The 144,179-nt window shown below is 38.9% G+C and overlaps 1 protein-coding gene across 3 annotated transcripts; it reads right to left on the bottom strand.

The window, feature by feature from the left end:
* Positions 1-25,124: 25,124 nt before the first annotated feature.
* GRAMD2B (GRAM domain containing 2B) lies at positions 25,125-143,779 on the bottom strand. 3 transcript variants are annotated; one of them, XM_079144666.1, is made up of 15 exons: positions 89,754-89,933; positions 51,044-51,163; positions 49,849-49,891; positions 47,547-47,658; positions 44,198-44,264; positions 43,185-43,288; positions 39,512-39,607; positions 37,540-37,611; positions 37,361-37,441; positions 34,122-34,233; positions 33,455-33,577; positions 32,731-32,818; positions 31,775-31,879; positions 28,823-28,916; positions 25,130-25,410 (listed from the first exon to the last, which is right to left on the bottom strand). In XM_079144666.1, exons 1-15 carry the CDS (start codon positions 89,815-89,817, stop codon positions 25,369-25,371), a joined length of 1,323 nt encoding a protein of 440 aa, XP_079000792.1. In that variant the 5' UTR covers positions 89,818-89,933; the 3' UTR covers positions 25,130-25,368. The 3 variants fall into 3 exon arrangements, with proteins under 3 accessions (XP_079000790.1, XP_079000792.1, XP_079000791.1); XM_079144664.1 differs by lacking the exons at positions 49,849-49,891; positions 89,754-89,933 and adding an exon at positions 143,553-143,779 and having other exon boundaries at positions 25,125-25,410; XM_079144665.1 differs by lacking the exon at positions 49,849-49,891 and having other exon boundaries at positions 25,133-25,410; positions 89,754-89,931.
* Between the last annotated feature and the right edge of the window lie 400 nt (positions 143,780-144,179).

Here is a 144,179-nt window from a genome sequence, read left to right as displayed (position 1 = left end):
CACATTATGACTATTCTGGAAGTGTAATATTTCCACAGTGCTCTGGGGTTACCTTGGCTTGGGAACTGATCTACTCATTTTGGTAGTTTGTAAACATATCAACTGTGTTTATTGAAGATCTATCTAAATAATTACAGATTTCCATTTCTTTTTTTAAAATTTATTTATTTTGATTCATTATAAACAAATGGGGTAAAACATTTCTATGGTTGTACATGAAGTAGAGTCATACCATTTGTGTAATCATACATGTATGTAGGGTAATGATGTTTGTCTCAATCTGTTATTTTTTCCTTCCCCTCACCCCTTCCACCCCTTTTTCCTCTATACAATCCATCCTTCCTTCATTCTTGCCTCCCTCCCACCCCCCATTATGTATCATCGTCCACTTATCAGAGAGATCATTCAACCTTTGTTTTTTTTGGGATTGGCTTATCTCACTTAGCATGATATTCTCCAATTTCATCCATTTGCCTGCAAATGCCATAATTTTATCTTTCTTTATGGCTGAGTAATATTCCATTGTATATATATACCACAGTTTCTTTATCCATTCAATTGGAGGGCATCTAGGTTGGTTCTACAATCCAGCTATTGTGAATTGAGCAGCTATGAACATTGATGTGACTGCATCACTGTAGTATGCTGATTTTAAGTCCTTCGGGTATAGGCCAAGGAGTGGGATAGCTGGGTCAAATGGTAGGTCCATTCCAAGTTTTCTAAGGAATCTCCACACTACTTTCCAGAGTGGCTGCACTAATTTGCCTTTCCACAGCAATGTATGAGTGTACCTTTTTCCCCACATCCTCGCCAACACTTATTGTTGCTAGTATTCTTGATAATCGCCATTCTAATTGGGGTGAGATGAAATCTTGGGGTAGTTTTGATTTGCATTTCTCTTATTACTAGAGATGTTGAACAGTTTTTCATTTATCTGTTGATTGCTTGTCGATCTTCTGTGAAGTGTCTGTTCATTTCCTTAGCCCATTTGTTGATTGGGTTCTTTGTATTCTAAGTATAAAGTTTTTTGAGTTCTTTATAGATTCTGGAGATTAGTGCTCTATCTGAAGTGAATGTGGCAAAGATTTTCTCCCACTCTGTAGGCTCTCTCTTCACATTGCTGATAGTATCCTTTGCTGAGAAAAAGCTTTTTAGTTTGAATCTATCCCAGTTATTGATTCCTGCTTTTATTTCTTGTGCTTTGCGAGTCATGTTGAGGAAGTCTGATCCTAAGTCAACATGATGAAGATTTGGACCTACTTTTTCTTCTGTAAGATGCAGGGACTCTGGTCTGATTCCAAGGTCCTTGATCCATTTTAGTTGATTTTTGTGCAGGGTGAGAGAGAGGGGTTTAGTTTCATTCTCTTGCATATGGATTTCCAGTTTCCCCCAGCACCTTTTGTTGAAGAGGCTATCTTTTCTCCATTGTATGTTTTTGACACCTTTGTCTAGTATGAGAAAATTGTATTTATTTGGGTTTGTGTCCGTGTCCTCTATTCTGTACCATTGATCTACCCGTCTGTTTTGGTGCCAATACCATGCCGTTTTTGTTACTATTGCTTTGTAGTATAGTTGGAGTTCTGGTATTGCGATACCCCCTGCTTCGCTCCTCCTGCTAAGATTGCTTTAGCTATTCTGTGTCTCTTATTTTTCCCAATGAATTTCATGATTGCTTGCTCTTTATCTATGACATACATCATTGGGATTTTAATTGGAATTGCATTGAATCTGTATAGCACTTTTGGTAGTATGGCCATTTTGACAATATTAATTCTGCCTATCCAAGAACATGGGAGATCTTTCCATCTTCTAAGGTTTTCCTTAATTTATTTCTTTAGTGTTCTGTAGTTCTCATTGTAGAGGTCTTTTACCTCTTTTGTTAGATTAATTCCCAAGGTTTTTTTTTTTTTTTTTTTAGGCTATTGTGAATGGGGTAGTTTTCCTAAATTCTCTTTCAGAGGATTCATCACTTGTGAATGAAAATACATTAGATTCATGAGCATTGATTTTATATCTTACTACTTTACTGAATTCATTTATGAGTTCTAGAAGTTTTCTGGGGGAATTTTTTGGCTCCTCTAATACAGAATCATGTCATTGGCAAATAAGGATAGTTTGAGTTCTTCTTTTCCTATTTGTATTCCTTTAATTCCTTTTGTCTGTCTAATTGCTCTGGCTAGAGTTTCAAGGACAATGCTGAATAGAAGTGGTGAAAGAGGGCATCCCTGCCTAGTTCCAGTTTTTAGGGGGAAGGCTTTCAGTTTTTCTCCATTTAGAATGATATTGGCTGTAGGCTTAGCATAGATAATAGATAGCCTTTACAATGTTGAGGAATATTCCTACTATCCCTATTTTTTCTAGAGTTTTGAGCATGAAAGGGTGCTGTATTTTATTAAAGGCTTTTTCTGCTTCTATTGAAATAATCATGTGATTCTTAACTTTAAGTCTGTTGATATGGTGAATTACATTTATTGATTTCCGGATGTTGAACCAACCTTGCATCCCTGGGATAGGGATGGTACAAGAAGATCTCAAGAATGACTATCTCCCAAATTAACATGTGAATTACAATTCTAACAGAGAACAAGAGGAATGTAGCCTTTGAGTTACCTCTTTAAGAGCCCCCTGTTGCTACTGATGGGAAGAATCCCAGACTCTGAGACAGGAGTCCACTGAATTTCTCCTTTGTTAGCATAGCAATAAATCTTTTTCCTTTTTCTCAAAACCATGTCCTCGTTATCAGATTGGCACTGGGAACAAGAACCAAGCTTTCGGCAATGTAATTATTGTAAGCAAAAATAACCAAAATGGTTTCAGCACAATAATGAAAGCACAAATAACCAGTATGGAAGCAGACTTCATGGGTCAGCTGTGCCTTTTATTCAACAGTGGAGTCAGGCATGGGGGTGGGGCTCACTTTCTGGGTAGAAAATGGCCCCTAGTTATAGAAGGGGTCTGGGTTTTATATGTTACACTGAAAGATGACTTAATCTCTTCAACAGAATGTGTCAGATTGGGAATTCATAAAAGAGGTTGTAAAAATTTGAGATTTGTTTTATTAGGCAAGGATGGAGGGTACAGAGTTTATCTTTTCTTCCAGGGGTCATTTTACCATCACTGGGAAAAGATTAATGTTTGGCTTCTTCTTCTTTCACTCCTCCCAGGTCACACTGTCTTGAGAATTGTCATTTTCCATATCCTTCAAGTATATTTACAATAAAAAGTTATTCTTTGCCTGAAATTCAAATTTAACTGGATATTCTGTTTGTTTGTTGCTGAATCTGATAACCTCATATTAGGAGAAATGCCTGTGTGAGGGAAAATAGGCGGCATCAGGACCAGGCTGGGGAATCCCTCAGACTGACCCAGTGAGGAGTTAGGGCAGACAGGTTGGGTAGAAATATCATGAAGTCTGAATCAGGCAAGCCACACAAGCCAAGGAGGCAGGCGAAGGAGGCGGCCTGGGATCAGGTTTCCTTTAGTAGTAGTGACACAGTTGACTAGAAACAGCCATGGAGCCTGTGCCATGAGGCAAAAGGAGAAGTCAGAAAGGCAAGGTAGCATTAGTTCCTTCAGGTCAGAGCAATGACTGAGGCTTCTAGGTGCTGCTCCAGTGGTCTGGAACAGACCGTGGTAAAAGCTGACAGCTGACAATCTGTTAATTAGGATGTCCTTGCGAATCTCAAAAGTCTCTTAGTTACTCTTATCTTGGTGTCTTCAGCTCTGAAGGGGGAGGATTACCAACTTTAGACGAACATTCCTTCAATGATTAACATGGCTTAGCACAGAGTTGGACAGGAACCAGACCCAGAGTTTAAGGTGGCAAAGAAGACAGATGCAAAATGAAGGCAGAGATGCCAAGACTTACCTTGCTTGTACCTAACCTGCAGTATCCATTGAGCATCTGCAGGCCCAAGTGAAGAGTCAGCAGCAAAATCAGTCACTAAGTCCCTATTACACAATCAGTACAGAATTCATTTTCCTTGGGTCAGTTTTTCTCCTCTGGGTGAGGGAAAAAAAATTCCTTTTCTCTGCCTTCTTAAGTTCAGGTCTGGAGCCCCGCAAGTTGAATTGACACAACACAGATTAACAAGAGAAAAAGATATATTTAATATGCATATGGAGGCTTTGGAGAACTGAAAGGAAATCTCCCAAAAGGCTGTCACATCTGAAGGTTGATGAACTATTTTATCAAAGAATGACACATTTGTGGTGAAGTGACAAGGCAAAAGAAAAAGGCTTTGAGTTTCTAGAAGCAGTAAACTGTGGGAAGTTAAATATATGGAGAACTAGTGGAAGATAAGGTTCTTTCATTAAGATTTGTTTATGCAGATTCAAGCCAGTGCATCTCCAGAGATAAGAATTGTCTTTTCCTCCTGATAAGGGAGTGAAGAGAGGTGTGCCTTTAAAAAGAGAAATTTATGCTTCACATTTAGGCAGATTGGTGGGGAGGGTAGAGAACTATTTCAGCAGACTCCTGTTTCTCAGTTGTCTTCAGCTCCAAAGAATTCTTTGCAAAAGTGGTGTATTTTAGGATAGACCATATTCGGATTCCCTTTAGTGTGTTTGATTTAAAATGGTTTATAAGTTGCCCAATAAGTTTGAAACTTAGCGTTATTTTCATTTGATGCAATATATGAAGACAAGCACTTTCCCTTCACAGATGATAAGCAAATCCCATGTAGGGAGAGTTGCCTTGAGAAGACCCCTGGGGACAGAAGGTGGGTTTCCAGGCTGGGGAGGCTGGGTAGTTGGAGGGGCTACTGCCTATGATGCAAACTTAGGAAAGGTCACAGTTGGTGAGTGAGGATTTTGGCAAGGGGCAGACTCTGAGAGATGTGGGGGTAAAGGTAGGAAGTGCACCACACAGCCCCAGGCTGGGAAGCGCATGACGAGAATTCTTCCTAGTACCCTTCCAGGCACCAGGAATGACAGACATGGAAGTGGCAACCCAGGTACCATGAGGAAGTAAAAGAGTAGAGACTGTAAATACATTTTGAGCAAAAACTAAATATTGAAAAAAAAATCATGCATGAGGCCACATAGGATGCTTCATATTATTTTAAAATGAATAATATTATTCTATGTTCTCTGACCATAATTGTCAATAAAATCAGAAATCAATGACAGAAGCCATTATAGAAAATAGTATATAGGTTCCTCAAAAAATTAAAAATAGAAGTGATATGTAATCCAACAGTCCCACTTTTGCATGTATATACAAAGGAAATGAAACCAATATATCGATGAGATAGTTGCATTCCATGTTTATTCCATGTTTATTGCAACACTATTCACAATAGGCAAGATGTGGAATCAACTTAAGTGCCCATTAACAAACAGATGAATGGATAGAGAAAATTTGGTGCATATGAAGGAAATCTTGCATTGTGACAACATGGATGAACTTGGAGGACAGTATCTTAATTGAAATGCCAGGCACAGAAAGACAATGCATGATCGCACTCATATGTTGAATCTAAAAAAGTTATTCTAATCTGTTGGTCATACTTTGCATTCAATTTTTAATTTGGTTTATTGTTTCCTTCATTTTGAGGATTTCTGCTTGATACTTTTAAAAAATATCTGCCTCTTTATTGAAGTGATCTTTCACTCCTGTATTTTTTCTCTGATACCATTTTTTGTTTTGAAGATTGGTCTAACTATGTACCTTCTAAACTCCTTCTCTGACTTTTTTTCCTACTGTATTGTCTATGGATTCTATTGTTGAAGTATCTTGGTTTGAGGTGCTCTGTTCCCTTGTTTTTTCATTTTGTTTGTGTGTCTTCCTATCTAGTGATATGGATCTGAGGCAGTACAGTTTCTACCCTGTGGTCTTATAGTGTCCCTAAAGGCTTCCAGTACCTCACCTTTAAGGGGGAGTGCAGGGTGCCATCCATGGCTTGCAAATAAAACCAGGCTTGGTCAAGTTACCAGACATGGAAGTCTGACTCTCAGGAACTGGCAGCCATGAGACACTGTTTCAGATTGCCTGGGTATGTGGTTTCTGTGCAGTGGCTTACCACCAGAATTTGCAGGCCCTGCTGGGATGATCTGCTGGAGCAGAATGGCTCCTTTGGCTCCACCCCATCCTTTTTCCCATGGGGGAGGCTCCTACTGGTCCCTCTTTGATGTGTACTGCTATAAATAAAGAGAGTGTGGACTCCTCCATTGTTAGAGTCAAATCCTTTAGCATGGCTCAATCTGTCATGCCCCCTGATTCAAGAGATAATTGTCTCCTGTGGCTTTTTCTATTAAATAAATTTCTTAGTGATTAATTTACAGCTGGCCCATCCCTCTGACAGGAACCTTTTCCCTCGCCCACGTGGGGTGTGAAGCGAGAGGGGAGACCAACATTAATAGCACCCAATGTAAATAATATACATCCTTAAGCCAAATAGCTCCTATTAAGGCATTGACAGTTTTGTTGCAATAAACAGAAATGATATGTTCAATTATTGTCTACAATATAAACAATAAGTTTGCCAAAAGGGTTTACCATTTCAAATGATGGATAAAGAGGGAATAGAAGTAGTGTAGGATGTGATGTGCCTATCCATAATGGGGGTGGAGGGAAGAATGAAGGGATTTTGGACTGGGCAGAGGGGAGTGAGGGGAGGGAAGGGGGTGTGGGGATGGGAAGCGCAGTGGAATGAAACAGACATTATTACCCTATATACATGTATGATTACACTACTAATGTGACTCTGCACCATGTAGAGCCAGAGGAATGAGAAATTGTGCTCCATATGTGTACAATGTGTCAAAATGCACTCTACTGTCATGTATAATTAAATAGAACAAATTTTTTTAAAAATTTGGTTTCATAGAAGCAGACAGATCAGAGGCTGGAGATTGGGGGTATTGAGGAAAAGGTGAGAGACACATTTCAGTTACACAGGAGGAATTAGTTCAAGGGATCCATTGCCCCCATGGTGACTGTACTGATATATTGTACCTGTGTTGTGGTTTGGAAATGGAATGTCTCCCAAAGACTCATGTGTTAAAGGCTTGGTCTCCAATGCAGCAGTGTTCAAAGGTGGGGCTTTTGGGAAGTAAATGGATCATGAGGGATCTGACTTCATAAATGGATTAATCCATTGATGGATTCATGATTCGATGGCATCATTGGGAGGTGATGGAAACAGTAGGACGTGAGGCCTAAATGGAGGAAGTAGTCCACTGGGAAAATGCCCTAGAAGGGTATATCTTGTCCTCAGTCCCTTTTCCCCTTTCTCTGTCTGTTTCCTAGCCATGGTAATGTGAGCAGCTGAGCTCTATCACACCTCTCTGCCATGATCATGTTCTGTCTCACCGTGAGCCCATAGCAATGGAGCAAGCTGACCATGGACTAAAACCTCTGAAACTTAGCCATGATAACATTTTCCTCCTGGCTGGGTGTGATGGGACATGCTTATAATCCCAGCAACTCAAGAGGTTCAAGCAGGAGGATTGCAAGTTTGAGGCCACCCTAGGCAACTTGGTAAGATTCAGTCTCAACATAAAAAATTGACAAGCTCTGGGGATGTAGCTCAGTGGTAAAGTGCCTGGGTTCAACCCCCAGTACCGAAATAAATAAATAAGTAAATAAATCTTTCCTCCTCTATGTTGATTTTCTCAGTTTTTTTGTCACAGTAGTGAAAAACTGACTAATTCAATCTAAAAATTGCTAAAAAAAAATAAATAAAAGGGAGGGGGCACAGGTTAATTAGCTTGATTGAGCCTTTCCACAATGTATACATATATCAAACACCTTGTTTCACATCATAAATGTATACAATTTTCTTTTATTAGAAGAATGACCAGTAACAGAAAACTACCTTAAACATCTTAATGTGTTAGAAACCAAGTAACATTACTAAAGAGATCTTGAAATCAAAAGGAGTTCATAAAAGAAATTTAGAAGTATATGAAACTGAGTGACGTGAGTGGTGAGATCTGGACCCCGTGGACTGGGGTCAGGTCTATCTAAATCTCTGAAATACGGCTGTTTGGGCACTGGAACATCATGTCACCAGAGAATACCCAGGCCTTGCTTTTAGTATTTACTACCAATGGTGATGGTAAGTCCTACTGAGCATGTGCACATCCACATGCATGGCATTCCCACATTTCTCTTGAAGGATATGTTGTTTTTGAATTATCACTTGCTTGACCATATGTCACAGATTGCCTGGGATGGTTCTGGTTCATGTCTACTGTCCTGTTATTAATAGACATGGTCTCTCACTTTTATAAGTGTGATGGTATGGATAAATTATGCCATCCCCTTAAAAGTCAGTTAAGTTGCTCATGATCTTGAAGTGCTGATATTTTTGTATTGAATAATGTCTTTGTATTATTTTTACAGTTTTCTTTTCTTTCTCTTTTTTTCTGGAACTGAGTATTGAATCCAGGGGCACTTACCATGGAACTATATCCTAGCCCTTTTTATTTTTCATTTTGTGACAGGGCCTTGCTAAGTTGCTGAGGCTGGCCTCAAATTTGAAATCCTCTTGTCTTTCCTGAATCACTGGAGCCTGGCATTATTACAGTTTTCTCTGGTAGGTGTTTTGTTGTATAATTGCTGCATTATTACCATTTTGAAAGAATAGTTTCTCTTCTCTAAACCTTTGCTATTAAGCTCCCTCCCCCTACACCCCACCATAGGAAAGTTGGAATGTATGAGATAGTCAAGCTATGTGTGTGTTGGGGGGAACTTTGTCTCTCTAAATGGAGAGTCAGTTGGTGAGTTACGTCTTTGACATCTACTTCCTATTGTGATACTGACTTCCTATTTCAGTGCATTGTCAGTTCTGATCCAGAAGAGAACACCTCTGTATGCGTAACATTAAAATTCTACAAAGAAATACATGTTCTTTGATGTAAATGCAGTCAATTTAAATTTTATCAGATCTGGAAGAACAGCAAGGAATACCAACCAGAACAAACTGAACTAGTGCATCACTGAGCCCATGAGAGGCGATGCCTTCAGTGTGGGAACATGAACATTTTCTTCTCTCCAGAGAAGCTCTCAGTTCACAGTCTCCCTTAGACGTACACTACTGAGTTTACATCAAAGGATGTTTCTAGCTTGCAATGTGCTCTGGCATCTCTCACTGACATGTTTATTCACACTGTGTTGCAATGATGGTGTAGAGCGTTCTTACCATTAATAAATCTGGAATAACTAGCATATTGTGTGACCATAAAGACTGTCCTAGGTCACATCCTCAGGGCTAAAAAGAAATCTGGATGGCCTAAAGGAATGAAAAACATGAGCATGATATGATGTTAGCTGCTCTTTCTTATTTCCTTTTCTGTTTGGTTCTCACAAAACTCGCAGTGTGTCTATTGTATAGCTCTTTGCTTTTTGAGGTTCCTTAGGGGGAAAGGCCATCTATGATCAGGATGCATGGGATACGTTTAATGTTTCAGGATGGGCATGTAGGTACTCCCTACTTTTCTAGAGGTAGATACAACAGTCTGAGATATTTAGAGACATGACTAGAAACAGGAAGTTACTAGATAAGATTTTGAACTCTGGAAATCAGTGCCAGGAAGCCTAATACTAAAAATCCACCAAATGAAGGGAAGGGGGATGGACACAGGAGAGACAGTAGAATGAATCAGACATAACTTTCCTATGTTCATATATGAACATATAACCAGTGAAACTCTATATCATGTACAACTACAAGAGTGGGAAGTTATACTCCATGTATGTATGATATGTCAAAATACATTCTACTATCATGTATATTTTTAAAAAGAAAACAACAACAACAAACCTACCAAGTCTCTTTCTAGGATAGATTCTCACATCACTGAGCTTGAATTTTGCTCATAATACGTGTTTCCTTACACTTTTAAAGAACTTTGCAAAAAGGTATACGCATGGGCTGGGGAGATAGCTCAGTTGGTAGAGTGTTTTCCCCTCGCAAGCACTAAGGCCCTGAGTTCAATCCCCAGCACCGCAAAAAACAACAACAACAAAACAAACAAACAAACAAACAAAAAAAACAACAAAAAGGTATACGCATATATTGCTGGTGGGATTGCAAACTGGTACAGCCACTCTGGAAAGCAGTATGGAGATTCCTCAGAAAACTGGGAATGAACCCCCCATTTACTCAGCTATCCCACTCCTCCATTTATACCCAAAAGTCTTAAAATCAGCATACTACAAAGATGCTGCCACATCAATGTTCATAGCAGCTCAATTCACAATAGCTAAATTGTGGAACCAACCTAGATGCCCTTCAATTGATGAATGGATAAAGAAACTGTGGTATATACACAATGGAATATTACTCAGCTATAAAGAATAATAAAATTATGTCATTCGTGAGTGAATGGATACAGTTGGAGAATATCATGCTAAGTGAGATAAGCCAATCCCAAAAAACCAAAGTCTGAATGCTTTCTCTGATAAATGAATGCTGATACATAACCGGGGTGGGGAGTAAGGAAGAATGGAGGAACTTTGGATTGTGTAGAGGGAAATAGGGGAGGGCAGGGGGCGGGGGGAAGGAAAGATGGTGGAATGAGACACACATTATTACCCTACATACATGCATGATTACATGAATAATGTGAATCTATATCATGTACAACCAGAGAAATGAAGGTTGCTCTAAAAAAAAAATGCATCTGCAAAAAAAAAAAAAAAAAAAAAAAGAGCTTCCTAATTTATAATCAGAGTCCAGTGAACCAATTTAAATTTAAACATTTTATTTTCTTCTGATGTACACTCCCTAAAGTGAGTGGTGCTAGATTCCCAAACCCACTATCAGAGGTTTGAATCCAGGAAAGCTGATGGGGATCTAAGGATCTGTTTCCAAACACGTCTGTCTCCCTAGGATTCTGTGGTCAGTGTTTCTTGGACCACAGTGGTTTGTCATGAGGGCTGTCTTTTGAAACAGCTGGGGAATCACACAGGCACTGCATGAAAGATCCTAATCAAGAAATTCCTCTTCAGGCTGAACCCACGGTCCTGGATTCATCAGATTCAGAATGAGGAACTGACAGTAGCAAATTTGTTGAGGTGGGCCTGTTGAGGACCACGCCCCGGCAACAGCTTGAAACGTGAGACTTTGGTATCTAGAAAATGAGCAGTTATAGCTTCATATATTTCAACCTTGTGGAAAGTTGTTGTTATGGTTTGGATGTGAGGGGTCCCCAAAAGTGTACTTGTGAGACAGTGCAAGAAGGTTCAGAGGAGAAACGACTGGGTTGTAAGAGTCTTAACCCAATCAGTGATTTAATCCCCTGATAGGGATTGACTGAGAGGTAACTGAGGTGGTAGGGTGTGGCTGGAGGAGGAGGGAATTGGGGCATGGCTTTGAATATGTATTTGTATTGGCAAATCGATGCTCTCTCTGCTTCCTGATCTCATGTGAGCTGCTTCCTTCTGCCACACACTCTGCCATGATGTTCAGCCTCACCTTAAGCCCCAAGGAATGGAGCCGGCTTTCTGTGGACTAAGACCTCTGAAGCTGTGAGCCCTCAAATAAACCTTTCCTCCTCTACAGTCATTATGGTTGGGTCCTTTAGTGATAGCAGTAAAAAAGCTGACTAAAATAGTCATCATCCTAGTTGATTAAATGAGCATCTCATCAGGGAATCAGTGTCTAGTTATTGTTTGGTGCTGTGTTTTTTTCTTTTTTTTTATTGAAATCTTTTTTTTTTTTAATTTTACAGACTGCATTTTGATTCATTGTACACAAATGGGGTACAACTTTTCATTTTTATGGTTGAACATGATGTAGATTCATAACATTCATGTAATCCCCATGTACATAGGGTAATACTGTCTGTTTCATTCTACTATCTTTCTGCCCCCCACCCCTTTCCAACCCATTTTCCTCTACACCATCCAAAGTTCCTTCATTCTTCTCTTCCCCCTGCAACCCCCCTTGTTATATATCGACATCCACTTATCAGAGAAAACATTCAGCCTTTGGTTTTTTGGGATTGGCCTATTTCACTTAGCATGATATTTTCCAACTTCATCCATTTACCAGCAAATGCCATAATTTTATTCTTCTGTATGGCTGAGTAATATTCCATTGTGTATATATACCACAGTTTCTTTATCCATTTGTCAATTGAAGGGCATCTTGATTGGTTCCACAATCTAGCTATTGTGAATTGAGCTGGTATGAACATTGTTGTGGCTGCATCACTGTAGTTTGCTGATTTAAGTCCTTTGGGTATAAACCCAGGAGTGGGATAGCTGGGTCAAATGGTGGGTCCATTCCACGTTTTCTGAGGAATCTCCATACTGCTTTCCAGAGTGGCTGTATCAGTTTGCAACTCCACCAGAAATGTATGAGTGTGCCTTTTTCCCCACATCCACGCCAACACTTATTATTGCTTGTGTTCTTGATAATAGTCATTCTAATTGGAGTTAGATGAAATCTTAGGGTGGTTTTAATTTGCATTTCTCCCAATTGCTAGGGATGATGAGCACTTTTTCACATATTTGTTGATCACTTGTATATCTTCTTCCGTGAAGTGTCTGCCCATTTCCTTAGCCCATTTATTGATTGGGTTCTTTGTATTTTGGATGTAAAGTTTTTAAGTTCTTTAGAAACTTTGGAGATTAGTGTTCTGTCTGAAGTGTGTGTGGAAAAGATTTTCTCCCACTCTGTAGGCTTTCTTTTCACATTATTGATTGTTTCCTGTGCTGAGAAAAAACTCTTTAGTATGAATCCATCCAATTTATTGACTCTTGCTTTTATTTCTTGTGCTCTTGGGAGTCATGTTGAGGAAGTCTGTCCTAAGCCAATGTGATGGAGATTCAGGCCTAATTTTTCTTCTCTTTGGTGAAGGGTTTCAGGTCTAATTCCTAGATCCATTTTGAGTTGAGTTTTGTATAGGGTGAGAGATAGGGGTTTAATTTCATTTTACTGCATATGGATTTCCAGTTTTGCCAGCACCATTTGTTGAAGAGGCTATCTTTTCTCTGTTGTAAGTTTTTGGCATCCTTGTCTAGTATGAGATAACTGTACTTATGTGGGTATATCTCCGTGTCTTCTATCCTGTACCATTGGTCTACCTGTCTATTTTGGTGCCAATACCATGCTGTTTTTGTTACTATTGCTCTATAGTAGAGGATACTGTGTTTCTTGTTAGTGTGAGTACCAAGAAAAAATAACATAAAATAAATAAAAAATATTAAATACTCAATAAAAGAGTGTTTCTGGGATCCTCAATATTTAATGAAAACCAAGATCATGAGAGGAAAACCTAAGCCCGTGCTTTTTCATTTCCTCAAACCAGGCTCTGTATAGAGTAGGTATGGGCAAGAGCGAATGTCTCCATGACGGATTTCTAGATTAAAGGAGCAGAGTGGCTGCTTGGTCTCCAGGAAGGAGTTAACCTCACTGTCTCCGGCCCTGTTTATGAAGTTGGAAGCAGAGGATGGGCGTGGCATGTTTTGTCCTTTCTAAATGTCATGAGCCGCTTCATTAAAATTCACCCAAATGTCAGGAAGTTTTCCATACGTAAAAAGACCGAAGGTACCAAAACAAAAGATTATAAAAACATTGACTTAGAAATAGGAATCCTTATTTTCTTAGCAAGACCATGAACTCGGTTCTGTGCATCCACTTCAGTAGCAGGTGTGGCTGTCAAAATATTTACCTTGAGGAGAACCAAGCAGAAAGTGGGCAGCCCGGCACACAAACCTATCCACTCACATGGTTGCTGTCTTAGGAAAATGCAGCTCCTGCTTTCTTTGTGTCCTTGTCACATCCTAGCTTTATGCCGTTTTGTAGCTTTAAGGGCTTCACAGCTCTCCTTATTTCGCATTTGCCACTTCTCCCACAGACAGAATTTAGCAAACGTTTGATTTAGGTTTTTTGTAAAAATGGAGGATTCTGGTTCTAATGGAACCCATTCATGTTCTTTCACGTTCTTTCCTTTCCTGGTTGAATCAGGGGAGGGATTATTTCCAAAATCCATCCTCTTGAGACCAGGAGTTGAGGCCGTTCAGCTTCTCTCCCAGTCTACTACGTCACCCTTCAGAAGGTCTTACAGGGAGAATCACTCCAGGTCTTGTGGTTGTTCCAAATGAACACCCAATTCATCTCACTCTCGGAAAACCGAGTTCTTATCTTTTTTTTTTTTTTTTTTTTTTTTTGTGGAGGGGGTAATTAATGATTATTGCTGAGATTGAAAGTACAAGGAAGATCAATAGCTTCGAGGGGGCCAAAGCCCCTCAAGGAGTCCATAGATAGCCAGTTTCTTATAAAACTTCATTAGAAAATACATTTGGGCAGTAGGATCAATACAGTCAAAGGCCTGCTAGAGAGCCCGGCCTTGAGCTTAACTTCATGTTGCAGTGCTCAAGAAAATAGTGTTAGAGGAAAGCATCAGGACCCTGGATGGCCCATGGATCAAACGAAAGGGTATAAAATGCAATAGATAGGCTCTCTTCAGAGTTAAAGAACAACCACAGCAAAAGGATGTGCATGTCGACCCAAAGCTTACTCACTTCTTTTTATTAAGATTGGTAATAGGATTCTGGTCATGGGGAACCACTGGAGCCAAATGGAGACTAATTTACCGGGCTTACTGCACTAGGTCAATTTAGACGTGGACAGGCAGGTAGGAATCACCTTGTGTTTCATTGCTGAGTGAGTCCCCTTCTCCTCCCTGTTATTTAATTTTCTTTTCTCCAGGGTGACTTCAGGATTTACACAGCATTTTATTCAGTTCAGCAGCCACTCGGCTCTGATGGTACAATCAGCACACTGCCTTCAATTTTCTTCTGTCAGTAAACTACCTCTCTGGAACAACTGCCTGGCAAACAAATTGGGTCACAATATGCTTGTCTGTAAAGCCGACAGCCTGTCACATCCTCCATGCAACGTTACCCAGATCAGCTGTGTCAGAGCCCCGGCATTGCCATGTGACTGTTGTTCTTATTTCTTAGTTTAGCAAGAAATGGCTTAATTTCCCACGGGTGAGTTTAACCCTTGAATGGAAATTTGCCACAGCCTTAAAAATGAAGGAATGTGCAGATTGCTCATTCAGCGCTATTCTCTCCTGAAGTAGTCAGAATAACCATTTATCACCAAGCAATCCAGGAAATATTTTTATGACTCCCCCCAACCTCTGCCAGACTGCTCTCTGACTCTGGCTGACTTCCTAACTGAGCGTTCACTAAATAAATAGCTTTTCAACAAGTCCAGTGAGGAGGCAGACTGAAAACTGAATATTATGGCTTTTTCAGGAAGTGAAAGTGTGATAGAGTTCCCACTTTCTGTTTAATCTTAAAAACCCGTTCAACTATTCATCTTTGAATATATTATCATGAAGCTTTGATTCAGTCCCCAGCCCTCCCTTCACTAAGGCTGAGCCAGCTGAGCACTTAACAGTAGGTACAGCCACTGGACTCTAGGTATGGTGCCATTTCCTGCAAACCTGCTAGCTGCTTGGTGATCATAATGGACCTCTTCCAGCACAGAGGGAAAAGAGATTATTATCTTTGGAATGCACATGTATTCTCAATATAGATCTGCCTTTTCGCCTATAACGCCTTGTCCATTGTGGTGACTTCATTTCACACTCTGCATGCAACATGTTGCTTCTGATCAAGAGACTCATTCCACGGTTAAAGAAGTGTAGCTGTGGGCTTGTGCCCATGGAATCCACGCAGAGTCTGCTTGTCTACCAGAACACTGGCGTGGCCTCCTGAAAGCCATGTTGACACATCCTGAAAGCATGGGGTTCTCCCTTACAGGGCATGGTAAGTGCTACGGTACAGCCATAAAACATGGCCCAGGAATCAAGGTGGGAAGAAGTGGCTTCTCTCATTATTGCAACTAATAACGCAATTGCAGATTTCTTGCTTTCCGTCCCTGCAATTTTGAGCTTTGCTTGTTAGGAGTTTTTGAGTCCTAAAGGGGGAATGAATCATGAGGAGATGCAAAAATGTTTTCATTGAGTTGAAAGCTAAGACTGCCCAATGTCCATGTTGGTCTACTAATGTCATTGAGTCAACGGGCAACCCAAAACTACAGTGACACCAAGGAAGGAAAAGGAGGGGTGGGGGAAGAGGAAGAAGTGGAGATGAGAAAGGAATGAAGGAAGGAAAAAGGAAAGAGGAAAAAAAGACAGGACTAATGAAAATTGAGACCCTTTAGGAATAAAGATTTGGGTTACCCCCATTAAGTAAAGAATTGTGACCAGCTGAGGTTCTGTTTGAGGGCAAAGAGAAGATGAAATGAGTAGTGGAAGAAAGAAGATAGAGTGAGGTGGTGCATGGCCTGTAATCCCAGCTACTTGAGAGCCTTAGGCAGGAGGGTCATAAGTTAGAGCAACTTAGTGAGATCCGGTGTTCAGAAAAAAAACAAAGCAAAACAAAACAAAAACAAAGAAGAAGGAACGTATAACTTCGTGACTATTCCAAAAATGAGCACTACTATAGCAGTGATGCATATTTTTCTTGGTTTATATGTATATGTGTGCATGAGCACAGTGTACGTATGCATGGTATGTATATTACAGATGTAGCCATATTAACTGTTTTCTTCTTTTCTCTTTTTCTTCCTTTTAATATTTTATACAAGTTTTGTTGGAGACTAACTATCATTTAGTAATTTGGGAACAGAATGTTCATATGGCACTGTACCCAATTTGTTTTGTTTTGTATTTTAACAGGGTCTTATTATGTTGCCCTGGCAGGTCTCAAATTCAGGGGCTCAAATGATTCACCCACCCCAGCCTTCCAAGTAGCTGGGACTACAGGTGTGTTGCTGTACACCACACCTGATAATCTGACAAACCTTCTTTCCTTCCTCTCTTTCCTTCTTTCTTTTTATTCCTTTGTCTCTTTCTTTTCTCACGTAGTGTCTTGCTATGTTGCCCAGGCTGACCTTGAAGTTGCACTTCTCCTGCCTCAGTCTCCTGTGTAGCTGGGGTTAAAGTCATGCACCACTCTGCTGTGTTTTGTATCCATTACAGTATGGGCATGAAGTGTCCCACAAAGCTCCTGTGTTAATGCAGAAGTGTTCAAAGACTGATTAGACCACGAAACCTGCAACCTAATCGGTCTGCTTAGTTTTAATGGACTGCTTAGGCGGTAGATGTAGGCAGGTGGGACATGGCTGGAGGAGGTATTGGGGGCCTGCCCTAGAAGGGTGTATCCGCCCTGTGGCCCCTTCCCTCTCTCCCTTGCCCCCACCCCTCTGCTTCCTGGCAGAGAACAACTTTCCTTTGCCTCACCCTTTGGGCATGATGATCTGCCTCACCTTGGGTCCATAGTTGGAATTGACCAACTATGGACTACATCTCTGAAACTGTGAACTCAAAATACCCCACCCCTGCTTTCAGTTTGTTCTAGTCAGGTATTTTGGTCACAGTAAGAAAAAGCTAACTAATACAGTGTCAAATGTGAGGAAAAATTAATGTTACTTAGACGTGGATAGTATGACTACCTTCTAGAGATGGATATGATGAATGTTGAGACTTGGTCTGTCATCATTTTGAGGAAAGTGTGAGAAAAATCTTGCTTTGTTTGAAGGCGAGTTGTACTTGTTAGACTGAAACATGGAGTTGTGTTTCCTGTGGAAGACATCAAGTATGTGTCAAAGATGTGCATGAATGGAGCAGCAAAAGGGTGGGTCACGGCTATTATCAAGCTCTCACTCTCTGCTCTAAGCCCTTCAGTGCTCCATTTTGTGATGCTAATGCCCAGACTCTTTCCCTTTGCCAGTTGCTCCTTGCTAGACTCTGCCAACCAGGGGCAGGAGACAGAGATCCTGTAAAGGTGAAGGCCAGGGGCTTCCTCTTCCTGTTTGCTTCCTGAGAACGTCTTGACTTATTTCTGTTCCAGCGAGTGTCACCTACTCTCACTTCACCCTGACAATGGTGACTTAATGTCGACATGCTGAATCCACATTGGCAGAATCCACTTTGCCCGCTTTGAGACCTCCTGGTTGTGCCCCTTCTTTGGAGGTCTGAGTTTTGGCTCTATGAAGTCCCTCCTCTGGGCTTCTAAGTTTTAATAGTTTCAACCACTTCCCTCTTGTTTCCCCAAACCTAGGTCTTCCACCTCCACGGTCTCTTAGTACTGTTTCCATTTTCTGTTACCAGATGAATAATTCTTTCCTTTTGCTTCACAGTTCTGGATGTTAAATTTTCTCTGCCAAGGGACTTCCATTTATACCCAACATGAACTAATGGGAGCTGAAATAATTGAAGAATCCAGAAAAAATATATCAGACAATGGTATTCCAGATACTGGGAATTAGCTAATAAGGATGGGGATGCCTGAAAGACAGTTAATAAAGAGGAGCCCTGTGATTGCCCCACCTACTGCTTTATAAGTTTTTAGGCTGCGGTGCAGGGAAGGGAACGCAGGTAGTGTGGGGTCTTCTTGAACAAATGCAGGTAGGAGTAAGTCAGGTGGCCAGAGCTTGCAGAGCAGAGCACAGAATAGAGCTTCTTTGAAAGATATAATCAGAACAAAAAGACAAACTGCAGTCTGGGAGAAAATATTTGCAAATAAAATATCTGATAAGGGACTTTAATCAAGAATATGTAAAGAACTTTCAAACTCAATATTAAGAAAACAGTCCTGTGTAAAAAAAAAAAAATAAGGCCAAAAATCTTGACCTTTCACAAAGAACATAAACACATGAAGAGATGCTCAGCATCAGTAGTCATTAAGGAAATGCAAATTAAACTACAATGAGATTCCATAACACAACTACATAGGAATGTCTGAGATTTAAAAAACTGATCATATGTGTTGGTAAGGATGCGGAGGAACTGATACTTTCATAAAATGCTGGTGGGAATACAAAATGGTGTACTTTGGAATAATACTTTCATAGTTTCTTAAAAAGTTAAACATATACCTACTATGTGAACCAGACTTTCCATTCCTGTTTACCCAAGGGAAATGAAAGTACATATCTACACAAAGACTTGAACCAGAACAACCGTAGTAGCTTTATTTTTAATAAACTGAACTAAAAACAACTCCAAAGTCCATCCACATGTAAATAAATATTTGTAATTTGTGTGTTTGTGTGTGTATACTTATATATGTATATACACATATGTACATATGTATATGTATATATACATAATGAAATACCATTGAGCAATTAAAAGGAATGAGCTACTGAGATGTACAAAAAAGATAAGTATTAACATAATTATGCTGAAAGAAATCAGGCAAAAACCATATGTATTATATGGTTCCACTTATATAACATTCTAGAAAATGCAAACTACTATAATCTACAAAGACAGAAAGCAGATCAGTGGTTACTTGGGATGGGAGTTCAGAGAGGGGCATGAGAGATGTATTGCAAAGGGATGGGAGGTGATGGACATGTTTATTATCTTAATAGTGATGATGGTTTCATGAATACATAATTATGTCAAAATTTATCAAATTGTACACTTTAAACATGTATAGTTTGCTGTATGTACATTGTACATTGGTGTGTGGTTTTTTATCACTGTGACCAAAATAACTGACAAGAATAACCTAGAGGAGAAGTTTACTTTGGGCTCATTGTTTCAGAGTTTCAGTCCATGGTTGGCCAGCTCCATTGCTATTGCCGAGGAGAAGCGGAATATCATGGCTAAAGGGCGTGGAGGAGGAAAGCCGCTTAGCTCTTAGCAGCCAGAAAGAGGAGATGGAGGTGGAGAGGATGGAGGGGGAGAGAGGGAGAGAGAGAGAGGAAGCAGACCAGGTACCCCCACCCAAAGACCCTTACCATAATTAAGCTTCTCCAAAGACCCTTGCCATAAATATGCTTCTTGTCATCAAGATTTTACAGAGTGTCAACGGGATTTCACAGGAGCTCCGCAGAGAGCTCAGGAGTTCTGCAGAGAGATTTTTTGAAGCTTCCTCTTTCTTGTAAATGCCAGGTTTGCACACAAAAGGAGTGATAGAGTCTGTCTCAAAGTGAGCTTGTTGCTGTGCAAAAAATACTCTGTTTTTTGGTAAAAACTTGTAAAACCTCTGCCTAGCCTAAGAATATGGGGCAAAGAGTAACTGTTAAGTTCCCATCCACTGAGTATAAAGTTCAAAGAATGTCCAGACTCGAGGTCCAGCATTAGCCCCTCTGGACCACTGCAGCTTAAATAAACCCGCTTCCTGAAAATTCCTCAGGGGTCCAGCCTCATCTGTCCTACAATCAGAGATAGATATAGAGAAGCCAGGCTGTTTTAGTCAGCTTTTTGGCTGCTGTGACTCAATGACCTGACCAGCACAACTGTACAGGAGGGAAGGTTTATTTGAGGACTCACGATTTCAGAGGTCTTAATCCATAGAAAGCCAGGTCCATTCCTTGGGGCTGGAGGTGAGGCAGAACATCATGGCAGAAGAGCATGGCAGAGGGAAGCAGCTCACATTATCAGGAAGCAGACAGAGAGAAAGATGCCACTCTCCAGATACAAAAATATATACCCCATAGCCACGCTCCAATTCCTACCTCCTCCAGCTACACCCTACCACTTCAATTAATCCCATTAGGGATTAATTCATGGATTAGGTTAAGACTCTTACAACCCCATCATTTCTCCTCTGAACCTTCCTGCATTGTCTCACATGTGAGCTTTTGGGGGACCCCTCACATCCAAACCATAACAGGTAAAACATATAGTCCAACGGCATACCTACACTTCTTTTAGCCATCACTACTTGCCTACAGTTACTGCCCAGTACTGTGTTCAAATTATGAATCCATCAAATGGATTAATCCACTGATGAGTTGGGTGTATATCATTCTTATAATCCCAGCCATTTCAGAGGTGGTGGTATACCTGTGTGATAGAGCAGCACCCCCGGTTTAAATCCCTAGTACCACCACCCCCCCCCCAAAAAAAAAAAAAAAAAAAAATCCACTGATCAGAGTGTCCACAATCTACTCATTGCCTAGAAATCCCACCTCTGAACCTTGCAGTATTGGGGATCATGATTTCAAAACATGAGTTTTTCAGGGGACACTAAAAGTCCAAACCCTAACAATCAGTAAAGTTTAAAAGAATGCTGTTAGGATGGTAGTAGTTAGACAAAACTGCACAACCTTCCTTATAGCACCTGACAAACCCACTTCTCTCCCGACTCTGGCTGTGCACTGCACTCTCACTACAGAGGCTTCATGTTGGGGTGAGCAAGCCCAACTGAGTTTGGAGGACAATATTTTTACTTCCTACTGTGACCCACATATGTGTAGATAGGAACAGGTTTCACCCTCATAATCCTTGAATAAAGGTACCAAGGAGTAATAGGATCAATGCATGACTGGGGCCCAAGAATGATGGAGATGGAAACAAGGAAAAATATATGGCTCAATTATTTAAGCACAGGTAGCCTAGTGATAATCAGAAAATGTGCAAGCAACATTCTCAATGCTTAACTGTAGCTTTCTGGAGAGAAAGAGGCATGCTTCTATCTACAAAACACTTAGGACAAAGGGATGCATGCTTCTTTATATGACTTGATCTCCCACTTCTATGTTCATAAGACTTTTTATACTTAAGGACATTTTCAGAAAAAACAGTCAAAATGAGACTCTCTGGAGGGATTCTTAAAACCCTGAAGATGGATGAATCGCACCCTTCATCAAGACCCATTGAAACAGTGACTTTGTGGGAAGCAAGGTTCATTTTCCTCTCCTCTCCCACATTTTGTTACCATAATCAGTGATTATTGTTGGCATGGGGGATGCTGTGTGTGTGCATACATGTGGAGAGAGAGAGAGAGAGAGAGAGAGAGAGAGAGAGAGAGAGAGAGAGAGAGAAGGGTGATTAGAAACAGAGATAAGATAAAGTGTGAGAGGTAAATAGGCTGTCATTTTTTTTCCCCATATTACAGAGAGCTTAGTATAGGGACACAAAAAGGATGTACTGAAGATTCAGGAGTCAAAGATGCTGCAATGAATGGCTCTTTTTATAATTTTTAATTTTTTAAAGGCAAGAATCTGGTGATATTAGCAGCAGCAGCAGCAGTAGCAGCAGCAGGGATAGGCTTAGAAAAAGCACATAAAAAGAATATTCTATCACATTATGACCCCAGATGATGGCATAATTATTACTGATGCGTATACATTTTTTGGTGTGTACTCGAGATTGAACCTGGGGCACTTTACCACTGAGTTGCAACTCCAATTCCCCCCACTTGTTTTCCCTTTTGAAACAGGGTCTTGGTAAGTTGACCAGATTAGCCTCAAATTTGAGATCCTCCTGCCCCAGACTCCTGAGTTGCTGGGATTGCAGGTGAGCACCACTGTGCCCACCCAGCATTGATGTGTACATTTTTTTATTGGTTCTTTGATGATGTGTATAATTTTTGACTTAAAAAATGCTGAAGAGGGAAAAATCAAATGGACTATGCTAGTGTCCATGTCCTTTAGATCACCATGACCACTGAACAAGAAGAGCATTGTCTGAATTTCACTATCACTAACATACATAAACCAAAACAGCAGACAATTCACATTAAAGTCAGAAAAAATTTCAGTCTGATTCCATGAATTTATAAAGTAGGATCAGTTGTGGAAGGCAAGGAAAATGCATTCTTAAAAATGAATCTGGGATGATTTCAAAGAATTGCATAAATGAATACCTAGAAGATGTTTTAGAGCATTGTAGAGTATATGTAGGAAGGTACCTTAAATATTCACAAAACTTGGGAGGTGAACAATAATAATAGCACTTCTAGCTTATGGAAGATTGGCAATTGATATTAACTAAAATAGTATATGCTTAATTGTAGATTAAGATACCAGAATGCATAGAAATAGCATTACAATTGATAATCTCTTCATAAGTTGTTTTCTTTCTAGAAAGATAGTATACAAATTTTTAAGGGCAAGGTATATTGTGGACTCTTGCTGTTATTTGGTCACTGGCATTTGAAACCCCTTCACCCCAGGTTTTGAGAATCCACTATATTTGCATCCAGGTAGTAGTGGCTGAACAAGACCAGTGCTTGGTTTCCCATGCTGTATAATTAATGTGCTGGTGTATGACCTGCCTTCCACTATTAGATCCACCTGTACTAGATTTTGACTTGTAAGCTAGTAATGAAAACCACCCAGTAGCAATAGCAAGTGGCATTTCTAATGCAAAAATAATATCCAACTTAGAAGTGATGGAGCATCCTTTCACGTTGGACATGTCAACTGCGGTACCTGTTAGAAAGTTAAGTTCTAGGTGCAGAACTAGCAGCCATGCTGTGGTGGTGGCAGTTGTGAGGTCTGGTTCCTTTCTGAGAACCATCCAATCTTTTAAAGCATCTTATGTAATTTAAAAAGGCGATGACTCCTCATTATAGGAAATCTGTAGAATACAGAAAAGGACAATGTATGTTTTCATGTGTATGCATGTGTATACACATATGAAGGGTTTATAAAATTGGGATCATACCATATTTTCTTCTTATAATGTGATTTTAAAATTTTATTTTCCATGCCTTTCTTTGATAGGACAATTCTAAATAACAACATCATTTAACTGTCCTGCTGTTGAATATTTAGATTTAATATTCTGCTGTCAGAGGACTTCAGAGAACATTCTTGTATGTAGAACTATGACTACGTCTCTAATGATTGCTTTAGGGTAAACTCCTAGATGGCAGATCATTAACAGTAAAATATGAACCTTTTAAAGCTCTTCACCCATTTGTAAAATTGTTCTCCAGAGGTGGCTGACCCACTCTTGATTCCCTGGTGGGTTTTGAATATAAAGCACTGGCAATGAACTTTTATAAAATTGGAATGTCAGACATGAAAATATTTTTTAAAATAATGAATGTGATACCTTCTATGAGTACCCTACTTGCTCAACAAAGCTCTGGGCTTTAGAGGCATTACCATGTTGAATCCTCACACTAACACTAGGCATTGGTACTGTTCAGCCTCATCAAAAAAAATAAAATAAAATAAAATAAAGGGAAGTGGGCAAACTTCCTGCCTGAGTTTCACAACTCATAAAAGTTAGAAACAAACCTGGAAAAGCATTGGCTTTCTGATTTCAAAGTTCACTTTTCCCTCTAATACCACTGGAACCCAAGAATCTAAATCATTTTTGAGTTTTGAAATAAATACCTGGAAGGAAAGAAGCATGGAGTTGGAAGTTGTAGAGTGGAGGTGGAGAAAGCGTTAAAATACGCAGCACATCATTGTTACCCTTGTTGACAAGCGGACAAAACACAGGGTAAACAGGATGTTTTAACTAATGAGTGTTTTATTAAAAGCCAGTGGTGCACCAGGCTCAGTTGTTGTCCAGTAGGCTGACAAATACAAATGATGCCACCAATTCACTTAGCTTATCGGATTAAACAAAATACATTTCATAGAAATGATTACAAAATGCATTGCTGATAGAAACAGAATATATTTTATACTTATAGATCTTATACCCTAAATAATTATTAGTTAAAAACCAGCCAATCCATATGGTAAATATAGTTAGCAACCACGAGTTATTTCTTTATTTTAGTCAACAGAGAAAGACATACAACTGTCAGGTTGAAATGGGTTTCCGCATTCATTACAGCCATCCTGTTTCAAAGCTGCTAATGTACTTGGATCTACAATCTGAAAAATTCATTTCTTATTCTGTATTAAATAAATTGTTACAACTTTTGGTTTAAAGATTAGTTTTGGTTTCAGAATAAGTTTAATTTAGTATTTCTGTCTCATGTCTCATAGATTCATGATCTGTGGTGGGTGAGAATCATTCCAATTAAGTATTAGTTACAGGAACAAAGAAAATCATAAATGGGATCGTTTAATCCACTTTGCTTGACATTTGCCAAAACTGAATCAAGAAGTTAAGATACATAGGTGATTTAAACCAGAACACAACAGAAAGGGGCAGGAAGGTGGGGTGGGGGAAGCTGGTGTTATTTGAAGTAAGCCTATTTAGAGACATTTATTGCCTTTTTGGAGACTTGGGTGATTCTTTAAAGGACCATATTGAGTCCATTGATGTATGCTATATCCCTAGGTTTGAAGGTTGGCTAGGAGGGGTGTACAAGCAATAGGAGGGCGGGAAGGACTAAACAGGCATGGGATGGAGTGTTTACTGACACAATCGCGGCAATTGCGGAACCCCAATCATCTCAGAGAGTGTCCGCCAGGCCTTTCCTGAGACCTCCAGAGATGGGTCTGTTTTCTTCAGGCAGCAGCAGCAAAACTTCTTCGGAGACAAGGTCAACTTTTATTGCACAAGAAGCAGAATCAATCTTCTCCCGTTTCCTGAGCTGGAGACCTCCCAGTGCAAACATGTCTGGATTCTCACCGGCTTGCACCTCTGGCCAGCAGGGGGCGCTCAACAAGCATGCCTGGGGAGCACCTTCTTGGCAGGAAACATGAGGTATTGTGTTGGCCCCAGCAATCTGGTGGGTCAGTCACTATTCTCAAGTAGCTTTTGCAAGTTGTTTTGTATCTTGAAATAAAAAAGAAGCTTCCTGTTAGTAAACGGAATGGTGTAACTTAAAGGTGTATTTGCTATGGCCTGCTTGAGATTTAATCAATTCTACCTTGAATAAAAAGGTACACATAGGTTAAATTGAAATAAGGCAAACAAATGCTTCTTCAAGGATTAGAATTCTGTTTGACAACCTAATCTAAAAATGAAAAAAATAGCTAAAGAAAAAAAAAAAAGAGAGATGTACAAAGGTGAAAATGTCAGTAGAGACTGAGAGAAATGAGATAGAAGAAAAAGAACAAAAAACTGACAACACCTAGTGTAGCCCAAATTCATTTAGGGACAAAGGGAAATTGGCTTTTACAGAACCCATTTGATGGTTTGAATTAGACAAATGCCACATCATAACTGTTAATAATCCCATTAGATATAATTTATGTAAAACCTTGCCAAGAAGACTGTAAATTTCACCAGGATAGGGATTGACCAAGGGATTGACCATGTCATATGCCTTGTGCCACCTCAGGACTTTACAGAGTCCCTATCAGCAAGAAGGCTTTCACTAGATGTGGCCCCTTGACCTTAGACCTCCCAACCAGCAGAACCATAAGCTGAATTAACCTTTATTCTTTATAAGCTACCTGGTCTGTGACTTCTATTATAGCAAAAGAAAATGGACTAAGACATCATTTGAAGGAAGTGTGTGATGTCCTACAGACATACTTAAAGTAAGAAAAGAGAAAGGGGCTCTAACTTGTATGTGTAGGAACTGGATGAGTGCTCACCTTAACCATGCCATGCCACACAGAGGCAGGTTTTATACCTGAAATTGAGGGTCAGAGCAGTTAAGTAACATGACCAGTTCCACCAGCATAAGTGGCAGAGTAGGGATAAAAGCAAAGGTCTGACTCCAAAATTTATACTCTTCCTACCAACCCACTTTATCACCATTAATGGCACTTCTAGTACCAAGAAAATAATGTATTTCTTTGCTCATAAAAAACATTTCCTTGTCTCATATTCCTGCTTCTTAACTTCCTTGCCTCCTTCAGGAGCAAGGATAAGTGGAAAAACAGGGAAACAAAAGATGGATATCCAAAATATTTAAAACACACCTGCTAAGTGCAAACAACAAAAAATCCCCAAATAAAAACAAACAAAAAACAAATTCACAAATGTAAACCAAAAGAAGCAAACAAACAATTTGTAGAAGAAAACCCAAATGTCTGATAAATATAAGAGAGGGTCAACCTCAGCAATAATTAGGAAAACAAAGAAAATCCACACTGAGATTCCTAGTATCAGACAGGTAATCTGGGGCCTGGCTGGGCCAGGATAGGGCCAAGGGAGAGACTTTGAGGAGACATTGGAGGGTCAAGTTCATAGGATTTGCCAACACATTAGTCAATCAAGGCAAGTGAAAAGAGGAAGGAGATAGACATTATTCTTAGATTCCTAATGAGGAAGAAGGAAAGAGCTGTGATCCCATGAGCAGAAATAGGGAGGTATTAGCCCCAGAAAGATCATGAGGCTTAGACAGGACCCATCCCTGAAGGTGCAGGAGGGAATCACCGGGACTATGTAAAAAGCCCAGCCACCGCTCACACTTTTCCACGGCACATAGTGGAATTTCACCCCCAGACTGTGCTGTGTAATTGTAATTGCTTCTGAGGAAGGGGGCACACCTATCCAAAAACAGGGGAGTGGCCTGGTATCTCTTTTTTAAACTTAGATTCCTTTGAGCAATGTGTCTAACTTAAAGTTTTTCAAAACGTCAATATGTACATTTTGACCCAAATCCCCTTTCACTGATTCTGCTTTGGGACAGAGTGGTCTCCACTGGTACTACTGGAGGTCTCGCTAGCTGACCAGCTGAGCTGGGTCTGAAGCCCCACCAGAGACGCAGCAAGCTACAGACCTGCTGAGAACAAGTCCTTTTGTATTTTGTCCCCTTATTACCAAATGTGGCATCCTGGCCAGGCCTGGCAGGAGAGAGGGAAGAAAAGCAGGAGATGGCAGCAGGATTCTGTGTGCTTCCCATCCAAAGAGTAACATTTGTATGTCAGAATGAAACAAAACTAAAAACTAATATCACTCTGTTTTCTAGGTCAGCATGAAAGTCAACATTAGTAAGCATTTCTTTACAAACAAAACCAAAACAACAGAACAAAAAAAACCAAAATTATATTCAATTATCAGAACCTAATGTTTCAGAAAGGAAAAAATAAATTTAGTAGCTAATCTATATCCTGTCTAGTTGATTTTGGATTTAAAAGAAAATGTTTCCTAGTTTGCCCATAGATACAATGACTCAATATGAATTATCTGTCATAGTTTGTTTGAAACAGGGGTTTGGAAACTCCTTTGCTCTCAACACTTGGTTCATAAATGCTAGATAATATTCAGTGTAGGACAGCAAAGATAACTTTTCTCATTTATATTTCATATTTCTTCCCATAACTGCACTATTATGTAAAGCCACCAAATTCTGGGAACTCATGATAGCAGTTCTAATCAAACACTTGATTTTTTGCTCTATGTCTTTCCTTAAGGATTAAGATAAAAAAAAAAAAAAAAAAAAAAGAATTAACAGATGGGAAGGGACAGAAATGCTGAAAAATCTGTTTATTAGGTTTAATTCTGGGGATTTTTCTAGCATTGTTTTTCTCCTTTTTCACCTCGTTCACCTTCTAAGAATGTCATAATCTAAGGACAGATTTGCCCTAAAAGATACTTTTAGAGGTAGAGGTACAGTGGCCTTATCTACAAGGCCAAGGGCTAGATTCTGAGAAGAAGGAAAGCCTAGAGCTGCTTGCTTGACCGATCTGTCTGTCAATTAACTGATGTATGCATCATCTATCGATCTATCAATCTGTCAATCTATCTTGCACAAGGGATTGAATCCAGGGCCTCTCACATGCTGAAGACATGCTGTACCACTAAGCCCCAATCCCAGCCCCCAGTAGAGAAAGTTTCTAAGTACAACTTTGCAATCAGGCCAGGTTCAAAATCAGTCAACTTTCTAGTGTTTCACCTCGAGCAAGGTAATGAAGCTTGCTCTTTCCCTAATAGATAGTGATCAAATGCAATATTTTATGTATAGTAAGAATCAGTCTAGGTGGTACTGGGCTAACCATTGGTCTCAGTTGACTCCCTACTGTGCCCAGTGTCAGTGGTGACTTTCCATCTGGCCCTGTGGTATGTGCAATCAAGGAGGAAACACAAAAGACCAAGGGAGACCATATTTATATAAGGGAAAATGAGATTAAAATCTGCTTCTTTATGGAAATAAAAAATATTCTTCCACATTTACTATGTAACCCCCTTGGCCACGTTTGATCATTTAGGTTTTCTGCAAAGTGAGTTGTATGAGTGTGTAAACCCCAGTCCATGGCAATTGATGGAAACTAGCATGAAGGAAATGGGTTACCTTTTCTAATTTCACTATGTTAGCTGAAAGTTCTTGGCAGAGGACCTCCACATTTAATTGTACTTGTGATCCCAGGCTGGATGGTGCTATCTGTCTGTAAAAACAAAGAGAAAAATTATTGGCAGGTAGGGCAAAGAAAGAAGTGGAATGAACACATTTTAAATTCGAGGGGCAAACTAGGCTATAATAGGAGAGAGAGAGCATTTCACTTGTTAACATCAGAAAGGTCCTGCAGTAATCTACAACTCCAGACTAGGTATTTAGGGGACTGATTCTCAAAAGCTAAGCTGGAAATCTTTTAAGCTATTTTTGTTCAAGGGAATGAGTTATGTCTTGGCTTCCTAACAAAAATCAGACCATTATTCGAATTCAAGCATGTGGTTTCTTAGACTCCTCTTTTCAACTCCTAACATCTTTTCCTTCCCCATCACAGCTTACATTTGTAAGGCTTATTGCCCCTCAGAAATACACAGTTTTTTTTTTTGTTTGTTTGTTTTTTAAATGGGAAAAGGGGGTCATGTATAGTAGAACTTTCAGAAAGTTTAGAAATGTCTATCCTGATAATCAAAGTTCCATTGAAGTCTGAGACTCTTTGGTTCCTTCCTTGAGACTCGTCATACCATCATAAGTGCACTTGTCTTACGATCTGCTGGGTGTTCAATATTTACCATTTGACTATTTTGGGCCTGGCCTTACTTTAGGGTCCTGTGCCAGTTAACACCATAGGAAATTTGGAGAAGCACAGTAAATATATTTTCCTAGAGAGGTGATCTAAAGCCATTTATGAGATTTTCATAATAAGGTTAAGAACCATAATCTGTATCCACTCTACATTTCCTGATTGTGACTTAATTGGAGCTGTTCAGTTTTTGAACAGCAGTGACTGGTCCAATTTATTTTATATAGGGTCTATTTTTAAGATAGAGGTACTTGGTAAGTTATTGACAATGATCTAAATCTTAAGAAAGATGTCCATTTTCTAGTATTGGGACAAATTTTTCATTCTTACCCTTGGAAACATAATCCCAATCCTTGACTTTTTAGGTGAGGGATCTGAGGCCTAGAAAAGCGACTTATCAATGTGCAACTCTGAGGAGCAGCTGTTCTTATCACTGGGCTGGGGATTTGGGGACGAGCAGTCCTAGCACCACAGGCTGCTAATATGCTAACAAAGCTGGCGATATGCATGGATTCAAAAGGATGGCTCTTCAGCAATGGAAGAGGCAAATTCACATGTGGATTCAGCTGCCAGTCAGCACAGATGGATCCCTCTTGACAAAGGACCTGGAGCACCTTGGGTCCCAGAATAGGGTTGTGTCAACAGACCTTCCCACCATGCTGTTCCCTGACCCCATGTCACAAGCGATCTTTGTGATTTTTTTTTTTTCCTTTGAAGGATATTTTTCAGATTACTATTTCCTCCTGGATTGATTGTTTCAAAAGAATGAATATTTAATTTGTTAGTGGAATTTCCCACTTATTACAGTCAAGTTAATTAAATGATAATAGGACATGAAATCTAGTGTTCTAAGCAAAGCCAACTCCTTATGTGGTAGTGAACTAATAGCCTGTAATAATCTGGAGTCACCAGCCTCTACTTCTGTTAACAATTGAACAGGTGGGCGAGTAAGGGCAGGGTATGAATCCATTTCAAACTATTTAATAGGCTTCTATAACATATTGGTTCAAATGTATACTTATGATTCAAAAATAACCTGTATGCCAGCATACATGTAAGCCACAGAAGAAGGTCTTTAGGTAACTTGGAAAGTAAAGAAGGTCTTAGAATGGTATACACAGTAATTCTTAAAGCGTAGATTTCAGACCAGCACTGTCAGCATCACTTGGGAAGCCCCATCCCAGACCTACTGCATCAAAAACTCTGGGATAGGGCTGGGGTATGGCTTGGTCGATAGTGTTTGCCTTGCAAGCACAAGGCACTGGGTTTAAATCCCCAGCACTGAAAACAAACAAACAAACAAAAAAAACCCCACAAAAACAAAAACAAAACAACAAAACAAAACAAACAAACAAAAAAAACAACCTCTGGGATAGATCCTAAAATCTGTTTTAACAAACCCTGAAGATGAATCCGAGGCATATTAAGGTTTGAGAGCCACCAATAGACTGGAAAGCCTATCTTTGTAGTTATATAGATCTGCATTTGAATCCTAGTTTTACTATAAACCATAAGACATTAAGCTAATTATTTCAGAGCCTCAGTTTTCTCATCTGTAAAATAGGGATAACAAATCTCATAAGATTATGATGAAAATATCATGAGAAAAATCTGTTTGTATCTGTATATGTATATATCCATTCTGATAGACTCTTGCACACAACAGGTAGTTAAGGCATATCTCTACTTTTAAAACTTTAGCTAAAAGTATGCCTTCTAAACCTGAAATAATGATTTTATTTTACTTGAGGAAAGAGTGCCATGTCTGAATAGATTTATTTAGTCAGGCATGTCGAAAAGGAATGAATGAAAAATCTTTACAGACAGAGTCAATGAATTACTAGTCACATGACTCTATAGTTGTCAGGAGTTTTGTAAACTAATTAGTTAGATTTAGACATGATGAAATGTGCTGACGTACTTGCATTGTTCCTTTTCTATGAATGTCCTGACTCTGCCATTTTATGAAAATAAACTTTTATAGTTTAATAAATAGGCCAATGTCACAATTGCTTTTTGGGATCATAGAGCAAGACAATGTAAAATTAGGTGTGTTTCTTGCCATATTAGTGGCAACACTATAGTAACTTGAGAACAGTGCAGGGTTAACATTTATTCCCAGATCCTCCTACCTCTTTATTTTTATATCCTTAAACATTTCATACAGAATGCATTCTCAGTTAATGTTTGCTAAGGAGGATACCAAGCTTGGGTCAATTATTACGCTAATCTGAACAGCCAGCAGACAATAGCACTAGAGGGAAGCGTCTTACTCAGTACTATGGGTATCCACGAAGGAGGTGAGTGACCCCAGTCGCTCCTCCAGAGTGTTAATTCTGTATCTCATGTAGAAGGTTGAGATGATGAGGGCACAGGCACTGGAGAGGGATAAAGAGCAATTTCCAACAGGTTAATGGCCAGGATCTGATATTCAAAACACAATAAACTCAGGGCCAGTTTGTATGCTGGAGCAAGGAATTTTCTAAAACAACTGGCTATTTAGGTGTTTAAAAGGTCTTTTTTAAAAATAGGTTGATGCTTGTCATGAAACTCTCTGGTCAGAAGGAGACTTAAAAAGACTATAACCCCAGTCTCTCAAATTGCAAGTTATGGCTATTCTAATAGGACTGTTCAAGGTCAGACCCAAGCTGGATCATCAAGCCAGTGTTCCTTTTTCCTCTGCTGGAGGAGCCTGGGCAAAGAGTGCCCAGGCAGCTCCCCAGTGACTCACAAATCCCCTGCTTTATCTGGGAATCAGACTGGGCATGTCCTCCTTATTGTGAGGAACAGCCTAGAATTGGACCATTGCTATTTTCAGAACAACTGGTTACCGACTGGAAGTTGATTAAAAAGTTAATGCCTGAATTTCCAGGAAAGGGAGAAGACATTTTGAAGATATCTTGCTCTTTCTTCAGAGGACAGGGAACAGATGGAAAAACAACAAGAAAAAGATACTTTGTAATTTATAGGACAATGTTCCAAGGAATGGGATCCATTCAGAACTTAGTTCTCTGCTGATTTTGGCACAATCATTATGAAAATGTGACCTACATTTAGAAAACAAAACAATGTCAAAGTAGGGGACACAAATTGTCAGAGAAAATATTTGTGTCACAGTAGAGACAAATACAACAAAGATTTACAATGGTTCTTGGCAATGTGAAGAGATTTTTCCTTTACAGAACTGAATCACTTGCTTAAGTCACTCAGAATAAAGACATTTACTTACACAATTGCATAAAATATAAGAATGTGGTGGAGAGCTGGACATTTCTGGGACTTGACTTTATGCAAAATTCCAACATTTTCTGACAGTCCTGTTAGGTGGAAACCAAAAAAGCAACAATTTAACACCATGACATACTTCTTTCATCTAGTAATATCCCAATGGGGAAAAGATCCTGGAGACAGTTGATCAATCCCAGGGAAAAAAAATTAGAGAAAATGTTAGCTGAAGTCTTTTAGTTGTCACCTTAACCAGTAGTTTCAATTCTTTCCAACTGTTTCATCCAACACAGGCTTATTGAGAGCCTTCTTGTGTCAAGTATTGAGTTGGGGTCAGTGGAGAACAAGATAACACCTTCCTTACTCTTACACCAGCATCACCGGTGACCAGTTATTATAATAATTAGTAAACAGGAACTAATTCAATGATTTGCATTTACCACCAATATTTGGATCATAATCTCAAAGTATTCAAAAGAATGAAGTTATCTTTAAGAAGACTAATTCACCTTTGTATCCCACAGAGTAAAACGCAGAACTGGGTTCTGGTTGCATAATGAACAAGAAAGAATTAAAATGCAGAGACCTACAGTGGGAAGGGAGGGAAATGAAGTCACAAAGTAAAACATTTGGCTATTTTAAAGTTTACAAACAGAAATCTCTTCCCCCTCAAACAAATAAAGAAAATAGACAAACAACCCTTCCTCCCCTCAGACTCTGCTCCTTACCATGTGGAGGGAGACTTTTGACTTTTCCTTCAGGAGCTCTGTTTACATGGGCATCTGCCCGAGTTGGTTTTGCTTCTCCCTTGGAGACGTTCAGAACTGTCTGGGATTCTGTCACATGGAAATCTACCAAGTCAAAATGGAACTGGGTCAGTTTTCTCCACAATACATTTAAAAACATAGGATCAACTACAAAGCAAAGCACTCTTAATCAGTATAATGGTCAAGTACATAAATGGATCATCTCACAGCTGGGTGAGGTGGCTGGGGATGGAAATCCAAGGCTCAAGCAAACAAGTGATAAAATGATATAAGGATGGTCTGTGGTAACCCCACCAATTTGCAAAGGCAATTTGGCTATAGCAATTAATGCTATCACTGAAATAAGAATTAAGAAAATACTACATGCTGATCTTCCTTGACCACCCTAATATTATGTCCATATAAGAGACATTTGTTAAATGCATAAAAGGAAATTGACTTTGACCACTCAGGCCATTCCTTCCTCTTGAACTTTCAAGATGCCCCCTTTCAAATTCTGTTTGCAACTTGCTAACCAGGAAGACAAGGTGTTTTTTTTTGCCTTTGTTTTTATTGGGGGGGGGGGAGCAGGGATGAGGGAGTTTAGTGGGGAATTAAATTTTAATTAAGACACAAAGATCTGCCAGACCTCGAGAGTTCTCAGACTCTGGAGTTTGAGAACCAGAACTGCTGTATCCTTCCATGTCTTGACTTCTCTGTCGAACGACTCCATCCAGATCTGAGAATTCATCATTGAAATCCTGAGGGAGATAATGAAAGGAAGAGAGGCCAATTTTTCCTCATTAAACAGTCAGGCCTTTGTAACTTGTGGCCATCTCCATTAGGCCTGACCCATAAAATACGGAAAAGGAGGAAGGATTACCCCACACAACTGGGATTTTCCTAACAGATCAGAGTATCTGGTTACTGAAACTGAGATTCTTCTGGGTGGTTAGCATTCTGTCCACAACAGTGGCCAACTTGTTTGAGACAACAAATGTCCAGAGGGGGAAAAAAAAAAGCTGGAATGCTAATGATTTGGAAAACTTCCAGTGTAAAACTGAAGAAGTCTCATTAGCACTTTATAAAGAGAAAAACTGACTGCTATAGACATACAGAAAAGAGTAGATAGAAAGCTCTAAATCCAAGTTTGAATACATAGAAAGAGAGGTATTACTAATTATAGTTTTTAAAAAGGTATTAGAAACAGAGGGGAAAATGACTTTAGAAATTAGACCATGAAAAGAAAGTTTCCTTTTTTTTTCTTCCTTCAACTAGATCAAAATAGGGTCAGTAATATAAAATTTAAATTATAGGGAGATGATAAAGGAGTAAGGGAAAAGGCAGAAATGTTTTAGTTTGCATTCCATGGGCTCCTCCAAAGTACTTAGAGCTACAGAGATAAGTGGGGTCATTAAAATATCCCCGCAAAGATATAATTAGGTTGAGCTTTTAACAATGTAGTTAGCTGCCAAATGAAGAAGAGACTCCTCTTGCAAATGAATCCCCAACATTTTGCCTTGAACTTGTCTCTTTTGGTCATCTCAACATTCATTTCTATTTTACGCAAGAATTTACAGGGGAATGGACACTGAAAAAATTAAATCTCTTTAAGTTAATCATGATCTATTGGATGCTTATCATGGATCCAGCTGCATGCAAAGCCCCTCACATGCATGATTACATTTACTGCTCATAACCACTGGGGTCATGGGCAATTTAGTGGATGAGAAGACAGAGCAGTGATGGAGCTGGCCTGATGACATCACAAGCTGGGTGGAGCCCAGATTTGAAGCCAGGCTTGCTGGATTTCGAATCCCCTCTAATTGTGTTTTGCACTGCTTCCCATTACTTTTTGGTAAAAGATAGAGCCTTAAAAAATCGAGATAAAATTCATACAACATAAAATCCAGCATTTTAAAATGTGCAATTCGGTGGTTCTTAGAATATTCACGAGGTTGTGCAATCATCACCACTATCTTATTCCAGAATAGTCCTATCACTCACCAAAGAAACCCCGTTTCTACCAGCAATCATTCCCAGTTTCTCCCTTATCCCATTCCCTGTTAACCACTGATTTAATTTCTGTGCCTGTAGGTCCGCCTGTTTGACACATTTCAGAAGCAGATGGTCCCTGACTCATAATTTTTTGACTTGTGACAGTGTGAAAACAATTCACATTCAGTAGGAACTGTATGTCAAATTTTGAATTTTGATCTTTCTCTGGACTGGCGATGTGCCTTACAATAGTCTCTTGTGAAGCTGGGTAGTTACAGAGAGCAGCAGCTCCAGGTCAGCCACAGGATCATGAGGGAAAACCACTGATATTCGATAGTTCATTCCACTGCTAAGCCCTGAGGTTCAGTGGGCTAGGCATAAGGAATGAATTTTTGACTTATGATATTTTCAATTTATGATGGGTTTCTAGGGATGGAACCCCATCATAAGTTGAGGAATATCTCTAACGGTAATCACACATCACGTGACCTTGTGTGTCTGACCTCTTTGATTTAGCATTGTATTTTCACTTGCCATCCATTTGGAAGCACATATCAGCATTTCATTTCCTTGCTATGGCTGAATAATATTCTACTGTATGTATACACCACATTTTAAAAAATCCACTCATTAGCTGAAACACATTAGGTTCCCCCTACTTTTTGTCTATCATGAATAATACTGCTATGAACACTCTTTTGATAGTTTTTTTTTTTTTTTTTTTTTTTTTTTTTGCGGTGCTGGGGATCAAACCCAGGGCTTTGTGCTTGCAAGGCAAGCATTCTACCGACTGAGCTATCTCCCCAGCCCTGAACATGTTTTTGATTCTACTATTGTTTAAAAAAATTCTCTAAAAGATTTGTAGGAGGTATTCCAACTATGGATTCATACAGCTTCACTAAATGCAAATATACAATAATAAATGATTTGGGAATAATTACTTGAATGATACCACACTCTTTAGGGGAAAACATTATATTCCATTAGAGGTACAAATATTGTACAAAAGGGAGTTACTTCTCATAAGAGATGTACCCTACAGTCAACAAATTCTAAGAGAAACAAATAATGTCTACCTGTTACTTGGGCATTACAGTTTTCTTTTTTTTACAATTGCTTCTGAGTTTGCCTCACTTTCTTTTCTAAGCTGTCAAGCCTATGAAGGCAAGAATTATCCACCCCATCACTCCTTGCCATGTTTGAAGCAGAAAAACAAGGCTACCCAGCCTCCAGCCCTGGCTGAGGAGAAAAGGGACTCCCATTCTCACCTCCCAATGGGAGAGAAGCCCTGAATTAGTTTTGATTTTTCCTGTTTTCTTATTGTATACACTAGTATGGTACCTTGAACATATAAGTCATTTGTGGGTTGACTCATGCTCTGCCTCAAATAGATTTGTGAATCCCTTTAAAACCATTCTAGTGGTATACAACTCAGTGGTAGAGTTATTTGCTTAGCATCACAAGGCCTAGGTTCCATCCCCAGCACTGCAAAAAAAAAAAAAAACAACAAAAAAAAAAAACCTCAAAAAACAACCCCCCCAACCCACAACCTGTCCAACCTATCCCTGCAAATCCCAAACTAACAAAAACAAACAAACAAACAAAGCCAGTCTTTATGAATTTCTGTGGTGAACAGAAGAAACTCACTAAGATAGTTTAACATCATGTTTCTTTTGTTTTGTAGAACTCTTCAATTACTAGAAATAAGTTATGATTTCCAATGAATCCCTCCTTTTCCAGAGAGATAGAGAAATGTGCCTTGCTGCTTCAGCCATGCCTCAAATTCTGAGGTCTTAAGCTCCTCCCACACTCTGGCCATGGTGTTTGCACAGTGTAATTATGGAACATACTCTCTCTTCTGCACAAAGATAGTTAATGTTGGCTACTTACCAGAGGCAGAGATGAAGGGCGGTCTGCTTGGAAAAAATTTTCACCAGAAGACTGAATGGGGCTGCTACCAACACTTACATTCTGAAATTATTGGAACCAAATGAAAAACCAGATCAACTATTAAACCATAGGCAAGGGAGAAGAAAAGCAATTAGAGACACTCAGGATGTCATACTCACTTCCAAGTGCCCACACACAGATTTTAGTAGTTTGTAAGTTGAATCTCTGGAGAGTAAGGAGACAAATATATACTGAAAAACAAAAAAGAATAATTATTAACAGATACTCCATGATGAGAAGTATGAGTTCAGAGTTCAAAAAAGTAGCCGTATGTATTCGTTTTTTTTTTCAAATGACACGGACCGTCCCCTTTACCCAGATGTTCAAATTTTATTTCATTTCTGGAATAAAGCAAGTACTACTGTCCCCTACCCCAGATAGAACAAAACTTCTAGACTCAATTTAAGAGTAATAAAGAAATATAGGGCTCCAAAAGTCTGACATGGGTGTCCCCCGAAAGCTCAGAGAGCAAAGGGCCTAGTCATTAAGAGAAGGACAGTGGCTTCTGCTGGCTCCTCTTTAAAGTTTCTCCTGTTCCAGTTTTGTTTTTGTGTTTAAAGGTATTTAGCAATTCCCACAGGTCCACTTTCTCTGCCCTGACCTAGATTTCCTCTGAAAACTTCCCAGCGACTCTAATAGGCCAGTTCTTTTTCACACCATTTCCAGATTCTTCCCTGTACAAATATGGAGATTTTCTAGTGGTTGCTTATAAGTGAGTTATGGGAAAAGAGTAAAATCAGAGCCAGACAAATGACATAAGGAAAATTTTTACCATAAATGGTACATTCAGAAACTATAAGAACTCACTTTTTCTCCATCTATGTGAGCCACTGAATCTTTTCAGGTCCCCTTTGCATGAGTTTGTGATGATCCCTCTCTTTCATCAAGAAAACTTGGAGAAATTTCCAAGTAAGTTTTTATTATATTTCAAAGTTGTTAACATTGTGGGTTCTGGCATTAGGTCTAGTTGCAAATTTTGGTTCTGATATTTACCAAGTGGGTAATATTGGGAAAATTGCTCAAACATTCTTCCCTCATAGGCTGATAGCATGGAATAAATGAGAAAATACAAAGAGAGCACTTGATATATGAGATATACCTCATGCCAATTTGCTATTGGTATTTTTAAAAATCTCAAAATAGAAATATTAATTTTCTAGCTTATCAAAATTATCTCTTTTTATCTTTCCATAAGTTATCTAGTATGATTAGAAATGGAATGTAGGTATATGTTTTCATAAATATAACAAGTAAGAGATTAAAAAAGAATTTCAAGTAAAAAAACAAGTAACCAAACTTCTCCACACCCTCTCTCCTGTCAAGCTGAAATAAATACCATTTTCTCTCTTTCCCTTTTTTTCTGAGGTACTAGGATTGAACCCAGGGCCTCAGGCATGCTAGGCAAGCACTCTACCACTGAGTTAATCCCTAGCCCATGAATTATTACCACTTTGAATGGAAATATTTCTGGTTGCCCATGTCTGGGGTAGCTGAGCAATCACCAATAGCTCTAGAATTTCTTGATAGAAGAGAGGTTGTTCAAACACCTGGTAGCAAAAGGGGTGGGAACTGATCCCAAAGCTTAATTGCAGAGCAGGTATAGGTTTCATGCATTTGGGATGACTCTGAGGAGGTACCTAACTGGAGTTATGAGGAGGCTGGCCACCCAATTCCAGGGACTCTTCAGTGTTACCAGTCTTCCCCATCAGCAAGGCTGTTGTTCTTACTTTTTATAGTAATATTAAAGGAATTGAACATATCAGTTTTGTCTGACTGAACAATTGTTAAGGAAAGGGAAGTTGGGAAAGAATTTAATTTTTTTGAACTTGGTCAAGCAAGTATAATTAAGTCAGCAGGAAATTCAAAATTGGGAACAATTACATTAGAATAAATCATTTTGCAAGGGGAAATATAACAATGTCTCTAGGCTATAATTTTTAAAATTAGTCTTATAGAAAATTCTCAGTTTCACCATAGGAGATGATGATATTTATGGTTCTAGGACTTTGTCCTTAGAAAGAAGCCGGGAAAGCAACAGATCCCGGAGCAGGAGGTTAAAGCAAAAGTGTTCATACACTGCAGAGTACTCACCTTGTCTGTGACTGTCGCTATAATCAGAGCATTTGGCACCAGAAGAGCAGTTTTGGTTTTCTTTATTAAGGTTACTGAGAAAGCCGGAATAGAGATCTGAAACAGAATCACGAAGTTAACACTGGTTTAGACGTCACAGAACAGTCCTTCAAATCTACACATTAAAGGAAAAAGGGAGAAAAGATAAACACGGAAATCAACACCAGCATCAAGCTTTCTAGACTTCATGAAGAAAAGTGAGTCTTCTCAGCAATTTAGTGAGACCCTCAGCAACTTAGTGAGACCTTGTCTCAAAATAAAAAATAAAAAAGAATGGGGACATAGTTCACTGGTAAAGCACCCCTGGGTCAATCCCCCTGTACCAAAAGGAAAAAAAAAAATGTGAATCTTAAAGAGTGGTATGAATGGTGCCACCTCAGCTCTTCAAACTGGTGTTTACAAAGCCAGAGGATAAATCTGGATCATCGATTCTACTGAAGGTCTTACTGGGAAACTTTCATCTTTAGACGTGGGGAATAGAATATAAAAGCTACAATTATTTTCATTTATTCTACAGAAGTTTCAAGATTGTGGCCAATGATTTGGGTTAACTTCCACATGCCCCACTCCCCTCTGTGCTGTGCGTGTGTGGGTGGGGACAACATTCAAGAGTACTGGTGCAGGAGAGACATCACTGCAGAGTCTGGGACATGCATTCAGTTCTGTTCGTATCTGCATGACCTGCTTAACCTTACAAACTTTCCACTCTGGCCTGTTTTCCTGATCCATACATAGGAGACAGTCTTTGTTTACTTTATAGAATTTTCTGTGGATTAAAAGAGATAATATATGGAAATGTTCAGTGCCAGAAAAAAATTTCCATTCATTTCCTCATTTGTCTCATGAAATCAGGACTTTTTATTAGAACCAGAAATAAACATATATTGGTGAAATATAAGTTTATTTCTGGTTCTAATAATAATAACAAAACTGTAGAAGCTGCCCTTACGAATACCCGTTTACCAGATGGGAATGTCATTTAATTATGATAAGCCTATAAGTTGATATCTTAAGAGAGGTACATGACTTGCTTGAGGTTCTACATAAAAGAGGCTACAAAGGTGGAATCTGAACTGAACTGACCCCAAACATGGGTTCTTTGCAATACTGTAAGAATGCATTAGAAGGTGCAAAGAAAACTAGGCATTCCTGATATCTTGTTATATCCTTCCAACCATGTTTGATTTCAAAGAAAAACAGATCACATCACTTTGATCTCTGAGAACAGAATCACACAGGCATGGTTAAAAGAAAATGTCACTCCCTCCATAGGTCTGTGTCCTCACTTGAACGTCTATTTCATTAAAATGCTCCATTTATTCCATAAGAGATCAACAAGGTTGACAGGGAAGAGAAAGCCTTCTGTAAGCACTGCCAGCTCTAGGAGGGAAAACGAGCTTTTCATTTTGAATCTCTGCATTCACATTTGGGTTTATGAGATGAGCTGACTTACTGCCCTGCCAAGTTCCAGGCAGGAAGACCAAGGAGGAATGAGGAACTAATCCAAATTAGGTATTTTCTCTACCTATTTTCCCAAGAACTCTACCCACAAAAATTTTCAAGAATGGGAGGTAATTCTAAAGTTGTAAGTTGGGATAACTTTGAGAAAAAAGAATTTAAAGACCTGTGAAGATTAATGATGATATCAAAATGAGTCCAATTTGGTTTTTGAGCAGCAGTGCAAACACACAGTGACAAGGGACTATAAATTTAGGTTTTTCTAAGGCACTGAACACCCTTAGGGAGTTTTCAATCATGAGTGCAAAATTACAACTTGATAGCACTTGTGAAATGAAACTGAAATTACTTTTCAGTGAAACTAGATGGAACTTGATACATGCATGCTAATTTTACTAGCATCTGAAATGGAGACTGGTTGACTATAAGGTCCTGATTAAATTAAGGCTGTACTTTATTAACATTTTTCCATAGCAGGGTAGTTAGAAAGTTCCCCTTCCTAGAGAAAATTATTTGGGTGCCTTCAGTTCATATTGGAACATGCTGGAATTCTGTTGACAATAGTATGCTCATCTATACCTAATGCCAAAAAAAAGCAAGTTTCCAGCTGGGTGCAGTGGTGCACACCTGTAAACCCAGTGGCTCAGGAGGATGGTGAGTTTAGAGCCAGCCTCAGCGACTTAGCGAGGTTCTAAGCAACTCAGGGAGACCTTGTCTCTAATAAAATATATAAAAAAAGGGCTGGAGATGTGGCTCGGTGGTTAAGTGCCCCTGGGTTCAATCACTGGCACCAAAAAAAAGAGAAAGTTTCCATTACATTTGTTGAGTGGTCTCTATATAATTGTCAGAAGCTTTGAGGAGAATATTTTTAAAAAAGCAAATCAACTCAAAACATAAAGTTTATAATCAGCCTACTTCAAGAGTATAAACACTGCTTATTCATCATCATGAATCCGAGTGACTGAAAACTCACTCTCATGCAACCTGAGCAGGTGTTTTTCTTGACGTCTTATGCTGGTGGCCTGAGTGAACTGTGATGTAACACCATGCTCGAAGGCAAGGATGTCATCAGGAGGGGGTTATCTTTTCTCTTCCTACACTACAGGTTCAGAAGGTAGTGCGTGGGTAAACTGCCAGTTTCCTCCAGCTATTCTCATTTATGCTCAGGTGTCACGCGCCTCTGCTCCCTGATTCTGTGTTTATTGAGAATGGAAAGGCTCAGTAACAGCGTGTACTTGGGGAAATGGGTAAGGGACTCCCCCAGAGAAGTGCTGCCCTGGCTGCTCACTATGCTGAGGAGGGCAAGTGGCTTATCTGCTGGTCTGTGATTCTAGACCTCTTTGTTGGCATCTGGTGTGAATCTGGTGTAAAGATTAACATTTCTTACACAAAGTGTTTTGATTTTAATGAATGCCTTTCAAACAAATTGTAGCATACTCCCCATATGACTGAGTGTTTCTGGTGACACCTGGGCAAAGGGGATCTGGGGTGCGGTGTGGGAGAGGGATAATGTGCTTGTATAAGGATACAAGTGAGCGTGGTGAAGGAGCACTCAGTCCTTGACCCAGCTAAGTTCATAAAACAGGTCTCTCTCTGACCTGTTTTCTGGGTTATTCTTCCCCTCAGTTATCTTAAATTCCAGGATCACAGGTCTGAGCGATAACATCCTATGACAGATATCGGAACCACCCTTCCTGGTCCCAGGCATGATTTCATTGGTATCTACAAGACTGCATGACCAGCCCCGGACAACAATCAACTAGACCAGGCCCTGAGCAAGATCACAGCCACGGCAACCCCCCAGCCTCGCGCCTCTGATCATTCCCTGTAGAACCACAGCACTACTGTTGCGGCCCTGAAGATAGCACAACCACAGAGAGTAAATCCCCAAATCACTTTTGCTATTGTTGTTTTTTTGGGTGGCTGGGAGTGGGCCTGGTCTGCTGGGATTCCCCTGGGGGCCAGCATTACAGCTGACAATGGTATTTAGGCAAAGAGGGAAGTTAGTGTCATCTGGAGGCATTTAGAATGCATAGTATTTGAAACCATGGCAAAAGAAACTCAGTATAAAGGCATAATCATGATATATTTACAAACAGAGTTCAGCTAAAAATAATTTATATTTGTAACATACGAAAAGGTAGGGTTAGCTTTCTTTTCTAAATATTATACCAACCTTAGTGTCTTTTCCAAAGACCTTGGAATGAAAACAAATCCAGTTTTCTGATACAAAGAGCTTTCCTTGGTATAGTATTTCTTTCTGAAGAGCACAGGTAAAGCCTGGGAGAATACAGACAGGTATAATAGCACCATTTAGCATTCCACTAAAATATTATTTCCATTATTTCAATTTAAAATAAAAATTGTGTATCTATTCAAGGATGGGCAGAGATAACACACTCATACTCCAAAGCTCTGTCACTTCTTTCTCAGACATCTTTAGTGGAATAAAGTTGCAGTGACTAGATTTTATTTTTTAATTCAAGGTCTTACAGACTCTAGAATCCAAATGAGAAGGCAAGTCAACCATCACACATGAGAAACCAAGAATGATGTTTCAGAGGTCTCCTCTGTTTAGGAAGGTGTGTCACCCCTGTGCCAATTGTGGCACGCCTGGCCCTCCCTTCCCAGGCATCCTCACTAATGACCCACTAAAGCAATAGCCAGCCACTCAGGGAAGAGCACATGACTCCCCTGTCTGCCTGGAGATCTTGTCCCGTGTACAAGAGACTAGGACTGAACCTTGAGCCCTGCGTGAGCCACACACGTAACCAGCATGCCAGGAAGGTGCTTAGGTGTGACCACCACACCCTGCATAGCACAGGTATTAGCACCTCTGTCCACTTGGACCCATGTGTCCTTTTAACCTTTTAGTAGCCTCTCTTGCCCCAGGCTTGTTATCCTACATCTCAGGATGATTCAATCAGCTGCATTTCAGCAAAAAAAACAAAAGGCAGGAGAGATCATTCTGGAACCATGTGGATGAGTCCATAACTCATGGGGAAATTCAGCTTCTCATTCTACTCTCTTATCTCGTAAGGTGCTTGGGGAAAGGTGACTGTGGCTGGCATTGCCACTCCACTATGACCCGCTGTCTTCAGAAACCTATTCTCCTCCCTGACCCAGTCCCCCCACTAATCAGTAACTTTTCACATCGTAGCTTAGAAAGTCAAACAGGTCAGAACTTACTTTGCCTCAGTGGTTCCTCAGTTGGGACATCAAGAAACAACTTGTGAAAGTGCATGTTCGCCTTGTACTGCAGGGAGAATAAAATACAGGCCTCGCTGTACACATTTTGACTCCAATTTAGAATAAATAACACATTTTCCCTCCCTTCATGCTATCTTTAGGAATTTACCCTCTCTGATTTTGTAAGTGTTCCACACAGCCCCTCAGTTGGGGCACAAAAATTCGCTCTCTAACAGGATTAATGTCTTGCTGGGTGGACACCACATGCAGCGGGTGGTCAGCTGAGGTATCAGGCAGGACAAGGATGTTCCTGATAAGAAATGAGATGAACTCTAAGGAATCTCACTAGAGAGGGTACTGGATTCCAGGGCACTAAAGATACAAGGTGAGTACTTCAGAAGACCAAAAAGGGTAGAGCTTTGTACTCAAATAAACCTGTCCTAAAGTCCTTGATGTGTGATCATGGTCTAGTCACTTCACTTCCCTGGGCCTCAGTTTTCACTTTTGGGCCGGAGGGCAAAAACACCACCTGCCTCAGAAGGATGCCACCAGGCTTACAAGGGTAACACACTGCCTGGAGTGACATGTGCGTCTGTTACTATGTTGATGTGAAGGTATCTCCTTAGCCAGTGACAGGAGGACAGAGGCAGACAAGTATAATTCTTTGTTTCTTTTCCCTCCTTCTCTCCCTCCTTCCCTCCCTCCCTCCCTCCCTCCCCCCCTTCCCTCCCTCCCTTTCTTTTTCTTTCTTTTCTCTCTCCCTCTTTCTTTGGTACCAGATATTAAAACCAGGGCACTTAACCACTTAACCACTAAGTCACATTCCCACATTCCCAGCCCTTCTAAAATCTTTTATTTAGAGACCGGGTCTCACTGAGTTGCTTAGGACCTTGCTAAGCTGCTGAGGCTGGCTTTGAACTTGAGATCCTCTTGCCTCAGCCTCTTGAGCTGCTGGGATTATAGGCCTGTGCCACCATGCCCAGATGACCAGTGGGATTTCACACAAAAGAATTAACTCTCCAGGGCAGTAGAAGGACCGAGAGTCAGAAAAGCTGCACATTTCTTCATTTTCACCACGTGCAGCTTGCAAACTGGGTTCACAAACCTCATTCTCACAATTACCCTGGGAACATGGTGTCCCCATTCCAGGGCTTAGGACCTGTTCCTCAGGGAGCTTTAAGCCACACCATACCACCACTGTAAAGCAGAGCTGGATCCTCCCTCTGCAGGATCACTCCGATGCATAGGACACTTCTGAAGAAAAAATCTGATCAGGAGAACAGAGGGAGATGGGCAAGCAGGCCCCTGATGATGTGTTCCCCAATTTGCCCCTGATGATGTGTTCCCCAAACCAGGAGAGCTCAATGGCAAGACTGTCTCTTGTTGCTATAAAGAAAAACTGCAGACCAGGTTGTCACTATGACAGGTGGTCTCTGCAAGCCAGCTATTTTATAAATAGACACCTTACTTAAAGTACATTTCCTCAGACCACTTCTTAAGAGGACACTTTGCACCTAGAAAGCCATCCTGATGAGAGCTAGGTATTGGCTGGGCGCTTCACTAGGATTTTGTTTTTAAATAGGTACAGGAAGCATTGTTTGCACACTTGATTTAAAAAATCCTAGTCTATGGAGTCTTCAAAAATGTCTGCAGAGGCAGGAGGATCTCAAGTTCAAAACCAGCCTCAGCAATCTAGTGAGGCCCTAAGCAACTCGGTGAGACCTTATCTCTAAATAAAATACAAAAACAGGTTGGGAATGTGGCTCAGTGGTTAAGTGACCCTGGGTTCAATCCCTGGTCATCCCTCCCACAGGCGCCCCCCCCCCCCCAAAAAAAATGTCAGTGCAATGAAGAGCCAAAAATAAATAAATAAATAAAGGTAGTGGGACTGTAGACAACAAATGCAGTATCTGACTCATGACTGGATCCTGGTAGGGGATAAAAACCCCCAAACACTTTTACTTTGTAAAGGACATCCCTTAGTAAGGCAATTATGGAAATTCAAACTGAATTTTGATACTTTGTTAAATTTCGTGGATGTGGATTTCTTTGTTTTAGTTCTTAGGAAACACATATTTAAGCATTTGGGGTGATGTGTCAAAAACCTCCTCCCAAGCCCCCAAATGACAGGAAGACTGGGCTAGAGGTGGAGCTCAGGGGTGGAGCATTTTCTTAGTATGTGGGAGGTCCTGAGATCAATCCCCCACACCCAAAACAAAACAAAACAACCCCAAACTCTTAGCACCTGTAAATGTGTCACACTCAATGACACAGAACTGGGCTTTGTTACCTATCAGAGTTTATTTGAGAGCAGAACTGCAATTACTTCTGCAGAGTCATGATCCTGCATGCAGGCCTTCCTCCTCTGGTGCCTAGTCTGTAATTTTAACTTGTGGTTGTCACATTTTCCCTTGTCCTACTAATTATTATACAAGCACTACGTTGGTACCTGCTCTCTGGGTCCTTGTCAGAGTTAGGGGACATAGCACAGCACCCACTACCTCTCAGGATGTATTGAAAGGTCAGTCGTGGAATCTAATGTTGATCAGAAATTGACCAGAGGAAGGGCTGGGGAGTTAGCTCAGCTGGTAGAGTGCTTGCCTTGCAAGCACAAGGCCCTGAGTTTGATCCCCAGTACCGCAAAAAAAAAAAAAAAAAAAAAAAAAGAAATTGACCAGAGGAAGAGTCATTTGTCTGTCCTTCCAAACTCTTTGAACTTCTGTGCCTGGGTCAGCCATGCAGGAAGCTGCATGCTCAGGTTATTTTATTTGTTCTTTTTAGAAATACATGAGCGTAGAATGCATTTTGGCATATTGTACATACATGGAGTATAAAATATTCTAATTAGAATCCTATTCTTGTGGTTGTACATGACACAGAGTTACCCTGGTCATGTATTCAAATACAAGGTTAGGATAGTTATGTCTGATTAATTCTACTCTCCTTCTATTCCCCTTTCCCCCTCCCTTCCCTTCATTCTCCTTTATCTAATCCAATAGACTTCTATTCTTCCTCTCCCTACCCTCCCTTGTATGGGCTAGCATCTACATACCAGAAAGAACATTCAGCTTTTGGGTTTTTGGAACTGGCTTATTTCATGATCTTCTCCAGTTCCATCCATTTACTGGCAAATGCCATATTTTCATTCTTCTTTATGGTTGAGTAATATTCCCTTGTGTATATACACCACATTTTCTTTATCCATTCCCCTGTTGAAGGACACCTAGGTTGGTTCTATAGCTTGGCTGTTGTGAATTAAGCTGCTACCCTGCTCAGGTTCTTTCCCTCCTTTGGCACTGATGGGTCTATCACCCTCTGAGAGACAGCACTTACTCTGTTCCCCAATTACCTGGCTGGAAGATGAAGACTTTTTCCTTTCACTCTTAGGGTCATTTTTGCTTTCTGTTTTACAGTCATTCTTATCACCTACTAAAGAGGCACCATCACAACTGGATTTTGACCTGGGGAAATAAAATCCAGGGGGATTATAAGATGAATTGTTTTAGTCATTCATTATTTATTATAATAAATCTTGATTATTATACAATGTCACGAGAAAACCTGATGTTTATTTTTCTCTTCAAGATATCAGTAATCATTCCTGATACTCTCAGGCATTTACATAGTATGCATCTCAGGCGAATGGGAGATTAGAGCAGGATCTCAGCACAAACTGCAAAAATGATAACTTCTGCAGTTATCATTCATAAAGGGAGAAATGACAATTGAGATGTGAAAGTAACCACATCATTTCAAAAGTATTTTAGTATAAAGAGGAGTGCTTGAAGCAAATGACTAAATAAAATTATAGTCATAATTCAATCAAAGAATATTTTTGTCTCAGAACCCATTAACATTTAACAAGTATTAATTGAGGGAGGCACTGTGCTAAATGCCTTGGGCTCACAAGACAGTCTTTATATTTAGGGAGCCTGTGTGGACACGCATCAGACATGTTTTTAAAAAGGCAGTTGTTAGGGCTGGGTTTGTGGTAGAGCGCTTGCATAGCATGTGTGAGGCACTGGGTTCAATTCTCAGCACCGCATATAAATAAATAAATAAATACATGTAAAAATGTTTATAAAAGGTATTTTTAAAAAGGCAATACTTCATTTAGCAATACTATCAGAGGAGTTAGGAGAAAGTACAGAGACAGTGAGTCTAAAAAGAGGCAAGTGACGGGAGGCCAACAGAACATGTGGGTTTAATGAGTGGGGCCTAACAGGATGAGCAGGAATTGGGCATGAGGAAAAGACAAACAAAACATCTCAGAGAAAACAGTAAAAGTGAAACAGTTACAAAAAAACAAAAAAACCCAAAAACAATGTTTAGATTTGAGTCAAGTCCTCTGAGGTCCCGTCTTATTAAGCGCAGAGGTCAGAGCTCCAGAATTTCTTTCTGAGGTGACTCTAGTTCTGGCTCTCCATGTTAGCGAATGTGTGAATTTGCATACATCTTCAATCCTATAGCTAAAAGCAGTCATGTCCAAGTGAAATGCACATATGATTTCTAGAGGTAACATATGAACAAGTCTTACAATTGCATAATTGTCTTCTAATTTATTGGGGGGAAATGGCATAAAAGAAGTTCATGATTTTACATTATTATTCCTTAAAATGAGGCTCTGTTCATAATTGGTTCAAAGTAGATTTAAGAAGAATCTGAAGTAATTTGGGTGCCACAGAGGGGCAGAGATGACTGACATTAGAAATGACACTAGGCTCTGATTTGCTTAGCTGTGAAAACACGGGCCACAGATGTCCTGGGCCCCTTCTAGCCCCAACAGTCCAAGATCCCATGATGTTCACAGCCAGGTAAAGTGCCGCTTAGCAACCTAAGGTAATAGGATTTGATTTCAGCTGCAGGCCTTTGAACCTATTTATACATAAATTTCTGGGGAATTCTAGAGATCACATTTTTGGAAACTGTGAGTAAATGTCTGTACTCAACAATAAAATTATTCTTACCAATGTCAAATTACCAGTTATTTTACTCCTTGCTGATTTCAGCATCATCGCCACTACTGATTCAAGTGAGTACCAACAGCATTGCCAAGGACATGGCCAGGTCTTCTGAAGACCCACAGGCTGCATGTAGGCACATAGACAAGGAGCAGGTGGCTCTACCTTGGGTAATTTCAAAAGGCACAGCCGCAGGGGGCTGTCTGTGTAGTGCTGACTTCTGGGGGTGGGAGTGTCTTTACTCGGGTTTTATCAACTGTCCTGTCTCACACTTCTCAAAGGTGTCTATGAGCAAAGCCCCATGCAAAATGAAAGTGTGCAGCCCTTGCACAAAATGATTAAGGATTTCCCAGCAAGCAGAGCATTGACCCCCGTGCAATAGCACAGGCCACAGAGCCATGCGTCCTCTCTGATGCAAAGTGCTGTTCTCAGCTGAAGCCTGCGGAAGTCGAGTAAAACCAACAGTGTTTGCAAGGTGACTGTTGGAACCAGTCGACGCTCCTGAAAAATACATGAAACAATAACATATTTCTTGTCCTTGTGGAGAGACTCACTTAGGATGCTCTGACAAGAAACTACTGTGGAAGGGAGGATGAAAACTGAAATGCCACAAGACAGGCATGCAGAAGAGATGGAGAAATAATTGGAAACTGGAGTCTGAAAAGACAAATCTAGAGAGTTAAAACTTACACATGGTCCTGAAGGAAGAACAGATTTGGAGAGAAGATATGGGCTGGGAGCCAGGAAAGAAGTGAAAGGCAGGAATTAGTTAATTGTCTGTTAGCAGAGGCTTCAGGGAGAAAGCTGCAGTTTTAATAATGCCGACGGAGCAATTGCTCCTCAGTTGAGATAAAAAACCACTTGGTGGGGGCTGGGGCTGTAGCTCAGTGGTAGAGCACTTGCCATGTGTGAGGCACTGGGTTCGAGCCTCAGCACCACATAAAAATAAATAAATAAAATAAAGGCATGTGTCCATTTACAACTAAAAAATACATTTTTTATAGCTTTATTTTATTTGTGTATATTTTATATGGTGCTGAGGATCGAACCCAGTGCCTCCCACATGCTTGGCAAGTGCTCTACCGCTGAGCCACAACCCCAGCCCCCAACTAAAATATTAAAAAACAAACAAACAAACCCACATTTGGGGCCGGAGATGTAATTCAGTGGTAGTACACTTGCCTAGCATGTGCAAGGGCGTGGGCTCAATTGCTGTATTTCAAAAACCAAACCAAAACAAAACAAAAAATTAAGCAAACCACCACCACCACCACAAAAAAAAACCCAAACAAAAAAATTGCACATTTACTTATCATGGACCACTGGTCTAGCTATTCTCTTTAAAGAGCTAAAAAGCAACTTTAGGTGCCCTCTTTGTAGCTGGTGCCTCGGAGAGGGATGGGGACTACAGCTACACCCCTCAAAGTACTCCTTCCCTCCCAGCCTCCCTGACGGCCTAGTCACAGGCAGAAGTGGCCTGGCAGATCATTGGGGTGGGGTCGCCTCTGCTCTTTTCCATGGTTCCCAGGAAAGTGAGAGGCTAGGCCCAGAGGCTGAGCCGATCTCCAACTGGTCAGCCTTTGCAGGTGCTTCATAAATCTGTACTTGGGAGTGGTTTTCCTGGCTTCATCAGTCTGCAAAATCAGTGCTTTTAGAAAAGGGTACCTGCTCTTCAGAAGGCTGGGGCAGGAGGAGAAAAAGATGCTGCTAGAAAGTAAAGAGAGGAAGCCAAGTGCCAGTGATTGACTGTCAAGGAAGAACACGCTGATCTTTCTCAGAGGCCTTATTTACCTACAGTTGGTCCATGCTCCTAACACCAACCATAGAACCAGAAACCCCAGGGCTTCCCACAACCCTGAGAACAAAGAGTTAAGTGAAGACTCACCGCAGGCAAATGCTTTTCTTCTGATCTGGGGACTCGGCCTCCACAGAGGGGGTAGGGGACTGGGCTGTTGGAGACCTGCAGACTTTCTTTTTGTCCTCCACACCATTCTCAGCCTCTGAGCTGGAGAAGAGAGAGAAACGCTTCACCTTAGACATTCAGAGGGAAGTGGAAGGAAAAAACGATGAAGTAACTTGGAGCTCTGGAGAGCCAATGATCTTCAATCTCCACCGACAGGCCCGTCAAATTGGACAGCTGTGCACTTTTCCAATCTCCATCTGACTCCTCTTGGCTGGAGCCCTGAGGGCAATAGCTGCAGGTCACACCTACTTCACTTGTAAAGGCTGTGCAAGGACGCCTTAGCTCCCAGGTCTGTGCCTGTGGGCCCTGCGCTGCTTAGCTTTGACCAGCCTAGGCGTGTGCTGGGCAGCAGATCACCTGGAGGTTGGGAGGGCCCCTGTGCGCAAGCGCGCTGGCACCCACAAGGGGTGGCTGCCTGCAGGTGCTGGGAACTCCCACCCCCTCTGTTTGTACTTCTCTTATGTCACTTATCACCTTTTGTAGTTATGAAGGTTCCACTTTGGGTTGTTGTTGTTTTAGCCAACCACTTCCCTAAGCAATTTACAGTCTTCAATCTTTACAACCACCCAGGCTGGATAGGAATGATTACCTTATAGATGAGATATCTGAAGCTGTCATCAAATATCTTGCCTAAGTTTACAAAGCTAGCCTCTACCTTGGTTGCAATTCAAACTCAGTTCTGTCCACCTGTAAGGTATTTGTGTGCACATTCTTTTTCTCACTCTCTCTCCCCACCCATCCATCCATCCCCAACCACTTACTCGTCCATTTATCCTCCTTATTAGCTCTTCAATGTGAGAGCCCCATATTGGAAATCTTATTCATCTTTACACTAACCAAAGGGTCAAGGACAGTGACAGTATGTGGTCATGATCAAGTGGTTTTGGAAAAGCTAGATCTGACCCTGGTAAAAGACAGAGTGGAAGGGAATAGATGGAAAGGTGAGAGTCAAGAGAATTTGCACATTGAACCACTAACAAGTGGATAACAACCATCATGGCGCACACAGAATTAAGCTACCTCAGATGGTGACTGAAGACCATTTGGAGACAATTTCCAATGTGGGAAGCAGGAGAAGGAATATTGAGGGGAGAAGAGAAGATGTTATTAATATATTGGAACTTCTTGGATGCCAGCCTGCACAGCAATGAACACGTAAGATACATTTTTGAGGATATAAGAATCCCTTAGTAGTTGAACATAAAGCAAGACACAGTAAAATGGCATTGCTGTGACAGGTGACCTCATTTCAGTCCTAATTTACAACTTTTTAGATATTTCCACCTGCATATGACCAAGCAGGCAGGAAATGTTATTGGTCCATTTAAGCTTTGCTGTTGCTTGCTTAGCCTTTGCCACAGCACAGAAACATTGTAGTCACACTAGGAGTCCTATCCTAGAGTCAAAGTCAAGACCGAGTGTATCTGACAATGATAACCAACCAGATAATAATCCCTAGGAATGGCTGATATTCTCTAGTTAGCATTTCTTTTTTTCCTAAGTAGACATATTGGAGGACAGAGATTCAACCTTCTACTTCTTTGGTTCTTCCAGGACTTAAAGCACTCGAGTATATTAAGAAGGCTTAGTTCTTATCTGCACTGCATTATGTGACAAAGGTTACATGAGAGACCTTGAACTATTATTAGAAAACACTGATTTAGTTTAAAATAAAATAATTGAACTTTATTTTAGTATTAATGTAACTTATGAACTTAGAGTTTTCAAATTGTGAAGTTGCCTTGGCACATACCTTTGCCTTTTCTTTTTTAAAATTTTTAGTTGTCGATGGACACAATACCTTTATTTTATTTATTTATATTTATGTGATGCTGAGGATCGAACCCAGTGTCTCACACAAGCTAGGCAAGCGCTCTACCACTGAGCTACAACCCCAGCCCTGCCTTTTCTCTTTATTCCCTAAGACATACATATTACTCCTATTCTTTAAAAGCATTGGGCAGAAGTGGACTTGAGAAGCCCTCCTTAGGTAGGGAGACTAATTGCCTGTGGAACTTCAACAATCCACTCTCAGCATTCACTTAAATATTTACTAAGTTTTATGTGGGAGCAGAATAAGATTTGAAAGCAGAGCCATTGCTGTTCTGTATAGCATTTTTGTGTAGAAAGAGTCATTCCTGCTAAGAGCCACTCAGAAAAAGGTGCCATGTCTCGAGGCCATGCCCCTGATAATGGATTGGCAGGGAGAAGGCGCTTCTTGCTCTGGTCACAAAGAGTCCAGCACCAGGGTGTAAAGGAAGTCCAGTCCATCTGGCTTTGAGCCCCTTCTTGACCTTGCCCTCCCTGGTCAGGCACTTCAGTGCTGAATGTCACATGGTGGTTTGGATTCAGGGATTCTAGCTTGGCACTGAAAAGATTACAACATCTGTGCATCCTATCCAAACAACGTCTTGCAAAGCAAAACACCCAGGCGTGCTTAAGTTAAAAGAGGCAATTTCCAGATATCCTCCACCTGGCTCTTCCTTAAACTTGTGCTTGTCTCCAGTGCAGGTTCTGTCCTTGAGGGCCCTACCAGGAGACATCCTTCTAAAGCTTCCATGTAACTCACCAGGCCCCTAAACAATTAATGCCTTGAGTTGTTAACTTTTCACCCAAAGGTTCTAGTTATCCAGTGACTACAACAAGTTCCTTAAAGGCAGGGAACTTTGTGTTTTTCCACAGCGCTCAGTTCTGCATTTTGCTCACTGTGGTCATCACATGTTGACTGATGTGGGATTTGTTATGTATTGTCTCAGAGAAAGTGAATTCCATCTATGGGTCAATTCCATGTTAGTTTTTATTTTGTTTCTTTTTTTTCATGCAAGAGATTTTATTAAGCAGATAGGCAGAGCGTCTGCCCACAGGGTGAGAGAGAGAGAAAGAAAATGAGAGAGAAAGAGAGTGAGAGAGAGAGAGAGAGCACGTGCAAGAGCGAGAGCGAGGGAAAGAGAGAGTCTTGTTTTTTTTTTTAAGATGCTTTAGGCTCAAACAAGCTAATTCCTAACAGGTGAATTTTTTCCCCCCATTCCTTACCTTAGAGGCTTTGTCAAACCCAGACTGAAACTATGTAGAATCCAAACAGTAGGTAGGGTTGTGTGTGTCTGAGTGAGCAGAGTGTGGGAGGGGCGTGGAATGCTTCCTCAAGGACTCTCTGTAGCTTTAAAGTTACTGTCCATGAAGCTGAACATTTTTATTTAAATCATGAAAATAAGAAAATCAGGGTTTAGAAAAATATTTTTAGTAGTAGATGGACACAATAACTTCATTTATTTTTTTATGTGGTGCCGAGACTTGAACCCAGTGCCTCACATATGCTGGACAATTGTTCTACCACTGATGCAAAACCCCAAGCCTTTTCAGGGAGATTGACTAAGATACTCAACTAGAAAACAAATAAACAAAAAACCCAATTTTCTTCTTTCAACAAATACTTATTGGAATGGTCCCTGCTGGTAACAGTAGTAAGATGCTTGGAGCTTCATGAGAGATAAGTGAGCTGACAGTTCTAAGTACCCATAGAAGCAGCAGATGACGCTGGAAACACAGGATCGACCTTCACTTGGCCGTGAAAGGTTATTTCTTCTCCCAACTCAATTTAAGCATCAGCTATGGGTCCTGAAAGCTCTTCAGTAGGAAGTTCAGAGCAGTGAGACGGTCATGATTACACCCACCAAGCGGGACTTCACCTACTAGGGGAAAGCATTTTTATTACTAACTACAAGCTGGATTCAATAAAATGATTACATATGGTTACACAATCTATAAATAAAAAACAGGCTGGACTATCCTTATCAATGACCCATTATTGGTCACTGCCCAGACCTCAGTGGTCTGATGATGACATAAATTCAGATGTCACAATTTTTCATAACTAGAATTCTTACATAGAGTTAACTATCATTCCTCTTGGTGATAGTCTCTATGAGTTTAAGGTAAACTCGACCCTCTTTTCTCTGTCACCTCAGTCTCCCGACCCTTTGCCCCTCCTGCTGAGAATGTATTGCATTCAGATATCCTCACATGCAAGGCCTGGTAAATAAGTAGCCACCTGGCAGAAGCTATGATTAAGTTGCAACTCAGGTGAATGAAAACAAGTGTCACACTGTGGTTTAGTCCAGGAGGCTGTGCTCCTTCTTAATTACAGCAGTAATTCCCTTTGTTTGAGTCTACTTCATGTTAAATTAGTCTAAGCAAAGGCATAAAAAAAAAAATCCCACTGAATTCCTTATGCTAATACAAGTGGGGCAGTTTTACACCCACTATCCTTAAAAAACAAAACAATAACCCTCTGATCATCATTTTTCAAATGACAGTTGTGACCAACAAAGATCTCCACAGGATACATTTCTGGAAATGAGATTGCGAGGGTCAAGGCTGGGCCAGGGAAAGCAGAGTGTTGCTGACATGCTGTAAGCTCAGTGGAGACTGACTCACCAAGATCTGGGGACTCAGGACTCCTTCCTTGTTTCTGGTGTGTGCCTGCCTGTAGTCCGTTGGCTGGCCAGCAAAGACTGCAATACTTGGGAATCAAACAGTTAACCTACAGGGACAGAGGAGGTTCCTGGGAGCTGCTGGGCAGACAGACATCTAGGAACCAAAAGAAGGAAGTAGAGGGGGCGTGTAGAAGTGTGTAGAAGTGCGTAGTCGGCAGTGGAGCCGAGGACAGCTGGGTGACTTGTAAACTCCAATTTGGTCAATTCAGAATCTCCCAAGGTAGATTTTTATGTCCAGAATGGCCTTCCATTTGTAACTCTAATATAGTGTATCTTTGTCTAGACACTTTACATTTATTTATCTATTTACATATTTGTTTCTGAATAGGTATTATAAGCACCAGTACAAAATCTGAAAATTACAAACAAGGAAAACAAATTTCCCTTCTACCCCTGTTTGATGGTGGCATAGTTTCTTTCCACGTAAGCACCTACTGTTCCCAGAAACTTGTGTGTTCTTCCTGGGAGATCCGTGCATATGTGTGTGTGTGTGTGTGTGTGTGTGTGTGTGTGTGTGTGTGTGTGCGCGCGCGCACGCGCATGTGTGTGCACATACGTGCCTTTTAAAGATAAATGACAGCATAATAATCCACACCTTGTTTTGTTTTACTTACTGTATTTCAGTGTTCTTCCTTATCATATACAATAGATCTTCCTCATTCTTTTTTTTAATGATTGCATCAGAGTTCCACTATAATGAAAGAACTATATTCAACCAGTTCCTTATTGATGGGCATTTAGGTGAATTTTAGTCTTCTGCAAATGCAAAGGACATTGCAACAAGTGTCTTTATATTTTTATTACGTATGTGAATATACCCATGGGTTAATTTCCTGTATATGCAGCTGTTATGTTAAAAGGCATGTGATTTAAAAAATTTTATAGTTATTGCCAAACTGCCCTTGGTAGGGCTTCTGTGACTCACACCGCAATATGTAGCTGTATTTACACATTCCTGCTAATGAAGTGTTAAACTTAAAATACAGACACATTAAAAAAAAGTATCTGGTACACAGAATAATAATAATCATTTTAATAACAATCAGTGTTAAACTTTTTGATCTTTACATGAGATGTAAAAAAAAAAGTCCATTACAATTTTAAGTTGCATTTCTTATGGGCAAGGTTGAGCATATTTTCATATAGCTAAGAGCTTATTCAAGTTTCCCATTTTGTAAATTTTCTGTTTGTATGAATATTTTGCCAATTTTTCTAATTTTTACCCCCTGGTACTGGAGATTGAACTCAGGGGAAGTCTACCACTGAGCTACATCCCCAGACCTTTAATTTTTTATTTTATTTTATTTTAAATTTTGAGACAGGTTCTCAATAAGTTTGCTGAGGCTGGCCTCAAACTTGTGATCTTCCTGCTTCAGCTTTCGGAGTTTCTGGATTACAGGTGTGTACCACTGTGCCTGGCTTTCTAATTACTTTTTGATCAAAACATTTAGGAAGAATAATTCTTCTTCTTACTGCCTCCTGGATTCTTGGCAATACCCTAGAACTGCCTTTGTTTTTAAGAGTTGGGGGCCTTACTATGTTGCCCAGGCTGGCCTTGAACTCCTGTGCTCAAGAAATCCTCCTGCCTCAGCCTCCCAGTAGTTGGGACTTTGGGCATGCGCCTCCACTTGTGGCTTTTTAAATAAAAAATCTTAAATATTTAGTAGATATTAGGGGTCAGTGTGACATTAAAATAAGCCACTAATGACAAATTTTATTTTTTTCTTGATAGATTTATAGACAGATAAAAGGCAGATAGATAAAAGAAATGCCAAAACTAGTATTTTTTTCCCCTTACCTTCTCCAAACATTCAATCAAATCTGATGGAGAATGGGAAAATGTTTGCCTCCCCTCTTTAAGGCATATCAAATGAGAATTTCTACAAGTTGCAATAATTCTGATACAAGAATGATGGGAAACCATGAGTAGAAGAGGGATTTCCCCAAATTTCTGAAAAATGGGACATAGTAAAGTGCAATCTTCATGCATGCAGCAAAGTAGCCTAGAGCATGAGCATCGGTGTGACCTACTAGAACAGAGACCTGTTTGTTAGCAATTTAGAGAGGTGCTATGGGAGGGGTTGGTGAGAAGCTGCCAAAACATTAGATTTGAAAGTGCCTGTGAGAAACCCTTGACAGCCCTCTCCCAGTTCCCATGCTCAGACCCAAATGGCAAGCAGTCAAGAGTTCAGCCCAAGAGGGAAAAATATCAGAAGGGTCATTTCTAAAGAATCTTAAAACCTGAGGTGCAGGAAACAAGGGTACCTAGCATGAGGGATGGAATCCCAGGGTTCACCCTGACCTTCCATTTTGAATAAGGTGGTCCTCAGTCGAGGCCATCTCCCTGTCCATGGACAACAAAGGTCCAGGACAGATACTCTAGTACTTCTTTCCCCCCACCAGTCCCTTGTTCTTAAATATGAAACAATAGGCAAAGGTTGTTGGATCTTAAAGAAAACTTGTGAAAGTCTGAAAGAAAAGACCAAGATAAACCAATAAGAAAGTAAAATCCCAAGGAAACTCACTGCAGAGAACAGAAGAAAATTGAAACAAACAAGCAAAAAGGAAAATACACAAAACCCCAAACCCACTTACTATCTTCAGAGAGCAGACAGCACCCATAAAAAATAACCTGGGATTCATGAAGCAGGAAGAACCATTTCTTTCCCAGTCCTCCCAGAGTCCAAATCCTCGTCATAGCCTAACACAGACGCCAAGATCTGCCCCGTCCAACCTCCTGATCTCTTTGACCCTCGCTCACTCCACCCAGCCACACCCCGACCTCTGGGGAGAGATCTCTGCTGGCCTGATCGCCTCAGAGAATCACGCAATCTCCTCATCTCCTTCAGGTCGTCACTAGAATGTTACCTTATTCACGATTTCTATATATTAACCAAGGGCTGGAAGACATTCAAAAAGATAAAGAGGCAAGAGGGAAAAATAAGCCGCCTGTAAGGCAGGCACATCTTTATTAAATGAACAGGTGGTCTGAACAGAATAAAGAGAGGAGAGGAGGGGAGGGAGGAAGGGAGGGAGGGAAAAAGCATTACTAAAGAAGAAAATGAGAGTGTGAAGGGCAGAGGCTACTCCTTTCTTATCCTAAAAAATGGGAGGTCAGATTGATTTAAGAAGAGATTAGGCTGATGTATTAAGAGAACAATGCATGAGAATGAGAATAGGAAGGGTGTTGTGCCACTTAAAACTGGGAGTGGGGGGCTGGGGGATTAACTTCAGTGGTAGAATGTGCTCAGCATGAGGAGGCCCTGAGCTGAATTCCCAGCACCAAAAAAGAAGAAAAAAAATTGGAGTTGGAAGAGAAAAAGGTAAGCTGAGTCTTTTCCATCAAAACAGGAAGTTGAGAGATCAGGTTTAAAATTCATAAAGCAAGAAAGAGCAGGACACATATATTTTTACAGACAGTGAAGTAAGTAATACAATTAAAATCCATACCATTAAAAGTGGCAACCACTTTTAGTCATATAGGGGATGGGTGAGCTGGTATTGACTTCATTATAAAATTACATTATTTTGGTAAACACTCTAAAATTTAAAAAAATCTTTATTAATAAATCCATAGACAAAATATAAAATGCAGAGTGAATAATAAAAATAGATCTGCTATCTTCAGAGGAGTTCTTACTCTGTGTAAAACTCAATGTCAGCTTCTGTGTTTTCAAGGTATTCAGCCTTTACTGGGAATTTTAGTTGAGCACATAAAGAACAACACAGATGATAAGGGATAGCATAAAGAAATCAGGAATTCAGAATGTCTTCTAATTGTAAAGAATGAAGGATGCCTGAAGCAATGTGTCTTTTTAAATTTAGCAAACACACACACACACACACAGTAAGTGCCAGGAACATATTTCAGTACAAGAAAGCAGAAATGTCAATAACATCTCTATTTGTCCTATAAACCAGTAAAAACAAAACAGTTCCTTAGATTGGAAAAACTGAAACCTTCCGTTACTACTTGGGTGCCACCTCTGCTCACAGAAAACCGTAATTGTGCAGAACTGATTATAGAAGGATTGACATTTGAGCTGGGTACATATGATTTGGATGTGCAGAAATACCAAAAGGGAGTAAGAAACACAAGGAAAGGCAGAAGTTAAATCATGCCAAGGAGGGGTCACATGCTCACAAGGAAATCTAGCAGCTTGGTGTTTTCTGAAGTATAGGCAGCAGGAAGCAGCAGTAGTTAGGTGGCCATGAAGCTTGATTCCTGACGAGAACGGGCTGTTTTTAGACTGATTGGCAGTCGGGATTAACTGAAGATTTGTAAAAAAGAGGAAGGAAATGATGAGAAATTCATCACCCACCCTGACCCATGCGTCTCATGAGGAGTCTGATGAGACATGCACTTCTGTAGGATTATTCTCATGTTGGTGTACAGGAACTGGGGAGACTGGAGACAGAAAATGGAAAGGCAGATGGGGGATGAATTGGAAGGCAAGAAGCAGCCCGTGCTGAAGAAGTACTGCAGAGATACCACCCAGATGAATGCAGAGAAAGAGCAATACCTGTGGGGTGGTGCAGATGGCTCTGCGACCATGAACAGTTACAGGAACACAAGAGGAGCCGTAGCTTGGTGGGAAGGAATTTGAAAGTCTGTTTTAGATACAATAGAAAGAACAGTGTTAATAACTGCCTAAAAAACTGAAAGAGTCAAAATAAATCAACAATTTTAAAAGGAGTATATGACTTTGCAGAGGAAGATCTCTGCCAGTTTGAGAACTAATTCTGTTGAGTCCTGAGCAGAATAACACCTAAGTCTCACTCAACAGCAGGGCTGGAGGATGGTGTGGCTGAGGCTCCCATCTGGCTCCAACACCTCTTTAATCTGGTCTCATGGAACTCTCTCTGTCCCCATTAAAATGGGCAAGTCCCTGTCCCATTTCCTCCTTTAAATCTACTCCCAAGTCTGTTTTTCTAAATCATTACTTTTTCTCAAAGCTCCAGACAACTCACAGTATTTCACAAAGTGTTCGACAGGATTCTGATTCTGAAGGGATAGAAAACTAGCTTTTGTTAAAAACAAACAAATAAACAAGTAAAAAACAGCCCCCAAGAGCTTTATTGGTGCCTTAAGATGAAATGAACAGCTGCAGCTGCTGAAGTTCCCCTTCCGCCCCTGGAACATGCAGCAACGATCTCCAGGGTGTCCCTCTCCAAGTCTTCTGGGACATCAATGCCTGATTCATACCCCTGAGACATCGCCTCCATTATGTCATGCCACTGCTCCTGAGCCAACAATGGCTTTCTATTGAGCATCAGATGAAGCCTCTGACAGAGCCATGACCCTCCAGAGTTCCCCAGTCCCCCTCTACTTTTCAAAAGAAATTCTCCATTCCAGCCCTGACTGTGGGTCCTCGAACCATGGCCTCGATGATGTCATATTCCATCCTCCCTCTGTGTATGGCTCTTGGTTCCTCTGGCCTGCAATGTCCTTCCTGCTCCCCCAACAACTGCCTGCCATCTTTCTAGCCTTAGGACAGTCCAGTTATACCCTCCCTCTCTCCCTTTTAATTTCCAATGTCTGGATGTAAGAAACTGTGCAATTAATTCTTATTGATTGGACAACTGAACATATTTACAATACAACAATCCACATTTTTAAAAAAGGCTTGGGCTTAAATTTTATCTCAGAATTCACCTGGTAATATCCTTTCCAAACGTGGTAACAAGTCCTATAGGAATAGGACCTTGCTGATAGCTGGGGTCGGAGGAGGAAAAGTCCAGTATTTTTACTTTCCCTCTGCTGAATTAGCATTATGTGCAAACTTATTCTTCAAACTGATTATTAGTTAGGAGAGCAATACTTTGAAACTATATGAAAATAGGAAAATACTGTCTTTATTATTGGAAGAAACAACAATAGTAAGCAAAACCACAATCGAGCTAAATAACTTCTCAGCAGTGGCATTTTGAGGCCAAGCACCGTTGGAAAACAATAAAGGAAAAATGACAAGAAAATGCACGAAGGAGGCAGAATTGACTTCTCCAATTTCCAGTCAAGGTAGACTGATGCTGCTGATAGTTCTCTTTTGTTATTCACAACCTCAGCACGTAAGTAAATATCATTTTGCATTGCTTAGTGCTAACAGAATTTCTGAAAATATATACTGAATACATCTCAGTTATCAAATCAGAATATAACCTTCTCAGGGGCTGAGAATTTAAATATTTTTCATATTTCTATCTCCATTCCCTTTTGAAGCCGTTCTTCTGCTAGTAATTGCTGAATACCAAAATAAGCTACTTTTTGTACACTTAAGAGATTTTAGAGGGCATCTATTGGATTAAGGTTTTTGGCCTGAGGCATCTATTGCAGAGAGAACAGATTTTTAAATAGAATGAAAACCTTACCCAAACAGAAAGACAGAAATGCACAAGAACAGGACACAAAGTCCAGGAAAAACATTGTAGATAAAGTACAATTAACAAATCTTTAGCTAGAAGGGCAAATATTTAAAATATCATACATATCAAATAAAATTAAAAAGTAGTTCAGGTTCTTTGGAAATAACTATGGTTTAGGGAGGCTTGGAAATATTTTTTTGGGAGGTGATATAGAAAAAAATATACCATGTAAGAAATCAAAAGAGCCATTTGGAATTAAAAATAATTCTGAATGACAAAATGAAGCAAAGCTGTTCATATAAACCAGACTTGCCACAGGTCAAATTTATAAGTGGGTCTATCTCTAAAAGTAGGAATATAGAGTTTAAGAATAACTAAGTACTTTCACCTGGCTTTGGGTAAGGCCATCTAAAATTTTCATATGAAAATCTGGTCTACACCAAAAGCAATCCTATATGCTTGATAAACATCCACACACACAGTTTTTGAACCTACCGCATCCTGCATGTAGTAGGGAAGAACAAAGATAGGGGTGGGTCCTGTTCCCAATACATTTAGAGTTGAAACGAAGAGATTAAAAACATGGATAAAAACCAAAACCCAGGGCTGGAGTTGTGATTCAGTGGTAGAATGCTTGTTCTACCACTACACGTTTGAGGCACTGGGTTCGATCCTCAGCACCACATAAAAATAAATAAATAAAATAAAGGTATTGTGTCTACTGACAACTAAAACACATACATACATATATTAATAGATATACACACACATATATAAAACCAAAACCTATTGTGCTACCAATTCCATCAAAACCCAAAATAATGTTAACAATGTTCCTTGGGATTTTCAGAATTAAGTGGGGTCCAACATAGAGGAGATGAATTTGGAACCCTGGGTTTAAAGGAACAAAAGACCAAGGATAGCACAAAATTGGGAGGTTGAGGATTTCAGCTAAAGTCACAAAAAGTTACAGCATCCAAGAAGAAAGAATAGGTAGCTGGGGCCTCAGGAATGCCCCAAGGAGGAAGCATTTGTAGAAGGAGGACTGGGAGGTGACAGAATTCTAAGGCTGAGGTACTGCACTTACTGATGGAGGAGAGGGTACAGTTGAGCAAAGAACTTCTGAAGTCAGGGGAATAACAGGTCTTGCCATGATTTCCTGAGATGAGATTGTTTATGCAAATGATACTGCTGACAAAAAATATTGTGAATCTTCTGATAGATGGGTATTGCAAGAAAATAATGTCGATAGTGCTATGATGTGAATTTCTGTGTCTCCACAAAATTTTTACCTTGCCCTCTAAATGCCCAAGGAGAGGGTACTAAGGTTTGGGGCCTTTGGGAGGTGACTGGGTCACAAGAGTGGAACTCTCTTAAGTGGGACGTAGGTACGAATATGACACTATGAAATTCACTCTTCTGTATACTTAATATGCACTAATTTAAAAAGTGCATACATCACCATGTAAATAAATAAATAGATAATAATAGAAGACTGAGGGTGCTCATGACCCTGGCCACTGTAAGGACACAGTAAAATGACAGGTGTCCATGAACCAGGAAACAGGGCCCTCACCAAATGGAATTTTTTGGCATCTAGAACTATGAGAAGTTCTGTTGTTTATAAGCTACCCAGTTTATGGTGTTTTGTTATAGCAACCTGAACAGATGAAGATATGAGGGTTTTCACTCCCAGGAAAAGAATGAATGAGGATCAGGTGGAAAGTAAAAGAAGGAAAGAGGCACCCCAGAGAGGCATTGCTAATATACTTCACCGGCAGGACATTCCTTCATATAAATCCTCTTAATTTTCAATTCTCTTCTTGTGACCTTAGTGAAATTATAGCCACAATAACAAATTTTATTCAGGGGAAGAGGAAGCAGAATATATCATATCAGAAATACATGTGTTTGGCCAGAAAGGAATATCACACCTATTAATAATGCACTAACATTTAAGGTTAAAACAGACAAACAAAAACCAGGGCCATTAGAAGCAAATTTGGAAAAGACAAATGTTTGCTTTTGTTTTGAGAACTGTCCCTGTCCCCATGGAGCTGAGCTGAGCTACTCTGGCCCTCACCAGTGGGAGCAGGCATTGGACCTGAAGCCCAGGCGGGAAGATCTGCCTCCTGCCACCCTGGCTGGCAGCCATGATGACTAAAGCCTTTCCCTTCCTCTTATACCCTTTATTTCCTGTAACTCTGTCTTTCTGTTCCATGTGGGACAGTAAAAAATAGATCAAAAGTCAGAGTGCATTGAAAGATCAAGATGTGTGGGCACTGCAGCAGAGTTCAAGGCACTGAGAGTCCAAAACAGCACCGAGCGCTCCAGGGACCTGGCACTGCCGTTTCTGCCCCTCTCAAACTCACCATTTCTACTCCCTCTGCTTCCTGTATTCTGATCTCAGGGTTCAGACTGGATGCGTCTGAGGGCAGCGTAGGACATCCATAGGGCTGGAACTCGCAAGTCATCCCAAGCAACCAACACAGCACGGATGGCACAGATGTTATTAGCACCATGTGCAAAAGCTCATTGTTAAAATGCTATGCATTATTAAAACTCAGGACTCTTTTCCAAAAAAATCAGCTGGATACAGTGATGCTTTCCTATAATCCTAGCTACTTGTGGGAGGCTGAGGCTGGGAGATCACCTGAGTCCAGAAGTTTGAGGCTAACCTGGGGAACATAACAATACCCAACATTAAAAATATAATTATAAATGAAACAAAATAAATAAAAAAATAGAATTCAACTTCTAGAAAAGGCACTGTCATTTCCTAAGAATAGGATAATTATATATAAAGAAAACCATTTCTATAAAAAGCTTTGCTTTAACCAACTCCAAAACTAGACACATACTACTCCCTGACAAAAAGTAAGAGTATAGTTTTTATTTTCAGTTGTGAATGAGGTTTTAGCAAATGTTAATGTAACATACCTAAGAAAGCAAGTGTCTATTAATTGTATTTGGATTTTCCCAGAATTTACCCCTGTGTTTTATACATATTAGTGTCAATAATATAGAATTATTCCACATTATTAATAGAGCAAATGTAAAAATATAGTTATTACATGTATCAAGATATGAAATGATCTCTAGCATTTGGAGAAATGCAAATTAAAACTACACAGAGATTTCATCTCACTCTAGTCAGAATGGTAATTATCAAGAATACAAGTAACAATAAATGTTGGCGAGGATGTGGGGAAAAAGGTACACTCATACATTGCTGGTGGGACTATAAATTGATGTAACTACTCTGGAAAGCAGTATGGAGATTCCTCAGAAACTTGGAATGGAACCACCATTTGACCCAGTTATCCCACTCCTAGGTTTATACCCAAAGGACTTAAAATCAGCATAGCATAGAGATGCTCCCATATCACTGTTTATAGCAGCTCAATTCACCATAGCCAAATTATGGAACCAGCCTAAATGTCCTTCAACAGATGAATGGATAAAGAAAATAAGGTATATATACATAATGGAATATTACTCAGCCATAAAGAGAAACAAAATTATGGCATTTGTTGGTAAATGGATGGAACTGGAGAATATCATGCTAAGTGAAATAAGCCAGTCGCCAAAACCCAAAGGCCGAAAGTTCTCTCTCGATATGCAGATGCTAACTCACATAGGGAGGGTGGGTAGGGAAGAATAGAAGTACTTTAGATAAAGGGGAATGAAGGGAAGGGATGGGGAAAGGGGATAAAAAGATAGTTGAATGAATAGGATATTACTTTCCTATGCTCATATATGAATATATGACCAATGTAATTCCACATCACATATAACCAGAAGAACAGGAAGTTATGCTCCATGTATATATAGTATGTCAAAATATGTTCTACTGTCATATAAAACTAAAACCAATTAAAAATTTATAAAAAGTTTTGAAATAATTGCAGAATAGTGATAACTCCTTACTAATATTGAAAAGAGATGTTTATCCCAACATTTTAAATACTAATTTGTACAGGGTAGAAAAATTAGATTCAGTGTGATTTATACATGACAGTACCTCTTTGAAGGAAGTAACTACTGAGACTGAACAGATTTCAGTCTTCCAGCTGATATCCTTATTTCCCATCCTTAATTTCTCTCACCACAAACATGTATTTCCTCTATCTGCACTAAGAACCTGTTGCTTTGGAAGACACACCTTCTTTGTTTCTTCCTTCTTCCTCACCACTCCTTCCTACTGGCTTTTCCAGATGATGACGCTTGCATTGAACCCTGCTGTTCTCAAAGGATATCTGTCCCCATGACATCGTGCTCCACAACTAACCCTCCTGCCCATCTTTTGGGGTAGGCATGTGACACAGGTGCTACCCACACTTCAGAGAGAAAGGAACACAGCTGAGGGCACCCAGGAACCACATGTCTGCAGCCTCAGGGATGGAGCCTCTGTTACTCTCAAACTGGTCTGTCTTTCCCTCAGCAAGCCCAGCCAGATCCAAGATCTGTGGATTTTACCTCCTTCATATTTTTTACTTAAGTCTCCTCCTTTCCTTTCTCTGGTTTGGTTGGCTTCGCTAGTAAGGTCTTTAATGTCTCCTGCCTGGGACACTGTCCCTCCCTTCTTCATTGAGTTGTATATGACACCTTCTCCTTTCATCCATGTGGAAGATCATTTTGTCCTACGATCTTTGAAAAGCTCCAGTATGATCCCATCCTTCCTTCACCCCCTTTAAAAATCCTTATGGTTCTCCGTTACCTACAGGATGATGAAGATGAGTTCAGTAAACAGGTCCTCTACATTCTGATGCCTCCCTTTCTGACACTTAACCTGTTGTCATGCTTCCCCCAAACACACTGCTCTTAGGCTGCTACACCCTCTCTTGAGGTCTCCCCAGAGCACTGTGCATCTTTCAAAACTGGGTGACCTCCTAGATGAAGCCTGCCTCAAGCTCCTTGGGGTCCTGAGGAATGACCTCTCCCCTTTTCCTGTTCCCTCCAGTACCCTATGAGATATGACTGTTATGGCAATTTTATAACTTTAATACTAGGTTTACCTAAAAATTATGAATGGGCTACTGTTTGCTTGTCTTTCCTCTGCTTAGACCATAAGCCTCTGAAAGGTAGAGTCATGGTCTTATTGCATCTCTGTATCTCTACAAAATGTCTCAATTCATCTACCTTAAGTACTTCCTATTCTTGAACTCAGCCCTGAAGACCAGATTTCTAGCCCAGAGTCCTTTTTGATTATGTCAGACAATAATAAATAGAAATAGGAAGTGCTGTATTTCACTTGAAATTCCTGGGCTTGGGAAGACTGGCATGGGAAAGGCCAGAGAACTCTTCTGCTGGGGGCTGAATCCTGTTCAGGAAAATTAGACTAAACACATGAGGGTGATTTGGGTGAGGCAACAGTTGCCCATCTAATTCTTCCACACAAAGATGAGACAGAAGGATCCTGCCAAGGTGGCGGGTTAGGAAGAAACGTTTCCATTGAGGAAGCTTCACCACTCCTTCCCACGGAACTGGGTGAAAGGTAGTAGAGCTGGCCTAGTTGCAGAGGCAGATGACCTCATCGTCCCTGCTGGGAGGGACCTGAATGTCTCAGCCTGCTTTGTTTTGTTAGAATTTAAAGGATGATGTCTAGATATTGTAGACTACAAGAAACTAGGAAAAAATGGGGTTGTTTTTCTTCACTTTACTCCATCTCAGAAATGGAGAAGGCTCTAGAGGAAGAATTTCTATCCCATGATCTGTGGCTTCCTAAGTGTAGCCAAAGGCAGTTTCTGGGAGTAGCAGCTTTGAAAGGGATGTTTATCATATTTTGGTGTCTTAATAAGAGCCTGGATTTTCCTGCCTCCACACCAGGTCCTCCCTCGTATTGCCAGTGTCGCAGAAATGCACAGCACAGAGCTGCTCTCTGTCAGATCTTCCTCAAATGTAGAAAACTCAGACTTTTTCCCTCCTCTATTTAAAAAAAACCTTTGAGGAAAGAAGACTTGGGGAATGTATGCATTTTCTATCTGATCAAAGAAGCTACACATCATTGATAAAAGGAATAGTGGCAATGTTTGAAAATCAGTCATGGTTATTATTGGGTTTCATTAGAAAAACCCAGACTGCTCTACTTTTTGGGGATTAATAAATTTACAGCATTTATATAGAGTAATTAAGGGTAGTCACTTATGGTTGACAGGTATAAACCAGCAAGTTCATCTTGTTTAACCTATATCCAGGCCTACTACTTCCACTTCCTATTTATTTTGAAGCAAATCCCCCAGAACATTATTTCTTTTTATCTGTTAACTACTGCAGTATGTAGTTCTAGAAGACTGTTTCTTTAAAAAACAAAAACCAAACAAACCAATATTGAACCCCAAAAAAGATTAGAAATTGTAATTGATTTTTTAAAATGAATGAAATCTTGTCACTCAGCATGGTAGGTATTAGCTCTATGTGATAGGATTCAGGTCTGGAGTGGACTAAGGCAGCTGTATTTGGGGTACCTGGAAAGGGAGTCAGGAAGGTCACATTCCCTGCCCAAGTCCAGAGGGCTGGGGTCAGCATATCAGTAGGAGGCATCCTCTTTGACATCACCAGGGACCACGCCCTTTTCTCTTGGGGGCTACCTGCTCTGGCTATAAGGGGGAAAGGAAAAAACAGAAATGACATCCCTAATCTCAGCATCTGGGCCAGTTATCTGACTTCCTTGAGGATGAAGTAAGAGAGATTCCTGATTACACAGAACAACATAAAGCAGTTATAATTGTGAACAGAATCCAGCAAAGAGGATGAGCTACCACGACTTGGTTGAAAGATGGAACCACACCTGCATCCTGTCTGTGCCTCATGCTGCAGCTGCTCCTCTCCTGTAACTCTTGCCCCACAGCCAACGGACAGTGTTGAGAGAAACCTAAGTAATGGCAGACATGGGTGACGTGACAGTCCATCAATACCATGTGTCAGCGAGGCCCAGGGTTGTGCTGGTACAAGACTGGGCTTTCCTGCAGGCATGCTCATCTGATCTTTGAGATTTGCAGGATTAGGCCAGGTCTCTGAATGCAGTCCTGCAGCCCTTTGAAAAAACGAGCGGTATGTGGGTTTGAAACAAAATATGGAGTTCTAGATGGAAAGGTCAATTCTCTCAGAGTATTGGATTCTTAGAATTATCAATCATAAATATATGCCTCAAATGATACCTGACCCTTATCCTTGCAAGAAGTTCTTGCCAGTTCTGTGGGGGGCTGAGGGGGGGACCTATAGAATTCTGTTCATGAAAAACAGCTCCTATGCAACAATAATTTCAATCCTCTCCTTGAATGTTTCCAGATACCAAATGGGCAGGTTACTTTAGAAAGGGCACTGAGGAAATCTCTTCTAAGCTGGAAAGACAGCTTGTTTTTAAGGCAGATGTCTGCATAGTATAATTTGCTCAACTGTGAGAGATAATGGGAAGGAACCTTCTCTATGGTGTTCCTGAACCCTCTTACTGTAAGATATGGAAAATGACAACCCCAGAGTAGTGGCCTGGGAAGAGGAAGTGAGGAATAAGGCAACACATTGATAACATTGATCCTTTCCTAGTGACAGGACAATCCCTGAAAAGGAAGCAAATATCATCCACTGACAAGATAATTCCTGGGAAGGAGATATCAAACAAGCCTAAAATGGCAGTCTCTGGGAGGAAGCCAAAGTATTGATCCTTCCCAAATTAATCCTTGCCCAGTGACTGTGCAATGGAACCCTGAAGGGAAAGAGATAAGCACTGAACGCTGACCTCAGACCCTCCATTCTTTGCCAAGTAAAACTACTGTCCATAGAAAACAATTTCAAATTCTCACAAACCTATTTCCTGAATGCCCAAACTGACATGCTCTGTCAATAATTAAGTCACCTCTCAGTTAACCTACATAAGCACAGAACCCCCCACCTTTGGACAGTGGTTCATTTTCCACCAGGAAAGTAGGTCTACCAGATGCATGATTTCATTGCTGAATAAAGGCTGAGCTAATCCGTGAAGTTTGCACCTGGCTGGGTCAATGAACCACTGTCCATCATTATTAGAGATCATTTTTCCATAGCCCTGATTTGTGCTGATAAATTTACCACTCTTTCCCAGACTCCCTTATAAGATTGTTGCTGGGTGAAAGAAAAAAAAGAAATTTTCTTCCCACCTGGCCCAATAATCTCAGCTTGGTTGATATTCAGTTCAGTGATTCTAGGATGTTTATGGGTAAAGACTTCAAAAGGTCTGAAGTAGGGCTAACAAGTGCATTTTTACAAGCTGTTCTCTCCCCAGCCCCTGGTGGTTCTGACACAGAAGGTCCTCAGGCCACGCTTTGAGAACCATTAGTTTGTGGAGTTCATGTACAGTTTACCATAGAGCCTAAGCACACCTGAAATGACCCATAGTAGAGAAGAGGAAAGTTCTGTAGTCTACATTATACTCTTGGTTCTGTTTTTAATAACTGTTCCAGTCTCTCTCTATATATATATTTGAAAAACACACAAATACACTAAGAAAAGTTTTTTTCCTAAAAAAATTTGATTTTGCCAGGCAAAAAGTGTCTGAATTGATGTGAAAATTTTTCAATGCTAGGAAACAAAAACACGAATAGTTATATTCCTGTTACCCTCTGTCATGATTATCACGTGAGTTCTTTCCTGTTTAGCAGTGAAATGCTTGGAATTCAGAAGTATATTTCATTAAGAACTTCCAATAAGCTGGTCTACACACTTGTAAGAAAACTCTCATTGGAGAGCTCTTCTCATTAGAATTAAAACATATTTTCTTTCTACAAAAAATTTTATGTAAGGATTAGCCATTGCAATGATAATTGTGAAATGCTGCTGTATATTAGTATTAGTAGCTGTGGTTCTCTCTTGTAAGGATGATCAAATGACTTAAATATGAGGAGGAAGAACGAAGAAGAGTATAAAGGCTGGGAAATCCCACTGATTTCAGAAATACTTATGTGGAATTTTACATAATTGAATCATGTTATATAGATTTTTTTTTTATTTTTTATGATAAAAAAAAGTTCAGAACCCAATCAATAAATGGGTCAAAGAACTGGACACTTTACAGAAGACATACAGGCAATTAATAAATACATGAAAAAGTGTTCAACATCTCTAGTAATTAGAGAAATGCAAATTAAAACAATTCTAAGATTTCATCTTACTCCAATTAGAATGGCTATTATCAAGAATACAAACAATAATAGATGTTGGTGTGGATGTGGGGAAAAAGGCACACTTTTACATTGCTGGTGGAGTTGTAAATTGATGCAGCCACTCTGGAAAGCAGTGTGGAGAATCCTCAGAAAACTTGGGCTGGATCCACCTTTTGACCCAGTTATCCCACTCCTCGGTTTATACCCAAAGGACTTAAAATCAGCATACTACAGTAACACAGCCACATCAATGTTTATAGCAGCTCAGTTCACAATAGCTAGATTGTGGAACCGACCTAGATGCCCTTCAACAGATGAATGGATAAAGAAACTGTGGTATATATACACAGAGGAATATTATTCAGCCATAAAGAAGAATAACATTATGGCATTTGCAAATAAATGGATGGAACTGGAGAATATCATGCTAATGAGATAAGCCAATCCCAAAAAACCAAAGGCTGAATGTTTTCCCTGATAAGTGGAGAATGATATATAATGGGGGCAAGGGGTGTGGAGAGTGAGAGAAGAATGGAGGAACTTTGGATTATGTAGAAGGAAATGAGGGGAGGGTATGAAAAACGGTGAAATGAGACAAACATCATTACCCTATGTACATGTATGATTACATAAGTGGTATGAATCTACATTGTGTACAACCATGGAAACAAAATGATTACCCCATTTGTGCACAATGAATCAAAATGCAGTCTGTTAAAAAAAAAAAAAAAAGATCAGCGATATTCCTGAGATTATTTTGCTCAAATGAATAGAGATAAATGCCATCTTTCATAAATGCTGTGAAATATCTCATTACATTTCTGTGTATTTCATTAAGTAAATCCAAAATTGATGATCTTTATGGTGCTTTATTTATTATCATACTATTTATTTTGGTTAAATTTATCAATCTTTCCTTTTAATTTCTGAACTTACTTCCATGCACAGCAAGACTTTTCCTACTTCAAGATTATATAATAGGGGCTGGGGAGATAGCTCAGTTGGTAGAGTGCTTGCCTTGCATGCACAATGCCCTGGGTTCGATCCCCAGTACCGCAAAAAAAAAAAAAAAAAAAAAAAGATTATATAGTGGTTCCTGTTTTCCTCTACGGTTCTTATGTTTTGATGTTTAAACACCTGATCGATTAGGAACTAATTTTAGTTATAGAGTAAATATGTTTCCAATACTAATTTCCCCCAAGTAGTTGACCAGTTGTCTCACCTTTTTCTCACAGGTTTGAAATTACCTCCAGATATATTTGAATTTCTTTCTGAGCCTTCATTAGGGTAGTTTCACCATGATAACCTATAGCTCTATTTTTTCATCATTCAGACTTTCCCTGGATATGCTTGTTCTTTCAGAAAAAAATTTAGGATCATTCCATAATGTTTTCATGAGTCTGAGCTCTTGTTTGGAGTTGCATTAGACTTATAAATTTAAGGAACACTTTGTAATGTTAAGGGCTCCTTTTGAAGACAGTAAACTTGATTTATTCAAGTTTTGTTTTTTAGTAGGTATACTGTTTTACTTTAGGTCCTGTTAAATTTACCTCTAGTCATTTTATATTTTTGGGTCCTTACTGTACTTCTTTCTCCAATTTCCTCTTTTTTTTAAATATGGTATTGTTGGTAAGAAAGGTATTTGGTTTTTACATATAATAAGTCACCAACTTACTGAATTCTCTTGTTTCTAATTGCTTCTGTTGTTAGTTCACTTGAATTTAAAAAATACTGTATAATAAAATTTCACCTCTGTTCAAACTTGTATATTGAGAAAGTTCAACCTCCTACAGGTTACTCTTGACCTACTTGTCTTTAATTTTCCTTATTGCTTTCATTCTCTGATGTATATTCTTTTTTTTTATTTTTTGGTACTAATAACTGAACCCAGGGGTGCTTTAACACTGAGTGACATCCCCAGTCCTTTTAAAAATTTTGTAATTTTTTTCTTTTGAGATAGGGTCTCACTGAGTTGCTGAAGTTCATGCTAAGTTGTCTAGGATGGCTTCAAACTTGAGATCCTCATTCCTCAGCCTCCTGAGTGGCTGGGATTATAAGTATGTGCCACCATGTCTAGCCGTATGTTCCCTTTCTTGAGAACTCTGACACCTAGACCCTTCAATGTTTATCTGGATGGCATCTGACAACTCATGACCTTTACTGCCATATCACAGAAACCACTTGCGTCAAAGCCTGGTTTCATTGTGGCTCATAAAGTTTCCTATGGCAATCCTCCATCACCATGACCTCTCGAATGTCCCCACTGTCTGCCTGTGATCGCCTACTCTTCCAAATCTCATGCAGCTGCCACCCTCACCTCCTGTGCTTTTCAGCCTCAGTGACCAACAGCAGTCCTTGATGTTTCCATGGTCATCTAGTTTGTCATCCCTCTGGACTTAACTTACTTCCTGAGGTAGCTCAGGCCACTCGGGTGAATGATCCTTCTCATTTTCTATTTATGCCAGTTCTTCTGCCACATCTACTCAGCATCTTACCTTCCTCCCCAAATTAGCCAAATTTTTATGTACTAGTTTTTTAATCCTGAGGTTGAAAAGGAGAACATTCAGTCCGCATTGTGCAGTGGCGCCTTTGTTGTCTGCTGGGCCCCAAGTGTTCTTGGATGCTCTCCACTCCTATTCCTTCGACTCCTATTCCAAACAATCTCCAGACTTCTCAAGCCCCTAACCCACTAGTTGAACGGGGCCATGCCATGATTTCACTAAGCAAGCTGAAATTTAAAGCACACAGATGAGAGCAGCCACATATCTTCTCTTGAGCTACAATTACCTGTACCTGCCCTGACTGAGTCTATTTGTTCCTCCAGTTGTAAGACGTTAGGTCTCTCTTCTGTTCACGTTGGAGCCCATGTGCTGACGCCTCTGGGCTTGTTCCATCAGTTATCAGATGTGTCACATCATCTTCTCCCTCTCTGCTGACTCCTTCTCCTGGTTCGTGTATGGGCTCACACACACAGTCATCTAAAACACAAAACCTTCCATCGACCTCACTGTTCTAGTGTCCTTCCTCTCACTTCTTCTTTTCTCAGTGGAGTCTCTTGATGTCCTGGTCTATAAATGCAGTGTCTGCTTCCTCATTTCCCACTTAGCCAGTCTACAGCAGTTTAACCTCTAGGCCCATCGTGCCACTAAAATTTCCCTGGCAAAGTTCACTGGTGACTTCTACATCAGTAAGTGCTAAAGGAATTATAGCAGTTCTCTTAATGCTGGTCTTAGTTGCACCAAGACTGTTGATTCTCTCTCTCTCTCTCTCTTTTTCCTGTAGTCACTGTTGATTTTATCTGACTTTCTAATCCAATAAAAGTTATTTCAATTCCATTTACATTAAATTCAAAAGCTGTTTTTCTTACATTATTATTATTATTATTATTTTTTTTGGGGGTGCTGGGGATCGAACCCAGGGCCTTATGCTTACAAGGTAAGCACTCTACCAATTGAGCTATCTCCCCATCTCCTACATTATTTTAAATTCAATTCAGAGGGTTGTATTCTTTCATCTTTCATCCTTATTATTATTATTATTTCTTATATTCTATCAAGCAGTGTTGAGCTCACAGAACTTGACTGGCATTCCGGTTTCCTCAAGTTCAGCGCTCCCAGGAATAATTCTCCTCCCTGTGAGAGGCTAGGTTTGATGACATTTAAAAAGAAAAAAAAGCACCAGAATTCCCGTCAACTAACTCATATCTTCCAGGCACAGGATCAGAGCTCCATGTATGTAAGCTCGATTAATTTCCACTACATACTCCCCTTTACCCAGGCAGGAAACTGAGGCTCAGAGAGGCCATGTGACTTACTATTGTGAAGTCTCAGAGATGGTTAAGGGGCAGAGTAGAGCTCTGAGCTCCAGTGGTTACCTGTATGCCTGGTCATTGCCCAGCCTGGCTCACTAACTCCTGGCTCAGAGTTTCATACGATGAGTAGGGGGTCAGGCATAGACCCAAGGCAGGGATGGGATGGCGTGAATGGAAGAAGGTTGGAGGTGTGTTCACTCTCTTAAGAGTCTCCTTTCCTTGTTATATTTTTCATGATTCTTTTCTCTTCTGATTGACTTTTGCGCTGTTTATTCCCCTGCATTTTTATTGCCTCTTCTATTGATTTTCATCAAAACATAGGCTCATTCCCAGATTCTCTTTGGATTCTTCTTCTTCTCTCCATTGGAAAATCCCATCCACTCTCTACTATAACCTATAGGCCAACAGTTCCCAAATCTATCATCTAGCTTTGACCTCCACTCTAATGTCAATTTTGTATAAGAGAATTCATTTCAATACTCCACATAGTCTTTACCACCTATGTTTTTATGGATTAATATAATGGCATCACAACCCACACTGCCCTCCTGGAGGGAGAAATAAGAGTCATCCTAGCTTCCTCCCTCTACCAATCAAATCCATTACTGGTTCTTTCTATTTTCCATCTCAATATTTCTCAAACATATTCTCTCTGTTCCCCTACCAAATAATCTCACTTGGATTGCTTCCCAGTCAGCTAAACCCTGCTTCCTGTTTTGTCGGCCAACAAATCTATCTTAAACCCTGCTGCTTCCCAGATCTTCTCTAAAAAACTAAAACTTAACTGTATCACATCCATTCCTCATTAATCCTTTCAAGGGCTCCCTATCCCTTATAAAAAACCCCAGTTCTTTCTCATTGCATAAAATGTTCTTTTGGTGAATTTCCACCAAACTATTGCTCCAGCCTCATGTACTGCCATTCAATTTTATGCAATTTTATGTTCAAGTCATATGAATTTTCCATAATCACCAGGCCATAACTTCATCACTGTGTCTTCATTTAGGTTCTTTTTTTATGTTTTGAATGATATATTTTTTTTTCCCCCCTGAGGGGGCTTATTCCTTTTCCTCCTAAAAACTTACCCGGATTCATCATTTCCCCTAAGAAGCCTTCACTTTATCCCTATTTTGGGCTAGTTTCTTCCTCATTGTTCTCTTAAAAATGTTTGTACACATTCTTATTTATCACAGCAGATTAAAATTCATATTTAATGTCATATTAAGATATTTACCAAATTATAGTGAAATGATCTGGACTGTATAACAAGAAACTCAACAGCAAAAAATAAAAAACCTAATTGAATAAATGGGCAATTGGGGCTAGGAATATTGCTCAGTGGTATAGCATTTCCCTAGAATTGCAAGGCCCTGGGCACAGTGACACAGAAAAGGGAACAAGGAAAAAGGGGGGTGGATGCTAATAGATCTAAATACATGTTTCTCAAAAGAATACAAACAAGTGGGCAAACAAGTATATAAAAAATGTTCAATATCACTAATAATGAGGGAAATGCAAATTAAAGCCACAATGAGAAATCACCTCACCCCGGTAAGAATAGCTATTATCTAAAGACTAATGATAATAAGTACTAGTGAGAGAGCAGAGAAAAGCAAACCCTTGCACACTAATGTGAATTGCCATTATCAAAAAACAAAAAACAAAAAACAAAACAAAACAAAAAAAAAAAAAACATGGAGTTTTCTCAAAAAATTAAAAATTGGAGATACTATATGATCCAGCAGTCCCATCACCAGGTATATGTCCAAAGGAAAGAAATCAGTCTGTTGAAGAGGCATCTGTATGCATGTGTTTGTAGCACTATTTCACAGTAGGCATGAACTAGAAAGAACCTAAGTGTCCATAAACTGATGAATGGATAAAGCAAATGTACATCATGGAATACTATTCAGTCACAGAAAGAATGAAATCCTGCCATTTTTGGCAACATGGATACAGTGGAGATCATTATATTAAGAGAAATAAGTCAGACACAGAAAGACAAATACCACAGGACCTTATACACAGAATTGAAAAAAGTTGGTCTCATAGAAGTTGAAGTAGATTGGAGGACAGCAGAGGCTGGGGCAAGCAGGGGGTTGGGAAGGTCAAGGAAAGGTTGATCAAATGGTAGTAAGTCATAGTTAGCCAGGAGTAATAAGTTATGGTGTGCCCTTGCATAGTTGGGTGACTATAGAGAACAATAATGTACTGTATATTTCAAAAAATTAGAAGAAAGAATTTTGTATGTTTTCTCCATTAATGTTTGAAGAGAGAGATATGATCAGATTTAAGCATTATACAATGTGTACATGTATTGAAATATCAACGGTACCCTGTTAACATGTACAGGTTTTAGCTTTTTATGTATCAACTTAAAAATAACTTCAGTTAAAAATCATAGTAAATCTACCTTAATGTTTTTGAGGGCAGGGTCTGTGCCTACTACATTCTAATACATGATAACAAAGCATAGGGCCTAACAATTGTAGGTTCTCAAAAATGTGCATTAAATTCAATTACTGATGTGAGAAAAGTACTTTAAATAATAAATAATATAAAGTATATTAAAAGTGCTAGTATAATCATTAAGTTGAACTGGGCAGTTAGTATCCCTTTTTATTTCCCCAATTTCATTTCTGAGACAAAGGACTTTTTAACCTTAAATTGTATTCTGCATTCAAGTGCAATAAATGATTATTTTCAGATATGAAGTATACCAAAGAAGTCTGAAGCTCTACTGACATTTGTGTTACAGGCTTAAATGAAGTAACTAGACATTTCTACTATGGCCAGTCCACGAAGCCCAGTGGCCAGGCAGGGTGTCTGGATGCGACATGAATGCTGATCTACATCTATAATGTGAAAGAGGATAAAATATAGGTTTGTTCCAGTGGCAGTCCTGCCTGAAACTAGTATAAATTTACCTCAGGAAAGACTTAAAAGAAAAAATTAATAAGGGGGCCAAAAACATGTAAGAAAGCAAGGATTCTATTCCTGTTTAAAAAGCTTTTCTCAGTTTGTTCAGTCTAATAGAATTCTTTACACAAAGGCTACCACGAAGCACCGAGAAGTAGGGCAATTTTTCAAAGACTGGTCCTCCTCAGATTGGAAGGGATCTAACAACTCAGGCCATTCAGTCCTCTCTTTGCAGAGGAGGAAACTGAAGACCAGAGAGGAGAAATATTTCCCCAAGTGTCAAAGAGTCGGAAGTGCCAAAGCTGGAAGAGAGGCAGAGAGCAAAGCAAGGAGGGGGAAAGCCCAGGGGACCCCAAGCCTTCCCCTTCAGTCTCCCTGCTCAGCCTTGCAGCCCACCACTCCAGCCATGAGCCACCCCTCAGCACGCAACCAAAACAAGAATTCCAACTTACAAGTGTACTATCCTTGTTCTTCCCTCTGCTTGGAATAATTTTTTTTCCATTCATTTGTGGCTAAATTCTTTCTTAGCCTTCAACCTCACTTCAAACATCACCTCTTATCTCTGCATACTCCAAGAAAAACGGATGGCTTACATTTCTGTTCCCACAGTGTTTGATACCGAGTGGAATTCCTATCACACCGAATTAGTAATATATGTGTCTCACTCCCCATCCACAAACTGGGAATGCCTAAAGGATATCACACATGGCACTTGGCCTCAGAGTCCCAACACAGATTCCCAGGTAAATGCTTGTTCAATTGCAGTGGGTTAGAGGAGTGCATATAACAGTTACTGAAATAGTGTCAAAAATCAGATTTCAGATAAAATGACTGTGCTAATGAGTCTATCATGACCAGAAGTCAAGAACAGGAAATTATGCTTGCCTTAAATATGCTCAGGGATTTACGAGGGAGTAGACCAATCGACTACCAGATGTTAACTATTAGTGGTACTTAGACACAAATGGAAAGCTTAATGCTAATAATTGGTAATTACCATGTGGGAAAGTCAAGAGTAGTGCCTTGCATACAGTGGAAAAGGCCCACCTGGTGTAAATCTATAACATGGGAAGGGAAACTGAAAAAATGTAATTCCCACACAAATTCCCACTATGTGTAACGAAGTAGAAGATGGCACAAGAAACCGGTGACAACTGAACCTCCACTGTAGAAATTCATAGAAGCTTTTCAAAAATTGTTTTCCAGAATAGATAGGGTATACTTTTCAAGGCAAAGATTTATACATTACAGTTGCATCTTCGAAATGTTTTTCTTAATGCTTATGATATGCCAATGCCTATCTGGGTATATTATAAACACTGAAAAATGATTTGGGAACAGAATAGTAACTATAAGCATTTACTGTTTTCATAATGTGGTTACAAAGTAATAAATCTAGATTTGAAAGTGTGAAACTGGCCTGCAAGTAGGGCCAGAAGCTGTCTTAATATTTTATAGTCACATCTTGTTTTTGATCAAACATGAACTCATCTAGAGTGGTTTAAAAGTATTTAAACTATTCTTACCCACTTCATTCACCAAATTTGACTTCAAACAACTTCAGGCTGTTTCTAAAACCTGAATTCACCCTGAAAGGAAGAACATTTGCCAACCTTATGACTAGTCAAGGAGCCAGATCCAGGCTTTGAAAGCAACTCTGCAAGAAGAATTTCAAAAAGATTTTGTGCAACTGCAGCATTGTTGAAAAAGTGCTTGGGTTCCTTAGGTGACTATTCTTAGACAACATTCACGTGCTTCTTAAATTAGTCGTATTACTTCATAGAGACACACTGTGCTTGTGCAACAAAAATCCCAAAACTATGGCTTTTTAAAAGTTGGAATTTATGAATGACCACTGTGGAAATCACAAAACCAAGCTGCAACTGTAAAGTTTCACTCTCTACAGTCAGGTGTGTAAGCACAACACAAGTACCCAAAAAGGTACAGGTGTTTGAAAATACAGCAGAGTACCACTGCTCAATTACAGCTAATTTGTCTTCTACAGAGCAGTAGAAATCTTTCCAGTGTTAGACCCATAGAATGGAAATGAGTCTTAGTACAGTTGGGAAAACAGACCTATAAAAAGTAAGAGTGATGCACAGACATTTAATGGGAGTTACTTTGCCTTCTGCATCTTTGCTTTTCCTAAATTTAGGGAGCTTGTATTATTAATGATTTTAGCAGGCTGGTTCAGATTATGTTGCCTGCTTTTGAATTTTGCCTTCAACACTTTCACCACAGTGACCTTGGGCAAGTCGCTGTGTCTCTGTTGTACGTACAATGTGCTGAAAACAGTATATACCTCAGTATATGTACAGATGTAAAGCATGCTAAACAGCATCTAGAACAGAGCAGTGATATGACCTCATCTTCTTTAAACTCTGATATATTTTGAAAGAATATTAAATCTCAAAATAATACATTCCTTTCCTCTCTTCCACTCTCCTTATGTGCAAAGGCTTTATGTACTTCATCCTGTGATGTCCATGATGCTCTGCCTGACTCCCAATGCACAGAACTACTTAGTAAATGTCAGTTGAGCATAAGATCAAATCTCTCCAGTCATTAGCTATTGTCAAATACTGCCTACCTTTCTCTTAGTTCTTATGCCATTTATAATTCTCTCATCTCATAAGTTCTGATGAAAGGTCTGCTGTTTTTTAATTTTAGAATTTCAGAAAGTGTGCTTCTTTGTGTGACATATAGCACCACAGACTAGGGGTTTCACAATAAAATAATAGGGTCATGAAATAAGTTTTTCAGATAATAATCTTTAAGAGTAAAGGACACAAAAACTGGCATCTCTCTGAGGTTCTTCCCAGTTTTTAACTCACTGCAGAAGATGGAAGATATAATTTGAAAAATTTAGAAGATTATAAGTATGGGTATGATCATACACCTGATCTTTATGGACTTCAAGAAAACACCAGCACGCACACACAAATCAATAGCAGATAAATATCTCCAGTTGGAGAAAGAGGCATATCGCCACCCAGCTTATTGTCTGAGATGTCATTGGTAAGACATGGAATGAGGTAGAGAGAGGAGGAGTGTCTTCCAGGATGGAAGAAGATGGCTATTGCAAGTCAGTATTTTAAAAATTTCTCTTTTCAATATAACTCAGCATTTTTTATTGCTATCTTTTTCTAATTCTCTTCTATTCTTTCTAATACTTGACAGTGACATAACCTGGTTTCTGCATTTACTACACTATGGCTTCTACTGTTATTTTTGAATGCACTCCCACATGTACGTATGCATATTGTAAAAGAGAAAGCCATGTTATGCCAGCAGCCCCCTCCCTCATATACCTCAGGGACAGAGTCTCTTGTCACTTTCTCTTGTGCTCGGTTTCATCTCTTACTGTTTTGTTCACACAGTAACGGGCAACACCACTGCACATGTACCAGACAGGCTAGGTGTGCAGTCCACTACACCATCTAGGTTTGTGAAGGGACTCGATCACATTCCAATCATGACAAAATCACCTCATGACACCTTTCTTAGAACATATTCCTGTCATTAAGCCATGTATGAAGGTATGTTCATTGGAACAGGGCTCTTTTAAAAAACAAAACAAACTTAAAAAACTTTAATTTTGGTTTTAAATGACAATAGCATTAAGAAGAAAAACAGAACCTTGGGAGACAGTTACCTATCTCCCAGCTTTGGGATATAGACACAAGAAGCTGTAAGGTGGGAGGCAGGAGGAAGGCCTTCATTTTTCATTTTGTAAGAATCTATATTGTTTTAGATTTCTAAACTTACACACTTATGGCTTTAAGAAATGTCAACACCAAAATGAAGGTTACAATCTGTCATTAAAAAAGTAATAAATTTATATGCAAAATATTAAAAGGTTGTTAAAAAAAGAAAATTACCCAGATATCATGGCCTGAGTTCCCTTTGCCATTGTGACTTGAAGAGTGTTTTATATCTTTTGTGTATGTGTGGTTCTAGGGATTGATCCCAGGGGCCCTCTACCACTGAGCAACATTCCATTTATTTTTGAGACAGGCCTTGAACTTGTGATCTGCCTCAGCCTCCCAAGTCACTGGGATTACAGGCATGTTACCTCACCAGGCAAATTTAAAATCTTAAGTATAAATGTCATTTAGCCAACATTCAACAGATATTCATTATATAATAAAGTATCAGGCACTAGCCTGCCCTTAAGGTGCTTACAATCTTGTTTCTCTGCTAATGTGAATGCCCTTTCTCTTAAACTTACAACACTATACATGCATTGCCAATGGAAATATAAAATGCGGCAATTACTCGAGAAAGCAGCTTGTAGTTCCTAAAAAAGTTAAATACAGGATACCATATGACACAGCAACTTCACTTCTAGATATATCTTCAAGAGAAATGATAGTATATGTGTGCACCAAAATTTACATGCACAGGTTCACAACAGCATTATTCCTAACAACCAGAAAGTGAAAATAACCTAAATGCTCCGCAGGTGAGCAAATAAGATGTAATATGCCCATATGATTGAATTTTATTCAGCAATAAAAAGGAATGAACTACTGGGACATGTAATTTATAGATAAACCTCAATGAATGATGTGAAGTGCAAGAGAGCAGAGATGAGCGACTACATACTGTGTGATTCCATTTACAGGTGGTTGTCAACTTATGATCCACTTTTGATCTTTCTACTTTATGATGGTGCAAAAGCAATATAAATTCATTAGAAATCACACTTTACTTTCTTGAACTTTGATCTTTTCCCAGGCTAGCGATTTGTGGTATGATGCCCTCTCCTGATGCTAGAGAGCAGCAGTGAGCGACAGCTCTCAGCCATGTGGGTAGGACCAGAATTCTATTGCATACCATGTTGCTAAGCTGTGATAGTTTGTAGGTTAGGTGTATTAAATGCATTTTTGACTTACCATATTTTCAACTTAGATTGACTGTATTAGGACAGAACCCCATTATCAGTCAAGAGGCATCTGTACATGAAATGCTAAGAAAGGCAGATTTAATGGACAGAAAGAAGAGTGCCTGGAGGCTGAGGTTGGGGTCAGGAATGGGGATTAGGTATGAATGTTTCTGAGGAATTCAGTGGAAGGATGAAAATGCTCTAAAATGAGGTGATGGTGTTGGTGCATAAATGTCACTGAATTGAACACCGGAAATGGGTTGACATGGCTTGGATCTGAGATATCTCCCAGTGGCCACATGTTGAAGACTTGATGCCCAGCTGGTGATACTACTGGGAGGGTGTGGAGACTTTAGGATGTGGGACTAGTTGAAGGAAGCAAGACAGTGGAGGTGCACCTTTAAAGAATTTGTTCATCCCCATAGCTTCTTCTCTGCTTCCTGACCACCATGAGGTGAGCACTCTGCTCAGCCTCATGCTCTCTGCTATGGTGTGCTGCCTTATCAAAGGTCCATATTGATGTGGCCAAGTGACCATGGATTGAAATTTATAAAATTGTGAGCCAAAAAATTCTTTCCTCCTTTACATTATGTTTCTTGTGTATTTTGTCACAGCAATACAAAGCCAACTAACACATGGGTAAGTTTTATGACATATAAAATATACCTCAATAAAGTTGTTAAAAATAACATGCATCTTGGGACATCATGCACCATTACACCTACAGGGACCTCTGAGATATGTGGAATGACATGTGTCAATGACAGCATGTAAAGCAATCTACTTTGGGAAGTGCAGTTAAAGTTGGTCCACCTTCTCTTCCAAGGGCAAATAATCAAACCTATGTTCCTTGAGGAGAAAAAAGGGCTTGTTCTTGTGGCTGAGGAGGTGTCTTTCCCCAGGACTTTTGTCTCCTTGTATTTGAATATACTGAAGTGCCTAAAGCTGAGCATTTAAGGAAATAGGAAGGTGTTGAAGACAGTTCTGTTGGAATTTAGCAAATGGAAAAAACTCAGCAGTTTAAAGCTGAGAATCCATGAGAATAAAGCTCAGTGCCAGAAAGCAGGATGTGAAAAATGAATGAATCATGGGCAAAAGTATTGGACAACAGATGTGATAATCCCAAATAAGTGAATAATACCTAAATAAGTCAGAAGGCCACAAAACAAGTTATGGCATGAGAACTTTTTGCATAAAGTAGAAAATGCCACATCAAACTTTTGGAAACATTTTGGTACTATTAAGACTCAAAGTCACACAGCAGGCACTCTTGCAGGCTTCTATAAGAGTTAAGTCTTCTGAATTTTGACTATTTAGCTTAATTACATTTTATGTCATTTTTCTACCCCCAACCCATAGCATGTCCCAGACCCTGAACAATTAAAGACTAACATGGCTTCAGTTTGGACAAAAAGGATTTATTATATTTCTCATTCAAATTTCAAATTGAACTGGGCATGGTGATACACTCCTGTAATCCCCAGGAGACTTGGGAGACCAAGACAGGAGAATCACAATAGAAGCCAGACTCAGCAACTTAGCAAGACCCTGTCTCAAAATAAAATTAAATAAACAAATGAACAAATAAACAAAGAAATAAATGAATAGGCTGGGAAGGTAGCTCACTGGTAAAGTGCCCCTGGACTAAATCCCCAGTACCCACATAAATAAATAAATAAATAAATAAATAAACTTGAATTGAGCCTATATAAAGCAGATGATGAAACTGACACTTGGAGGTGCTCAGTCATTTGCCATGGTCATGTCTCTAGCAGACAGAAAAGTCAGATTCAAACTTTTGTTTCCTAAAACCATGTTATGTGTAGCCTTGATAAATCAGCAATTTTCTGTGACATTACTCTGGCCATAGAGCTGATCTAGTTCATTACATCTCTTTTCAAAAACTTTCAAACCAGAACATACACTATTTTTTCCTATCTTTTTTAAACACTTTCATTAATTGTACTTTAATATAATTTTATATTTTCTAATATGACATATATAAATTTTTCTTCCTACCTCAAAATTTGTATTAGAAATTGAACTGGATCTATCTGATTTGATGAACTGGAATTAAAAAATATATATACACTATATATATATATTTAGTATTTATACATACATATACATATGCATAGAAAGATAAAATATAACAGATTCTTTTGCTAAACAGGAACTCTCAAAGTTCAGAGTTGAGCAAGCACTAGAGAAATCAAGTTATACTCAATAAATATTTGCCTTTGCTTCTCTTGCTTGCAATTGAAGGTCAATTCCTAACTCTTTGTTGTGATTGTCAAGTATCCCCAACATGCCATGCACAAACAGTATAGCTTAGATAATTCTTCCTTTCACTGCAGGCAATTTGTTTTTATTTAAATCCAATATTTAAAGTAAAAATATATACCTATATATATATATTTTTTTTTTTATTTTTTTATATTTCTAATACCAGAGAGCTGTCATTTATTGATAACACCAAGGGAATCCCTGCCCCCACCTCTGTGCTGGCAACAAAACCCAGGGCCACCAATGCTAGGCAAGTGCTTTACCACTCTGCTACGTTCTAAGCTTCCTGCCTCAGCCTCCCCTGTAGCTACGATTACAGATGTGTAGCACCATACCCAAATGAGATAAACGTTGCATATATCTATCCTCTTCTTATATATGGAATTGAAAAAATTTCTAGAACTCTTTTGCCCTAAATTATTAAAATTTAAATATTAAATATTCAGATTATATTTAAAATATATATTATATACAATATAATTTATTATTTGGAATATGAATCAAGGTTAAGTTTTGCCAAGAAATACATCAACATTAGGTTTAGCTGTTGAAATTCATTAAAAGTAACCTGGCCATTACTAAATCAAACTCATAAGAAACTAAGAAATAAAACTATGTTTCATAAAATGTGTGTCAAAAAAAGTTAGGCTATACAACTGTCTATGCAATGGTAAATATAATTCAGAATAAAAAAGGTAATATAAGTGGGCGAAATTGGATCTCAAAAGGAAATATACAGCTACATTACCTATTTTTTTTATCAGAAAAGGAGAAAAGGAGTATACTGTATTTTCAAAGCAAATATGCAGGTTGGTGATAAGTGAATCAACAGTTTCATCTACTCACAGGTCTCTGGAAAGTAAATGTATCTAAAAATAACTGATAGAAATTTTAAGAAAATGTTAAACTGTAAATTTGCCCTGACATAGTCCAGCTGAATGGCAGCTGTAAGTATATTATACACTTTAAAGACCGTGTCAGGGGGTCTCTGCCGCCGTAGCTCACCAACAGATGGATTTTGAAAGTGACTACTTGTTTGCTTTCTGAGAAATTCAATAAGGAGAAAATGCAATCAGTTTGTGATCTATTTAGGGAAAGACACTCAATATAATCCAGTGGTTAACATGTGAGTTAATATATGTTAACAACTTACAACAGTGCTTTGTATACACAAACCCTTCAATGAGCATTCATTGTTAAATAGCAGCAGCTAAGTTCCACGGGACTGGCCATGCACATTGGTACAAGGTGAGCACTGATAAGGAAGAGATGTTTGTGGCTAGTGATAAGGGAAGGCTTCAAGTGAGGGGGAACTGATTTCTAGAATTGCAAGAGAAAGAGGGAATTGCTTGAGCAAAGAAATAGAGGTGGGGAGAAGGAAGGCAGATGGGGATTCATTCAGTCCTACAGTAGGCATATCTTGCATTCAATTTGCTTATTGTCTCTTTTTTGTTTTATAAGAAATCTATACTTTATTTAATTTATTTTTAATTGATATGTTTATTCATTAGTCACAATTGTGTACATTTATGGGAAAAATGTAATGATTTGACATATGTATACAACATGAAAGGATTAACTCAAGCTAATATCTGGCACCTCACCTATCATTTTTATAAGATTTGAAATTTGCTCTTAAATTACTTAAAAATACACATTGTGCACATTGTTACTGACTACATATAGTCACCCTACTGTGCAACAGACCTCAAAACTTATTTCTTCCATTATACCCTTTGTGCCTTTGATTACATGCTGACCAGTATCAGGCAATGAGGTGGAAAAGAGTCTGTGATTTTAAGATCATTATAGATCTTAAAATCTTGGCAGAGGAGCCTGGGTTTCAGAGTAGGCCATAGAGAGTGATTCTAGATTCTAGATTCTGGAGCTAAGGAATGGGGATAAATTACTGTGCAGTGCTTACAAGTTTGCTCTTGAATGAGCTTTAGTGTTCTTATCTGCAAAATGAAGACAAGAATAGTACCTACCTCATTCCATGTGCAAATGCATGTAAAGTGTTGAGCATACTCCCTGTACATAGCAAGCATTCTCAGTAAGTGTTGGCAATCATTACCTACCTACAAGGCTAAGTTCTAGGTAATGAGGCCTAGGTGGGTGCAAGTGACAGATGCAAAGGAATAGGGAAGAGTGAGTCACTAAATGCTCTTAGAAGAGATGTCCATGAGGACTCCTGGACTTCAAAAAAACTTTGAGATTAGTAATAATTAATCTAAGTATAAAGTCTAAAACAGAAAAGTTAGATGGGATTTCTAAGCATAAATATTTGGCAACCTAAAATGATCTCAGTACAGAATTACTATACTATTTTATCATTATGATAATGATACTCCCTCTTAAAATTACTCTTATTCTGATACCAGAGCAAGAGTTTAAGAAAAGAGGACAGTATCTAAATCTTAGCTTAAATCATTAATGACTTTAATAGGCATAGGAAATACCACTTTGTAGGAAAAAACAAACTTCAAAAAGCAATAGATTTTTACCAAGGACTGCCAAATAGGTAAAAATCTTTATAGAGAAGATTTGGTTACAGGCCTTGTCTGTGTTTAATGTGGCAATGGCCACTGATGTCCCTTGAAGTACAGTACCATGAATTTGAGCCTCCTTCTCTCCTACCCTGCTCTTGGAGTTACAGAAGGGTAGATCTCAAATCACATTATCCTTGTATTGTCCACCACTGTTCAACAAGCAGATACTGTGTATTAAACTGAGATCAATTTATGAAACTGGCAGTTCTAAATGAGGGGCCGTGCGAGGATCTTGAGCTTCAATGTGGTTTAGGCTTATTTTCTACAAAATTATTTTCCTATTATCTGAGTTTTAAAATAAGAAAAATTGTCTACAGGCTACAGTGGACTTTTTAACCAATCCAAAACCATCTCATTCACTGAGTATGTGACAACTGGGAACATGAAGATTTCAATGCTTGGGAACCCTTGGGCCCACTTAAATCATTCTGCCTCTTATAACTAGAGTTAAAGACTGACTTGGGCATACCCTAGACTAGGAGTTTCAAGAGCTGGGTTCGGGCCTTTTCTCTGGAAAGTCTGGATCTAAAAGGGGGCCGGGGGAGAATCAGGCATCACAGAAAGAGAAAGAGTTTAGGATACAAGACTGTCCATATAAAAGTTCCAGAAAATCTTTTCCGTCCGCATGTCTTCATTCTAGCATCAATAAAAAGCTCCTGTCATCTCCAACGTCTACATCACGATGAAAAGACTACCCACTTTGCCACTTTGCCTCTTCTTCAGAGAAATAAAATACACATAAGAATGACTGAGTGCAAAGTAAATAGATGCTACTTGACAGTTCATTTTTTCCTTGTATTGTAATTATTATAAAGTTAGAATTTTATATTGAGTGAGAAAACAATAATGACTTCAGGGGGTTTTACTTATAGTAATTTTCTCTCCATCAATCAGAGTAGGAATGTCAGCTTACAATGACAATGCTGGGAGGGCAAAGGAGAGGACAGCCAAAGGAAGCAGAGACCCCAGAGACAAATACGACCAAAGCCTGAAATGACACAGCAAAGCTGTCAATGACACTTCTGAAACATCAGCTCAACTTCAGTCAATGCGCATCTAGAATCTGCATTTATAAACAAGTCCTTATGTGGAATAAGGCTAAGATTTTCTGAAAAAAAAAAAAAAAAAGGCTCAATGGTGAATGATCGGGGATCGAGTCTTCATTATTAACAGACTTTTCATCTTGTCATTCTAGCATCAATAAAACATTTTACTACCCCAACAACTTGACACCATAAAATAAAATTGGGTGATATTGATTTGATATTGATTTTACTATGATGTTACTGATGTTACTGATGATATAACATATAAATGATGTTATTGATGTTACTGGTGATACAACAAACAAGCAAATGCTGAAAGACCATTTTCCTTTTAAAAACATGAATGGAATAACATTCTTTTAAAAAAACCACACTTCTGAATTTAAAAAGCTATTCAAGGGAGTACAGGGGAAGAAAAATGAGTTTCATTACAGGAAGTTAATCCTTGTGATCACAATATTTGAAGTTTTAGTTTCTTAAACCAGAGTTTGTAGTTGAAATAATGTGCAAATCCTCCAAGTGCTTTTACTGCATATTGATTGAGCTTCCCCACTTCACCCTTACTCTCTCTCTACCAAAAAAGTTTAAGTTTGGATTAAGTAATCAATCAAAAGCCGGCAGTCTTTGAGGGGAAAGATAAAGCATATCTCACGTTTTCCACAACCTTTCCTGATTCTTGAGGGAAACGGCGAAGGAGATGGGACAAAGACACAAGCTCTGAATCACATAAACCACACATCATTGTGAAGGTAATAGTCATAAGATATCTAATAACCAGAGACAACTGGATCTCCCCAGACGTCATTAAGAAGTAGGAAAACTGAAGTGAATGTTAGCGAACTTTCTTGACTTGATGATTTCAAAGTTTTCCCAGACATTCCTGGAGAAGTATAAAAATCGCCAATTACGATTTCGGATCAAATATTTCACATCCCCACCGACTAAAAGCTACAATTCATAGCTAAAAGAGAGAGGGGGAAAGAGACAGAGAGATCGGGCGCCACGGAAAGAGTTCAGGACGCAAGACTGTCCATATAAAAGTTCCAGAAAATCTTTTCCATTCGCACTCGTCCCTGGGCAGAGAGTTTTGGGAAGCGCGCAGTCTACCGCCTCGGATGGGTCCCAGCGGAGACTACTTACTGGGTTGAGCCAACTTTGCTCTCTCTCTTGGCGAGCACTTTCGCAGGCTTTGTGTCTTCCACATCTTGCTGTAGTTCAGTCATCAGGGCCGTGTCCGGAGGGCACCTTCAGACTCGGCGCCGGGTCTCGGCGCGGTTCCCTCCCGCAGGCTCCGGGGCGCAGGCCAGCGAGCCGCGCCGCGCCCTCCCGCGCCCTCCCCGCGCCCTCCGCCGCGCCGCGCAGCGCATCCAAGCCCCCAGAACTCCGGGGGCCGCCAACCTGGCCACGTTCTAGCCGGCGCGATTGGTCAGACCCACTGTGGGAGAGCCGGAGGGAGGGAAGGGGAGGGTCCAAGTCAAGTGACAGCCTCTTTCCCCAACCCAGGAGGCCGAAGAAGAGAAAAAGGAAACCTGTTGAACTAGTCTTTCTGGGGGAGGAAGCTAATTGGCCAAGCAGGTGATACATTTGCCTAAGAAGGCACAATATATTTAGCCTCCTGGTAAATTGGGCTTTTTTCCTACCTCGACGTAACAGGGGAATTTTTAAGACGGCAGCGGGCTCTAGATACAGGAAATGGATACGACGGAGTGGGGCTCGCTCACCCAAATGCACTGTGTGGGCTGGCCTATGCCCGGCCTCAATTATTCAGACAGGATGTTGCCTCATTGAGACTGCCTCTTCTGCTTAAACAATAGGTCCCCTCAATTTTTTATGTGGGAATAACTAAGGTGATAAGAAGTAGTTTGTCTTAAATGGTTGCCTGGTTAACCCTTCCCTAGTTCTATGGCAGGCTGGTTCTGGGGCTGGAATCAATCATCAAAATCTCATTAGCACCTTATTACCATGCACCCAGCCAATACAATAAATGCATCATCTTCCTACCTTTGGTGGGTTTTTGACTTACTGGTCTTATCTGAGGTTTTGCATTTGAAACATCCATCCATTCAACAAATTTGTGAGGCTTGGTATTGCAAGCATACTTCTAAACATTGACATTATAGCAAATAACATTTTGGTGGGTGGCTTTCCATTTGCTAGAGAGTAGTTGATAATAAGAATTAGTAATATAAAGCCGTATTGTTGGAAATCTAACTTCACAACAATGACAAGTGGCAATAGTTGAACACATTGCCCGGGAAGAAATTAAGAACGCTATGTTCAGAGGTTGCACGTCCTTCATCCTTCTTTTAAAATTAACTTTATTAAAAGAATAGCAACTCTAGTATTCACGTATGTATGTGATGTCTGTACCTGTATAAAACACTTACACGACCCAAATAACCTCAAACATTTTGGAGATGCAAGTTCTTTCCAAGGTTTTGTTACATTCTTTCCATCTAGTAGCTTACATTGTTAGGCTGGGAGAACAGAAGCATCTTTTTGTAAACTACTTGCTCCCAAATTGGTTCTTGTTACACTTGAAAAACAAATGAAAGATATCGTATGCATAAATTCCTTAAGAGTTGGCCTACTCAGGTCTCTTCTTTTCCTTCCTACAAGGACCCCTTGCTGGGGAGCAATGCTGGTGGGGAATGCTATGGGTGACCTGGAACCTGAAGGCTGCCTCTTTGGTGTCCATTACTTTATCTTCCTGAGGACATTCTTGATGTCTTGGCCTCTACATTCCTTCTCTAGTTCCCCACCCTATTCAGGGTGAGAGTGGGCTGGAAATGTTGAAGAGGTTGTCAAACTCCCAAACTCTGGGTAGTGGTCTTCAAATCTCAGGTACCTTTCAAGCACTATCGACCTCAGATTTGACTCTGACTTTTTCCCCTCAAACTAATTTTTTTTTTTAATTGTGGTAAAATATACCTAATATAATATTTATCATTTAATCATTGGTAAGTATATGATTCAGTAGCATTAAATACCGTCACAATGTTTGTAATCATCACCACTACCTCTATCAAAAAAAAATTCATTCCCAACATAATCTCCCATTAAATGGTAATTTCCATTAAATTCATTAAGAAATAAATACCTCTCCAGCCCCCTCCTCCCAACCCCTGTTCATTTCTATTCTACTTTCTGTCTCTATCTAAGTGCCTCATATTAAGTGGAATCATACAAGAATTTCCCTTCTGTGCCTAATTTATTTCACTCAGCATATTTTCAGTGTCCCTCCATGTTGTAGCATATGTCAAAATTTCATTGTGTTGGTCAGCAGAATAATATTTCATTATGACATGCATATCCCATGTATCTTATTTTCTTTATTCATTCATCTGTTGATGGGCATTTGGGTTATTTCCATCTTTTGCCTATTGTGAACAATGCTGCTATGAACATTGTTGCACAAATATCTGTCCAAGTCCCTGCTTTCTGTTCTTCTGGATACATATCTAGGAGTAGACTTCCTGAGTCATGTGATATTCTATACTTCACCTTTTGAAAAACTTCAATCAGGCCTTTTTTTGCATGAATAAGTGCAAGTGTTCAGAGTGGACCTAGCATAGGCTTACAGCTCAATTAAAAAGCACACAGATACTTTGAAATTCATTCTTCGGTATATGGAATGAGGACTTCCAACAGTGTAGTCTTAAGTGAGAAAGAACAGGAGAGGTTAAGGAAGTTGAGAGGTTAAGAAAGGAAGGAAGGTTAAGGTTAAGGAAGTTGGGTCTGTGGAGGAAATTGAAAAAGAAACAAGTAAGTTACATTATTACATTTATTGACATTTGCTGAAGTTTAAAAGACATTGCCAAACAGCTGCCTTCTTTGTTTATTCTTGGGGCTATTAAACCATAAAATGAAGTACAGTTTTTAAAAGGCAGCAGTAATCAAACAATATGGGAAATTTCAATGTGACATAACAAAATAGAGATAGAAGATCTTGCCTAAAATAAATTTTAGGAAGCTCTTTATTTTACTTTTCTTCCTACAAGTCTCTGGGAATCTAAATTCTTGTTTATAATATTGAAAAGTTCTAGCTGATACTTTTTCCAGTTGTTGAAACAGGTTTGGTAGAAGATACCTAACCTGTCAGGTTTATGAAGGTAGAAACTTCTGTTCAATAAGCTTAGAATATTAGGAAAACATTGGTCTTTTTAAAAAACAGATCAAATACACTACGCATCCATTTGGAGTCTCAGGGACAGAGTTCAAATAATGAGTTTGGAAATTTGAGTGGAGATTTGGTTGTGATGTCTGGACAAATAATTACCTAATTTATAATACATGGCAGAGTGTGTATTTATTAGCCAATATAAGTATGTGTAAATTATCTTCACATGCTTGTGATTTTATGCAGATTGTCTGGTGGCATGTTTTGGAAGATGTTGATGACTTTATTAAGATGAAACCTGGAAGCTCTGTAATAATTTAACTATGCGTAATATTTCATAATCATAATATTCTTTCATAAAGAATTTCAGAAACATTTATCAGATCATTCCTATTTCCAATTAAAGTCAATTATCCAAATGAGATAATGGGGAAAAGGTGAGAATTAAGAAGAGAGCTATATAGTGACATTGAAGAATTTAATTCAAAGCCTTTTTTAAAAAAATTATAAGAATGAAAGTTGAGAAGCATTACCTGAAAGGATACCTTTATTGAATGTTTTATATCAAATACAAAGAAAAGTTTCCTAATGAATACCAGCATTGAACATTAGAGTGGGAATCCATAGCAGGCTATGGCATCTCCTACAATGAAGTCTTTGACAATAAGACTTTTAAAAAATTGAATGAGTGCCAGACATGGTGGCCCGCAACTATAATCCCAGCAGTTTGGGAGACCAAGGCAGGAGAATTGCAAGTTTGAAGTCAGCCTCAGCGACTTAGTGAGGCCCTGAGTAACTTAGCAAGACTCTGTCTCTAAACATGTAAAAGGGCTAGGGATGTGACTCAGTGGTTAAGCACCCCTGGGTTCAAACCCCAGTACAAAAAAAAAAAAAAAAAAAATCAAAAGAGTGATTTTAACCTAGTACCTCCCAAGCCAAGTTTTATATATATATATATATATATATATATACATATATATATATATATATGGAAATTTGAAGTACTATTTCTCTCCCTAGAGATGAAGCAAAAACAAAGTTTAGCGCCTGTGTTAAGAGGAACGGGTACGTGGTAAGTGTTCACAGCTCTAGGAGTCAGAGGACATTTGGGAAACACTAGAATAAATCTGATTCATTGAGAGAGCAAAGTCATACAAAGACTCTTCCTGTTCAACACTCTTTAAAAATTAAAATAAATGATACCATAAAAATAATGTATTACAATTTACCTCAAAATCTTAGAATACATGTCTATGTTCTGTGTGGTGAATGCTACAGATCACAACCTGCCAAGTGAAAGGTGTCTGGTTCCTAGGGAATCCAAGCTCTTAGGACCAGAGAAGGAGTTGGCACTTAGGTCTTCTGGTTCCAGTGCCCTCTTGCCACCACCACTCCAATATAGTCTCTCTCACTTCAGTTTGAACTCTTTCATGTATTTGTGCCCTGTCTTAATTTCTACTTGGGAAAGAAGTAAGTGTTGACCAGGACACACTAAGTAAAATTTAAAGGTCAAATCTCCGTCACTTTTTAGAGAAGAACCCAAGCTTCAGGGAGTCTAGGGATTTTGCCAAAATTACAGTCGTCCCAACTGAATGGAGACCCGGTTTTCCTGACTTTCAGTGGAGGGCACAGGTAAAAACCTGTGAATTCCTTAAATAATACAGTGTAACAACTATTTACATAGCATTTACATAGCATTGGGTATTATAAGTAATCTAGAGATGATTTAAAGTATACAAGATAATGCATGTAGGTTATATGCAAATACAATTTAATATAAAGGACTTGAGCATTCTCAGAATGAAAGAGCAAGTCGCATTTTTAAAAAATGGCAGAGACACATGCTTTGTGGGAGAGTGTGTTGGGCGGAAACCCTAATAGCAGGTTTTCAGGCATGAATACAATGTTCTCAGAAAAAGAAATGTTTGAATCTAGAGCCATTTCTGGTGGTTGTATTTTGCAGTTTTCTGTTACTGCATAACTAAACACCTGAAGATTTGGTGGCTTACAACAATAACTTCTTATTACTTTTTATGGTTCTGTGAGTTGACTGAACTCAGCCAGATGGTTGTCACTTGTGGTCTTTCCTACAGATGCAGTCAGAAAGAGGCCAGGGTAGGAGTCATTTGAAAACAGCTGAGCAATGTATAAGAGGGCGTTTTCACTCCTCTGTCTGGTGTTTTAGGTGGGATGACTGAGTGCTGAAAGCTGGCTGAGCACTTCAGTTTCTCCACATGGCATTCCACACGACTGACTCTGACTTCCTTTTGTCTGGTGGCCTCTGTGTGGTTGGATATTTGTACTTGTGGGAGGCCTCCTTCAGACCATATGTGGAGGTGGAATCTACAAGGCCTTGTGTGAGGTAGCACTGGTGGTCATGCAGCTTCACCTGTACTGCATTGTATTGGTCAAATGTGAGCCAAAGGGCCAGCCCAGATCCAAGGTGCCAGAACTGCATAGGAGGTGGATACCAGGAGGTGTACTTCACTGGCAGCCATCTTTGGAAACCAGTTGCTGCAATGGAACTGGTTTATAATAACTGATTTATAATAGAGTAGGCATCTGACTATAGACTTTGTCATTGGGCTTGTGGGTAAGTGGACATTTCTAACAGCACAGTTCTAAATGCATGAGATATAGGGGCAAACAAAAAGGGAAAAATTCATATTGTTGTGGCTTCTACATCTTAGTGGGAGAAATAAAAAATTTGGAAAGTATAATTAACCCCCTTATTGGCAGGTTCTGCATCCTCAGATTCAACCAAGTGTAGATCAAATATGTAGTTAGGCCTACAATGGTTGTGTCTGCAGTGAATATGTATGGACTTTTTTTTTTCTTCTTGTCATTATTCCTTAAATAATACAGTGTAACAACTATTTACATAGCATTTACATAGCATTGGGTATTATAAGTAATCTAGAGATGATTTAAAGTATACAAGATAATGCATGTAGGTTATATGCAAATACAATTTAATATAAAGGACTTGAGCATCCTCAGACTTTGGTATGGGAGAGGGTCTTGAAACAGTCCCTAGAGGACACTGAGGGACTACAGCACAGTTTTAATGGCTAGGACATGAAGAAAATAGAAAAGGCTAAAGAGTGAGGGAGGTCTATTTTACATGGAATGACCAAACCTCTTTGAGAGTTCACATCTCAACTGAACCGTGAGTGAGGTGTAGGAGACCCTTTGAGTGTCTGAAGGCAAAGCTTGCTAGCTAGAAGGAAGAGCCTAAGTAAAGACCCTGAGGCAGGACTGAGTCTGCCATATTCTGGGGACAGCAAGAAGGCCACTGTTCTCTATTGTGCCTGCAGTATAAGGAGGGAGGAGAAAGTTGGTGGAAGAAAGTTGGTGTCTCAGATGTACACAGCTTTCTATTTGTTTGTATCTGCTCTTTTCCTTCTGAGCAGCATCTTCTCAAAGTCAAGGGCCCTATCTGTCATGTCCACCATTCTATCCACAGTGCCCGCTTCATGTTGGATGCTTAGAGAATGTTCGAGTGAATGAATCATCAAGTGATTGCTTCTGGCCACTGATACTCAACCATACTCTAGGAACTCAAACTGATTGACATGTTCTGATTTACAGGGAGAAAAAAGGAGTGAATGAAAAAGAAATGTAGTGGCAAATTTCCTCTCATAACTGAAAAAGAAAGCTGTTGGCCTTTGCTACTTGTCTCTTGCCTGCTAGTTGAGTGCAAGTACCCCCAAACAGATCAGAGAGGCCCCAGGACTCCCAGCTGGCCTAGCTCTGGAGCAAGTCCCAGAGGCACTGTTTATAATCCACAGGCAACAACTTAGAGTTATGGAATCTCTCATTTTTTCTTAGAGAAACATTCATTCAGCCTTGTCCTTTCCTTGTTTTGGGAACTAAGGATTACTCCATCAGTGTGAGGAGGGACTTTCTCTTTCCTCATGCCTGTTTTTCTCCCTGTGAAACATACCGACAGTGCTGTACATGGGAAGCAGTTGTCTTACTGTTTTGAAGCAGCTGACATTTAACTAGCTAGTTTAGCATATGATAATATTTATTTCTCACTCATATTAAACACTTTCTGTTGCTTATTCTGACCTTTGTCATTCTTTTTTCTATTTTCATTTTTGGAAAATTCCCATTTGCATCTTTATCTTTTCTTCTATTTTTTTTTCCTTCAAGGTAGCACTGTTCATTTTAAAAAAATTATTCCAAAGAAATAAGTGATCCAAGAAGGAGCAAGAGAAAAGAGTACACAGGGGACTCCTCAGGCAGATAGGAAAGTTCTTCTCTCAATTACCTACTGATTTACTTTACCTTTTGGTTGAATCTTACAAATAGATTCTTCATTTTGAGGAAATTTTTGCCCTCCCTACCTCCCTTCCTTCTTTCCTTTCTTCCAACAAACATTATTATTGTTGATTTTTATGTAGTAGGCCATATTCTGGGTGATGGAAATATAAAAATGAATAAGCACCTCGTTTGCTGTAAGTGAGTCTGCAATCCTACTGGGGAGACATACCAACAAACAGATATTTACCGAACATATGTACACAAAACCTCAGTCAAAAACTATTGTGCTTTTATTTTATAACCAGACACTTGGTGCTAAGTAACTTCATGGTGTCAAATGGTGAGAAGGGGCAGGTCATTTGATGCTTCCTGTTCTTCTGTTTTGGGCCACGTGTAAGCCACTCCGGACACATTTCCACACAATTTTAGAAAAGGCCTTGGGCTGAAAATCAGGAGAACTGGGCTCTAGTCCAACCTCTGTGCTGGTGCTGGAATGTGAATCTATTAATGGAAAACAGCATGAAAGTAACAGAGCTGCTGGCTCCAAGGAAAAGACCCTAGACCTCATAGTTACAGCATTATCACTTTTTTCTGCCTTTACATTGGCAAAGTCCAGGGATGAGGGGAGAAAAACCTTTTACACAGAAGTGGTGTATAAACCAATTTAAAAAGTTTTTCAATTTTTTCATGAGGAAAGAGTAAATATTGAAATCTATTCATCTGAGAAGACAAATGCATTTACTGGTTTCCTATAGGACTTTGGTTTGCATTGGTTTCTACTTTTAAAAGCATACCAAATGGAAACTGAATGTTTTCTTGTGTGTTAAAGGTCATAGACTAGTTAAAACCAGTATTTAAATTTATTTTTAGAAGTAATCAAAGAAATCAAACTGAAAATTTACTTTTATTCCATATCAACAAATATATAATAAACTCTCTGTTAAGACATGTATCAGAGAGTTGGGCATTGGAAATGCTTTGTATTATAGAATCCTCAGCCCCCAGATTTTAAGAGAATATTGTACAGATTTGAAGGAGACACTACAAAGAAGCAGCTGATGTGATCTGTTGGGAATAGTCTTGGGTTCTGGCTTCTCAGCTGTGTTCCTCAGCTGGTATCACAGTATTTATTTTTCTGCCCTTGGATATCCAAGGGATCGTTTGTGGTAGCCTTTCAGTCAATAACTCTTCTTGTTTGAGCTAGTTGAGGGAGTTGTCCTGGCAATAAGAGCCCTGACTGGGAGGTAGAATAAAGAAATGGTTAAGAGTTAAATTGATCTGAGAATTTTTAAATGCACCTTACTATCTTGGACAAATGACTTACCTTCTTCTAAACCTCTTTTACTCATCTATAAGGGGAAAAATGGGTAGAGCAGAAGCATTTATTTTACAGAATCATTATAGAATTTAAAAAGATAATATATATTATGAGCATAGCAGAGTATGGCAGACACATAGTAAGCACTTATATAACTATTGATTATCATCATTGCATTATTACTGACCAGAGTAGAATTTTAATAGATTGAGGATATTGCTTTCCCTTAGTTCCTCAGCCCTCAGTACTTAATGGCAACCCACAGTATGTATTCATGTCACATGCTAGAGGGAGTTACTAAAGATATGTAAGATGTGATCTTTGTCCTCTTACCACAATCCTATTCAGATGATTTCTCCATGTCAGAAGTTAAGACTGATTCCTTAGATCATAGGCATTCATACATTTAACTTGCTAGTTCTCAACCATAATTTATCATGCCTCCTTCTCTCTCTCGCTCTCTCTTTCTCTTATCTTTAACAACTAGTAAGAATCATTGGAATTCATCTAATCAAGATGAACTCCTATGGAGAGGAAGCCTACAATGTCTAGAGTGATTGTAATCGTGGTTTGCTTGGGACAGTCCTGATTAAGTCCTGCTGTTTTGACATAATTACATTAGAATCCCCTTTCATTCTCCAAAGTTATCCCTGTTGTAAAATTTCAATAGTCAATCTATAGTATTGACCACACTAAAATACATTTGTTCAGTTTTTTAGAGTAGGCATCTAATGAACCCACATCTTGAATCTGATTGCCTTGCTGCCCAGGGGCTACTCTCTATCACTCATTGTACTTCCACTTCTATTAAGTGACTTGGAAGTTATCAGAGGGGTAGGATGAAAACAAATCAATGCAAGAATGTCAAATTATCACAATTACTTGCAAAAACAGTTCAAGTTCACGTCCCATTCATTAATCTGTAGTTAGCTTTTCATTTCTGCGACCAAAATACCTGATCAGAACAACCTAGAGGAGGAAAAGTTTATTTTGTCTCATGGTTTCAGAGGTTTCTATCTAGTCAGCCAACTCCTGGTTGGGGCCTGAGGTGAAGAAGATCATCATGGTGAAAGACCTGGTACAGGAAATCTCCTCAACTCTTGGCAGCCAGGAAGCAGTGATAGTGAGAGGAAGGGGCCAGGGACACATATAGTTCAAGACCATGCCCCAGTAACCTACTTCCTTCAGCAGTACCCCACCTGCCTATGGTTACACCCAGTAATCCATTCAAGTAATGAATCCATCCAATGAATTAATCCACTGATGAGGTTACACTACTCAGAATTCAATCTTTTCACCTCTGAACATTATTACATTGCCTAACACATGAGCTCTTTGGGGGACATTTTTAGATCCAAACTATAACAATATCAATCCAGAGCATCTCTCTATGTACAGAACTGACGGCTTCCTGACCCAATCAAGAGTTTAAGTCTGACTGACAAATTATTACCTATCTTTAACCACAAGGCACAGTTTTTTGTGAATCACACTTATGCTGACAGGGAGAATGTAAAGAACCTGGCTTAATTCGCCAGATGCTTTCCTTAACTATTTGCTCAAGATGAAAGAAATCATGAGTAATCCCCCTCTTTTACAGTAAGAATTCAAAGGCTAAGCCCCAGACCATGGCTTTCAGTTTAATCATTGAGTGAACTAATTCCTTAGAGCTTTGGGTATCTAATGATTATTAAACTTCCAATGAGTAAGCTCTGTAATGAAAAAAAAAGGGGAGGGGGGGGGAAATACCAAAAAAACCCCAGCACACCCCAGAACACATAATAAAATCAGCTTCAGGATTGCTTCACTTTGCTATTTTTGTTATTTGTTCTATTTAAAGCGGGGGTGGGGTGGGGGGTGGGGGGGCATGGTTACCTTGTGGGTATCAAGAGAAGTCCACAGGAGGCTTTTAAGGGTACTGCAAATGTTCTATATGTTGATTTGAGTTTGGTTAGTTACCTGGGTAAAATGTAAAAATTCATTAAGCAATAATTTAAGATGTAAATTAAACCTAATTTTAACTATTAAAAAGAAAAGCCTTAAATCTCTGTAGCCAGACCTGGTTAAAAAAATGTATTTTGAATTAATAAAATAACAGAAAGAAGAAACAAAACAACATACATGAAGTTTTTATCTCTTTTTTTCTCTTGAATACCAATATGATCTGTCTCCTTATTGTTTTCCATGAATAAATGACTCATTAACTCTCCTTCACTTAATAGTTGCTAATCAAACTCCAAATTATGGACAAACGAGTTTTTGGATAGAACTTTTCCTGCCTATTCTCATTCAGTTATTTGTTTCAGCATGTAACATTGTAAAGTGTTAAACTCTTAACTATGTTTTGTTGTTGTTTTCTTTTTATAACCTTGTCAAATATCTGTTGAAAATTTCTAGGTCATATCAGTTATGATTTATGAATATTATGTATCTTCTTTTTTTGTTCTAGTTTAATATATATCCATATAAGTTTATCATATGACTGCTTAAAAAGTTAGTTTAAGCTGAGTGTGGTGGCACATGCCAGTAATGTCAGTGACTTGGGAGGCTGAGGCAGGAGGATCCAGATTTCAAAGCTAACTTAGCAAGGCCCTGTCTCTAAATAAAAATCTAAAAAAGGGCTGGGGATGTGACTCAGTGGTTAAACCCCTCTGGTTTCAATCTTTGGTACCAAAAGAAAAAAAGAGTTTAAGCAAAAGGATCAAGAGAAGCAACAGTATTAATAATGTAAAACATGGAAAATTAAAAACCTCCAGATTAAAATAAAGAATTCAATACTTTCAAAGATCCTATATTTTGCAATATAGCCACCTTTAGAGGGTGTTTGCAGAGTTTGTAGCCAACCATACAACCATCTGGTTCACGAGACTTAGGCCAATTTAACAACTGAGATTATATGCAATTAAAAGAAGAAAAAGAAGCGGGGTAGGTGGAGTAGAAGTCATTGAGTGCTTCCTACCTGCCAGGCACTGTGTCTAGCACACATTATTAAATCCTCATGACCACCCTAGGAGGATTATCTCATCACCCGGAAGAAGAAACTGAGATTTGGAAAAGGCAAACAATTCACCTTTATCACACAATGGGTAGTTTAGTTGTGTTGTTTTCTGAAGCTTGCTCTTTCCACAATTTTCTACTTCCAGTGAAGTCAGGAGAAGTGAATTCCAAAGCAATTCAATGATTCAAAGTGATTTTTGAGATAATCTCATCCACCCACCCTTGTTCAGAAATAAGGAGATAAAGAGTCCAGAGGGTCATATTGTGTCCAAGAATTTGTGTGTGTTATGGACAGTGTACAGTTTGACTACTGGTTTCTCCTGCAAGCTTCCTCTACTTCTTTTCCTAACTCTCATCTCATCCTGCCCCCATAGCATAGTCAGAATTCAAGCTTTTGGATTCCACGTTATAGGTGGCAAGAGTGAGTGGTTTCTGGAACCTGGATTTAAATTCCTAATCTGCCACTTTTTACCTCTTGAAGCTTCAGTTTCCTCAGTGTAAACAGGAAGAAAGTAATCGTGGTTGTGGCAACTGAAGGAGTGAAAATACGGAAAGCCTTTAGAATGTGGCCTGTAGAAAGTGTTTTTTGAGTGCCAGGAGGAGTTTGGTTATTTTGCTGCACAACCCCCTCTCTTGATGTATGGCTACAAGTGCATAGGTACGTCTCCCCCTGACCGGAAGATGGTATCTCATCCACCTCTGTTAAGCTCTCCTCTTCCCCTCATCCCCTAGTACCAAGGTCAGTCTTAACAATTCTAGGTATGGAATAAAGGACTGTTGGATTGGTTAGTTTTGTCAGTTAATGACTTTCCAAATTTTCTACACTTTTCAAATCTCCCTGATTAATAACCCCACCAGATACAGAACTCAGGCTTCCCAGACCTTCATCTGCTGCTCTTGAGGATCCTGGTTATTGATTTCTAGGGTGGCATTTTGCTCTTAGGTTTCTCATTGCTTTTAGGAATCTTAAAGTATTGGGGTAATTGCATACATCTATGATTCCATTTAGGAATCTGTTATCTCTTTGTTGTTCATTATTAGAGTATTAACAAGAGAATGGACTGACTTTCTATTCTTGGCATTATGGAGTCAATGCACACTGGTCAGTGTTACAGGAAAGTAAACCTCATGCCTACTTTCTATCAGCCACTTCAGTTTCCATGGACACTGGTACCCAACTCTCCCTACTAGTTGACCTACTAGCTGCTTTCTGGGCATTTCCCCCTCTATCAAATACTATTATCACAAACAGCACTAGTTTAACTCCAAGCATTTTTCCATGGGTTGTAATGAGACTTTAGCCTTAGCATTTCATTAGCACTAGGCTATTTTTAAAAGTATGGTATGTAGAATTTTGATAAGCTTTCACTAAGGGTAGACTACAGATTAGACTTTGGCATTCTATCCTTGTTTGAAAAAGTTGTGGGATTTTTTTTTTTTTTTCAAACAAATTTCTTCTCTAATATTTTAAGATTCAAAATATTGTTCAACCTCTCATGTTTGAAAAATGATGCAGTTATCCAACTGTGAACTTTGTAAGTTGTTCTTTTCTAGATGGCCTCATGCTTGTTCATATAATGTGGGGGATAAATACATGTACTTAGATATTTTACTTTGCTTTTGCAGTACTGGGAAATATATGTATTTAGACAGCTTCTTGGACCTTTGTGAAAATTTAGATAATTTTATGTTACTAAATGTAAATCTTTTAATGTGTTAAACTATATTTCAGGAAATATAAGGTTGCCTTTAAATAAGCAAAAGATCTGGAAAAGTTTTGATACATGAAATTATAACAAAAAGATAACTTTATTGAATACTTAATTTTACCTTGAGTTGACTTTAAACTATATTAAGATTTTTTTTCCCTTGGAGCCTCTCCACCTTGACTCTAAACTTTGAAGGATTAGTTTATGACTTTTTGTTGAATCCTTCATTCATAGTATCTAGATAAGTGCTCGGTAAATGTTTCTTGAATAATAAATAATGCCTTAATTAATTAGAAAAACACTATATATTGCAGGCAACATCCAACTTAGAAATGCACTGTGTTTTAAATGCACTGTAATTCATTATTGGACTCATAGGACATGTTTCCCCAAACAAAGAATAATGTGAAAAGAACTTGAATTCTTGGGTTCACTCATAAAATGGGTTTATGCCTTATTATAAATTCTACTATTTTTAGCTACTCCAAGGTCAAACTTTGTTGGGTTACCTTTGGAATCAAATCATCATTTAAGGCAATCATCAAGAATACAAGCAACAATAAATGCTGGTGAGGATGTGGAGAAAAAGGTACACTCTTTGCTGGTGGGACTGAAAATTGGTACAACTACTATGGAAAGCAGTATGGAGATTCCTAAGAAAACTTGGAATGGAACCACCATTTGACCCAGTCAGTTTACTCCTAGGTTTATACCCACAGGACTTAAAATCGACCTACCACAGTGACACAACCACATCAATGTTTATAGCAGCTCAGTTCACAATAGCTAAATTATGGAACCAACCTAGGTGCTCTTCAACAGATGAATGGATAAAGAAACTGTGGCATATATACACAATGGAATATTACTCAGCCTTAAAGAAGAATGAAATTATGGAATTTGCAGGTATATGGATGGTGCTGGAGAATATCATGCTAAGTGTAATAAGTCAAACCCATAAAACCAGAGACCAAATTTTTTTCTGATATGTGCATGCTAATTCACAATAAGGGACAGGGTGTGGAGAATAGAGGTATTTTGGACTAGACAGAGGGGAGTGAAGGGAGGGAAAGAGGTGTGGGAGCAGGAATGATAGTAGAATGAATTGAATATTATGACCTTATGTGCATATATGATTACATGACTGTGTAACTCCTCATCATGTACAGACAAATGAGAAGTTATACTTCATTTATGTATGATATGTCAAACTGCATTCTACTGTCTTATATAACTAATTAGAACAAATAAAAAATATTTTAAAAATCATCACTTTAAAAACTGATTTATATGGAGAAGTTACATCTTATCTCAAGATGACCTCTCCACTGAATTCAGGAATGGATTTCCCTCAAAGAGTTCCTTCCCAAGTGAATATTATTAGTCCACTAGTTTCCAGACAGATGAGTAACTGACTGCTAAGAGGGAAATCTTGTCTTCGTGTGGCTTTGGAGAGACTGTATCCTAATTCCTGGTTCTATAAAAATATTCTCCTCCCATTTAATGCCCCACTAAATTATGAGGACTTCTAATTTTTATGTACAACCTTCTCCTTTAAGTCAGACACACTGCATAATTGCCTTAGCCTCTGAGAAAATAGTGAAGGAAAATTCTAGAATTAATTTGAGGTTGCTATAGATCCTTAGGCCATTATCCAAAACCCAGAGGACTAGATATATTTTTGAATTTAGTGTTATTTTTGGATTTTAGAATGGTGATATGACACATACACTGAACATTACATAATATCTGTGTTAGTTTTTTGTTGCTGTGACAAAATTCCTAATATAACCAACTTGAAGGAGGAGAGGTTTATTTTGGCTCAGGGCTTCAGGCTCTGTTGTTTCTGGGCCTCTGGTGAGGCACAACATCATGGTAGGGAGTGTGTGATGGAGTAAAGCTGTTCACATCATGACAACTGGGGGGCAGAGCGAGCAAGAGAAGGGGCTGAGGATAAAATATACCCTTCAACAGTCTGCCCCCAGTGACCTACTTCCCTCAACTATTTTCCATCTCTTAAAGTTTCCCTCCCTTTCCAATAACCCCTTAAGTTATTAATCCATAAATCTATTAATCCACAAATGGGTTAATCTGTTGATGAGGTCAGAGTCCTCATGATCCATTCGATTCCCAAAGGCCCTCACCTCTGAACCCTGCTGCATTAGGGACCAAGCTTTTAACATGAGCCTTAGGGATGCATTTCAGATCCAAACCATAACAATGTCCCTGGCGGGTAATTCAACACGATTATATCTCTTTAGTTAAATATGCGAATATTCCTATTAAGTGAGATAAATAGATACTACTTATAGCCTTATATCACTTCAGTTCAGGTTCTGCCAGGAAAATCATAAAAGTAATTTGACTTTTAGAAGACTTTCTATCCCAGAATTGTGAATAGGAGGTTGTGGATCTCTGATACCAAAGAGGTTATGTTTTTTTAAAAAAATAAAATGATGGAACTTGTTGCAGTCCTGGATTAGGGCCTTAAGTCACAGGGACCCAACTCTGAGAAGAAGGGAATTACCTTCTTGGGATGAAGGCTAAGCACGTGACTCAAGGTGGTATTCACCAAAGTCTCCTGGCTCAGTCAACCTATGGTTTCATTAGCCATCAGTGTGGCTATTATTAGAGTGCCTATTGTTTATGAAACTAGGCTTTTTGAGTAGGTTGAAAGTACTGTCACACTTAGAAAACTCTTCTGCTTTTCCTTTTTCTATCTATGGTGGGTGAGATGACAAGAAGTCACAAAGAGAGGCTGGAGCCACCATGGAGATGTTGGCAGAAGCCCTGGAGATACATGAAAAGTGGGCAGGGAGGGTGCTGTAGAAGGCACTGGAGGAGGGGGCTGATATCAGAAGAGCGGGGCCTAGCACCCTATACATCTGGGAATACCACCTAGGCGTTTGATTTTCCCTGTGGCTAGTTCAGCAGCTACAAAATAGTGATTCTCAGCTAAATATGAGCAACAAGTGAGTTTTGTTAAAATTTGAAAGCAAAATAGTGAACTAAGAAGTTTCTAATTTTCTTTAGTTTCCAGTCTCTATTTTCTTCTGTGATTTCCACATTTGTGTCACCTGCTGGGATTAGTGTCTGACCCTGCATTTGACCTGGGGTCACAGGATGACCTCAGTATTGAATTGTCTGAGCTGAATTAGCAGCAGTGATACCTTGATTATGCTGAATGAATCTGGTCTACTCAAGAAAAAGTGGTTAGAAAACTGTGTATTAATTTAGGCTATCACAGGTTTTTTTGATAGTAAACTTTCCTAAGTACTAGGTAAAGCAGATCTGTGTTCAGAAGGTTCTATAAAACTCTCCTTGTTGGAACAAGAGAAATGGAGCAGGTGCATTTATTGAAAAGGTCTGAGGGGCCTCCAAAAATCTCTGGCTGGGACAACATCTTTCTTTCTAAAGTCAGTCAGTAAAGATTGGAGGAACTGTTTCCTTAAATGTGAAGACAGCAGCAAGAGACTTCAGAGAACGTGAAGAATCAAGAAAACGCAATACCATCAAAGTAACACAATGATTTTCTGGTAACCAGTGCCAAAGAAATGAAGATCTATGAACTGCCTGACAAAGAATTAAAAATAATTATTCAAAGGAAACTCAGCGAGCTAAAAGACAACACAGATGGGAAGTTCAATCAATCAGGAAAGCAATACATTGACAGATCAAGAAGTTCAACAAAGAGATAGAAAAAATAAAAACAGAACCAAATATGAATTCTGAAGCTCTAGAACACAATAACTGAACTGAAAATTTCAACAGAGAACTTCAAAAATAACAGCCTATCAAACAGAAGAAAGACTCTGTAAACTCAAAGATAAGTAATTTAATATTTTCCAGTCAGAAGAAAAAAATGAATGAAAAGAACCAAAGAAATTCGGTTAATTTGTGGAGCATTATCAAGCAAACCTATATATGTATTATGAGAGCCTTGGAGAGGAAAGAGAGAAATGGGAAGAAAGCTTATTTAAAGGAATAATGACAGGAAGCATCCCAAATCTTGGAAAGGATAGGGACATTCAACTTCATGAAGCTCAAAGATTCCCAAATAGGATCAACCCAAAGAAGATTATATGGAGACGCATTATAATAAAAAAAATCAATGACAGAGAGTTTAAAAGCAGAGAAGAAAAAAGTGATTTGTCACATGCAAGGGAACCTCCAAAATGGCAGTGTATTTCTCAGCAGAAAACTTATAAGCCAGAAGAAAGTGTGACGGTACATACAGAAAACTGGGGAAAAAAACAAAAAAACAAAACTTCCAAGAATATCATACCTGACAAAGCTGTTCAGAAATGGAGGGACACTTTCCCAGACAAATAAGAGAAGGTTGTTACCATTAGACTTGCCTTACAAGAAATGCTAAAGGGAGTTGTTCAAGTTGAAATGAAAAGACAATAATTCATAATATGAAAACATGTGAAAGCATAAAACTAATTGATAAAGGTGAATATATAGTCAAATTCAGAATATGCTAATCCTATAACTGGTGTGTACATAATTTTTAACTATAGGGCAAAAGATGAAAGCATTTAAAATAATATCACCACAATAATTTGTTCATGGGTATAAAATATTTATATATAAACTGTGACATCATTAATATAAACTATGAGAAATAAAAATATGTGTACTTGAAGTTCTTAGCTTAAAATAGACTATTATAACTGTAAGATGATTTATGTAAACCTCGAAACCACAAAGAAAACAACTAGTTGAGACATGAAAGATACAGGAATCAAAACATACTATTGTAAAAAATTATCAAATCACAAAAGAAGACAATAAGAAAGGAAGAAAGGAAGTACTATAAAATTAGGAAAAAATAACAAAATGGCAATGGATACTGATCAATATTTACCCCATATGTAAATGAGTTAAACTTACCAATCAAAAGGCATTGAGTGGTTAAATGAATTGAAAAGAAAAACAGAATCCAGGCATGATCTGTTTATAAGAGACTTCCGATTTAAAAGTATAGATGAAAGTGAAAGAATAGAGACGGTATTTTATGCAAAAGATAACCAAGACAAAACTGGAGTAGGTATATAAAGAAAGTTAATTTAATTTAAAACTGCTTTTAGAGACAAAGGTCACTTATAATGATAAAATGGTCATTTCAATAGGAAGAAATAACAATTATAAATGTATATACATTCAACATGAGAGCAACTAAATATATAAAACAAATATTGATCCATCTGAAGATAAAAGTTGACATCGATACAATAATAATAGGGAATTTCAATACACAGCTTCTAATAATTAATAGAATATCCAGACAGAAAACCAATAAAGAAATGTCTTACTTGAAAAACAGTATAAACCAAATGGAAAGTTTGTATGTATGCACTTCCCACCAAGAGTAGCAGAATGCTCATTCATCTCAAATGCATATGTAGCATTATTCAGCATACGCAACACATAGGGCACATAGCAGGTCTTAAAAAAATCTAAGGAAAAACCAGTCCAAGTATCCTTTCCAGTCATGATGCATGAAACTGGAGATTAATAAAATTGCAAAAACTGGACAATTCATGAGTATGTGAAAATATACTCTTGAATTAAGAAAGAAATTAAAAGAGAATTTTAAAAGTATCTCTAGACAAATGAAAATGAAAACACAACAAACCAAAACTTATTGGATTCAGCAAAAGCAGTTCTAAGAAAGTTTATAGTGATAAATGTTCATGTTAAACATTTTTTTAAAAAGCTTTTAAGTAAACAACCTGATTTTATACCTCAAGGAAATATAAGAATAGCAAAATCTAAGCCCAAAGTTAGCAGAAGGAAGGAAATAACAAAGATTAGTGAGGATATAAGTTGAATAGAGAATAAAAATAGAAAAAAAACAAAACAAAACAAAAAAACCAACGGGGGCTGATTTTGTGATTCAGCAGTAGAGGGCTTGCCTGTTATGTGTGAGGCCCTGGGTTCAATCCCCAGTACCACAAAACAAAAACAAAAATAAAAACTGATGTAACCAAAAGTTGTTTTTGAAAAGCTAAACAAAATTGATAATCACCTAGGTAGACTAAAAAAAAAAGAAAGACTTAAATAAATAAAATAGCAACTGTAAAAGGAGACATTCCAATAGAAGCCTCAGAAATAAGGATTATAAAGGACATTACAAACAAATATATGCAAAAAGAAGAACTCAAACTATCCCTATTTGCGGATGATATGATTATATACTTAGAGGAACCAGGAAATTCCACCAGAAAACTGTTAGAACTCATAAGTGAATTCAGTAAAGTGGCAGGTTACAAGATCAATGCTCATAAATCCAATGCATTTTTATACATAAGTGAGGAATCCTCAGAAAGAGAAATTATGAAAACTACCCCATTCACCATAGCATCGAAAAAAATAAAATACTTGGGAATCAATCTCACAAAAGAGGTAAAAGACCTCTACAATGAGAACTAGAGAACACTAAAGAAAGAAATCGAAGAAAACCTTAGAAGATGGAAAGATCTCCCATGTTCTTGGATAGGCCGAATTAATATTGTCAAAATGGCCATACTACCAAAAGTGCTATACAGATTCAATGCAATCCCAATTAAAATCCCAATGACGTACCTTACAGAAATAGAGCAAGCAATCATGAAATTCATCTGGAAGAATAAGAAACCCAGAATAGCTAAAGCAATCCTTCGCAGGAAAAATGAAGCAGGGGGTATCGCAATACCCGAACTTCAACTTTATTACAAAGCAATAGTAACAAAGACGACATGGTACTGGTACCAAAATAGACAGGTAGATCAATGGTACAGAATAGAGGACACGGACACAAACCCAAATAAATACAACTTTCTAATACTAGACAAAGGCGCCAAAACTATGCAATGGAGAAAAGATAGCCTCTTCAACAAATGGTGCTGGGAGAATTGGAAATCCATATGCAACAGAATGAAACTAAACCCATATCTCTCACCCTGCACAAAACTCAACTCAAAATGGATTAAGGACCTTGGAATCAGACCAGAGACCCTGCAGATTATAGAAGAAAAAGTAGGTCCCGATCTTCAACATGTCGGCCTAGGACCAGACTTCCTCAACAGGACTCCCATAGCACAAGAAATAAAAGCAAGAATCAATAACTGGGATAGATTCAAACTAAAAAGCTTTCTCTCAGCAAAGGAAACTATCAGTAATGTGAAGAAAGAGCCTACAGAGTGGGAGAATATCTTTGCCAATCATACTTCAGATAGAGCACTAATCTCCAGAATCTATAAAGAACTCAAAAAACTATACCAACAATACAAATAATCCAATCGACAAATGGGCTAAGGAAATGAACAGACACTTCACAGAAGAAGATGTACAAGCAATCAATAAACATATGAAAAAATGTTCAACATCTCTAGTAATTAGAGAAATGCAAATCAAAACCACCCTAAGATTCCATCTCACCCCAATTAGAATGGCGATTATCAAAAATACAAGCAACAGGTGTTGGCGAGGATGTGGGGAGAAAGGTACACTCATACATTGCTGGTGGGGTTGCAAATTAGTGCAGCCACTCTGGAAAGCAGTGTGGAGATTCCTTAGAAAACTTGGAATGGACCCTCCATTTGACCCAGCTATCCCACTCCTTGGCCTATACCCAAAGGACTTAAAATCAGCATACTACAGAGATACAGCCACATCAATGTTCATAGCTGCTCAATTCACAATAGCCAGACTATGGAACCAACCTAGATGCCCTTCAATTGATGAGTGGATAAAGAAACTGTGGTATATATACACAATGGAATATTACTCAGCCATAAAGAATGATAAAATTATGGCATTTGCAGGCAAATGGATGAAATTGGAGAATATCATGCTAAGTGAGATAAGCCAATCTCAAAAAGCCAAGGGACGAATGATATCGCTAATAAGTGGAGGATGACACATAAAGGGGGGGAGGGAAGGGTTAATGTTAGGGTTAGAGTTAGGGTTAGGGAGGGGGGCAAGTATGGAGGAAGGAAGTACTGTATAGAGGGTAAAGAGGGGTGGGAGGGGTGGGAGGAAGGGAAAAAATAACAGAATGAATCAAACAACATTACTGTATGTGGATTTATGATTACACAAATGGTATGCCTTTGCGCCATGTACAGAGAGGCAACATGTATCCCATTTGTTTACAATAAAATAAAAAATAAATAAATAAATAAATAAAGTAATGGAGTCTAGCCTGAACTATAATTCTAAGCATATAGTTAGGCTTCCCTTATATATATGGAAGCAAAAATGGGAAAATCATGCAATTAATTAAAAGCAAAGAAAAACTCTATTAAATGGTATTTTTGACCTGAAGCATTAAAAAAAAAAAAAAAAAAAAAAAAAATATATGCAAACAAACTGGTAACACAGAAGAAAGGGACAAATTCCTAGGCACATACAACTTGCTAAGAGTGAATAAAAAAATAAATAGAAACCTGAATAAGCCCCTACCAAATAAGGAGATTGAATCAGTATTCAAAAATCTCCCATCAAAGGAAAGTTTAGGACCAGATGGCCTCACAGGGGAGTTCTCCCAATCATTCAAAGAATTAATATCAGTTCTTCGTAACTCCCCAAATCACAGAAGAGGGAACACTTCCAAATTCATTCCACCAGGCCAGCATCACCCTGATACTCAAAGACACTATAATAAAGTGAAACTACAGGAAATATTCCTGATGAACAGATGCAAAAATCCTTAATGAAATACTAGCAAACCAACATATTAACTCATGTGGTCTCATTGCTCCAGGGGTGGGACACACAAAAACTTAAATATAGTAAATAATGTAATAGCATTAATTAATATGGTGATATATAAGGTATAGATTATATAGTATAGATGATAATTTTTTCATTTTCAACCTATTTTAATGCATCTGTGTAAATTTCATTGAAATATTTATGGAATGGAAAACATGAGACTTAATGGGTTCATTAAACTAAAGAAAAATAACATGATCATCACAACAGGCACAGAAAAAGCATTTGACAAATTTCCATATCCTTTCATGATTAAAATTGTTCCTGTAAAAAGGAACTTACCTCAATACAATAAAGACCATATATGAAAAGTCCATCATCATCTCTGGGGAAAATATGAAAACTTTCCCTCTTAGATCTAGTATAAGGCAAAGATGCTCCACTCCCACTCCTTTTCAACATAGTGCTGGAAGTCCTAGCTAGAGTAATTAGACAAGAAAAAGAAAGAAAAACACCCAAATAGGGAAGAAAGAAGTAAAATTATCTTTATTTTCAGTTGATACATATAGGTAGAAAACCCAAAAAACTCCATCAAAAAACTCATAAATGAATTCAGTAAAGTTGCAGGAAACAAAATCCACATAAAATCAATTGTGCTTTTATATACAATGAACTATCTAAAAAAGAAATCAAGAAAACAATCTCATTCACAATATCCATAGAATGAAAAATATACTTAGGAATAAACTTAATCAATGAAGTGAAAGATTTGTACACTGGAAATTATAGAACATTGATGAAGGAAACTGAAGACACAGAAAAATGGAATGACATTTTGTGTTCATAGATTAGAAGAATTAATATTGTTTAATGGCCACACTATCCAAAGTAATCTATAGATTCAATACAAGTCCTATCAAAATCCCAAAGACATTTTTTTTTTTTTTTACAGAAATGGACAAACAATTCTCAAATCAGTATGGAATCACGAAAGACCCAGAATAGCCAGAGAAAAGAAGAACAATGTGGGAGGCATCATGCTACCTGACTTCAAAATAAAGGACAAAGCTACAGTAATCAAAACAGTATGGTCCTGCATAAAAACATAAATATGAAACAGAATCTAGAGTCCATGAATCTATAGAACCTATTTCTAGATTCAGTTTACCCATGACTCTATGGTCAACTGATGTTTGGCAAGAGTGACAAGAATACAAAATGGAAAAATGATAGTTTTTTCAATAATTGACACTGGGAAAAGGGGGCATATATGTGCAGAAGAATGAAATCAGAGCCTTATATACAAAAATCAACTTAAAATGGATTAAAGATTTAAATATAAAACTTGAAACTGTAAAACTATTAGAATAATAAAATAGGGGAAAACTTCCTGACATCGATCTGGGCAATGATTTTTTTTTTTAATATGACTTCAAAGCACAGGAAACAAAAGCAAAAATAGATAAATTAGATTTCATCAAACTAAAAACTTCTATATATCAATGAGAATGAGCAACAGAGTGAAGAGACACCCTAAGAAATGGGACAAAATATACTCAAACTAAATATCTGATAAGGAGTTAATATTCAAAATACACAAGGAACTCATGAAAATTATAAAATGTTGTAAGTCCATAGCAAACAAACAAACAAACAAACAAACAAACAAACAAAACCCCCAAAAGATAAATGAAAAGCTGTTCAGTATCACTAGTCATCAAAGAAGTGCAAATCAAAGCCATGATGAAATATCACCTTAGACCTGTTAGGATAGCTATTATTAAAAAGACAAAAGATAACAAGTTTTGGCAAGAAGATGGAGAACGGGGAACTCTGTATACTGTTGGCATGTTGTATAGTCTAGATTTGTCGAGAGTGTGAACTCAGGTGTTCTCAGGACACACACAAAAACTACAAAATTGAAGGTAATCATGGGAGGTGATGGATATGCTTATTGATTACGGTAATAATTTCACAACCTGTACATATATCAAAAGAGCACATTGTGTGTCCTAAATATATACAATCTTTATTTGTCAATTATATCTCAATAAAGTTGGAAATTCTTCCTTCTAGTTCTAGAAATTGAGTAGCAGACTCTCTACTGCTGCTTTTGACTTTTTAGTCGCTAATATTATTCTTTTTCTCTTTTCAACTTATAGCACTGATGAATACTTGGTTTTCCAATAGATTTATCTTATTAGTCCTAGCAATAAGAAAAGCTTAAAACAGGAAGGAATAAAATGAGCATTTGTGCATGCAAGTTAATTTTCCATGAAGACTTGCTAAGGGGTTATGTGCTACCTGGAGCGGTACAGGGAGGATCAGGGATACCATCCTCTGGAATTTTCCCCTCTGCTTTCATCCTAAACCTTGTATCAAGCCAGGCAAACTCTGAGAAGCCTTTTAGCTCCAAGAAGTCACTATTCCAAATGTCTGAGATCATGGTTGTTAAACTCAGATTAAGATAAAGTGATCAGATCTTGAAATCCTGAAATGTGCTGATTGGGAAAGTAATTAGAAAATGAACTTCACTGATTATAATTAATAGGCAAGAATAGATTGTATTTAACCAGTTTTGTGCATTAAAGATTTTAACTCTGTGACTAAATGGTTAAACATATTTTAAAATTCTTTTCAGTAGGTTTCTTTTTGGGGTGGTATCGGGAATTGAACTCAGGGGCACTCAACCACTGAGCCACATCCCAGCCCTATTTTGTATTTTATTTAGAGATAGGGTCTTACTGATTTATTTAGGGCGTTGCTTTTGCTGAGGCTGGTTTTGAACTCTCTATCCTCCTGCCTTAGCCTCTGGAGCTGCTGGGATTACAGGCATGCACCACTGTGCCCGGCCCTTCAGTAGTTTTCTTAATCAGCTGTAATTTTCTTTCCTAATTACAAAACATCTTTATTCCATTTTTTCTGAAGAAGTATCTTCTAATCATAAAATAGATATAATTGAGTTATAAGAACTATGAGCAAAGCAAAAGGACAATTATATATAGATTACTTTTGGAAAATGGTTTAGTCTTGTTCATTAATCTATTTTGGAGACCTCTAGTTATAATTTTAATGACTTCATCCTAATAGCATCCTAAATATTCTCTAAGCTATCCTTGGGCAGTTTCATAGCCAAGTTTTGTCAATCAGGGTGGCTCCCACTTGGCAAGAAAAAAGCCATGTAAAGGTTATTTCAAACGGGGAAAAGAAACAAGGATTTCATTTCATAGAATGCTAGTTTCTGGGGATTAGGAAACCTTCAAAGATCCTATGGTATTTATATTTGAGTCTCCTCTATACATATGAAATCTTTCTACCAGAATGTAAGTTGGATGACAGAAGGACCATAACTATTTCATTCACCTGTGTATAGACAATGTTGAGCCTCCAGAATAAGCATTTGATTAAGGAATGCAGAATGTCACATGGACCTACCAAGGACTTAAACGCCTCTGGCTACAGGGAACTTATTCCTGCTCAAGGCATTCCAGTCCTCTCTAGGGCAACTCTGGTCATTCAAAGTTCTCCTTTATAAAGACTGAACTGTCATTTTGCTTGAGTATTTAATCTAGATTTAGCCATTCTGCCTGCATAGACTTGCTCTACCAAATGACAAATCTTTAAATATCTGAGCTCACATTATGGGCTTTTCTCTCTACCTAATCTCTGAGATTTTTCCTGCAGACTAGTATCCCTAGTTCTTTAGCAACTGATGCAGACATGAACAGTTCCCCACGCTCTCAGATACTCTCCTCTGAGCATCCACCAGTTTGCCACCTTTCCCTGAACCCAGGAAGGTTTAGGGAAGTCCCTTCTAGCAAGTAATTACCAGAGACTATTTTACTCTTTGCTATCAAATTAAATTTTTCATTTTTTTGAGATTACATTTTTTTCTAGCTTTCCAGAGAGAACTCTTAATTTAGTCTTAAAACCCTGTCTCAGTAAAAGGCAATTGTAGTAGGAGATAATTATTATCATATGCTGGCTTAGCCTGTGAATTATTCATTGGTTGCATTTTCTTTCCAGTTGGACTTGTTTGGAGAGTCAAGATAATTCAACTCTTCATGAAGATAAAGCCTGCAGAGATAGCCTGAGAGTCCCTCCCTCGATCGATACCCAGAATGCTTTTTCCATGGCAACCCAGCCAACCATCCAGACTCCTAAGTCTGATTCTGGGACACGGTGTTTTCCCAGGTGGAGAAACCTGACAATGAAGACCTTTGAAGATTTCAAAAGGCTGTGAAATGTTTCCATCTTGCTGCTAAACAAGAATTTACTATATAGTTTTTCCATAGGTCTGAAGGTACAATTTAGAAAAAAGGATTTATTGTCTTTCATGATCTTTGATAGTTTCTAAGGTAATTTTAAAAGCCAACCATTAATTTGGAAGTTGCAGGTACCTGTACATGCAAACATGTAGGAGTTTTTGTAGAAATCATCTACTGGTGAGATAATAGCTTATACTTGAGAAACAGATAAATAAATTTGTAAATGAGCATTTTTTTCAGTTACTTATTTTTTGGAAAGTAGAATCAGTTGATAATTGGGGAGGTGATCTTGATGGGAAGCGGGAGGAAGGGAATGGAGGATGACCATAGGGAAGGGAAAAGGAGGAAGGGAAGAAAAAAGGAAAAGAGCAAAGAAGATAGTGTCTAAAAAATTCCAAGAAGCTACTGGGTCTTTAACTACTTTCTTTAATGCACTCCTAGACCTGTACTATAGTTATATATTTTGTAATTAACTGATCAAAAGTTAGACAATTCTTATGTAACAGAAATTCATTGTTTTGGGAAGAAAGAGAAATTTCTACTTCATTTTTCAAGTGTATTCTAGTTGATTTGTTGTAGGTACCTGTTCCAAAAAGAATGGGACAGCAAATAGATCCTTTCATGCTTCCATGAGATAGAAGATGATTCTGATCCAGGCTAATAATCACAGCTAGGCTACTTAGTATTTCAGGGATATGTTATGAATTTCATTCTTGATTAATTCAGCATCTGTATGTCTGGGAGGATTCCTTCTTGAATGCCCAGGGCAAAAGGCAAGAGTCAAAGAACCTCTGCATTTCATCTGTTCTTTAAATGACATCCTGACTCCAGGAACGCACCAAGGGTTTATTTGCACTAGGAAGGCCATGATAGTGGATAGATACATTTCTGGCTAGAAACTCCTGGGACCACGTCAAGGTGGTCAGGGCCTAATGTGATAGTTGTATAAAATGTAAATAAATTTTCCATGACTAATAAATCAACTTCTGATTTTCCAAAGAATTGGCATTTTTTCTTAAATTAGGTAATATAGACCAAGATTTTGACACTGAACTTTTCAAAACTACTTTCCTTTTATCTTTTCCCTGAAATTGTGCAAGGTGAAAACAGGGATGCATTGGGATGAGAACTATAAGAAAAGGATTGTGTCAGGTGTCCTCAAGACCAGCCCCCACTCAGAGATTCACTAGAAGGACTCAAGGAACTCAGCACAGGGTTGTTCTCAAGGCTGTGATTTACAACAGGGACACAGTATGCAGGATTCTAAGGGGGGAAAAGACACAGGTAGAGCCTGGAAGAACCCAGTAATGAGAAAGGTGGCTTATTGTGCCTAGAACTGTGCAAATAATGTGATTTAGCTGAACTCCTGCTTTCCTTCAGGGAATTTGAATTTGGGGTATGTGTTAGGCAGAGGTCACCTATGTGATTAAAAAATCTTGCCTCTAATTTCTGCAGTGAGGGTTCCAATTTCTCCACATGCTCACAAACACAGTATTTTTGTCTTTTCACGTATAGCCATTCTAGTAGGCATGAAATAATATCTCATCTTAATGACTAAAGATATTTAGTACAATATTACATCTTATTGCCATTTATACATTCTCTCTGATGAAAAAGCTATTCAAATCCCATTTTTGAACATGTTTGTTACTGAGTTGTAAGAATTCTTTATATATGTTGCATACTAGACCTTTATCAGATGTATGATTTGTGAATATTTTCTTCCATTTTGTGCATTGTCTTTCACTTTTTTGATAGTATCTTGTATTTAATTTTGATGAAGTCCAATTTCTTTGTTATTTCTTTTGTCATTAATCTTTTGTGTCATATCTAAGTGTCATATCAGATTTTAATCACCCCACTTACTTTAGAAGGTCTATGACTTTTAGCCCAATTCTGTTGATCCATGATGGAAGGAAGTTGAAGGTGAGAGGAACTGGAATTCAATAAAGTTGAAAGGCCGTGGGATTTAGTTTAATGTTGAGTCCAGTTCTTCTGTTAATGGAATCGGGAACTTAATCTTTCTAAGCCCCAGTTTTCTATCTAGAAAATGAGGGAATAACTGTTCCCACTTTATAAGGTTATTATGAAAGTTTTGAATTAGCCCTTTTGAAAGTGCTCAGGAGGAGACATCTGGCACATAGGAGACATCTAATGAATATTTGGTTGTTGTCATTTTTATTAAGAGATTGTGTAACTGGGCTGGACCTAATCAAGAATTGCCCAACAGATAAAGTTATCATTCCATTTCTAATAGTACATTTCTGAAAGGCTGCTGAAGTTACTTAAAACTGTAGCATTACTTATGGTTATATAGTCTTCTGGCACCATCAAAAAAACTGACAGGCACACAGAAAAATGATTTTATTTCTTTTGATTTCATCAATAAATAATGCTAATGGTCTTTAGGGACTAAAGAAGACTCTAAAAAAGTCTGTGGAGTTAGCATAACTAACATTTCATCACGCTGTGTTCTTATTTATCTATTGTAAATTAATGGCCATTTATTTAACTACATAGAAAATAGCAAACAAAACTCTTTCCCTGTCAACTAGGTATAGGACTTTAAGAAAGGTCACTTGGTATTTCAGTTAAATATTTACCATTCTTTATAGCAATGCATCAGTACTTCCATCCAAATGTCCCAGTCATTTGGTATCCACAGGTATAGAAGCAGGTTAGAGCCACAATAAGACAAACTGTGTTTTTTTTTTTTTTAGAACTTAAACCTTTACTTAGTTATATATTATATTCCCTGTTTGATATCACAGAAATCTTTACAATAAAATCAGTCTTCTGAATACAACTTTAAATGAAATATTCTGGAGCCATTCTAACATGGAATAAGGTGGGAGGCAGAGCCTTATCTCAGGTGAGGTGGGGCTTTTCACAACTAACACCATACATTACACCTGAAATATGAATCAAAGACAGGCTAAGAGAGCTTTTCACTTTCTTTTTTGTGGAAAAGGTGGCAGAATGCTTCCATGTTTTATAATATCACCTTTAAGCAGATTAGGCTCTCCTTAATATCTTCCAAAAATACATTTAAATCCCAATTTCAGTGTGAAGAGTAACACAAAATTGTATATGTAACTTATTGACAACAGGTTACTTTATCCATCTAGAAGATATCAAATACACAAATAAATATCAACCAAATTTGTTATTTCCATACAAACCCGAGACTTTTGCCACACCTAATTTTAGGTTGGAGAACACCAACTTGGCAAAGTGCTCTCCAAAGCTTTACATTTAACTAAGTTTAACTTTTAAAGTACAATTTGGAATCCAGAGTGTACAGTAACAATAATCACAGGTCTGCATGGGTTAACAAAAGTCAAAGGATAGCCTTAAATCTCTTATACCCTCTATGTAAATTTATGATTACACAATGGTATGCCTTTACGCCATGTACAAACAGAGAAACAACATGTATCCCATTTGTTACAATAAAAAAAAAAAAAAAAAAAAAAAAAATCTCTTATGCTTTTAGGAAATTGTTAGTGATCAGAAATTGACTTAATTAAAGCAAACAGATATAAGACAGGTCTTCAAATGACAGTGTGGCCCTTCTATGTCAGATACAATTTATAAAAGAGAGAGCGCTTATTGGTTATCTTGCCAGTAAAATTACATAAACGTTTGTTTTATAAACTTTTACAGAACACTTAGACAAGGCTTAGAGAGAATTCTCCAATGCATACATATATCTCATCACGTATACTTCAGGTATCAAATACATTGTTAACCTAAGTAACAGTTGATCACTTAACCAGTTACACAGTAATCATTTATGACTTTAAGACAGGTACACACTCTAATTCCTTTAAGACTTAGTTCCTCCGAGTAATAAAACTGAAAAAATATAAGAAAATTATCTCAATAGATAAGAGCAGATCAACGTTTCAGACTTTGCTTCATATCAGTACATTAAAGTTCAAATAACTTAATTGACTGTGCTATCTATAGGCAATTTAATCACAAACACAAAGGTTTTGAGAGTCACCTTCCACAAATCTTCTGCAACATGCTTAAACATCCACAACTCCTTTACATCCTTAGTTTGTCCTCTCTCATCTTGGACTTTAGCCCAAGAATATTACTTTTGCCAGACAAAATACTTTCTCATCCAGAAACATTTCTTTTTACCTTCTAAATTTTCCATACTAAAGTATATTTCCATACCTGTATCTTTCTTTTATCTTTTCTAATTTCAGACCCCCCCCACCTTTTTTTTTTTTTTTTTTTTTGGTGGTGCTGGAATTGAACCCAGGGCCTTGTGGCATGCACAAGTAAGCATTTTAACCGACTGAGCTATATCTCCAACCCCTAGACCCTTTCTTAAATTTACATTCTAAAACAATCCTATGAATGTTATCTGTGCATTTAATTTACACAACAAATTTTATCCCAGGAGGGATTGGACAATCCAGCATAAACAAAACTGTGCCTTAATCTTTTTTCTCCCAGTTTGCATTCAAGGGTTTGGAGCACAGGATATTTTTGAGCCTGACCTGTCTCTGTTATCATTATAATAATGCCATCAACTTTAAGTGAGTTCCTCAGAGGTTCCTTTTGGGTCTTTTTCTTATACTGGGTATATTGACAAGCAATGAAGGAGGCCCTTTCCATCCTTTTCTTTCCTTTCTTTCTTTTTTTTTTCTTTGTGTGGTGTGTGTGTGTGTGTGTGTGTGTGTGTTTGTGTGTGTGTGTGTGTGGTGTGTGTGTGTGTGTGTGTGTGTGGTCCTGGGGATTGAACCTAGGGCCTTATGCCTATGAGCATCCTTTTCTTTAGGTTTCCTCGTGATCTCTTTACAGAGGCTGCCTACAAAACACAAGTTGGTCTTAGTTTCTGCCTTTTTCTTTTCTGGGTGCAGTTGTTTATTCTGCCAGTCTCCCCAGGCATTGGGTTGGATGGGATACAGTTATAGCAAGAATTGATTTGCCTAGTGATGAGTATCACATGGCCAAATGGGGTCTCCTATCAGATCCTAAAAGGGGAGTCTATTCCTATCCCTAGGTCATAAACTGACCGTGTTGGAACCTACTGCCACATCCTTTATAGCCAGTAGCCTTCACCTGACCCCCCAGGGGCAAAAGGGGCTTTTGACCACTTTTCTACAGCCCAGGCACGTTTGTTTCCTTTCTCTCTCTCTCTCTCTCTCTCTCTTTCTTTCTTTCTCTCTCTCTCTCTCTTTCTCTCTTTCTTTCTTTCTTTTTTTTTTTTTTTTCAGTTTAGGGCTGGTGTCCTTTGCCCACAGTGAGATGATCTGTGGCTGCCAGGGACCAGGCTGAGAAACAGTGCTGGGAGTGCCAGCTCTGGGTTTAAATGATTGAAATCTTTTTTTTTTTTTTTTTTTTTTTTTTTTAAATTTTTCTTCTGGTGTCCTGCTATCTTTGTACACCAGAGGCAATGCCTTTTGGCACCTTCAACTTATTTCCTGATAGTTCAGACCCCTTCTCCTGCAAATGCATAAATCCCTGTACATACAGAATCTCTTTCATATGTTTTACCCCTGACAGACCACCTTCAACATCAAGATTGTATAATAATCCAGAAAAACCATCTAAAGACCAGATTGTGTTACAGCAAACCCTCTTTGTCTTAGACAGGCTTATCCCTATAGGTGGCCAATGAAGCCAAAATCTCTCTGCTCCAGAGATTACCAGTAAGATCAATGCAGCATGGCCCATTTCTTAAAGGGCCAGTAATAGGACAAGAGAGGATCACCAAAACCAGGTCCGACAGACAGGAACCTTTAAAACAGACAGACCTATAAGTACAAATGTTCTTGGATAGGCAGAATTAATATTGTCAAAATGGCCATACTACCAAAAGTGCTATACAAATTCAATGCAATCCCAATTAAAATCCCAATGACATACCTTACAGAAATAGAGCAAGCAATCATGAAATTCCTCTGGAAGAATAAGAAACCCAGAATAGCTAAAGCAATCCTAGCAGGAAGAATGAAACAGGGGGATCACAATACCAGATCTTCAACTATTCTACAAAGTCATAGTAACAAAATTGGCATGGTATTGGTACCAAAATAGACAGGTTAGATCAATGGTACAGAATAGAGGATACAGACACAAACCCAATAAATACAATTTTCTCATACTAGACAAAGGTGCCAAAAAATATGCAATGGAGAAAAGACAGCTTCTTCAACAAATGGTGCTGGGAAAACTGGAAAACCATATGCAACAGAATGAGACTAAACCCCTATCTCTCACCTTGCACAAAAATCAACTCACCATGGATCTAGGACCTTGAAATCAGACCAGAGAACCCTGCATTTTATAGAAGAAAAAGTAGGTCCAAATCTTTCAACATGTCGACTTAGGATCAGACTTCCTTAACAGGACTCCCCATAGCACAAGAAATAAAAGCAAGATCATAAACTGGTATAGATTCAAACTAAATAGCTTTCTCTCAGCAAAGGAAACTATCAGCAATGCGAAGAGAGAGCCTACAGAGTGGGAGAAAATCTTGGCCACTCATACTTCAGATAGAGCGCTAATTTCCAGAATCTATAAAGAACTCAAAAAACTCTACACCAAGAATACAAATAACCCAATCAACAAATGGGCTAAGGATATGAACAGATGCTCACAGAAGATGTACAAATCAATCAACAGATATATGAAAAAATGTTCATCATCTTTAGTAATAAGAGAAATGCAAATCAAAACTACCCTAAGATTCCATCTCACCCCAATTAGAATGGCAAATGTATCAAGAACACAAGCAACAATAGGTGTTAGAGAGGATGTGGGGAAAAAGGTACACTCATACATTGCTGGTGGGGTTTTGCAAATTAGTGCAGCCACTCTGGAAAGCAGTGTGGAGATTACTTAGAAAACTTGGAATGGACCACATTTGACCCAGCTATCCCACTCCTTGGCCTATACCCAAAGGACTTAAATATCAGCATGCTACAGAGATACAGCCCATCAATGTTCATAGCTGCTCAATTTACAATAGCCAGATTGTGGAACCAACCTAGATATCCTTCAATTGATAAGTGGATAAAGAAACTGTGGTATATATATATACAATGGAATATTACTCAGCTATAAAGAATAATAAAATTATGGCATTTGCAGGCAAATGGATGAAATTGGAGAATATCCTGTTAAGTGAGATAAGCCCATCTCAAGAATCCAAAAGATGAATGATCTCACTGATAAGGGGATGATGACACCTAATGGGTGGGTGGGAGGGGGGCAAGATGGAGGAGGAAGAGGGACTGTATAGAGCTAAAGAGGGGTGGGAGGGCGGGGGGAAGGAAAAAATAACAGAATGAATCAAACATCATTACCCTAGGTAAATGTATGATTACGCAAATTGTTATGCTGTACTCCATGTACAAACAGAAACAACATAGTATCCTATTGGTTTACAATTAAAAAAAAAAAAAAAAGCAACTGCACATGGAGACATGCCACGCCTATGGTCCCCAAGAGGGAGGATGATCTTTCAACAGAATGGTGTCAAGTATTGAATCCTCTACTCCAACAGAACCGTGTCAAGTGTTGGAGTGGTAGGAAATAGACGCGGCATAATGGAAGGTAGAGGAGCCGTCAAGAGGTAGAACCTAGTGGAAGAAAGGCCATTGGGAGCCTGCCCTTGAAGGGAAAATTAGGGTCCACCCCTTCTTTTCTCTTTCACTTCCTGGCCATCCTGAGGTGGAAGACCTTCTCCTATGATATACTGTGCTACCACAGGGCCAAAGCAAGGTGGCCCACAGACTGAAAACTTTGAAACTGTAACAGCATTCCCTTGATGCTTTGACTATAACCCTTGTCGCGCCCCTTGTCCCTGAGCCGCCCCCCTCCCCTCCCCCCCTCCCACCCCTGCTGGGGATTGAACCCAGGGTGAACCCAGGGCTTTGTGCTTTACCAACTGAGCTATATCCCCAGCCCTCCCTTGTCACTTTGAGAAACTTACATTTTTTTTCTTTTTCCCAAACTTTACCCTGAACTTCTCCCTGATCATCTCCTTCCTGATCTCTCCTCCCTAACCTCATTTTCTCTGAATCACCTCTTAAAAACCTCCCATTTGGGGCTGGGGTTGTAGCTCAGTGGTACAGTGCTTGCCTATCATGTGTGAGGCACTGGGTTTGATTCTCAGCCCACATAAAAATAAGTGAACATTGGGCTGGGGAGATAGCTCAGTTGGTAGAGTGCTTGCCGTAAGCACAAGGCCCTGGGTTCAATTGCCAGCATCCCAAAAGAAAAAAGAATCACAGTCTTTGGGACAGGAGTCTCCTGTGTTTCTCCTTTGCTAGCAAAGCAGTAAACCATGTCCTCCATTTGGATTGGCATTGGAGACAAGGACTGAACTTTGGGCAACAAATTTGGCAGCCCAGAAAGGACCCAAGAGCAGCCCCTCGGCCCCCCAGCTTCCTTGGGCAGGTCTGGCACTCTGAGGAACCCCACTTCCATGCTGAGTATGCATGGTGGCTGGTGAGATTGTTGAGAGCCAACCACTGGAGAAATTGGGAGATGGTGTGAGTTTGCCTCAGAGGAGCTGTTCCTGTGAGTAAAGGGAGGGACTAGGGACCATCCCAGCAGCTGCTGAAGCTCTTTTTGCTTCAGGGAACCCCCATCTTCTCTCCCTGCATGCACAAGTTGCTCCATCTTTTGCTCTACTTTGAGAAAAAGGAAACTGAACTCAGAAAAGTCGAGACACCCTTGACCATTTGGTAAGTGCCCCAGTGTGCACGACAAGACCCTTGATTCCATACAGCTAGTTCCTCTTTGTGGGAACATCAGGTCCCTCTTTCTGGGGGCATCTGTGGCACCAGTGGTGTAGGAGTCACAGTTAAGTGGGATCAAGAACCCAAGGAAATGTACCTCCTTCTGATCTACTCTCGGTTCTCATCTCTGTGTTGGCCTTGGGTTTGGGAATTCCCTTCAGTAGTCTGTTTTGTTTGTATCTGCTACTGTCCCTTTTAAGATATGGCCAGGACTGTGTTGATTCTATAGGAAGTCTCTTGAGAAAGATCTTGGCTGGTCAATTTAAAGGTTCCTATCTATTATCCACAGTTTGGGGCCTCCTCTCTGACTGTTTCCCTCTGTGTTTGTTTTTTGTACCATCTTACAATTAGAGTTGGTCTGTCAGGTAAAGTGAGTTAAAGAAAGGGCACCTACAGGTCTGTCTAAGATAATGTTTTTTACTGTAATGATCAGGATTTTAAATGGCTTTCTAGATTATTATACAATCCTTCAGTTGGAGTTGGTCTGTCACAGGTAAAGTAAGTGGAACAAATTGTTTTATTATTGGAAACCTAGATATTGGTGAAAGTTCAAAGTTAAATCATCTTCTCAGTTTAACCTGTTTTTATGTGTCAGATAGACTAATAAGCAAGGAGGCATCTTCCAGTAAAGATATGCTCATTAATCTATAAAAGAGACCTTTCTGCAATTTTTGTTCAAATAACTCCATCTACCATTTTGCCACTTTATTCACCATCAAAAGTAAACCTTGGTCAGGAATTGAAATAATAGATATTTCCCAATTTGGATTATCTAGCAAATATGAAAAACATCTTTAAAAACACATAATAATCTGATGCCATAAAACATTTACCTTAAGTCACAGTTTCCTATTTTAGTCATTCCTATCCAAAGAAATCATTTAGAGACTCTTACTAAGAAGAGAAGACTAAAGGGCACGTTAGTGAATACAAAGATGAGTAACACTGTCTCTTCCATCTAAAATGTGGTGTTTTAGAAGGTGATCTAGGAGCATGTCATCACTAGCAGACTGAGAGTGAGAACAATCTTCAGTCATGATCCAGGTTTTTTTTTTTTTTTTAGTATTTTTTAGTTGTCAATGAACCTTTATTTTACTTATTTATGTATTAGTGCTGAGAATCGAACCCAGTGAGTCACACATGCCAAGCAAGCACTCTCCCACTGAGCTACAACCCCAACCCATGATTCAGGTTGTTGAAGCAATTTGTGAAATGATTTGAGAAATCAGCCACAGGCATTTTTAGCAGTACTTGGATAGTGCTTAAGTCACTAGGTAACTTTCTAAGCCCTTCACAGGTCTGGAAACTCATTGTCCTTACAGCAGCCCTGTGAGGTCAGAGCTTTTTCTCCCCTTTCAATATCAGTACAACCTGAAATACAGACCGAGTGGCTCAAATATGGCGGCACCAGGCAGCCTGGCCGAGGAACCCGAGCTGTAACTACCGTTCTGAGTTACTTGACAACTCACATAGGAATCATCTGTGGAGTGGCTTTTGGATTCCTAGAAGCTCTAGTTCTTCAAAACTCCCCAAATGAGGGATACAATAATGTAGATAAATAAAAGATTCAATAATTTTCTTTTTCTTTTTTAACAAAGATAATGCCATTTTTGTCTATGGTTTACTGTAAAATAAAATTTTACATTGAAAATATATAATCTAGTGTGATGAATTACTCGGTTTATATGATATGTTATAATAAGATGGATGTTCTCCCAAATAAGTTATATATTTGTAGGGGAATAATGTTGTTTCCATATTTTCCAGAAAGCAATCATTTTGGAAATAACCTTTCATAGCATAATAACCTCCTTTAGAGGTTTGTTAAACAACTTGTTAGTGAATAGCATCTATTTACTAGAATGAAATTCTGATTATAATATTTAGAAATTGGTCTTGTGTAAAAATGCAACTCTAAGTTAACAGTTGCAATCGGGTCTTGAGCTTATACATTACAGTATGGGGGATTTCTTTAAGAAAAAAAAATACAAAATTAGGTGTAAATAGTGATATTGGATTAGTAGAGGCATTTTCAAATGATAGCTGCTGAAGTTTCAACTTCATTAGTTTTATGGTAAATCTGCCACTTTAGATAGCAACTAAATGCAATTTCTAAAAATACTGTAAGAATAAAATAATCCCTGGGAAAAAAATCTCACTTTTTTCCCCTCTTGAAGAAAATTTCTTTAGTTTGATTCTCTTCATCCCCTCTCTTTTCTTTCTCAATTGTCTGGAAAAATCCTGTTCACAATGGATCTCTCCATCTGTGAGATGAAGAGAAGAGAGAGTTACTGATTTGCCCCAGGAAGCTGAAGCCTATCAGGGTGGGGCTCTCTTTCCACTTATGCTCTCAGTGGGCAAATTTGAAACAAGATTATTTCGTGTACACACATGAAGTACCCTTGTTTTCCAGTGTCTTTATTGTTATTTTGCTAGGGGAGAAACTTAAGCTTAGAGACATTTAAAACCAAGCCAAAGCCCAAATGCTCAAATTCCTGAATATAAAGCATCATTTAACCTCATCAACCAGTGGCAATGTTGGAAAAATGTATCATTTTGACATGAGATAGACTTGACCATTTGAACTTGTGTTTTCTTCTAGAAATAACCCATTTTTGTTTTTTAGAAAAGCTGTAATTTCGAGAAACCCACTTAGCTCAGGATAGTTTAAATTTTTTCCCCTTTTATTTCCATGTTTGTTTAAAGACATTACAATATGAACTTCGGCCATATGGGAGGAATAGAGTAACTTAACAGCTGTTTGAAGCTTAAGGTTTGACTCTTAATAGTCCTCATGGTTTCGACTAGTATTTGAATATACAAAATATATTATATAATTCTTTCAGCTTCATGTAATTTTTCTTACCTGTGTTTGGCTCTTACTAAGTTATAAAAGAATGTATGGAGATAAGAAACCTTAAGAAAAACTTTAGAATTTGATCTAGGGTTGTATGGATAATGATTTCCACCTGTGTGTCTATAGTAATAATTCACCTACCTTGTAGTCATAATAATAGTCAGCAATTCTTGAGTGTCTCCTACTTGCCAGATACCATAATCATCCACACCTAATCTTCAAAATAGTCCAACAAGTTAGGTGTTATTGAAGCCAGAATTGGGAACAGGTAGTTAGTGTAGAATTAGGGGATCGGGTCAAATCGAGGAAATGGAGGCCATAAAATTATCTGCCTCTGGAAGTTGGAAACTGCCCCTGGAAGAATGGAATGTCAAGGATCTCCGGAGCCCATTGATTACCAAATTTACCTGCCTTTATCAAGAACTGCAAGCAAGAAGCTGCTAATTAATGCCCCCTGGGCCCTTGCCTGCCTGAATCACCCTGGCCCTCCCCCTGCCCATGGCTTCTCACTTAATGCAAAACCAAGCCTAGTCACGTAGGCAGGAAGGAGAGATAAGGGGAGGAGAGAACTGGAGAACAAAAGAGAATTTAACCTATAAAAGATGTAGGGTGCGCTCACTTCTTGGGACTTTAGAACATCAGCCATGGCCCCCTTCTTCCTGCCGGGAGAAGTCTGTATTATTAGCTTTAAATAAAACCTGCTTAATATGCTTGCCTTGGCGTGCTTCTCTGGTGTCCAATCTTCAACATTAGAAGGAGCAGAACTCGTCACCGGTAAACGGCGGTATCAGATTTGGAGGTCCCACCGAGATTTACGCCAAGGTAAGTAAGCTTCTCTCTCCACGCACCCCACATCTGTTTGAGGTGCATCTTTCTGTCTCTTTATTTTTGAGGGCAAAATGGGCACCCGTCGGCTACTTAAATGCAGTTAGTGCAGCCGCCATTCTTAAGACTCGGGTGAAAGGTTTCCCGGCCCAGGCAAGTTTCCAATCACCTGCTCTGCAGGCATGTTGGACTGTGCTGAAGCCGTTTCCTACTTTTCTGTCCAGGCCCGGAGCGCAATTGCCGCCAGTACACAGTGTCCCTAGTCCCGATCTGCCCAGGATGCGTGGAGGTGGAGGAAGGGTTGGAACAACTGCGGGGTTCTCGGCCCGGGCTACTCTCGGGTGGACCCCAAAGGTTCCTTCTCCGGACTCCACCTCCCGACAGCCCTGAGGGGTATCCAGAGTGATCGGTAGATGAATGGCACTGAGGGAAAGCGCCAATTACCTTTGCCTCCGTATGGGCCACACAGTGCACAACACTCCCGCACATCCACTCCCTCCTGGATGCTCCCCTTCCCTTGCCGGTCAGATATTAGGAATTCAAGCTGTAGGATTAAGGCCTGGGATGATTAGTGTGAAAATGCCCAGGTTCCCTTTGTTCGCATAGTTAGCCTTCACTAGTGTAGACACTAGAGTCTCCCCATTACTGTTCCTGTGCTTAAATGTGCTCACTCAGTATTCTCTTTAAGCTGCAAGAGGGAGGCATTTAAAAACCCCTCCTGTGAGACCCTCCAAGCAAAGGGCGTTATACGCCTAACAACCAATAGATGTCCCCTCACCCTCCGGAGATTCCTTTAGTCTACAGGGCAAAAAGATAGGCAAAAGGCACACTTTTTACTTTTGTCATCGTTTTTCACAATTAGGAGTTTATAGTGGCAGGAGGAAAGAGTAATGCCCTTAAGTCTGAATCCTCCCAGGGTCTCTAGCACAGGGCAAACTAGGACCCTAGCACTTTGCCGAAGGAGGCCAGAAATAACTTTGGCAAAGCCAGGTAGTGAGAGACGGGTTTTCTGGACCGTAAGGAAGCTCAAAGTTAGGGAGACGTCCCTAATACTTCTAACTCGGGGAGCTTCTCTCTCAACAGTATTGCCAGGTTCACCACTAGCCTGCATACTGCTAATTGCAAATGATCAAGAAAAGTGCCTTTCATATGTTACCATGCTTGACATCAATGATCTCTACCATGAAAAGTGAAAGACTTCAGGAATCACCTACTAAGGGAGGAAAATGGAGGGGACCCTCCCAACTTAAGACAGACAAAAATAAATTTAAGGGGCTTTTGGAGGATCCTAATAAATATGAGATGTTTTCAAAACTTATGCCAGGTATGACTTCACCTGGAAAATTATGTTATTAACCATCTAGAGCACAGGCAGTTCCCAGAAACCATCCTAACTGGGATTCGAATAATGAGGTAGGATGCCTAAAAAAACTATTATGCAGCCTTCAGGAAAGTCCTGCCTATTTTCATAGAGAGACTTAGGAAAGCAATAGAAAACACACCACTCTGAATCCTGAATCCATAAGGGCCACATACTTTTAAAGTATAAATGTATCATTTAGTCAGCCCCAATATTTAGAGGAAATTACAATAATTGGCACGTGGCCCTGATCAATCCTCAGATGATCTTCTCCAGCTTGCATCTTCTGTTTTTTTAATAGACATCAAAAGGAAAAAAGGGAACATATAGGCAAGGAAAGGACTTATTAAGATCATTCAAACTGATAGAACTTTAATGCCTTGCAATAGTCCATGCAATTTGCCCATTTTAGGAGTTAAAAAGCAAACTGCCTAGTCCAAAACCTTAGAATAATGAAAGCAGTAATTTCCCCCACCCTGTAGTCTTAATCCATATACTTTTATCTGTATTCCAACTGCTGCTTGGTTACTAAGTTAGATTTAAAAGATGACTTTTCCTGTTTATGCTAGGACTCTGAATGGCAATTTCTGTTTGCCTTTGAGGAACCAGATACTGTATCTCAACTAACCTAGACAGTATTGCCTCAGGATTTGGATGGCCCTCACCTGTTCCGGACAAACCTTAGCTAAGGACTTAACAAAATTCAGAGATAAAAATGTCAGGTAATTGTGAAATGGTCACTAGTGTATATTAAATGTGTTCATATTTTCAGGTACACAAGTTTTTTAAGCAGGGAATTTTATAAGCTGCTATTCTCCAGATTAAACTTGTCTGTAATGGTAATTTTAAACTTATAAGAGTAAATTTTATTGGAATTAATTTTCTATCATTTAATGTTCTATATAGGACCTGATATCAATAGGGTATGTGTAAAATTTGTTACTTTTTACACTGAGATAAAGAATTTCAAAAGTAAATGTATTTCTAAACATAGAGTCTGACTTGTTTAAAGGTTAATATGTGAAACATGAAAACATTTTTGCCACTTAATCACACAAAAGGAAAGTTAAAAGCTCTCTCAGGTTTTCTTTAATTCATGTTTTAGATATAATGTTAATTGTTTTAACTAGTGTTCATATAGACTCAGGAAACAATATATGGAAACTTCTTAAAATGACATTTAAGAAAGAAGCAAAGATCAACATCAGAATTAGAACACTTAAGATCTGTAAAGAGCCACGCCTTAACCTGAGATAAGGCTCTGCCTCCCACCTCACTGTGTTGTAGAATGGCTCCAAAATAAGCCAGACTTCAGCTTATTTAAAGTTATAGTCAAAAGATTGGTTCTTGTTGTAAAGTACTGTGATCTCAAATAGGGGATATAATGTGGTTCTCAGTCAAAATTCAAGATAGCTATTATACAAACAAAATATATTTTTACTCTTGCTAATTTCATTTAGTAAAACTGTTACCTGTTAATGTTTTGCAGAAGTAGCTGCTTCAAGAACACACAGCCTAGGTAACTTTGATAATAAGCCATCACCTATAGAACAGATAGTGGTAACTTCCAGTACTAATACAGACTCCAGTTAGATAAAAGGGTAAATAACTGTAAGTTATAGACATTGAAGTTAAAGCCATTACTCTACTTATGACTGGTGAGACTGGCTTGCTGGATAATTAAGATCAACTTAGAGATTGGAGTTAAATAGAGGTCAAGAAAAGTCCATATTTGGGTCTTGCCCTCAACGTTAGCCTGAACCCAGGGAATAAGAGAACTTCTCTAAGGAGCATTGCAACTCTGGGTCACACACCTCCTGATCAGGAGATTGTTTGAGACTAGAGGATGAAAAATCACCCAGTGGCATCTGCTGCAGAGGGAGGGTCATGGAAAAGGGGAAACATCCCTTGATGCTTCTAAGGAAGTCACCTCCATCAAGAGACCCTGCCTAACCAAAGTCACTGGTGGAACCAGGAAGCCACTCTTAGTTCTGTATGAGTGACCCCTGTGGGAACTCAGCTGACTCTTCAACAAGACAGGAACCAGGTCAATTTGACCAGCTTGATCTTAGATACCCAGCAAAACAGTTAAAACCAAAATATAGCCATTCTTGGGCATTTAAGGAAATAATAGTTAAATGTAACTTAAGATGTACACTTGTACTAGCCCACTAGAATAAAGACAGGAAGCTACAAATGAAAGATTCTTCAGCAAATGTGCCTGATAACTATCAAGAGAAACCGCCAGAGTCAGAAGTTTTAGTCAGTTTAAGACCTTCCTAAGCTACACAGGTATGATTATCTAGCCCTAAGTAACAGAAGTATAGAGATCTCTACTAAACACAGATTATACCAACAAAGGGATATTTTACAAAATCAGGTGACATTAAGTAGCTTAACTATATTTTCTGGGGACATCAATGACATTAAGAGTTAAATGTTGTGTTTACATTCCTGATAACCTGGACAATGTTAAAGTCCCCAAATAAAGGCCTTGTCCTCTCCAGCCTTTGCTAGGCCTAGTTATGGGAACAATTTCTCAGTTCTTCCACCTCCTGGTGAGAGATTGACTTCTGTCATTTTCATGATACTCAGTGGCATGTTTCAGATGCTGCAACATTTACTTTGTACTAATCTCATTTCAGTACTCATGTCTTTTTGTTCTTCTATCATAGAAGCACCCACCCCCAGATGACTTTACAACCTGCTCTTCCCCTACCAGGCTTCTTCCTGGGACCCCTCGATTGACCCGATTTTTAGAAAAGGAACTCCAAGCTGCTTGCCCCACGCCACCCACTTCCAGCTCGAAGAAGTCAGAGCGGTCATCGACCTCCTTCCCCAGCAGCATGTGAGTTCCTAAGATTAGAGGGGGGAATGAAGCCAGAATTGGGAACAGGTAGTTAGTGTAGAAATAGGGGATCGGGTCAAATCGAGGAAATGGAGGCCATAAAATCATCTGCCTCTGGAAGTTGGAAACTGCCCCTGGAAGAATGGAATGTCAAGGATCTCCGGAGCCCATTGATTACCAAATTTACCTGCCTTTATCAAGAACTGCAAGCAAGAAGCTGCTAATTAATGCCCCCTGGGCCCTTGCCTGCCTGAATCACCCTGGCCCTCCCCCTGCCCATGGCTTCTCACTTAATGCAAAACCAAGCCTAGTCACGTAGGCAGGAAAGAGAGATAAGGGGAGGAGAGAACTGGAGAACAAAAGAGAATTTAACCTATAAAAGATGTAGGGTGCGCTCACTTCTTGGGACTTTTGAACATCAGCCATGGCCCCTTCTTCCTGCCGGGAGAAGTCTGTATTATTAGCTTTAAATAAAACCTGCTTAATATGCTTGCCTTGGCTGCTTCTCTAGTGTTCAATCTTCAACATTAGAAGGAGCAGAACTCGTCACCGGTAAACGGCGGTATCATTATTAGCCCTGTGTCACAAATGAGAAAACTGAGGTTTGAAAGATTAGATAACTGAATTAAGGTGACACACTAGAGGCAGAGTTAAATTCAAATACAGATCTGAGTAACTTCAAGGATAATTCCCTTTCACCATGTGTCATCTTTTAGATTAAAAATACTTGGTAGTTTCTGTGTCATCCCATAGCTATTGTGGTGGTCAGCCAACAAGATGGCTCTATAATCTCCCCTCTGGCTACTCTCACCCTTTGAATAGTCCCTTTCCGCACGGAATGCACAGAGCTGACCTGCATAATCAATAGGATAGTTAAGGAAGAATGATGGTCTGTGACTTTGAGATGGGGTCATATCAGACACCAGGTTTTTCATATGGTTGTCTCATGTATCATTTGCTCGGGGAGATGCCAATTGCCATGTTGTAAGGAGCCCAAAGCAGCTCTCTATTCACATGGAAGAAAAACTAAGCCCTCCTGCAGACAACCAGCACAAACTCACTGGGTGTGTGAATGAGTCACCTTGTAAACACATGCTCCAGCCCTAGCCAAGCCTTTGGAGGATTGTAACCTCAGCCAATAGCTGACGGTAACCACATGAGAGGGCCCGAGCCACATAGTACCTAGCCAAATTGCTCCCAATATCCACAGATACTGTTGTGTGAGATAATAAATGCTTACTGTTTAAGAGGCTGAGTTTTGGCATAAAGTCCTGTGAAACAATTGACAGTTTCACACAGCCTTTGTCAGCTGTTCCTACTCCGTTTGGAACGTGCTTCCGTGGTGAGTTCATGTTCATGTCAGGAATGGATTTGGAACTTGGATTTGACTTTGCATGTTGGATAGGATGGAGTCATGCAAGGATCAGTGGGTAGAACTGCGGTAGTGATGGTGATGGAATGAATGTCTTTTGTCCTCAAGGCTGGCCTGTACAAAGAGTAGCTGCCAACTTAGCTTCTACATTAACTGGACATGGTTTCTAAAAGGGAGGCAAATAGGATAATATTACTCCTGGAGGGTGTTATGTTTATAACTCAGGACAAAATTAGTCTTTTGCATTTGTTTCCTCTTTGAGGAAAGTGTGTTTGGATCCTACCTCATTTTCTCCAGCCTCCCAGGTCCCTCTGCTCCCGACCCAATGTTTCTTTCAGCAACTTGAAGTGCAGTTTCTTTTCCACAGGGATAGCAAATGCTATTCTTTCAGCACAGAATTCTATCTCTCATTCTTCCTCTCTTCCAGTCACTCCCTTTGCCTGAGGTTCAGATCTCTTTCATTTCATTTCTCAGGACTCCTTCATGCCTTCAGGGACTGGCTGCCCCCCGCTTGTTTCATGGGCCCTGTGTTCTGTATTCCCAAGATGCAAGACGCTCAGGATCCTTTAATACCATCTTCTTCTGACTACAGCAACGTAAGAGCCTGGACCACACTTGTTTTATTCACTGCTGGATTTCTAGTGCCTTATTACACAATAGAAACTTGTTGATTAACTTTTGTTTGAGGAAAATGTTATTCCAGTCAGAGAAAATAAGAACAGAGGCATGAAGCTAGGAAAGTATGTGGCATGTGTGAGTGATTATTTGTTAAATTAAAAACTGATGTTTTATTGAAGTAAATGCCTATTTCTTTCATATATAATTTAGTTCAATTTTACAGTAAATTTTTAAAACTTTAATTAAGTTGATATGAAATTAAGTTATGATTAAATTTGCACTTATGTTTATGGAAATAGAAATGTAAGCCTATATTGCTCCTGGTCATCTTTTTTGTTGTGTAATTTTCACTTCTTTCCCCCACAATTTCAAGGATAAAACTTTTGAGACCACAGAAAGTCAAATACCAATTCAGATCTAATGATAAGTCCCTGTGGGGCCCTGACAGGCCTGGATTGTAAGTCAGGGGGTCTGAGGGGTCATTTGACTTTGCCACTTGCTGTTCTCCTTGGACTGGGCAAATGAATGACTTATATGCCTTGTGTGTTCCTCTGAGCACCTGCCTCTCTGGGGTGAGGTCAGTAGCGACCCTGGCGAGGGGCAACTCCTGGAAACTCTTCCTTATCTCACCTATCTCACATTTATGGTTGTCTACTTTGTTCCAGGAACTGTGCTGAGCGATTGGTTAGAAACCTAAGGTAGCGTGGTGAGAAAAAACAGCAAATGTTATAAAAAGTATAATTCAAGGTGTGATAAATGCTAGACTGGAATTAAACAAAAGGTACACTCTGAACACAGGGAGAGGGAGATCGATGTCAGGGTTGGCTTTATGAAGGAGGGATAACAGCTCAGAATTTACTCTGTCAGAGTATTGTAGGCAAAGAAGAAAGTCTAAAGTCCTTCCGTGGCTGACGGTGGATTTCCGGGGTGGGGGAAGGGCAAGAGATGTGACCGGGAAGCTGACCAAGGCACAGAGTGTCCTCCTCAGAGACCAGAGGACCACTCTGTGAGATAAGTGAACACACCCATAGTGCTTCACCATTCCTACTTCCAGGTTCTTTCCTCTGCATGGGCGCATGTTGGGCATGAGGCCTGGACACAGCACATGGTTCTGACCCTATGGGACTATTGGAAGGAATAAAAAAGATTTCCCCTTCTCCAGGGTCACCCTGGCAGCTGGCAGTTTTTTACATTAGGCAAGATTTATTTTTTGGTACTAAGAATTTGAAATGTGCAGTTAATTTCTAGATCGAAGTGTTGGAACATGGGGATGAATGGGAAGCATGCTGTGGAAAATGGCAGTTTGGAGATTTATGATAATAATTTAATTTTCAAAGTGTGTGCACTTTGCCTTCTTGTTGGTATTTGTCAGTTACCAACAGAGATTGAAGCCTCTGGATAAACAGAAGCTGAGTCTTCAACTAGTTACTCACAACAGTCTCTTCTTAACATAGTTTCTTCTACGTGCTGGGTGCTGGGATATAGAGGAATGGATATATTCTTAGTCCCTAGGAGCTCCGGGTGATAAATGAATATACTATTATTCCTCTGCGCCCCCCCACTATCTTTTAATAACAATAGTTGACATTAGAACAACTGCTGTGCCAAGCACTTCATATATTTTCTCATTTAATACTCTTCATAATCCTAGGACTATCCACATTTCACAGCTGAAGAAAGTGAAGCAACAGAAAGAAAGCAGAGCTTGTAGGTGACAAAAACCAGCTGTAGACCAGGTCGTGCTCCTTACAGGGAGCATCCCTACACAGATAGTAAAAAGCATTCTATGCTATTCAATGGAATCACCCACTCTTCAAAATTCCTTACAGCAAATACCATTGCTTTTTATAAATACATATGGTCCCTGACACATGATATTTGACTTACGATATTTCTACTTTATGATGGTGTAAAGTGCGGCACAGACTGTACTTCAAATTTTCATTTTTTCCACCACAATGGTATGTGGTATAATATTATCTCTTAATGCTAGGTGGTGGCATAGCGCTGTAGCTCCAATCAATCACATAATCAAGGCAGAAACCAGTGGCATGCTACAGTATATTGTACTGTCAAGCTATGATGTTTGGTAAGTGAGATGTATTAAACGCATTTTCAACTTAGGATCTTTAAACCTAGATTGGGTTTTTTTGGAAAGTGACCCTTCCTAAGTTGAGAACACCTGTACACTTCATTTGGAAACAACCAGAATCACAGGATGAGTTAGTATAGGATAGGAATCCCAGTTACCTCTTCTTAACCTTCTTCTTTCCAACAGTACTGAACCTCCTTAAACCAGTGTCCCCTCTTAGACTCTAAGAATCACTTTAAGTGAGATGAAAGAAACTAAATGAAATGAACTTTGAAGACAGATTTGACTTTTGGAAATAGTCCAAATAATTTGAAGCCAAGCCATGTAAATGTATTGGTCAATGAAGTTGAAACAGGCCACTTTGGTCATGTGTCTGGTTCTGCATTCACCCTTGAACTTATTTTGTTGGTTTAATTTTGTCATACATCAATGACATAAAAATTTTCTTTTTCTGTTACTTGCTCCTCATCTAAGCATCTACCATAGTGAAAAACCACCAAGGTTTGTAAGGTCATGTTTGCATAAAATTTCCATAGATAAGCCACCGTGCAAATAGAAGAAATGATTAATATTATTGCTGTATTATATATACACTCATTTGTCACTTTTGTTCTTCCTGGAAAGGCTCCCAATTTGCCCTCGTGTAGCTCTATGCTAGGTCTCCAATGTGATCACATTGGAGGAAACTTCTAGAATTTCCATTCAATTATACTTGCCTGGCTTTGTGTTTAACAAAACCAAAGCCTAACTAAATAATAGATAAATAAAGATGAAGGCATGTATATTCACTAGATTGATTTTTAAAAAAAATCTTCTAAGAAACAAAAAAGCTTTTAATGAAAGTGGAGACTTTAGATTGAATTAATCTAAAATAGATTTCTTTGTGGTCTTAAAATTTCATTCGAAAATGAGTAAAAAATTAGAGCATAAATTATTAAATTATGTTTCTTTTAAAAACAATTTTAGATGGTCTGAAAATTTTAGTGTGGTTGAAACTGCTCAAAACAATTTATAAAAGTGATTTCCTCATAAATAGCTTCAAACTGCCAAAAATGAAAGACTGGGCACAGGCAGTCATTTTTAAGCCAGCATATATTCCACCTGGGAGTTCATCCTTGGCTGTCCATTCCTCTCTCAGCCCCATATCAGTACATAACCTGCATCAGGTTCTGCACATACAAAAATCTCAGATCTGTGGAAGAGTGAGTCCCAGGAACACTTATTATTAGGGACAGGTGCAGGTTTGTGGGCCTGAACTTATACAAATTTAAGGTCTTCCGTAAAAAAAAAAAAATTATGAATAAAGAGTAGGTATGAAAGTGACTATTTCACTTAGAATGAGGAAAGAAAATCAAATCATTGATCTGAAAAAACTGACCAACTTCACAAACATTTCCAAATCCAGAAAAACATTGCAAAAACTATCTGATGGGTTCTATAATATTTCCTTACACTTTTTAGCTGACATTCATGATCTTTTTGTATGGCAACAATTTTGTACTGTTTTCAATCAAGAGAATAGAAGATAATGCATTCTTTTCCCTAGGAAAAATACTTACTTTTTCATTGATAGGTTAGCCTTTTTTTTTTTTTTTTCAATTTCAACCCATTCTTCAGTGTCATATTAATCTATGTGACACACATAGATGCAATGGCTGTTTTTAGTATGACTTTATGGAATTCTGATAAGTTCTATTGTGTACAAGTGCCATTGAAAAAGAAAGTAAAAGTGTAAGACTGGTTACTTATATCATTTGCATTATTGAATATATAGTCCTAATGGCTACTGTGATTAGGCCACTAATGACAACAGAGCCCACCTCTTAGAATTTATACATCTAAAGATTGGAAGAAATTTCCAGAGCCTAGCCTCTGGCTCCATACATTTCAAACCTTGGTTCTATTCCACTACCTTCATGTTTCAATGTACATCACCTGTGGAGTGATGTACCTGATGACATCTCTGGCTCTGAACCTCTGTGTCACTAAGCTGGGTAGCTTAGTAGGAGGTGGGGATACTCAGGTAAGCCATTCTTGCACGAGCAGTTACTTATGTGTACCTAGACATGAAGGCAAATGGCATAAATATATTTCACTAATCCCCAGCTCCAAAATACTTCCCTTAGATTAGAATGCCAAAAATGTCCAGGGCCGGGGGTGGGGTGGAGGGAGGGACTGGAGTGCAGAGAGGTAGTAATCATAACTGCAGCTAAAATAGTATCTGCAAATTTTACAAAAACAGACGACTACGTGAGCATGTTGCTAGGGACCCTCCCCTGGCCTTGGAAGGCCTAGTGAGGGTGCAGGTAAAGCTGCATTGGTTTTGTGAAAAATGCACCCTGCTACAGGACATTTTGATGAGTGGCTGATATAGGACATGGTGCCAAACAATAAGAAAAGCCTGCTAGCTCAGAGCGGCAGGAGGCTGTACTAGACCTTTCAGGAGGTGCATCTGGAAAGATGAGTAAGAGCTTTTGAAGCAGTCGTGGGGAAGAGTGGGATTCCGTCGTGTTCAAAAGTCTGGCAATAGCACGGAGCATGCGTACTGAGAGCCGCTTACGTGCTTTGTATAAGTGGAAGTGTCTGGGAAGTCCGAGAAGACTGTGGGTTCCTTTTCTCCTGGTAACAACAGCTTCTGAGGAGTTCTACTGGAAATTTCTAATGCAAGGCCTAGACCTCTGCAGCCAACCTCCTCATTTTAACTTGCACAGCCTGTTTCACCGTGTCCTGGTCACTGCACCCTGGTTGCCTCTGAGTCAGCCTGCCCTATCTGAGGCTCTGCAGTGTCCCCAGGTCCTGCCACCCCAACCTTGCCCATGCATTGAAATAAGCCTTTAGAAAACCCCCATCAGAAGGGAACTTTTTAAAATCTGGAAATAGGCTAATAAATCCTGAAATATTAAAAGCACCCCCTTTAAAATCAGAAACAAAACAAGAATGCCTGGAATTGCTACTTATATTCAACATTCTAATAGGGCTTCTTGCTTGTGTAATAAAGCAAAAATGATTTAAAAGGACTAAGATCAGGGCATAAACAACATTTTTATTAATTCAAATGATATTATTATCTATGAAGAAGAGGGCATCTTGCAGGGTGTAGTAGAGCACATCTGTAATCCCTGTGGCTCGGGAGACAGAAGGATTGAGATTTCAAAACCAGTCTCAGCAAAATCGAGGCACTAAGCAACTCAGTGAGACCCTGACTCTAAATAAAATACAAAATATTTGTATCGAGTGCCCCTGAGTTCAATCCCCAGTACCCCCCCAAAACAGGAAGCATCTTAGAGTCTATAGATTATTAAAATTAATAAAAATACTTAGCAAGGGGTTGTTGAATATAAGATCAATTTAGAAATAAATTTATATTTCTGTACAACATCAACGAAATAAAAGAAAATATATTTATAATAGCAACAAAGGTATAAAGTACCTAGGAATAAATCTAATGAATGATGGAAAGAGCTTTGTGTAAAATATTTGAAAACTTTATTAAAGGACATTAAAGAAGACCTAAATAAATGGAGATATATACCATGTTTATGAGTAGATATATTTCTACTGTAAAGGTGCAGCTTCCTCAAATTGAACAATTGATTCAATGCAATTTCAAGTAAAGTTTTTACTTGACAAGCAGATCCTAAAATTCAAGTTGAAGAGCAAAGGGTCAAGAGAATCCAAATACTTCTAAACCAAGTATGGGGTCTTGTATTGCCAGATTTTTTAAAATTATAAAGTGACAATAATTAAGAATGTGATGTATGACAGAGCTGACAATGCAGATTCATGGGAAAAGGAGCCTATTCAATAAGTAATGTCAAACAATTCATTATCTGTATAAAAAATTAAACTATGCTCTAACTCACACAGAAGCAAAAATAAATCCCAAATGTGAATAAGACCTCTTTTGAAAAGAAAACATACTATTAGAAGAAGATATATAAGAAAATTCTTATGACATCAGAGCAGGGAAGGGTTTCTTAAATGAGTCACACAAAGTGCTAACCATAAGAAAAATGATTACTAAATTAAAAATAAGGTTTGGGACATAATAGAGCATGAAAAGACAAATTCATATATTGGAAAAGTGTTTTATAACACATATAACTAAAAAAAGTCACTGTGGAGTATTTTAAAAACTGTTAAAAAGAAGAAAAGTTAGTGACTCTTCCTTTCCAAAAGGAGGTTGAGGAAGGAACCACAATGATGAGTAAACATGTTGAAATGATGACTCTCCTGTTATTAATAAGAGAAATTCACATTAAAGTCTCATTTCACAACTTCCAGATGGGAAAAAATTAAAAAGGTGGACAATTCAAATGCTGTTGAGGCAGCAGAATGACTGCTGGAGGTCATGTCAACGACTGAATTTGGAGCATGATTTGATGTTAATAGGGAGGGCTAATCATGACCATAATCTATGATTAGCAAATTCCTCTCCTGGGTGTGTACCTTAGAGAAAAGCATGCCAGGAGACACCGGCAAGATGTAGCATTGCTTGAATGAGCAAAAAACTGGAAACAACCCATAGGGAGAACTAAGTGTCCTGCTAACGTGAACATCACATCACCTCCTCTTCTAACCCTTGGAGGCTTCCCATCATAACTAGAGCAGAATGCTAACCCATCAGGCGGCACTCTCCCCAGATGCAAGATCACACTCACCTCAGAACAACATGCCCTTTCCCAGTCTTTCATGGCTAGCTTTTTTCATTCTCTAAGTTGTCCTAGATATCACTTCTCTGGAAAGTTCTCTATCATCTTTTCATTTAAATTAATTCTCCTATCTTAATCTCTATCTCAGCTTTGATTTGTTTCCTATAGCACATGCTAAGTTTTAAATTCTGTATTGATGTTGCGTATGTACTCATTCATATCTTTTCTGCTTGTCTCTGACTTTAAACTAGTAAACACCTCGAAGGTAGGTGTTTGTCTCACACGTGATGGAATCACCTGGGTCTCCCACATAGCTGGGCATATGATAGTTAGTCTCAATAAACCTTTGTTGAATTGAATGATTGAATAAAAATGCTGCACAAATTCCACCTGTGCCCATTTAGTTTGTTGATCTGAACTCTAGTTCATGGAAAGAATAATGGGATACTAAAACAGCCACATAAATTCTTGACATTTATTTTGAAGCTGAAGGTAAGTGTTTACTTGGTCTTATTTTGATCTTAAAAATTTGACCAATTGCAAGTTATTTTCAGTGATTTTACATACAAAATACTAAATAGATTTGTCAATTAGACTAAAAGTTCTCTAATGTCTAAAGTATTTGGAGAAATTTTTAGGTTGGTTCCAATACATTTTAAAATAGCACTTATAAATGCTAAAAATGGAGATCTGATGTTGAGTGCTTGAATATGCAGGTGACATGGGCCTGGATCTTCCTGAAAGAAGTTTGCACTTAGGTCAATACAGATTTTTAATTTTTATTCTATTTATTTATTGATAATTATAAAAATTATATTTAATTATATTTTATATGTATTTATTTCCTGACATAGTTTATTTGATTTATTTTTCCTAGTTACAGTTTGTACCCAAAGAGAAGTCTGCATGACAGTCTATTTCAGAGACATGTTAAGCAGTCAAAACATGAGACACCTAGAGTTCAGCAAAATATATTTACGTTTTCAGTCATGAGAATTGCACTCTTGTCCAAACAACCAAGTGAAATAGTCTTTTAATGATAGAAAAATTAAGCTAACTTGAAAATAGATACATTAATCAAAAGTTGCATAAATTCTTGGTCTCTGAAACTTCTTTTTAAAATTATTGAATTTGTTTTCATAATTTGACATTCTGATTTGTAAATGCCATGAAATACGATGGGATTTCTTTGTTTTTAATTTTATTTTTGAAAGCTATGATTTATTCATTTATTGTATTACTAGGGATTGAACCCAGGGTGTCCTGGGTGTAAGACAAGCACTCTACATCTTCAGCCCTTAAAAGCTATAATCTAGAGCAATGCTGTATAAGTGATTTTGATGATTAAAGAAGAAAATAAATGATTATGCTTAATCTCTGACCTCCTGGACACGATATTATCTAAAAGTAAAGTTTGGGTGTGGAGATTCTTTCTTTGTTTTCACTTGAGAAATTCACATGAAAGGTCAATCAGAAACTTCTTATATTTGACTTCCCCCTCTACTTGATTTTACATTTTGTAAGTTGCTAGATAATTATTGAGACAGACTGAATAGAGTTAATGATTAATTGAAATTTTTATTAAAATATTTATTTGTAAAGTGTCAGAGTGATATTGATATGAATATTAATATTTGTGGCTCAAAAGGGTTTGTCTGAATCTGGCCAAGGTTGCTGTAAATCACTGTAAAGTAAATAGTTGAACTACAGTACAACCAGTACTATTTTACTGTTTAATTTAGAAAGGCAAAAAGAGGGCAATGCCTTCTATTTTAATAATTACTACTTAATATATTTTAATAATAATTCAGGTAATTCTGACACCAAAGTAGATTTTTTGATTTAACTATCTGGCTTCACTTCCTGTGAGCCTAAGTCAAGAATTGAGGAACTGCCCAGTAGCCAGTTATCTAGTACCAACAAAATACACAAGAAGGCACTAAATATGATTTTCCTTAGCAGAGGTGACAGTTCTGTTTGCTCAACTCATTTCCCTTTTTGTTCCCCATCGAATCCACTGGCTGGGATTCCTAGCTGTGCCTTCTCTTTCCCCTTACTGGCTGCTACCTCAGGGATGAGGAAACAGCCCTCCAACAGCCACCTCTTGGGTGACTGAGGCCGCCGGGGCTACTCACAGGGTCAGGGACAGGTTCTACCCACCTGAGAAACACCGATCCAGGGCTGTCCATGGAGCTGTGCGGGGTCCCTGCACTGACCTTCTTTGGACTGCCGGGAGTCTCAAACCGGAACACAGTGTCACTGGAAGACAACCTTTTCTTCACCATTGTAAGCTTGTCCACCAGCAAGTCAAGAAATTAGCTCAAAGACTCATTTTCAGATCTCCCAAATAGAGAGAAAATCTTTGTGTTTCAGCCCTGCACAATTCCTGCATCGCCTGACTTCTCATCTGAGTTTTTTTTTTTTTTTTTTTTGTTTAAGTTAATGAGTAACATATCAGCATGACATGGGTGGTTTTCTTCCTACTGACATTTGTTCTGCAACAGAAGTAAATATGTTTGGGAAATTTGCTTTCAGTTTACTAATATGAACACCACTAAATTGGTGGATTTACGCAGGCGAGTCTACAGAAAAGAAAAAAACCACTTAAAGAAAGAAAGAAAAATCAAATAAGAAGGAACAGAGAATGGCAGCATCTAAATATTAAAAGCAGGATGCTTTTGCTGATCAGCGAGCTTGACTAGCAGGGTGAGGAATGTGGCTGTGCTTCATGACTACACATGCAGGAAGTAACCAGCCCACTGTGTGAGTTGCACCCAACGCTTGGCG

This window comes from Sciurus vulgaris, assembly GCF_902686455.1.
Source record: "Sciurus vulgaris genome assembly, chromosome: 6".
NCBI lineage: Eukaryota > Metazoa > Chordata > Mammalia > Rodentia > Sciuridae > Sciurus > Sciurus vulgaris.
This window is presented reverse-complemented; position numbering and strand designations above follow the sequence as displayed.

Bases quoted from the DNA above. Each gene is read 5' to 3' on its own strand.
- GRAMD2B (XM_079144664.1), bottom strand. From the start codon at position 143,677: ATGGTGAAGAAAAGGTTGTCTTCCAGTGACACTGTGTTCCGGTTTGAG. The intron at 28,917-31,774 runs GTAAGACGCTTC...TTGTTTTTACAG, and splicing joins GTGGATACCCATAGTACTGA to ACAGATAGCACCATCCAGCC. The intron at 25,411-28,822 runs GTAACCCATTTC...TTTTATTTCAAG, and splicing joins ACATAGTGAAATTAGAAAAG to ATACAAAACAACTTGCAAAA.